The sequence below is a fragment of the Gopherus evgoodei genome, chromosome 1 (assembly GCF_007399415.2).
Source record: "Gopherus evgoodei ecotype Sinaloan lineage chromosome 1, rGopEvg1_v1.p, whole genome shotgun sequence".
In the NCBI taxonomy this organism is placed as follows: domain Eukaryota; kingdom Metazoa; phylum Chordata; order Testudines; family Testudinidae; genus Gopherus; species Gopherus evgoodei.
Genome location: NC_044322.1, coordinates 156,310,259 through 156,444,293, shown reverse-complemented (window position 1 = coordinate 156,444,293; position 134,035 = coordinate 156,310,259). Strand labels below are relative to the sequence as shown.

The following is a 134,035-nucleotide window of genomic DNA, read 5'->3' as shown; positions in this document are numbered from 1 at the left end:
AAACATTGGCCAGAGACAGAACAAAGCCATAAATAAAAGTCCACTGAAGTCAATGGGTGACTTTCCATGCGTTTCATTTGCCTTTGAATCAACCACTTAAAGAGAGAGCCCTGTAAGAACCTGGCACCCAATCCTACAAACTCTTATTTGTCTGCTTAATGTTAAATATATGAGAAGTCCAATTCCAAACTGGGACAAGGAGGAGAACTAGGCTCTTGTGGACCACTAACAAGTACTCAGCAGATCTTGGTTTGTGAACAGCTTATTTAAGGTGGCAGTGGCTTATTTTAAATTAATGATTTTTTACTTGATAGTGGCCCTGTCAAGGTATGATTCCCCACTCTGAACCTTAACATCCAAAAGATGGGGTACCTGCATGAACCCCTCTAAGCTTAATTACTAGCTTAGAAATGATAGAGCTGCCACCACCCAAAAATATATTGTTTTGGCACACTTTCTGGCCCCCAAACCCTTCCCTGGGGACCCCAAGACCCAAAACCCCTTGGGTCTCACAACAAAGGGAAATAAACCAGTCCCCTCTCCTTTCTTCCTCCCAGATTCTCCCCTCCCTGGGTAACACTGGGAGATCCCTGTGATTCAACGCCTTCAATCTTAACACGGAGAGGAAATTCACATTCCCCCCCCCTTCTCTCCTCCTTCCAGACTCTCCCTGAGAGAGAGACAGTGATCCTTGAATCTTAACACAGAGAGAAATCAGGCTTTTCCTCCCCCCCTTCTCTCCTTTTGCCCACCAATTCCCTGGTGAGTGCAGACCCCCTCCCCTTGGGTCTTACACCAGAATAAAAAAATCAATCAGATTCAAAAGCTTTTAATAAAACAAAGAAAAAAAGTAAAAATTGTCTCTGTAAAATCAAGATGGAAAATGTTACAGGGTCTTTCAGCTTATAGACACCAGAGAGAATCCTCCCTTCAGCACAAATACAAGTTACAGCAAACAGAGATACAATCCTTCCAGAAAAATACACATTTGCAAATAAAGAAAACAATCAAAAGACTAAACTGCCTTTCTAATTGGTGCTTACTAAATTGAACAGAAGAGGCTGTTTCAGAAAATTGGAGAGTCTGTATACGTCTGGTCCCTCTCAGAACAAAGAAAAAACCCAGAAAGCACAGACAAAGGCTTCCCTCCATCGAGATTTGAAAGTATCTTGTCTCCTGATTGGTCCTCTGGTCAAGTGTTCCAGGTTTAGTGAGCTAGTTAACCCTTTACAGGTAAAAGAGACATTAACCCTTAACCATCTGTTTATGACAGGCCCTTTAAAAATACCTTCAAATTCTTCTATAAGTGCCACAAAATTAATAGTAGAATAATTCCAATAATTAACCTTTCAGTTGTGTTATGTAGTGTGCCTTCTGTGAGGCTATGCTGGTGTTGTACAGTGTACCTTCTCTGATGGAAGACATTTCTGTGCTATACCTAGGGACCTACCAAATTTACAGTCCATTTTGGTCAATTTCATGGTCATAGGATTCTAAAAATCATAACTTTCATGATTTCAACTATTTAAACATGAAATTTCACAGTGTTGTAATTATAGAAGTTGTGGGGTGGAGGGTGGCAAGGTTATTTTAGGGGGGTTGTGGTACTGCTACCCTTACTTCTGCGCTGCTGCTGGTGGTAGCGCTGCCTTCAGAGCTGGGCAGTTGGAGAGCAGTGGCTGCTGGTCAGGAGCCCAGTTCTGAAGGCAGAACCACTGCCAGCAGCAGCAGAAGTAAGGATGGTATGGTATGGTACTGTGCTGCTGCCTGCAGAGCTAGGTCATTAGTCAGCAGCCGCCACTCTCCGGCCACCCAGCTCTGAAGGCAGCAGCACAGCAGTAAAGGTAGTATGGTATGGTATTGCCACCCTCACTTCTGCGCTGCTGCTGCTGGCTGGGCAACCGACCAACAGCCGCCACTCTCCGGCTGCCCAGCTCTGAAGGCAGCGCAGAAGTAAGGGTGACAATACCACAATCCCCCCCCCCAAAATAAATTTCCTACACCCCTGTAACTCTCTTTTGGATCAGGACCCCCCAGTTTGAGAAACTCTGGTCTCCCCCCATGAAATCTGGGGAAAAGCACACAAAAGACCAGATTTCATCGGGCTGAGACCAGATTTTACTGTCCATGACGTTTTTTTTATGGCCATGAATTTGGTAGGGGCCTAGCTATACAGCGTATCTGCTCTGTGGGAGGGCACATCAGTGCTATTTAGAATACTTGCTCTGATGGAGGATATGTCTATGCTACATCGCTTACCTGTGGGCGGCGGTGTCTGTGCTATGTATTACACCTGCTGTGAGGAGATGTAGCTGTCTCTGAGCCCTTCAGTCTCCAGAGCTGTCATGCTGGAAGCTTTAGCCACTGAAAATCTTTCATTCTTTCTTTCATTATTTTGTAAAGACCCTGGGAAGATTTTCACCCACTGTGTTTTATTAACTTCTTGTCCTCAAATATTTTAATAACAACTACTGGGATTTTCAAAGGGAAGGAAGATAGCTATGCAATTCCCATTGAATTTCACTGAGATTTAGGCTCTAAATCCCTTTGGTCATCAATGTCATTTCCTTTTAGATGAGTAGACCCTTGTTTTCACAAAGAGTGACGCATTTGTCTGACCTATGCCAAGAAAGAGTTTGAGTGAATAAATGTCAACTTCATTTGCTTAGAAACTTTATTTCATTGAACTTTAATATTAACTCTGTGTGTGGGCTGGTAAACACAATTTCCATACGGCGAATAAAAAGCTGTTAAAGAAATAATGGAGCCAGGGAGTGGCTATGCAGCAGGACACACAACTTTCAGGTGATCAGGTTTGTCAAGTGGATCTGCAAGTCCTGTGTTCTGATATCATTAGTTGCTGCACCTTGTATGTAGTTTAATGGTAAGAGGGGGGAAAAAATCTAAGGATATTCATAATGCACTAAGGCAGTCCTGTTAGCTGTCATGCTGCTGGCTTTCAATTTGCATGGCTCTAAGTTGTAAGAAAACACTTTTCACAGCAGCAGTGCACTTAGCAGAAATGACATTATAATTTTGGATGTGGAAGTTAACGTTACAGAGCTGAAGCATTCAAATATCCCAAAGGATTGTACAGTCGTTACTCTAAACACTTGAAATGCATGATCATGCTTAAACAAAACCAAGTGTGACAGCTACTCTAGCTTATGCTTCCCAGTTCAGTCCAGAGGATAATGAAAATATTAAACTAAAATAGAAAGCGTGTTATTTCCTACACATTTCTTTAATAAGTAGCAGAGAGCGGAAGCTGGGCGAGTCCCAGTTTTGTAAGAGGTGGTGTACTCAAGCAGAAATGTCTGTCTGTTCCTGTAACTCAAACATGACATCAGAAGAACTCCTCTCCCACAAGAGGGTGCACATGAAGGGCCTGATGCTCATTTCCATTCTGACTGTTTTATATTGCTCCAGTGGTGTACAGCAGCTAGAAAGGTAGCTTAATTGTCTGCAAGTGGATTCCTCTGATGTAAGGGGAATCCTTGAGTGGCATAGAGATGGCACAGCAGCTTTTGAGCTGCTCTAGCTGGCACCAGAGACCAGCTGGTCCCAGAACTCAATGGTTGCAAAGGCGGTGTACAGCTACCCTTTCCCCCCCTCGATTTACCCAGGCTGTACTGGGTGTACCTTGGACCCAGCTCTGATTTAGGGCCTGAGATGCCAGTCTAGCTCTCCTGCTTCCAACAATTTGCTGCTTTGCACCTACAGTTTCTGTTTGTTCTAATTTTATAGGTAGATAGTTTGGATACACAGGAAGGCTGTGAGAACTAGCTCCCCAGGAGCCAGCAGGGAGGGGGGTCACTGTTGTGGTCATCTGAGCTCTCAGCCTTGCTGGGGTTTTGTCAGTGAGCTGGCGAGATGATATTGTCAATTATCCAGGACACGGTACCTTTATTTCTGTGGTAGACTCAGCTGTGCTGTGTTTTTAGAAAGAAGTGGGTCTGCAAGAACTGTTTAGTCACAGCTGCTGTAGCTGAGACAAGCATATAAAGAACAGGCTCTTTTGAATTCTAGGTGCTGCCTTTCATTATTCAGCTGGACAGCACAGGTTTAGTCAATATTTTTGACCAAGCTGACTATGCCTGAGCTGTAATCCAAGGAAATAGGTCCCAAGATGAGGGTCTGACTGTCCAGGTCCAAGCCCTAGCAACAGCAATAATTAAATCCATTGCTTCACTTTCAATATTATTTTGAATGGAAGCCACTGGAACACATTCTGAGTGAATCAGCTGAGGTCACCGTCCGTATTTTAAGAAAATAAAGGACACCTGTATTAAAACTACAGGCCAAAGCTTATATTTAACGGAGAGCATCCCACATGCTTTATGCTCGATAAAAATAATATAAAATGCAAAATTATACATCTGCGTGCCAGTGTTGTGTCATTTCCATGCTTACTGCTGGAATACTTGACAGAGTGCATCCCATCGCACCAAATAAGAGAATCCTATTAAAACAGAGGCTGGATAGTCATTTTAAGACATGGCTGACTTTTTCAATGCCTCAGTAAATTGCAGGTGCACCCTGCTTGAAACTACCTGTCAGTATTGTCATGTTCTCTTACTCATTAATAAAAAAACTCCAGCTTTTGGTGACCTTTTCCTCTTACTCTGCTTGTGTTAGATGGGGGTAGGAAAACATGAAGTAGAACAGAAACTAAAAAAGCGAAGTGGTCTGAGTAACAGAGCAGAATGGCGAACACAACCAAAGGCAGGAAAGCCAAGATAAATAGTACAAAGTTGAGGAACTGTGTGAAAAAAAAAATTGCAGGGGTCACATTTATGTGCCCTTCCTATTTTCCACTAAATTGAAACTTGGCTTTTGCAGGCAGAAGACGATAATTTTTGCATCAAGTATTTGCAAAGCCAAAGACCAGTCATTCTGTACAGCTGAACAGAGGAGAAACCGGGGAGGGCTGGGGGGAAATGCCACCACAAAACCAAAGTTGATTCCTGTTTCCCTCACTTGTATATTTTTGCTGCTGTTATAGAGCTTTATTTATTTTGTCCTCTCTCCCAGGATCCAGGTAATGGAAAATGACAGCAGCAACAGAAATGCTCCAACCCCCACACACTTTATTTTTGGCATGGTTTCCTGGCTACAGAACAACACTTACATGGTAGTGGCTCGAGCATAGGAATCAGGAGCCTTGAGCGCTAGCTTTTGGTCTGCCACAGACCGGCTGGGTGACTTGGCTCAAGTCATTCCATCTGTCTCTGCTCTTTGTTTCTTCTTTCTAAATTTGGGTATGTCTACACTGCAGTCAAAGGGGTGATTGCAGCATGTGTGGCCATATGTGAGCTAGCGGCGATCTAGCTAGCACAAGTACCCATAGCAGTGAAGCTGGAGTAGCATGGACTTCAATGTGGGCTAGCTACCTGCATGAGTATCCAGCGTCATGGGCGGGTTTGTATGATCCGCACTGAAGCCTGTGCTGTGCTTCTGTGCTATTGGTACTCGTGCTATCTAGATTAAACCTAGTTCAGGTGTGTCTGCATGTGTTGCAATCACACCTCTGAAGTACAGACCTGCCCATTGTCTGTCTTGCCTATTTAAATTGAAAGCTCTGCAGGGCAGGGACTGTTTCTCACAATGTGTTCATACAGTGCTGAGGTCAATGGGACTTTGAAGTCAATGGGTTTATGATAATGATGAATTTGACCCTGTGACGTTACACCCCCATAATGCTTTAGAAAAATATGCTTATGAATGTATATATGACGTAATTGGAATATGTTATATGCTACATATGCCATGTAACATATCTCTGCAAAGATTATGACCTACTGAATATATTCATCCTATTTGTATGCATGTATCATTTTTATATTCAAAGTTATGTATATTGGCTGTGTACATGTTTCATTTTAAGTAGCCTTAGTAAGGCATTTGGCCACCTTCTTAAGAAAGGAATTTGCATATTAAGAGCCCAATCAAGAAACACTTAACGGACAATGGAACCTTGGAAGACTCCAGTCCACATAACAAATCTACCCGGGGATGTTCAAGGTAGCATATGAACAATGGCTGCCACCTGTAAATGCATGGACATGTGACTTGCCCATGTGACTCCAAAACGCCATCTTGTAGCTGGGTTTCTACACAGGGGGGAGGGACGGGTGTCCACCCACAAGTGAGGAACTATATGCAGTCCTGGGAGACCCCTCCATTTTGTCTTCAGCTGGCTCTCCACCCCAAGGATACCTGAAAGAAACTGGAACAAAGGACAGTGACTACAGGGGTGTGAGTGATTGCTGGAGCTAGACTAGAAGGAGGTTAGTCTGTAAAAGAGACTTACTGGAATATCTCTGAGGATGAGATTTCATCTGTATTAAGCTTCTTATCGTATTAGGTATAGACTTGTGTGTTTTATTTTATTTTGGTTGGTAATTCACTTTGTTCTGTCTGTTATTACTTGGAACCACTTAAATCCTACTTTCTGTATTTAATAAAATCACTTTTTACTTATTATTTAACCCAGAGTATGTATTAATACCTGGGGGGTGGGGGCAAACAGCTGTGCATATCTCTCTATGAGTGTTACAGATGGCAATCAATTTATGAGTTTATCCTGTATAAGTTTTATACACGGTAAAATGGATTTATTTGGACCCCATTGGCAACTGGGAATCTGGGTGTTGGAGACAGGAACATTTCTTAAACTGTTTTCAGTTAAGCCTACAGCTTTTGGGGAACCTAGTTCTGATCTGGGTCTGTGTTTGTAGCAGGCAAGCGTGTCTGGCTCAAATCAGGCAGGGCACTGAAGTCCCAAGCTGGCAGGGGAAACAGGTTCAGAGGTAGTCTAAGCACATCAGGTGGCAGTCCCAAAGGGGGTTTCTGATCCAACCCGTCACAGACCCTTTGGGAAATGACTAGTAAAGTGAAATCAAAAGTTAGAGAGCACGGCCTGGAAAACATTAATAAAGTTTAGAAGGAATAATGGATAAAAATATTTAAACATAAATAGTTAACAAGATGCTAATAAGCAATTCAAAAAGTTTGTTTCAGTCTATAGTATTTGGGGTGAACGTGGCCATATTTCTTTATTGTGCAATGAAAATTAAACAATATAAGATGGATGTGATAATTTGAGGGATCTATGTAGAACAAGAAGCAATGGGCTTAAACTGCAGCAAGAGAGGTTTAGGTTGGACATTAGGAAAAAGTTCCTGTCAGGGTGGTTAAACAATGGAATAAATTGCCTAGGGAGGTTGTGGAATCTCCATCTCTGGAGATATTTAAGAGTAGGTTAGATAAATGTCTATCAGGGATGGTCTAGACAGTATTTGGTCCTGCCATGAGGGCAGGGGACTGGACTCGATGACCTCTCGAGGTCCCTTCCAGTCCTAGAATCTATGAATCTGCAGTTTATGACTTCTGTCTGAGATTATGAATGCTCTGTATGTCTTTTTGAAGCTTCTTCCTAATGTCCAACCAATTTGATTGTAAGGATGGTCTTTGCTTTCCTGCCTCCTTTACCTCCATATTGGACTAAAATACCGAGGGTTGATGGCACAAGGCTAACAGTGGAAGGTCATTCAACTTTGATCATCCATTAAATGGAGTACCTTCGGACAAAAAAGAGCTGGCTGCCATGCAAGGAAAAGCAATTCTTCAAGTCTCAAGTTAACTCTAGGGGGTGGTGACTAAGCAACAGGTCCCCGATAGGGTATTTTGCTCACCTGATGAGGCTGATCAGGGAGTCAGATGACAAGGGGGCTGGTAGTTATAACCAGCCATTTTACTTTTTACAAAAAGCTTGAACAGGCAAGAGCTGGAGGAAAGACCAAAGAGATGCCATGTTCTGGAAGCGATGACATGTTGGAGAGCAGGAAGGCTCCTGAACTCTTTAGAGGACTCAGACTGAAGCCCAAAGAATATGTCAGAATGGTGAGAAAACTGAGGCAAGGAAATGCATGTAGATGTTTTTATGATGTTTGTCTGGCTCCGTGTATCTGCTGTGCTATCTGAGGAAAGAGTAATGTGTTTAGAAACCTTTGTAAAGCCTATAGGTGTCTGCTTGCTTCACATATCATATGTCCCTGAAGAGTTAAACTGTAAACCCAGAATATCCATAAGATTGGAGCTGTGGGCAGGGTGTGCTTAGGCCACTCGGAAATCTGAGGAGTCAGCACAGGTCCAGAGGATTGTGGGGCTCTGCTTCTGTGAAGGGGTTACAGACAGTCCATGCTTAGGAAATGTGGCAGAGAGCTCAAGGAGAGAGACACAATGCTGCAGCCTACTCAGACCCATGGAAGCTAGTAAGCACGTGGGTCTAGTGAACGGGGACCAAAACACAGGAGCCTGGTGAATGTCGAGCAGAGAACTGTGTGTGACAGGTGGCTGTCCCTTGTACAAGGGTGCTGTTTGCCCCTCCAGGCTTTAAATTAGGATGAATTTGAATTAACCTCTGTCAGGTGCAACCCAGCACAGGTTCAGACCTCAACCCCAACACAGGTTCAGATCTTTGAGCACTGGTTATCTTGTAATGTCTGAACCCTTTATGCAAACTAAAAGTGAAGGATAGAGCAATAGCTTGGAACTTGGAAGCCATAGGTCGCAGGCTGTGCCACAGACTGCCTGTTAGACTTCAGGAAAGTCACTTTGTCCCTTGGGGCCTCAAATGGGGCTAAGAGCCCTTTCCTTCCCCACAGGGCTGTTGTGTGGATAAATATGTTAAAGATTGTGAGGCTCTTAGGTCCTACGGTTATGGTATCTTAGATAGACAATAAAAGAGATGTTAGGGGTCTGCAGCACATTCTTCTCTTAATACTGGCTGGACATTTTGACTATGTTCTTATCTGATTTCATTGATCTGTAGATTTTTCTTCTCGCATTTGTTCCCCAAATCCGTGTTTGCTCTGATCTCTGTTTTACTTCAACACATCAAATATCAGTCTTTCCCTTTGATTTCCCTCCCCCATACTTTTAAATTGGATTTTAACCTTAACTGCTCCCTCTTTGGAGATTTTATTTCCCCCTTTTCTCTTAGTCTCTCCTTCACTAGCCCTTATTTCCCTGTGGTGAGCCCTTAGCATTCCCTGCCTTTACGAGTCCAGGGGCTTGTTCCATCATCTTCCACAGGGGGCTGGACTGTGTGGTGTGTAGTCCGAGCTAAGTGATGATGCAGAGACACTTGGCCTTGCCGACTGAGTCAGCTTAGTCTTCTACAAAGACAAGCCTCACTCCAGCCAGTCTGAGGGACCTAGCGTCACGCTTAGTGAGTCACTCCATGCTGGTAACTTGATACTGTATTTGTCCTTAAAGACAGCACACTGTGGAACTAGCAGTGGGGGTAACTGTTGAGTGTTTCCTTGGGCTTTCCCAGCGGGTTAGAACACTGTCTCCTTTCTTTTAATCAGGAGATTATATCTCTGGAGAACTATAGGTCACTCCTGGTACCCGTGCATTCCCTAATTCAGTACAATAAACTCATTCCACCCCTCCTTATTGCAGCACTCTTGGGCCAGGGAGTGTTCTGGGGTGGCCTGAGGAAAAAGGTATTGGAGGGAGCGTGGCTGTTCTGAGGCTCTGCACTGGTAACGGGATGCAAAGTAGGGCAGCTCTGAGGCTGCTGTAGTCTGTGGCGGGGGACCACATCAGTACCTGGCAGTCCCTGACTAGAAGAGGCACAATCCATTTCCCTTCTTTTGTAGTACTGATGCTTGCATTAGAGCAGGGATGAATCTGGCTCAATCTGTTCAGGGGTTTGGGCCTGCAAGATGCTGAGCACTCCAGCTAAATCCAGTGCAGACCTTAAGCACATGCTTCATTTTAAGCATCCATTGACTTCCTAGCCTTAAAGTCAAGCAATGACTAGGTGCATTACTGAAATGGGCCAGGATGCTCAGTGAGAGCCTCTGGTGAGGGGATAGTTGCACAGGTGAGTCAGTGCAAGGAAGCCTGTGTTACTACTGCTTGCCTGTGCTTATCTGCTCCTCTTGGCAAACTGACAGCCCTGAAGAGTGAAGGCCTCTTTTGACACATCTTTCATGAGCGCTAAAGCCATGTGTCAAAATAGTAACAAGACATAACTGAGTATGCATGGCCAACTTCTGATAAAAGGCTCTCAGTGGAAGGAGGTGCTTCCACTTTTGTTTTAACAGTAGTGCTTGCAACGATGGGAATGGCTCAATTTGAGCCCAGGCAGAGATGATAAACTCCATCCTATTCTATCTTAAAATTGGTTTCAGAAAGAACTTGGCTGTTTAATATTAAAACCAAATGTTTAAACAGTAAAGTTGTACTGATTGTCAAAAGGGTATTTTACCAGTTTCCCTTCTGCTTCATAATCTCTGCCCCAACCCCAACTGCTGTCCTTTTTCAGCAGCAGCATGGTGCCTCAAGGCAGCAGGAGATTCTAAAATGCCAATTTTTAATCAAACACTTTTATTTCAAATACCATTTACAGTCTCCACAGGAGCGAGGAGCACTTTTCACTGTGCTGTTTTGGAACACTCACTGGGTGATGTTAAATTATTCAGGACAGGTTCTGCTGAATTATTCCATCACTGTAGCACTGAAATACATTGCAAGCATTGCCTGTGTTTAGTTGGAAAAGCTAGAAAAGAATAATGCTGGTGTCTCTTTGCTTTAGTCCCACTTTAGCTATGGGTATCGTTGGCTTATTTCCCTTCACTTCCAACCGGTGAATGTATTTGAGTGGCTACATATATAATGTATTAAGTCAGGGAAATATTCAACTGCTGGTGCAACTTAGAGCAGCTCAGGGGTGCTTTAGGTTATGCCTGTCTGCAGCGGCCCACAGGGCCATTCCTGCAGCTAGGGGTTGCCAAAGTGTGGCACCACTCTGCCCATATTCCCTTCCCCTGGCCGCGCCCCTGACATGTTGCCCCTGTGAGGTGTGGTGGCATAGGATTTCTTTGCTGCTTCTGTACTACCTTGCATTGCTGGAGGATTCCCCAGTGCATGGGAATCCTCAGCTGGCCACTGCTGGAGTGGTTTAAGACGACTTACCCATGTCTGGCAAATAACATGGGTAGCTGCTCTTTTTCCTTTGTCGAACTAAGTAGAACTGAATTCCCAAATGCTCCGTTTTAAAATACTTTCTGCAGGGAGACTGCCACAAACTCCCTTTGAATAAGAGTGTCGCACTGCCACTGAACATAAGAATGGCCATACTGGGTCAGACCAAAGATCCATCTAGCTCAGTATCCTGTCTATCGACAGTGGCCAGTGTCAAGTGCCCCAGAGGGGGTAAGCAAGTGATCCATGCCCTGTCACCCATTCCCAGCTTCTAGTAAACAGGAGCTAGGAACACCATCCCTGTCCATCCTGGCTAATAGCCACTGATAGACCTATCCTACATGAACTTATCTAGTTCTTTTGAGTGTATTAAAAATCCAACATTTCCAAGGGGTTTCCTTGCTGGTATTATTGTGTCCTTCCCTCAGGAGCGGCGCCAGGGTTTCTGACGCCCTAGGCAGACGGCCATTTTGCTGCCCCCCCCCCGGGTCCGGTGAACCTACCGCAGTCATGCCGGCGGACGGTCCGCTGCTGGAAAGGCTCCGGTGGAGCTGCTGCAGTGATGCCGGCGGGCGGTCCGCTGGTCTAAAGGCTCCGGTGGACCTGCCGCAGGCATGACTGCAGTAGGTCTGCCGGAGCCTTTAGACCAGCGCACCATCCGCCGAAATGACTGCGGCAGCTCCACCGGAGCCTTTCCAGCAGCGGACCATCCACCAGCATGACTGCAGTAGGTCCACCGGACCCACGTGCCACCCCCCGGCAAAATAGCGCCCCCCAAAAATTCTGGCACCCTAGGCCATTGCCTAGGTCGCCTAAGTGGTAGCGCCGGCCCTGCCTTCCCCAACAACTAAATTCAAGAGATAGAGAATGTGTGCACGCGTCAAATGGATAGGGAAGTTGAAGATGAAAACTCTCCAGATCATCTTATAAATAATTGGCTGGTTTCTGAAAAAAATGGTGCAGCCTGGATGATTCTCATGCAATGGGTTTGAGTGAAGAGGTAAATAGTTTGGTGCTCTCTACTGGAGAGGGTACCTTTCTGACTGTGGTAGTTGTGATCAGCTGAGTGCTGGAACTAACAGTGCCCACTTTTTATTGGAAGGGGACTGGTGCCAAGCTGTCTCAATGAAGTGTCCTTCGCTTTGGAAGTAGCTTCCTGCCTTGGTTCACCAGAGCCTACACTGAGTTTACTCCGGGATGAACTACATTCATGTGTTCTCTAAGGGTTGGGAGAGAGGTCACATGGGTTGAGAAGATTTCTTTCTCTGGTGATTAAGATCAATTGGAGGCGTTTTGGCTTTATTATATGCGATGTACCGAGAGTTTTAACATAGGTGCAGACGGCAAAGTCTAAAATATGTAGAACCACTGGGAAAACTCACAAAAATGATGCAAGTAAAAGAATCTGAAGAAAGCTTTACAAAATGGATCCTTTTATCAAGATTTGAGGACTATTGAAAGGCACATTTCACTACTGTTGAATTACAATGGAATTCCTGGACATACATACAATATCCACATTTTTAAAAGCAGTTCATAACAATGGCACATTTTGAATGCATATATTCCATTTCAGTTAATAACAGTGATTATTTGGTTAATACTTTTAGAGAACACACCACACTAACTATAGCCCAGCACCAGCAGAAAACAAGTTGTAAACACCAAATTAATTTAATCAGTGGACACATTCTGGCTTCTCTGAGCTCATCATTTAGCATGAGAGAACTGCAGAATGCAGCTGAGTGGTTTTATGCATCCCAGGCTATAAGATGACAGCCTTGATTCAGTTTTGCTGAGAGGTACAGATTCATGTTCATTCAGGGCCTGCATCTGTTCCCCTGGATATCAGTGAATCATAGAATATCAAGGTTGGAAGGGACCTCAGGAGGTCTTCTAGTTCAACCCTCTGATCAAAGCAGGACCAATCCCCAGACAGATTTTTACCCCAGTTCCCTAAGCGGCCCCCCAAGGACTGAACTCACAACCCTGGGTTTAGCAGGCCAATGCTCAAACCACTAAGCTATCCCTCCCGCCCAGTGGCTTCTATGATGTCAGGATCAGGCTTTAAGCACTATTAAATCATACTCTAAATTAACATGCTGAAAAATGTTTATTTGGAAAACAAACAAACACTCTAAAGTTCCAAGTATAAGAAGCATTCTTGGAATGTAGCAATAAATGCTTCCTGTACAACAGTGGGACAGGCAGAAGCATCCAATTAATGGCATTTACAAGGCAGTAATTCCAGCCCCACATGTATTTCCCTTGACAGTAAGAAGGCAGTACAGATTATACGTGAAGGGAAACAGCAAATTAATAGGGAGCCAGGAAACTGCTAACACTCTGAAAACAGTGTCTTTACTATCCTAGGTCAGTTGGTCTATAACTTCACTAATTCACGTCTGTCAATTTTAATAGTAGGCCAAGCAGCATTACATGTGTATGGGATAGAAGGTGACAGATCCATAATGTGTCCACATGATCCACAGCAAATGGACAACTGAGATACAGATCTCCACTGTTAGACAAGTGTGGCCATTTGTTCAATAACATACAGTCAAAAAGTTCACCTGCATTCCTTTTTTCTGGGTATACTGAACTAGTCCAGCCAGGATGCTAATTATCTTTATTCCTTCAGCTCATGGCTAAGTTCTGTATCTAGCTATAATTAATCAAATATGTTTTAATTAATTTTTTGCTATTGTAAATCAGATTGGCTTGTCAGTCTTCCGCGCAGCAGGGATTTTACAGAAGAGCCTTCTAACCTACTCAGCCTCTGCACAGAGATGGATTTAAAACAAAGATATTAATTTCACTTAAAAAAAAATAAAACAGCAAATGGAAGAAAACATTATCGAAAAGGCATCTTGCCCTTTGCAAAGTTTCTGCTCCGGATTGTCCCCTCCAGATGTTAGGAAATATATGCAATTGATTTTATGCTGTCAATCAAGACAAATTAATGTAGAAGGAAATTAGAAATGCCACATTTTTCACCACAATTGATCTTTGTTGTTGTTGAACTGACCCTGGTTTGAATGGTTTAGGTGTGTTAATGCAGGTATTCAAAGGAACGTCTAAAGAAGGTCTCTTGCCCTTTCCAGCCTTCCATGTGACTCCTCTCCCAAGATAACCCTTGGATTGGGAAGGAGAAAGCAGCAAGTGTGCAATTTCCCATGGACACTCTTTAGTTTTGAGCTAGCAGCCCCTTTTTGTAGGCACACAGCCCAATGGCAGCCACTGAAGTGAAGAAAGTGGAAAATCCAACCAGCTTCAGCAGTCCTGGTACAGACGGCAAGTTTCTCTCCCAAAAGGTAGTAGTGATTGGCCGGGCTGGGACATCCTGGAGGAGCAAATGTTCAGTATTAGGTTACCTCTGCCATGAGAGGAGAGTACAGAGCTCACTGATGTATTATATAAATCATAGGCTTCTCTTTCTTTCTAACTAAATGGAGGGTCCCAATATACCTTCTGTTGTAATTTGGTCACAATATGGAAAAGGCTGAGAATCACTGACGTAAATCAGACAACAGGCTAGGCAAGAAGGGTGGCCTTATGGTTAAGGACCTGGACTGGGAGTCAGCAGAACCAGGTTCATTTCCTGGCTATTCCAAGACTCCCAGTAGTGCCCTGGGCAACTAAATCAATCATTCTCTGTGGGCCTTAGTTACCCATGTGCAAAACAGCAAACAAAAATTTCCTCCCTCACAGGAGTGTTGGGAAGATGAATTCATGCAAAAGGTTAGGTGATTCGAAGCACTCATGTGCCTATAAGAACTTAGCTAAGGCTAGCAACCAGAATACTGTGTTTAGCTATTGCTCTACAAATACATAGGAGATAAAGCTTGCCTCTGACTCTGGTTCAGGCATCCAGATTTCACTCTTTGAGATCTTTCCCATCTCGAACAGTATCTGGAAGAAAAATGACACCACATGAACATTCATGTTTTATTTAATAAGCACAGGCTGGTAACATTAAGTAACATCAAGAAAATGAAAAAACTTATTTTTTTTATAAGCTAAACATCAAAGAGACTTGTGCAGCTTTCCCACTTGAGACAGTTATCATAGGTTTCATCCCACCAGGCACAGGTGAAAAGGTTCCCAGACAGCCTATTACCCAGCCTGAGAAATATTAAAGTAAATTTAATCTTGCGTCGCTCATGAGATTGAAAATCTATTGGCAGTGATGCTGATTGGACTGCCAATCACAGGGACAGGGGTGTACATTTGTACCTCTGAAGGTTCTTAATTGTGGAGTTATCCCTTGGCTTTTTAGGGAATATAAAAAAATCAGTGTTTTAAAAACAACAAAAACCCAAAAGTGCTGTAACAAGGGCAGAGGTTTGCAAGGGCATAATGTGTCTGCAGCACAAATACGTAAATGTCTTTGTAGCCACCACTGTTAAGGTGTGTAGAGGGAAAGAGAAGGAAGGGTGATCTGAAACGCTTGTGATAGTATAATATTTTAATAATCATATCAAATTGAAGCCATGGACCCGATTCTCAGTCCCACTAAGCCTCCTTTACACTGCTTTGCCAGAGTAAAGGAACAGTGGGGATAAAAATATAATCTGTGCCCACTTGCAGGTCCTTTTATCCTGCACTTGTCCACACTGCTGCTGTAAGCCAGGCTTCCAGTCTGGGGAGACACACTCATGCTAGCTCTGCTCTAGCTATCACACTAAAAATAGCAGTGAGGATGCTGTGACAGGGATGATGGCCTGGGCTCGCTGGCTAAGCCGAGACCCAGGGGGTCAGGCGGACTGGGGACTCGAGTGGCTAGTCCGTGCTGCCACTCATGCTGCAGGGTCCACACTGCTATTGTTAGCGCATTAGCTCAAGCAGAGTTAGCAGGAGTCCATCTATCTGGGCTAGGAGGCTTGCTCCCAGCTGCCGTGCTGGTCTGACTGAGAAGCAAGTCCTGGATGTGTTATTTGTTTAAAAAAAACCGAACAAACCAAAAAACCCACCAAGCAAACAAACTGTGTTGCCCATGATGGATCGACAGAACTTAGCTAAGTGTCCTCTGTCAGAGAGAAGAAGGAGGGAGTGATCACTTGTACTAAAAAAAAGGTCAGATTTTACGGGTCTATAACTAGAAATAATAGCTAGTGCAACAAATACATAATGAGATAAACCAAATAATGGACTCTGCTGGAAGTTGTATGGGCCTATCTGAGGGCAGAGTTGGGCTAGAGGTGTTTATTTTTAGGCAGAAGACAGATTGCACAGGCTTGGATTTAATACTTCAGTGATGAATTTGGTAACATTCTGATTTGTCTGAGACTTTAACTTGTAATACCTCAAAGGATTTCATAATATACAGAATATAGTTAAACTTTGGCTCGTGGTGTTTTGGAATCTGTTCATTCTGGGAGCCCTCTTTCATTAGTACAGTTACCATAGCTAACGCTCCCAGGGTATGTCTACACTTTGAGCTGGGCATATGATTCCCAACTCAAGGAGACCCACTTGTGCTAGCTCTCAGTGAGGGAGTAGGCTAAAAATGAAAAGTAGCTGCAGCAGCATGAGTGGTGGGAGGGGCTACTAGGCCTGAGTATGCACCTAGGGTCTCTGACGGGCATGTACTTGGGGTGGCCCTGTCACTCACGTCAGGACAGCTACATTCTATTTTCAGTGCATTAGCCTCATGATGGCTAGCGTGGATGTGTCTCCTCCAGCTGGGAATCTCAGCCCCAGCCCCAAATGCAGACATACTCCAAGTCAGATATTAAGATTGAAACTTCCATGAAACATCTGGCCTCTTTTGGTCTTCAATAGCCATGATCAAGGAAAAGCGGTTATCCGTACCTCTCTCGCTGCTCTCTCTCCTGCCTGCACAGCCCCCTCCATGTACCCGCTCCATTGGGTAGCGGTCTCCGTGCCAGCAAAGTAGATCCTGCCGAGGGGCTGGCGAATGGTTCTTTAAAACAAATGTAAAATGTCAAAGGCCGCTAACTGAAGGCTGACAATCATTTTAAAAGCAATTGTTGCCCTTGACACTAGAGCTTGTTAAGTTCCTCAAAATTCCTACAGGGCTGGTATGGAGAGGGAAAGAAATACATTAGGATTTCCCTTAGGTTAGCATCTTACCTGCTGCTATGTACAACATGTTAACATTAGTCAAGCCACAAAATCAGAGAAAATCAAAGACATAAACTGATCTCTCAGAAGATGTCTCCTTTTAGTGCTTAAATAGGGAACAATCCTAAGAGGCTCCAGAATTGCACTGTGGTTAAATGAACTTATTTCCCCTGTATGGCTGCTTTGCTTTTATTCTTCCATTACAACTGGATATGAATAATGTCTTTGCAGGGATGGGTTGCTCTTATATTTTGAGATTCAGCAGAACTCTTCCCCTTTAGCATGCAGCCCTACAAATGGGAGAGAGAGAGAGAGAGATGCCTCTGGATGAAGAAGGAAAAGCTGCACCTCCCCCTTCAGGACCCTGCGCTGCTATAGTTCAGATGCTAGCTCCATAAGCTTCTTGGGCAACACAGCCACAGGAATTGCACTCCCTTTTCACAGAGGGAGAGTCTCTAGTGGTCACAGAGAAAACACTGGGTTAGACTTTAAACGGCTGCCGGAGATTAGATCAGACTGTGGGCAAAGCCGTAAACCTCCCCCATCACTCCATGGCACTCAGGCTAATAAAATATAGCACCCACATGCTCAGGGAGTCCCCAGCATTCTGAAACATGGCCAGGGTATTCCCCAGACGACTGGCAGCCAGCTTGAGAAAAATCTTAAAAGGGCCACAGTGTGCCCCTGCCAAGGATGTATGGGTTGGGTTGTTCCCATTATGTGCAGGAAGTACTATCATGTTCGCTGCAAGTACTTCAGTAACAGAACTACACTTTTAATCACTAACAGCTGAAGTGGACCATATGGAACAGCAATTTTCCTGCGCTGCTAGTTAGGTGTAAGAACTGCATGTTGTTGTTTGTGGGTTTATATATAAGAATTTTACTTATATCCCTATTTATTCCTTCCCTGTGACTATTGCTGAATTAACTCTGCCTGAGCCTGACCTTGCAGGTATTGACTTAATGGCAACTTTCCCATTGACTTCAGTGGCCACAGCATCACTTTTTCAGAAAGCACTGAAGGAACATATTAAACATTTTAAGCAGCAAAAATCAGGCAGTGATCTAGTGAGAAGAGGTCTTGTATTGCTGACATAGGTCCATTAGCCTGGGTGTTCTGTTTCACTGAAGATTGTGGATGAAATCCTGCTTCCACTGTAGTCAACTGCAAAACTCATGTTGACTTCATTGGGGCCAGGATTTCACCCATATGCTGTATGTTCAATGTGTTTTATATGGGAAGAATATTGTAACAATTACAAAAAGACATTACCAAAAAAAATAGCACAATGTTATCTAGTTTACCTTCCATATTGAGACATGATGCCTGGTGGGAAGTAGGCTGTATAACATCCCCCCGAATACTGTTCTTCACTCCAGTTCTTTTCTTCATAATGCACTGGCTGTAATAGTTAATGAGACATGAAAGAAAGAACAAGCCCTTCGCTAGGATATTGGAAATAAAATAAGTAAATATTTGGCTTTTAGGAAACAAAACTAGATTTTTTTTTCCCCACACAATGCTGATACAGGACTGCCACTGCATTCTGTTAATACTATCCAACAGCACAAAATGAGCAGGTTTCTGTTTCTCTGGAGCATTGCTCTCCCATATAATATAGACAACTTTTGACAATTCTTATCCTCTTTTCTGGTATAGAGACTGTTCTTGTCTCCCTCTTGTGTTTAGGGTTCACCAGCAGCTGGGGAAGTGGGTATCATATGGCATAACATGCATTGCTTTTGAGAACTAAAATGTAAACGTTGTCCTTGCTTCACCATTCAGAAGAAACAAGTAGCACTACCACAAGGTAAATAAAAGAACAGGCAGTGGTTTCTCACATGTAAAGCCTCTTCTGAGCCCATCACTTTGGCATACAGTTCACAGATTTTTCTCTTCCTAAACACAAATATAAATTGATCAGAAAACAAATGAAAAAGAACCTCATTCTTTGCTGCTGTTCTTAACGTTAAGATCTGTTTCAATACATGTTAAAGTTATTTTTGTATGTGCAACAGTTTCCAAGTTCATACTCTTAGGCCAAATTTTCAAACACCAATGCCTAAGTGTAAAATCCTGATATCACATTTGGGAGGCTCATGTTGGACTGCATGCCATTAAATAAATGTTTGTACAGTTATCTGAGAATGCAGAGTCAAATTATACTCAGGTTCACCAGTATAAGTCTGGAATACTTCCAAAGAAGTCAATGGAATCACTCCAGATTTACAACAGGGTAGCTGAGAGCAGATTTTGACCTGTAAAATACTTAATGGTATTTTATTTATTATGAATAACAGAACAGGCTTCAAACTGGACTCTTCTTTCATATATGGTTGTGGAAATAGTACTGTTGTAGACACAGATGTTTATACATTTATGTAAATAATAATAAATGTTGGAATATTTCTGTCTGGCGTGTAGGGGAAGGACACCAAAGGTTATGTACCTCAGCACTCCCTTCATTTCACTAATGGATCAGCTATGTGAAAATGGTCAAGAAGGAAGAAAGCATTTTGGAATCTTTGCAGTAACCAGCAGTTGTCACAGACCAAAACAGTGCCCCAAGACTATCTGTGAAAGATAATGTGCTAGTGATGACATGAAACAACAGATAGCATGTGGACACTTTAAAATATCCTTAAACTGGAATCACTGGGGGCTGTGCCTACTTACGCAAGCCGAGTTTAGACCTCAAGAGTTTGGGGAATACTATTATCTGTAGTTGCTCTATGTGTATATAAAATTACTTGGTAAAGCATCCTAAAGAACAACTCTATGAAATTCGTAAGTTCTTACCTCTCTTCTTTGCTGACACGTGCAAGTCTATAGGCCTTTCTTGTAAGGATAAAACTAAAGAAAAAGAGGACACAAGTATTGTGCAGTGTCAATACAGTCTGATTTACAAAGCATGGGCATAAAGTCTTTGCTTAAAAAGACTTTACAATGAGTGAGACAAACCCACTACTGGTAAGTAATTCTTTTATCATATAAAAAGCTTAATTATCACAGAATACATTTATCCATATTCAGTAGCTTCTTGCATTATATCCAGAAATGATCAGCTTGTACAGAGAGCGCAGGAGTAAAGTGCCCCTTGCAGGAAGCTAACAAAACTGATTACCATGTGCTGTGCTAGCTGAAGCTGCCTAGTGAGTTGTAGATGTAGCCCCAGGTACAGCGTATTACAGCAATTCAGTCTTAAGGTGAGGAAGGCATGGACTACTGATAAGGGAGAGTCTGGGGAGATCTCAGAAAGGGGCCAAGCCCTTTGAAAGCAACTTCATCTACCCCTGTTAGGGTCTGCACAGGGGTCAATAGTACCCTATGATAACTGGTATCAAAAAGAGCTCCCAGTTCTAGAAGAATCAATAGACACCTCTGTGGTGGAATTTTCAAAATTGCTTTGTATTGGCCTAATTCTCCTCCCACTAAAGTGAGCGGGACAATGCCCATTGACTTCAGTGGGAACAGAATTAGGCAACACTCTGATCTTCATCCAGAGTGAGGAGAGAATCAACCAACACAACACGTGCAGCCTCTCTTTCCATATCGAGATCTAAATCCAAAATTGGCTAAGATCGAGACCTGAGTTTCCTCGAACTGGGCTTTAGTTTTCTTGTCCCTCTAAGTTCCCAGGTAGCAGTCCCTCCCACAAAGCCAATATAATTTATTTTATTAAAAGATCCATGACTAAGTCAGCTGCAGGGGAGTGAGGCTACCGTAGGCACAACATATATTTTATGACAAGCAGTGTAGAAGGCTACAGTCACATTCCTATCAGTAATTGCTAGAATCAAATTGATTCCTGGAATAATTCCATTGACTTCAATGGGATTGCACCTCGGGTAAATTTGGCTCCTGGAATCCTTTATAAAGTTGTGCATACTAGCAAAAAGATGATCCCAACTTGATTTTAGTAGCAAGAAAAAACATTTACATTCCTGTTGTTAGCAGTAACTTGAGAGGAATGTTAGGGGGTTTCATGGTGTCCAGAATAAGGATATTTTAGAACTGTGTGTCCACAATGTTACACAATTCAATAGGAGTGTTTGGCTTTCTCTGTATGGTACTGCACATGCAATTATTTGGTACACACACACACACACACACACACACACACACACACACACACACACACACACACACACACACACACACACACACACACAGAGTGTTTTTTCAGCTGATTTGGAAGGTTCACCTTGGATTTAAAATGGAAACATTCTGTAAAGTGTTTTTTTTTAATTTATATTCACTTAATTCACTCTTTTCAAACACCACTAAATGCTGTTACACATTTTCCAGCTCCCCTTCCAAAATGAAATGCTAAATACTTGGCAGTTTCTCCAGAATTCTAAATCTGTCACCAAACAGCTGTGCTTTGACTGAATTACAAGATGCTGTGAGGGAATAGTCCTTCATCTCTTCAGTGCATTGCAGATTCAAGACAAACAATGGCCTCTGTCAACTGCATTTTCAGTATTCAGCATGGCCAAAAGAGAAACTCCCATGTAGAGGGAGCAAGATGCTTAGTAAATCTGAGTAAGGGGTTTAATTTCTATGGGCCCAAGTCAGCAAAACCCTTAAATATGTGCTTAACTTCAACCAGGGGAATAGGCACATTGGACAATGTACCTCCCTTCCCACCAGCCTCCTCTGCATTAGCCTACTTACAAGCTGGTGCAAAGCCTCGCTCTAAGAAATGCAGAGGCTTGAAGGGGCTGCATAGCTACTTTATCCCACACAAGAGGATGCCAAAAGACTGCAGTTGGCCCAGAGTGCCTTGCATGTATCCTCATAATGGATGAATATCCCCTATAGTGATCTGCATGCTTTCCAATCCCCTCCGCAAGTCCTTTCACAAGCATCTATAAATCTAGGAACATGGACTAGGGGTGCTTTACCCTATAATGGCAGGCACTGATCCATCAGGTTTGGAATCATCTAAGGTTATTGAAATTGGCGCTTCTTCGTCCTCAATAAGCATGCTGGCACAGTAGTCTGACAGGAGAAAGGAAACAGATATAGTAACTGCTGAGTGCTATGTACTGGTAGTAATGAAAAAAACTTCACTGAAAAGTAAACGCATAGCTGTTCTTCATTCACTGATAATACCTAGAAATCTGGAACCTTCTTCTAGCATTCTCTCTCTCACTGTCAGTAGTTTCCCAAACTGCGTGTATATACACATACTAATTTGCTTTTAAATGGGGACTTTGTTGCTTTGTATGAATTTATTTGTGACTCACAGAAAGTTATGGAGACTTACTCTTACCAAATAACAGGAACTACAAAAAAAATGCAGACTAGTAGAAATATAGTATATTTGTTCCTCAAGTAGCTTGCCTAAAACACCAGAACCCTATTCTTGGCAAGTCTAATCTATTCTTGGCAAGTATAGTCAATCTTGTACTCCTTGTGGAATTCTCAACGGGCATTACACAGAAGTAGGGTAGAAACAGAAGGGGTAGGACATAACATAGGATTTGCCATAGTGGATCGAACCCCTGGTCCACCCAGTCTAGTATCTTGCCTCTAACAGTGATCAGATGCTTCAGAGGTAGGTGAAAGAAACCCTGTAGTGGACAACAGTGGAATGACTTAGTGGCTAGCTGGAGAGAGAGAAATCCTCATAACATGAAAAAAAATCCACCTGTTTAATGCAATGGTGGCTGTTCTGATGTTGGAAACGAAGCATCCTCACACATAGTTTTGGAAATAATTTTTTTTTGCACATTCTCCAACACTTAAAGATGATAAACCCATGACTTTGAAGTTAGTGTAGCACTAAATTCCCAAGTTCTTCATTTTCCCCCGTAGTTGATACCCACGTACCCATCTTCTTCCAGAAGGCCTCTTTATAGTACATCATACATTTAATGACAGAACCCATCGGAAGACGGTGAATTAACTGGTTTCTCTCTGATGGTAGTTCTGGGTTGAAATGGATCTTTGTAGTCAGGCCTGGGGGGATGGCACTAATCACATAACTGGCCTGAAACATAAGGCACTGATATATAACACACACACACACAAACCTGCAATCTTAGATATGAACAGAAATATTATTTTCCTTTATTTAAGATGACCTTTGTGGGCGCTATTATATAAAATAACACAATAAAATAAAGCAGAGAGAAGGTAGACTAATGTCAGGAGCCAATTAACAATACACTAATATAAGACCCCGTCATAAATAAATCAGTAAAGTAGATTTCAAAGACTTTCAGGGGAGTCTGAGAAGCAGAGACACACAAATGCATGGTGCTGATTACATTTGGCTAAGAGCTGCCGCAGACATTCCCTCCTCTCCCCCCCACACCACACTAAATGCAAATTACTATATTTTTATTGAATTACCTCATATATCTCATGATTTAGAGTCTCCACAATGACATTATCACCTGACTGATCAATGCGAACTACAGGCCTCTCCAGTTTAACTCTGCCTTGGAGGCGTTCCATTATCTTTTCGGTAATCTGACCAGAACCCCCAACAAACTTCCGCTCCTGGAAACAAAAAAACCCACCAAGAAATCATCATGAGAGTAGAGTCTATAATAAATTCTGTTAACACATGAGAAGATCAGGGTCAGATTTTCAAGTGCACAGAGCCAACAAAAAAGGCCAGATTTTCAAGAGTTGTTTTGAGTTAACTAATCAAGTTATCCAAGAACACTTTTACTACACTTCAGTTTGAAGTACATTTGCTTTGTATGCTTGAAGGGCACTCATACATTCGATGATAAGTGACCATGGAAACCAAAGTGGCAGATATTACAACAGCAGAAAAAACAAACAAACAAAAAAACCTATATGTTGAAGAGACTGGGGAGGGAAATTAAATAAATTGTCCTGATTTAACTTGAGGCCTAGATCGATTAGATGTCACATTGTACAGAGCTCCCATAGATGATAATTTGACACCTTCAAACACATATTGAACACTTGCTCTGTGGAAACTGATTATTCATCTTTTCATTAACTGCAGAGAATGTGTTAAGTTTGTGGAAAGGAACACTACACTTGTTCATTACAGTCTCAAGAAAGGAAACGTATGACATTCTGTACCTGCCCCCCATTGGTTACGGAAAATATCCTGGTTGTCCCCCCACACAGCTTCACATACCACAGGAACCAGAGAGCAGAGACCTCATGTGGCTCAGAGGTGACATTGATGTTCACAAAGAGAGTAGCAAACTCTCTGGCAGCTCTGTATGCAAAATAAAAGCACAGACAACAGGGTTAGGAAGTAGATATTAGAGCTGGGTAAAAGTTTTTGGATAATTAGTACATTCACCAAAAATGCATTTTTCAGGACCCTGAACCAAATCACAAATTCAGGTTGAACTTAATAGTTTCAGCTGAAAAAAAAAAAAAAAGGGAATTTTTTCTACAAATGTCAAAATGTTTTGGCTTTGACATTTTGTTTTGAAACTACACTTTCAAAATGAAATATGATTTCAAAACAATATTTAAAATATTTCATTGCGCCTGAACAAAATGTCTGTATTTTTTTTGTTTTGGTAAGAAAAACCATAACAATTCTGTTTTGGTTCAGAACAGGTTTTGTTGTTGTTGTTAGCCAGTGAACTTAAATTCAATTATTTACTAAGCTCTAATAAATATTACTTTGCTGTTAGCTATTATTAGTTTTTCATTATTCTCTTTGAACAAGGTTATTACCCAAAAGCACACAGATCATTTTTTGCTCAGTTCAATTTTTGGCCTGTAGAAAGGACTATTTGAATATGTTTATATGAACCTCCCTACCATTTACCTATTCTTATTTATCCTGCTTCTTAACTAGTTTCCCAGTTGCCACTACTGCCACAAAACAAATATTTTCTCAACAGGAGATGCATTTGATAGCCAGTTAGCGGAGATCTTCTTCCTTTCTCCTCCATGGGGAGCTCATCAAGTACACCACTCCCACAGTTTGATACATCCCTGGTAGCTTAAGGAGTACATTTCCAAGGCCATTCCTTACTCTCCCACCTGTCACTGCAATAAATTGTATTGCCTAGTCAAATTTAAGTTCTACAATGTACAGCAACGGCAGCAATAATAGTAAATAGATATACACACAGGGCCAAATTCCCTGCTGGTGTAACACCACTGAACACAACAGTGTTACACCACCAGAGCATTAGAGCATTCACCTGTATTTCACTTGTGATTTGTTAATTAGTATATACTAAGTTCCATCATTTATGAAAAAGAGTCAAAGTGCTTCCAGATAAAGTTTCATTAACAGAGAATCTCTATTGATTTGCTGAGGTAACCAACTTAGCAAGCTATCTCTGATGGAATATGTAACTTGTGAACTTTTACAGCTTTTTCTTACTTTGGTTCTGAGGGTAGATTTATTTTCTTAGCCATGAACTTTACTTGCCTTTACAAGTTATTGGTGTGGATCTGAAAGCACCCAGCATGCAGAAAGATCAGTTTCCTACTTGTAATACTACCATTCTGAGCAGCAGCTAGGAAACTTTGATTGGTTTGAAGGGAATAAAACAGAGAGAGTTTTGAGTTTTTCAGCATATCTCAGCTCAGCATCCCTATTAAGATTACAAGACTCAGCAATAGAATCAGTTTTGTTCACATTGCACAGAAGCACCGTAGCATACAGATTATTATAAATCTAGTACTGCTTATACATCTGTGAGTTATTGACTTAGAAGCAAGTCCATGTGGTGTAGAAAGAGTTGCTCAGAATTACTTGCATAGACTACAACAGTGGTTCGCAACCTATTACCATTGTGGGCCGCATAAGCAGCTGTGTGTGTGTTATGTGGGCTGCATCCACATGTGTATATATACTACCTGTATGGCCCTGAGGATGTCACGTGGGCCACAGCTGTGTGCTGATTGGGCTGGGGGTTGAGAACCACTGGACTACATGCATGGGCAGACAAGTGGCTTATAAAATTAACTGTATGGAAAATATTGTGCAATAATGATCAGGACAGAAACCTAGTGGCCATATTCTGTAAGACTTCGAGCAGGAGAAGGATTCGGAGAAGCACAATACCTTGAGGAAGAAATAGTCTGCAATCTTTGATACAGTGCTAAAAAGTAGTAAGAAAGAAAAGGCAAACAATGCTGAACTGCCTAAATAAAAGGTACTATATTAAATATAGAGGAGGAAACTATTCTAGTACAGTGTAAGGAAATGGCACAGCCAGCTAGGATATGTTTAATACAGTCTACCTGGTTCTGTTTGCCTTATTATAGTGAGGACTCTATGAGATGGGGAAGGAAGAGATGACCACAACTGGAGGTATTGACTCCACATCCATGCAGTGGTGTTTTAATTCACATAGCACCTGGAATGTGCATAGCACTTTATAGACAAGGAAAAGACAATGCCCATTCCCACAGAAGCTTACAATCTAAGACCCTGGTGCTGCCAGGTGCTGAACAGAACTGCTCAGTTCTCATAGGAGACACTCAGCTCCTTGCATGTTCAACTCTCTTAACCTGCCCTCATAGACCATCTGCTGTAAAACCCATATATCATTTTTATTTATGATGTTTGGGCTTGCTCTAATTTGTCAATTTTTTTTATATACCACACTGCCAAAAACTACCCTAGTTATGGCCTCACTAATGCTGAATAAAAAGAAACAATCATTTAACTTGTTTTACATGGGGACTTCCATTGAGACAATCTAGTATCACATTTGCTGCCTTTGTGACAGCATAGCACTGTTACTGCGTTCAATTTATCATCCACTATACCTTTATAACCTTCCCTCTTCCTACTGTCTACCCAATTATCCTCTATTCTTTGCTTGAGCATTCAATTATTTCTTCATACATTAGCCACCTTGCATTTGTCCTTACTGAATCTCATTTCAGTGATTTCAGAGACTTCTAATTTGTCAGGTTCATTCTATACTTTTAACTCTCTTCTCTTAAGTGATTACAGTCCCTTTTCGTCATCTGCAAAACTGAAGTCTGACCTGACCCACTTGAAGTCAATAGGAGCATGATCAAGACCTCCGTAAGTGCACTTTACACCCCATCATATAATGTGCCAAGGAAGCTAGAGGATTTTAAAGTTAATAAAATGTTATCTACTTGGTCCAGCAAATTTTGTCAGTCAACTCTTTCATTGTCATTTTGTCCCATTCTGCAGCATGTGGGGCCGCCCAGGGTGCATCAGCAGGGATCTACAAATGAAGTCAAAATATTAAACTTAGTGTACAGTATATTACTACCTAGTCATATTTAATTTGCAGTCCCAGGCCTGCTAATATAGTGGGTCAAATCTGCTCCCACCTACTGGTACACTGGTGTAAATCTGGCCTCTCTGTTTCATCAATAGATACACTCGTGAAAACCCAGAGTATAACTGAGGGCACAATCTGGCCTTTTATGTACACTGTAAAACTGAGCTACACATTTAACGACGATCTGCTGCCTACAAGTCTCAGTACAGGAATGCACTGCTGTTTATTTTAATCTTGTCAAAAAAATTAAAAAAGTAATATCAGAGATTTCTGGGAGAAAGCATTCAGTGTAGGTACATCATAATGCAGTACCTGATCCTGAAAAACCTTACACATGTGAGTAACTTGTCCTTGTGTGAGGAAAGTTATTGATGTGTGTAAGTCTTTGCCAGATTTACAGGTCCCCAGTTCAGTAGTAGGGTTATGGAACAGTTGACAAATATTTGAAAGTTTGGAATCCTCTGCAGGGATTTTTTTTGTACAGTGGATGGTCAAGAATTTTTAAAGTTCCATTTCTGAAGCATTTACAAATTTTTATTTTAAAAATAACATCACTGTGAACTAGCCTGTAGTCCATCTTACACAGCTGCCCATGAACATCAATATCATCATAACAGGTATTTCTAGGGAGAGATAGTAAGCCCCCACTTCTCCCTCCCCCCCAACTCCTGGCATGGTCTTCCTGGACCTTCAGTAGGGGTAAGCAAGTGCTAAGCACATCCGCTGCTTTGCCCCATCCTTGAGCACGTGGGCAGAGTCTAGACTTTGCCTCTTTCCCAATACATTGGACAGCACAGCTGTGCCACCACAGGAGGTAGTATGCTCCTACTGGTCTGGATTAGTAACATATTGCTATTCTCAAGCCAGGAAGGAATCTTACCTCTGTGACATACACTGCTTTTCCTGGGGCCCTGCAGCTATACCCTTTATAAAGAGTAGACTGTCTAAACACAGTCTACTCCTCCATGGTCCAGGATTTGACATTTTAAAAAGTCCTTTAGTAAAATAGCACATTTCAGCCTCGAATCTTTAGCCATAAAAATCATTTCTACCCTTTCAGTGTATGTGCCCTGATATCATTCAGTGTTTGTGGTGGTTGTCTGACACTCCATATGGGAATTCTGAAATGGTTTTTCTGAACCTTCATATTAAAAAGCCTATTCCCTATGATACCAAGATCAATGGTGTAATCTCATAATAGATATATATGCAGTTTGCATTTATATCATACCTCTTTCCCCATTTCATTCATTGTCCTCCACAGATTGTTATAATCCAGGTAAACTATGGGATTCCATACTGGAGGGAATGCACCCCGGAATGGGTAGGACTTCCCCTGAAATGCACAAATAAAGGTTACCAACTGAGATACAACACACAAAATGGACCAAGGCTTCACGGCAGCACAAAGTAAACAGAAATTGCAATTACCAAAGCATTATAATAATTAACTTTCAACCAAAAATTCTTTGTAAATGAATCCTGGGCAAATTTCTGCTCTGTGAAATGCTGATCAACAAGTAGGCCAGGTGACAAACAAGAAAATCAAGTTGTCTTAATTGGATCCCAAAATTCAGTTTTTGTAGCATCTGGTTTCAGATAATAGAGCAGATTTCAGCCATGCCTGAGGGCTTGTCTACACATAAAAATAATCTGGAATAAGGTAGGGTGTGACTTTAAAATAGATTATTGATTCCTGATTAACTCCAGGTATGGATGCTCTTATTCCAGAATAAGAATGTCTTAATGCACAAAATATCCACACACAGGAAATAACTATTCTGGAATAACTCCTCAGGAAGACAAGTCCTAAATGTTAAGTATTCCTTGCTGCTAAGCCTGTTACTGATGGTTGAAACTGAGATGATTTGGTGGTTCACACTGAGCAAGCAACCAAAAGTTTGGATAAACTCTAAATAGGCTTCAGAACTATCTGAATATTTTTGACTGCAGTCACCAATCATCAGTCACTAGGCGTAGAAACTTGGCCATATTCCTTTGTGATATGATGCATCCTGAGAACACTAGCATCAAAAAAATTCTATACTAAAAACAAACCAATACAAAAAACCCCCCTCCAGATGTTTTTGGCTTCAGAAAATAATTCTTGTTATGAATATGCCAGGAAACTGCTGCAGCTATACAGGCTACTTACGATGACCCCGGGAAATAATTAAAAAGAAGTACATACAAGAAATGACATACATCTGAACAGCTGGTTCTCTTGACAGCTCTTAGCTGGAGCTGGATCAACAGTCAACATTTTTTCCTCACCAAATCATTTAGAACCTGCTCCTGCTCCTATTGAAATCAATGGCCAAATTCCCACTGACTTTGTGTTGTATGGGTGTGCCCTATTAAATCTCTTCTGACTGGCTTTCTGCAAAGATCCTAACACCAAAACCCTACAAAAGGGCATTTCACCATCCGAGTTGGTGAGACTAGTCAAGAAGCCAAACCTCAAGATTCAGGGTCAAATTATGGCTTTCCTAGTGTAGATGTGCTGAGATAGAGTACAAGAGGCAGTCATAGTACTGCACAGGGAGGGTGGGGTGGGCTCTCCTGGCATAGCCAGTACCATTTGATCCCTCAATAAGGTGTAGTCATGATCCTTCTATCTCCACACAATTACCTGAGACCAAAGGGCTGCTCTGGGACGGGATGGGATGGGGAATGTGGGCTATACCTTTGTCCCAACTGTAGCAAGAGCTGGTTAGTGAATGTGTACTCACAGCAAATCTAGGAGGTACCGTGCCAGCTCCTGGCCCAGCTAGGTATAATGCCTGGAGCCACTGTCACCTCCTCCCACTCTCAGTCCTGCTCAGGTTCCAAAAGTCCTTAAGGCTTTTTTTTTTTTTCCGTATTATGTTGAGCAGTTGAAACAGGGCTCACTCCCTCTGGGTACTGATATGAAGCTTGTTTAGCTCAGCGTTGTTTTGTACACATTCTCAACCATCCGGGCCACAATTTCTCTCCCATCTTTTTTTAGGAGAGGGTGGGGTGGGAATGGCTACCCATAATCTTTTCTCCACATCCTTCCAATGAGGCTGCACTATGTGCACTTGCTGCTACTAAAATATCATGAATGCTCCCATCAGGGGTGGCTCCAGGCATTTTGCCGCCGCAAGCACAGCAGGAAGGCTGCCTTTGGCGGCTTGCCTGCGGACGGTCCGCTGGTCCCGCAGCTTCGGCGGCGTGCCTGCGGGAGGTCCGTCGAAGCCGCGGGACCAGTGGACCTTCCGCAGACAAGCCACCGAAGGCAGCCTGCCTGCCGCCCTCGCGGCGCCGGCAGAGCGCTCCCCGCGGCTTGCTGCCCCAAGCATGCGCTTGGCGTGCTGGGGTCTGGAGCCGCCCCTGGCTCTCATGAACCAGCTGCAAGGTAGTTATCTGGATCAAGACAAACTGCTTCCTCCTTCTCTTTGGGCAGCAGCTCTAAAGTGGAATTTGGAAGAGAACAAGCTGTGCTGTAGGGTGGAGCAGATACAAATGGATGGAAGCTAAATCATAATCTATTGGCTAGCACAGCAGAAGTCCTAGCTTGGTAAACTGATACTATTCATAATGGATAAAAGCTATAGGAAGTACCAAATTATTTGTTTTTTTTTTAAATCTTTCTTACTGCTTTGTTTTAAAAAAAGTTATCATATACTGTATTTGTGAAGCTTAACTATTATTAATCAGGACTCTAGTTGCCTCTCACACACACTCTCTCACCATAAAACAAAGTGAATGCCACTGAAAGGCAAAGGGCAAGGTTTAAGTTCACCATCTCATTGCCTTAAAGATTAATTATTACTGAGGCTACAAAGCCAGGTATTGCAACGCAGAGGTCACAGCGAGGGAACGAGCAGAAATAAACTCTCCCTTCAGAATGAATGACAATATGAAAACTTTCCACAGCTCTATCTGCTGCACAAATAAAAGGTGGAACAAACCTTACCCAACTCTTAGCTACAGAAAACCAAGATAGAGACAAGGAGGAGGTACTTTCTCTTTGAAAGAAGCTCAGTTTCTGTTTACTGTGTAATAAAGACCTTCCTTCACATAACCTAGCAATATGGGTACTGAACTTCCATTGGGAATGGACTAACTAACATACAACACTTTACATTTTAAGCCTATTTTACTCAATCCCAGAAAGTGTTGTTTTTTTTTTAAGTGGTAGAATCACTTTTGTGAAAGTGATAATTTATTTTCAAAATAAATCCCTTCCATCGCTTATTTATCGGTGTCCACTGCAAGAGCCAGATAATACTAGCTCACAGTAACTCTAGTATAGGCCTTTTCCCAAAGCACTTCTGCCAATGCAAGCTGTTGATTTAATTGAATTAGGCAGCAAAATGCTCAGATACTCCAAAAACTCTGCTCTGATTTACTGCAGTTAACGCTGAATGTGATAGACAGAATCAGCACACTCTCTAGGCTGCGTCTATACTAGTGTTCTCCTCATGTTTCCCACTGCTGCACTAGCCCCGGTTCAGCTTCATGGGTAGGCACACTGGTGCTAGAGCTAGTGCAGACCAGCTGCTAGTATTTTAGCCACCATGTAATGTAAGCCTACTCAGAGCAAGTCTAGAAATGTTTGGCGTTATTTCTGACACTCATTTCTTCTTTTATTTACTATTCTTGGTATTGCAGTATAGCACCTAGGAGCCTCCGTCTCAGACCAGGACCCCACTGTGCTAGGTACTATTCAAACACAGAACAAAAGGGCAGCCCCTGCCTCAAAGAGCTCACAATCCAACTATTGAAATTATTGGGCTTTTATTTATTTTCTGCAGCTAATCTGAGGCAATAGCACTGGCTTGATATTTAACAGCTTTTGGTAACTGATTGGAATTTTAATGGTATTTAGGGGGCCAAATCCTGGGCCCTACGAATTCATTGACAACATTTCTATTGACATTGGTGGGCCGAGGATTAGACTTTGGCTGAGGTGTTTGATCAGCATCTCTGAAGACCAACTTCTTCTGCTGACCAACAGCACTGAGAGCCTGAGCAAGGAGGACCAGCTGCATCAGCACAACTAACACATACAGTGTGTGAGACTTGTCTTTGAATCCAGACAGAGCTCTGGCACACAAGGAATGCTTCCATGCCCCACGCCGGATGTGACAAACTGGCTCCCTAAAGAAAGAACCAGAAAGGATCACTGGGGTCCTTTATTTACTTCCTTTCACCTGCTAAACTCTAGAGATTCTAATCACAGGGGCTGGATCTTTCCCTCAGAATTACTCCCTTGTCCCCCACAAAGAAAGGTAGAGGTGTGGGGGGGGTATGTGTGATGCGGGTGATTTCTACAGCAATAACCTTCCTGGCCGGCCTGGACCCTGTGGAGAGACCTCAGTGAAGTCTGGGATCTGTAGATGGTGAAATGATGTGCTGTGTTCAGGAGCAGGGAAGAATCAAGCGGGATGCACCTTTTACTCCCATCAAACCAATGAATTAGAACAGTGGACAATTAATACAGCATGAGGCTGCGTTAACTTCTATGTAGTTCTTCTGTGCCAGGGAAAGTAACTTCAGGAGGAGTGGGATCCTGGAGGAAGCAGCAGCTGGGGAAGTCCTTGACTACATGGCTCCAATGGAGCCATGCTGCCAGGAAGACAGTGGGCTGGGATTAGAGGTCCCTAAATCTGGCATGTAGACACAGAACCTCCATGCAGATGGCCTGGGCCTACTGGAGACCTCAGGAGATCTGTGGAGCATGTGGGACGGGGGGAGGGAAGCTGCTACTTCAACCCAAAGGACAGATACACCCCTACCCCGATATAACGCTGTCCTTGGGAGCCAAAAAAAATCTTACTGCATTATAGGTGAAACCGTGTTATATCAAACTTGCTTTGATCTGCCAGAGCGTGCAGCCCTGCCCCCCGGAGTGCTGCTTTACCGCGTTATATCCGATCATGTTATATCAGGGTAGAGGTGTACTAGGAAAGCTCCAAGGGGAAATCATTGATCTATCTATGCAGATGCTTATCCTGGTGCCCATCACTGTAGTTTCTGAACACCTTTCATCCCCATGCCACCTTCTTGCATGCGTGTTTCCAGGGGAGGGGGGAATCCAGGCCAAGGGGTTATTGGCCCAAGAGTTTACATAACTGCTTTTAAAATTTTCAACATCCCAAGCAGGACATCAGCGGAGTCTTTGTTCTTTACAGAGGGGTTAATTGCAGTGAGCAAGGGTTGAAATTATCTCATTTTTATACTAGTTATAATGTTCTGGGTGGATTACCTTGAACTACTGATTCCTTAACTGAAAAGCAAATAACCTTCTGGCTCCGCTCCTGTGCTAACAGCCTGGCTGCCTTACTAACCCACAGAGTTTATTTAATTTTTTCTTTTCCTAGGGTGTTGAGCACTTTCCTACTGACTTTTAATCCTGCTGCCTGCCTGCCTTAGTTACCTCACACCAAACAAAAGAAAACAATCTGATGCTCCACAGCTCAGAGCTTAGCAAAAGAAATTTGGAGAGAAGGTCTCTGTTAGAGCTGCACTGTGCACATACAGGGCTAAATGGTGGCATTTAGTCCTAGGTAGGATGCACTTTGGAGCCATTCCACCCCAAGCAAAGTTCAGGGAGATGCAATCCCACCCTGAGCTTCAAAACGTGCAAGAGAAGTGCACAGTTGCACCCACCTTGAGGATGGCACGGCCTACTCCTGTCTGCTGATCTTGGGGGGGCAAGTGTGTGTGTGTGTGTGCACGTTTTGAAACCTGTCTCCTCCCCCATGCCTCCTTTGGGGCAATGTACACCACGGTGGTACCTAGAAAGAGCAGCCCCTGTGCTCCCCTGAATGCAGGGACTGAGACTGTCCTTGGGCCTTGCACAACGCAAACAGTTGGGAATTAAGAGGTAGCTCCTTATGCCATCATGCCCTTCTTCCCAAGTGCTCGTGCATAAAGGACAAGGACATTCAGATTTAGAATGTTTGTTGTTCCCCTTATTGGAGCTGATTCTGCAGTTCACAAATCTCTACACCGACTTGCTCACACCCTCACTGGCTGCACTTTCATCTTTTATTCTTAAGGTACATTCACACCGGTAGCATGCGTCCTCGTGTATGGAAACAGACATGCTAGCTCTGCTTGAGCTACTGCACTAAAAAGTAGCTAGGGGCAGTTTGGGCTAGCTACCGAAGTATGTACCCAAAAGGTCTGGGAGGGTTTGTATTCAGGCAGCTAGCCTGAGCTGCCAGCCATGCTACCCCTAGCTACACCGCTATTTTTAAATGTGCTAGCTTGAGCAGAGCTAGTGTGTGTCTGCGTACTAGCATGCTCCCGGCTGCAGTATAGACGTATCCTTAGTGTGGAGGAAAAAGCTCTATATAAGACACCACGCTTTACATACAAATGATTGCCATTTGCCAGAAGTTCATATGCCTTGAAAATGCTGAGTAAATGCAGCACAACCAAAATTAAAAAAAAAGAAATCCCTGATTTTGTATATCAGTATGAATGCTGCACACAGACACAAATAGGTTGCACATTTTGTAGGAAGAGCTTCATTTAACACCACAGCAAGGCACCAACAGCTATGATTTCTAGAGGCTCCTGTTCAACTGACATGAAAGTGAAAAGAGAGGATAATGGGACTTTCGAGGAAAGTAACAGATATCAGATGAAAAAAACCCCCAACACTGTTAACCAAATCTGTGAAAGAAGAAGTTCCCTTATTCCCCCTCATTCCTAAAACACTCTTAATGGCCATGGGGGACAATAAATAAAGAACAGGCTTGCTGGAAAGATAGCCTAGCAGCTAAGCAAAATCTACATGCCAAAAGCAAATATATTTAGTGTTTCAGGATATGAACTAGCTTTTGGTGGTTGACATGGTAACAAGTGGTGTTCTTTCTATAGAAAAAGGGAGAACAAAAAAAAATGGGGACAGACAGCAGGTTTGGATTCGGATTTTTCAGGTACACCGTGGCTGCAAAGGAAATCAATCTACCAGTGAAAGCTCATGGCTCTTTAAAAGTGCAATTAGTATAATACACTTGAAAAATTCCTTCCCCAGTGAGAAGTTCACAGAATATCTTGGAGTACTTTAAATCCCTTTAGTTGCTTCCTAGCTAAATTCCCTTGCTTCTAAATTAAATGATTCCAAGCGTTATCCTAGAGCAAAGCCTCCTGACTCATGTGGGAAACTACTGAATAAAAAATCTCTGTGAATCTGTGGTAGGCATGAATGGTTGAAACTGTCACAGAAAAGTCTAAAGCTGGCTTGGGCTTCTTGAACAATCTGTCCATTCCTCTCTCTGATCTCAGCACAGCTGGAATGTGAACTTCAGAGACAAGCACTTGGGAATGGACCTTTCTGTTTAACCACAGCTAAACAAACAGTATGATAACCCTTAGCTGAGAGAGATACTATATTATAGTTAAAGAGAAATGTTTTCCATTTTTCCTCTGAGTGCTTTCCGTTCAAACATGGAACTTGGTAGCAAACCCACAACTGACAATTAATTAACCTGGAAATTTACATAGCAAATATTTTCTAGATGAATAAAGGAATTTCATGCCCATAATTCCATGTATCAAATAGTCTGCTGACCAACTCTACACTCATGAAGACTCAACCCCTACCTGAAGAGCTCATAATTTAAGAAGCCAAGAAACATATGAATAGGAGGAAAAGAGATAAAACATACAAGCTATATATATAGATAGAGAGAGAGATTGCCTTGAATGCCCTGCAACCTAGTCAATATTAAGTAGCTAACTTCTTGTATGCATCACAGTAGAAGTGGATCTTGAGAATTAATTCAAAGGGAGAGAGTGTAGTTGCCATCTGAGAACGTGATATAACACAAAATCCCAAGGAAATGAAGAAGGAGATTAATGGAGATCCCAGGGGAAAAAAGCAAACAGTTGAGGGCTGGAATTACGGGGAGGGAGAGAGAAATAGACCATGCTGTCAAGTTCTGTCCTAGTGTTTATGTGCCTCCAACAAAGACAAAGGGGATATCTGAGATTGATATGTCAACTCTTGGAGCTTGGGGTACAATTCCCAGCTCGAGGAGACATACTTGCACTAGCAGTCACTGAGCTAGTACACTAAAAAAAAAAGAATGTAACCACTGCAGTGCAAGTGGCAGGAGGGGCTAGCCACCCTGATTACGTGCCTGTCAGAAATTCATGGTATGTACTTGGGGTAACTAGCCCATCTTGCCACTCTCACAGCCACTGCTACGGTCTATTGTTAGCACACTAGCTCGATGAGAGCTAGCACAAGTATGTCTCCTTGAGCTGGGAATCACACTCCCAGCTCCTAGTGTAGATAAACCCAAGGTTACATGAGACAACCAGTGATGGGTGGGATCTTTGTGCTACATTGCAACACCGAATGGTGATACACTAAAGGAGGACGAAGAGGAAGGGGAACCGCTGATAGAGAAAAGAAGCAGCTTCTGATTGTTCTTCTTTCCAGCCCCTGGAATAGCAATCTTACTGGAGAAAGGGAGGCTTTTTTTATTTAGCATCTAAGGCAGTCGGTATGTTAAGAGCTTAATCTGCTTTCTGTTGCTCTGTTCTGAGATTTCAGGAGCCCCACAAACAGCAGAAAGGTAGCTCAGCAGGACTGCAAGGCCAACTCCAGGACTAGCCCACATGATGTAGGATAGTTGACAAGCTTGTAATAATGCTTCTTATTCAGGAACACACTTCTACAACAAAGGAAGCTTATGGGAGAAGCATGGTCATCAGCTAAAGCACGGATAATGAAACCTGGGACAAAAATCTGGATCTACAGTGTCAAAATGGATTTAAGGTCTGAATTCATGTATCCGATTAGAGGCTCTTAGCACACAGAGGACAGGCAGGGCCATTTAAGAAGCAAAGGAGCCCATATTTGAGTTTAAATTAAATACAGTAGGCTAGATGCTCAAGTAGCGCAATCAGCATAGCTTGAGTGAAGTCAGTGGAGCGACACCAATTTACAGAGGCTGAAAATCTGGTCAATTTATTATGTAAGCATTGTAACAGAAGTGGAGCTGCTATGCAATAACCTAGGAATATTGAGATGTAATAATGCTATATTACATATCCGTTCCTACAGTATTTAATCTAAGAATATTGAAATGACAGTTTTAGGAACACTGTATGTGACCTGCTCAGTGAGGGGAAGTTACTGTGCAATTGGGTTAACACTTTCCTGTATGAATGTACTGAGCTAGCTTAAGTGGGGATTGGGGGAAAAACAAATAGGAAGAAGACAATGGCCCAGATATGGACATCCCAGCACACACTTGCAAGGCAATGGGCAAAGCTAGCTACTTCAAGGACTTTGAATCCTGCCTCCAACAAAGTCTGAAGCCTTTTTCTGCCAAGACTAGGAATTATTAGATCAAAGAGCTACAAACATTTAAAAGCTGACTTGATCTCCAGGACGTGGGGTGATCACAGTGACTAAGCAGCTTTTAAAAGGAGACTCTTCATGTAGCAGGGGGAAAGAAATGGATTGAGAGTTAAGGGAACAAATTATGCTAACCCTAGAAGTCTCAGGAGACCTTTAGGAAGCTTAGAACCACCAGCATCTCCTTGTGAAAGACAGTAAATGCCTTGTAGGCTAGACATACAGGTAGTATGTTTTATAGTTTTTAAGATCTGTTTTCTCTTAAATGCTTTGGTTCTAAATAGATAATATTTTGCTTTAAGGAAGCTATCTGGTCATTGTTTACTATCACTGCTCCCGGGGGGAACAGAATTGCAGGATGTGAACCTAAGTCAAGCCTGCTGAATTAATCATGGTGGATCACTGAGGACTACAGCAAAGGCCTGATTGAGAATGAATGAATCACTTGATTCCACCCCAAGAGAGGTGATGGCTAGAGGCTTGAGACCTGAGAGGAGGTGAGCTCAAAGAGATCAGAAGTGGTCAGAAGTGCAGTTAGCCTTGTTACTGTGACAAGTATGTTATATCTGGTATTATCCTACATGTTCTTTATAGGATTTTATTTATATAACAGTGTTAGGCAAATCATTTACATTTCTGAAAATACTTACATGGCATATTTTGAGTGTCATTAGAAAAATAAAACGTGTTTTAAAAATAATTTAAATAATTTAAAACACAAAACTGCTTTTGTGCTTCCATGACTGGGTTTTCCAGGCATTTCATATCAGAAGCTCTGTTTCTCAAGGCCCACTTCCAATATTCAGCTGTTCTGTGTTTTTCTTCAGCGAGGAAGAAATAACATTGCATAAAACTGCTGTTTGTTCAATGAAAATGGCCACTTGCCCAAGTAGCAGGCAACTTGCAGAACTGATCAGCCATTATCTTGGTGTCACTTCATTTAAAGGGAAGAATTTATGCAGAATTTCAAGGAAATAAAAAAAGTAGGTAGTGTGGCCAAGCAGGCATGAGAACTGTCATTTTGTTTAGATGTGGACATAGTTAAAAATGTAAATTGTTGCCAGAGAAGTATCTCTTTGTGGGGTTCTTTGGGGCTCAAAACCTATATGGGCATTTCCTCCCTCCACTTTACAAGGTTATATCAGAAAATAAAAATTAAAGGAGTAAAGAACTTTCATATAATGCTGCTTACAGATGCTATAAATGCTTCTGATTAGATTCACAAGAGTTTCTGAAAGCAGGATGCAAAAGACTGGAGAGCCATCCAGAAATATTGACGCTCTACAAAGCATATTTTCAAAAATAATTAAGTATCAAATGTGTCCTGTCTTAAAATTGCAAGTCTGACTGAATCATGGGTGCTGGAAGGACTGCAAAAGTGAGGAGGAAACATGGGGTAGAAATGCCACTCAAATTTGGCATGGCCATCCCTCTATCATGATAACAGAGGAGGGGATGCTGCCATTACTGCACCCATCTCCAGTCAGGAGACAAAAGGGGTTGGTGGAGCCCCTGAGCCCTTGCTGAGGTCAGGTTCTCTAAAATGTGTGGGGGGGAGCATGGTACCCCTTGTTTAAAGGGGGAGAATGGTAACGACCTTTTGCTCCCCCCAGCACCTGTGGACTGAATATATTTTACATAAATTAAGAACATAAGTGATCTCTCTCTTGCCATCCATCTCCACCTTCTGACAGAGACTAGGGACACCATTCCTTACCCATCCTGGCTAATAGCCATTAATAGATTTGCCCTCCATGAATTTATCTAGTTCTCTTTTAAACCCTGTTATAGTCCTAGTCTTCACAACCTCCTAAGGCAAGGAGTTCCACAGGTTAACTTCCTTTTATTTGTTTTAAACCTGCTGCCCATTAATTTCATTTGGTGGCCCCTAATTCTTATATTATGAGAATAAGTAAATAACTTTTCCTTATTCACTTTCTCCACACCACTCATGATTTTATATACCTTTATCATATCCCCCTTTAGTCTCCTTTTTTTCAAGCTGAAAAGTCCTAGCCTCTTTAATCTCTCCCTATATGGGACCCATTCCAAACCCCTAACCATTTTAGTTGCCCTTCTCTGAACCTTTTCTAATGCCAGTATAGCTTTTTTGAGATGAGACCACTACATCTGTACGCAGTATTCAAGATGTGGGCGTACCATGGATTTATATAAGGGCAATAATAAATTCTCAGTCGTATTCTCTATCCCTTTTTTAATGATTCCCAACATCCTGTTTGCTTTTTTGACTGCTGCTGCACACTGCATGGACGTCTTCAGAGAACTATCCATGAAGACTCCAAGATCTCTTTCCTGATTAGTTGTCGCTAAATTAGCCCCCATCATATTGTATGTATAGTTGGGGCTATTTTTTTCCAATGTACATTTCTTTACATTTATCCACATTAAATTTCATTTGCCATTTTGTTGCCCAATTACTTAGTTTTGTGAGATCTTTTTGAAGTTCTTCATAGTCTGCTTTGGTCTTAACTATCTTGAGCAGTTTAGTATCATCTGCAAACTTTGCCACTTCACTTTCTCTGCCCTTTCTCCAGATCATTTATGAATAAGTTGAATAGGATTGGTCCTAGGACTGACCCTTGGGGAACACCACCAGTTACCCTTCTCCATTCTGAAAATTTACCATTTATTCCTACCCTTTGTTCCCTGTCTTTTAACCAGTTCTCAATCCGTGAAAGGATCTTCCCTCTTATCCCATGACAACTTAATTTACGTAAGAGCCTTTGGTGAGGGACCTTGTCAAAGGTTTTCTGAAAATCTAAGTACACTTTGTCCACTGGATCCCCTTGTCCATGTTTGCTGAGCCCTTCAAAGAACTCTAATAAATTAGTAAGACATGGTTTCCCTTTACAGAAACCATGTTGACTTTTGCCCAACAATTTATTTTCTTCTATGTGTCTGACAATTTTATTCTTTATTATTATTTCAACTAATTTGCCCAGTACTGACGTTAGACTTACTGGTCTGTAATTGCCGGGATCACCTCTAGACCCCTTTTTAAATATTGGCATTACATTAGCTATCTTACAGTCACTGGGTACCAAAGCTGATTTAAAGTACCATAGTCGTTAGTTCCACAATTTCACATTTGAGTTCTTTCAGAACTCTTGGGTGAATGCCATCTGGTCCCTGTGACTTGTTACTGTTAAATTTAATCAATTAAATTCCAAAACCTCCTCTAGTGACACCTCAATCTGTGACAATTTTTCAAATTTATCACCTACAAAGGATGGCTCAGGTTTGGGAATCTCCCTAACATCCTCAGCTGTGAAAACTGAAGCAAAGAATTCATTTAGTTTCTCCACAATGACTTTATTGTCTTTAAGTGCTCCTTTTGTATCTGGATCATCCAGGGGCCCGACTGGTTGTTTAGCAGGCTTCCAGCTTCTGATGTACTTAAACATTTTGTTATTACCTTTGGAGTTTTTGGCTAGCTGTTCTTCAAACTCCTTTTTGGCTTTTCTTATTACATTTTTACACTTAAAAAGAAAATCTTTGTTTCAATTGCCAATAAATCAAAATGGAAAAGCAATATCTACTACAGATAAATGCATACCGAACTACCAAAGAGGAACTTTAGACAGGACTCTTTTCACAAATGCCAGTACTTTTCAAAGTTTAACATTCTCATTAGCTGTGTGCAGAAAAGAAAATTTAAATCTTACCTTCACATAATGGATAAAACGTTCTGCTACATTGACTTTATACGTCTCTATACCCAGTTCCTTGGCCAATCGGAGGATTCGGTTTTGTGTAGGTCCAATATATGCGCCACCAACGTCTACATAGTTAACTTGTTTGTTCTGTCAAAAGAAAAATTGCAAGAATTAGAAAGGCTAGAGGATGGCCTGCAACAGAAAGCTCTAGGAACTGGAAGGTGGCCTTAGATATTTCAAAATCTCTACAATGACCTCTGTCCTACACCCATTGTTGTCAACGACAAAACTCCAATGACTCGAGCAGGTGCAGGATCAAGTCCTTTAACAACAGAATTCAAGAGGCCCTATTGTCTCACTGTTCATTTCCTGCCACAGCAAAGAAAGTTAGTGCCTGATTCTCCACTGCAGTCCACATTATGTAGTTATTTACACTTGTGCAAAACTGGTGCAAAGTGAGTGTCAAACACTGCAAATTAGAATTCTCCAGGCCTTAACACAGTCGTGCCCAAATGTCAATGAGTAGAACCAAGCACATAGTTCTGATGATGAGGATTATGAGAGACATAGAGGACTATTACACAGTGACGAACTGTGAGCTCGTGGTAATGCTGTCATGACAGTTTGATAATTATTATTTTCAGTATTTCAATATAGTTTTCCCTATTGTCTTTTTAATCATTTGAGGTTCTTAGCATATGAGATGCAATGTTAAAATCTAAATAAATGGCCATTAAAAAAAATAAGCTATCCCTACCTTTTCAGAATCCATATTGTACTGTGTTTCTGTACTGAAAAAGAGGCTCCCCCAATCCTTGCAGAAGGTTTCCTCTATTAATATTTACAATCTGAAAATCGATCTGTTAGCAAAGCTTGCCATCTCTATCTAGATACTTACACGGCCCCAAGCTCTGCTGTATCTGAGCACCTCACCGGGAGTATTTGAAAACAATAATCCCTTCTCCAGCACCACAGGACTGGACTCAGAGGTAAAAGTAAGCCGGTACGGGCCGGTATGGAGGACTGGTAAGAAAAGGAGACTGGCTGAGGGAGGGAGAAGCCTGCCCCCTGCATAAGAATAGTTTAAACTCAGCTGTTCTCTGAGTGGTTCAGCCCTCGTGGTTAGGAGTGGTTTCTGGCATCCTTGTTAATTTCACTCACAGTAGCTGGGGGGAGTGGGAAGGGTGTGTTTGACCATGGCAGGGGAAGTCCTTGTCTGCCCCCAGGGATGAGGGGATCTCTCTCCAATACTAATATACACAACAAATACAAGCATTTGGCTGCACAGCTTAAATCCAGAGCTAATAAAAGCAGGTGGAAGGGGAAAACTCACTGTTACATTGGTTTCTTATCTCCTCCCTCTCCCTCCTCCAGCCAGGCTGCAGACAAGGTTCTGCATTCCCCTCCCCACCCCCCCTTCCGCCCAGGCAGCGGTTCTCCTCTAGGCTTTAGCTTCCAGTAGGGACACTGGCTGAGATGCCTGCTGCTGCTGCCTGCATAAGAACAGTTTAAACTCAGCTGTTCCCTGCGCAGTTCAGCCCCCAAGGTTAGAAGACGTTTCTGGCATCCTTGTTAATTTCACTCCCAGTTGCTGTTGGGGGGGGTGGGGGAGGGTGTGTGTGACCATGGGAGGGGCAGTTCTTTTCTGCCCCCGGGATGAGGGGATCTCCTATACACAAAAGACAATACACAAATCAGGAACCATTTCCAAGTTCAAATCTATCCCATTCCCTCACCAGCAGAGGATCATGGTTGTGATGTCCAAACTGCTTGCAGATCCTCTTTGAAATGTTACTGAACCACACAGGGAACAGCTAAGTTTAAACTGTTCCTATGCAGGAGGCAGACTTCTTCCTCCCTCAGCCAGTCTCCCTGCTGCAAGCTAGAGGGAAGCCTCTGCAGCTGTTGCTCAGTGCCAGGCAGGGAGAAAGCACGGAGCCTGGTGTCCGCAGCCTGGCTGGAGGAGGAGGGAAGACATGGAGAAAAATGTGACAGTGAGTTTTCACTTTTTCAGGCTTATTCCAATAGTAAAGTTTTATTACAGACAGTACTGGTAGTAATAACAGTAGCTTTATTTTCTCTATGTCATGCAGTGGGAGGGATCCATGAAGTACGTAGGAGAGGTGGGTTGCTTGCGATTGGACCATATGGGTAAGAAACGTAAATTACTTTCACCCCTGCCCAAACCCCAGGGCTCCCAGGTGCCAGCTCTGGGGTGATTTAAAGGGCCCAGCCCCTAGCTTCAGCTGAATTCCTGATCCCTTTAAATCCTGATTTAAAAGTCCCAGGATTTAAAGGCCCCCACCTCTTCCGACAGAGGTCACGCCTCTTCCGGTTGAGGCCCCTCCCCTCCGCAGGACTCTGGAGTACCGGCAAGTCCTTTAAGTTACTTTCGCCCCTGACTGGACTATAATACAGTGTGAACACGTAACACTGCTGCATTAGTGCCTGGCAGTGAAGGAGCTCCAGGCAGAACTTTGCACATCATCAGATACTTTTTGCTTTTTTCCCCAAGTGTAAGAGAGACATACTATTATTAGCAGGCGATTTCCCAAGGCAATAATTCTGTTCGGTTTTGTTTATAGCAAGTGTTTTAAATGAAGTATTTTTAATGTCATAGAAGGATGTAGTTTATGTGCTGGGGTTTCTAGTACAATGGTTGCTATTGAATACTAATATTTATCCCCAGTTACCACACAGCGGTGTCTGACATACTTAAGCATCTCTCTATATTTACATTGAGAAATAGCTGCAATTTTTGTACATTGCAGTGTGGTATCTCAGGTAAAAGCTTATTTTGTTAATGGCAACCCGTGTAGTTGGGAAACAAAGTACAGTAAGTTTCTGTAATAGTTTTGTTCCAGACAGCCTTACTGGGAAATGGCATTAAAAGAAAGCTCTGAGCTTTAATGAAGAGCCTTATGTCACATTAATATTCAAGAGCCTTGATTGATTCTTGTCACAGATCTGTGAAAGTTTACATCTTCTAGTGGATTGTACTCATGTAGAAAGAGTGCCCATTTGCCCTAAAACACCACCTTTGGTTCTTCCAAACATACATCTTTCTACAATATGATCCTGGCTGTGTACAGCATCTATAGCAACCCTGTATTTTCTGACATCATAACAATACCCAGTGAGAACTAGCTATTACTGTATTGGCCTGGCAACTTCCTTCCACTGGCACATGTATATAAAGGAATAATGATTTGGACTCTCCTCTGCAATGGACAGAAGTCTAACTTGTATGTGAAGGAGGAAGGGAATATTTTCAAATTCAGTGTCTGATATATGTTAAGCACATTGGCAACCACTGTACATAACACGTAATCAAAATGGGATATAGTTTTTAATAAGCAACCTCTACATTTATGCCCCTTTTAAAGATCCACATTATTCAGAACCTCTTCCCATCCTTAGCCCATTTCTTGGCAATGGCAGAAGTGGCACTATGCACTCACAAAATCAAGTGTTACTGCTGTCAAAAAGCACTTACCCTAACCGTGAAAGTCCTTCCTCCAACTCTGTCACGGGCCTCTAGAACCACAACATTAAGCCCAGATTCAGCCAGCACTTTTGCTGCTGACATACCTACAGGAAAAAGAGACACCATCATTTTAAAGTATAAGACCTATACAGAACAAAACTGTGTGGTCAGAATCTTCCATACTGTTTCTAGAAGCCTTGAAAAGGCCCGCAAGCTTTAGGACCCTATTAAATGTGAAATGCATTTTCACTACAGAATCATCTGCTTAACATTGAGTGCTCTGTGTAAAAAAACACTGGGAGAGAGAAAATCCCAAAGACTCAAGCTTCATTCTCCAAGGTTTTAAAAACTTATTAAGAGTTTAGACAACAAAATATCAGCTATTCAGTGCAGGTACTGTTTCCTTCTATGTGTTTGAACAGTGCCTAAAGAGACAGGTCCCCAGTGTTGGTTGTAGCCACTAGGTGCTACAAATAATATATGATAATGATATATAGAATGACATCTCAGGAAAGCAGACTTTCCTATTTCTTCTCTCTCCCATCAAATCTCTGTCTCACTCCCGGCCACAGTCAGAAGTAAACAGTTATATTTGATGTAGGGATTTATTTTAATGCAGCAGGTTTTGGCCATGGCAATCGAATTGGCTGAATGTGGATGCTTTGCAAGTTCAATTATTTTCTCTTCCAGATGATCTAATTATGAAAGCACATGATGGAGATCAGAGACACAGAAAAACCAATAGGATAGCAATCCTCTTTCTTTTAAGAACATGAACCAAGATGGTAAAAAACAATCACAAGTTTGTCAAACCAGATTATCCATTGTTCCTTAGGCCAATTTGGCATACAGCTTTGTATCGGAAAGACAGTCTTAGCTTTCCAATAAGATACCCTGCAGTAAGGAACAGTAATTTAATATTCATGCTGATCATACTCCTTAGAGATGTGATTAAAAAAACACTGCTTTTACACACACACACACCCCCTACCTCAGAAGGCCAGATCATATATCATTCAGGCTATGGACAGCATAATTGTGTGTTTGCATTTGTTCTGAAGACAAAATGGAGTAATCCCTATAGCTCTTGTGCAGATGATCCTTTATTACATAGGTAGGAAAAATATTCATAAGGAAAAAAAATCAATCATTCTCAGAAACTGAGAAAGTTAAAATGCTCTGTTGTATATATGAAATATGAGATTACTACAATTTCTCTCTTTCATAAGAATTGTTGGATTACTATCAGATCACAGGGTGCAGTTAACTCTTCCATTCTCTTTCTATTCAATACTTAAAATTTTTCAAACTAAGACATATGCCACAGCAACAAACATGTTCCAGACCTATCTCTTTCTCTCAACATTTGATTTTTTTTTATAAACCATGCACAGCATTTCTGCGTGTCAGAGATTCCAAAGAACATTTTCATTTTATTAGGAGCTCCATATTTTAAGTGCCAAACGCTTTCTTCCTCCCCAACAGAGATACAGAAAATACAGTGTAGAGTTGGAAACATAAACTGAATCTTCCTCTGTGTAAATATTTTTTGTATCAAGGGAGAGAGCTGTTCAGTTAAATTGATAATGGCTTCTGGGTTATCAGAAGTGGATTTTTTACATTCATGAAAGGAAGAGGGAATTAACCTACACACGATGACATTAAAAAAATTTAAAAAAAGTATCAATAATTCTTTTTTTGGAGATTTATCCTGTAGTCATAGTTCTGAGAAGAAAAAAAATGTGTGCTGTGTTCTTACGTTACTCTATGACATCATAGTACTCAAACACTTTGGCCTTGGTATTTGAAGTACTGTGCAGCCATCATGTATCTAAAAGTTGTAATAGTTACACATTTATGCCTACAAAGACTTGAAATATTAGGACTTTCTATGTGGTTACGTGGTATCTGTAGGATAAAAGCAATGGCTAGTTAGGAAGAATTATAGTTAGAGTGGGTTCGCTGCTGTAATTTTGTGGGCTAATTGTGTGACAGCATCAAATCAATATGGGGGAACAAATATTAACCTTCTGTTCAGCAGAGAAGATGGGTAAGTGTTGCTGAGGAACTGTAACTCATTTAATCTCGTTTAATGTTATGCCTTTGCGCTACAGTCTTACAAGTTACATATATAAGTTTCACTATTTTTAAAGCATGTGTCAATGTATATATGAGTCCATTAGATGGTTTCATGAGGCAGTATGGGCTGCCCTGCATCCATGTTTCATGGAAACAGTGACATAGATGAGAGCTAGCTGGCTGAGACAAAATTCAGATAAAGCCAAGGCAATGCCAATAGGGCATGGGAAGAAGTTGGATAAACAGTAGAGTTTATAGCAGCAGCCAGGGGTTCCCCAAGAGTGGAAGAGGCCCCCGCTTGGCCCCTGACCAGAGCTGGAGATTTGGCCTGGCTGCCCCTTCATGTAGGCAGACAGCGCTACAACTTCGTGCGCAAGGTCACAACACCATTCAGATTTGACCTGGCTGCCTCTCCAACAGGACAGGAAGAAGGGGAGTAACTGGGTGAAATTTGGGTGACACCGTGACCCCATGCACCTGCTTCCCTTCCCCCACCAAAAAATCTTTGCAGTTCATCTGGTGCCCATGGGCACTGGGCATCCCCAGTCCCCAGGGACAAGCTGAGCAGGGGACACTGGGAACCCCCAGTCACAGGAGGGTGGGGTGACTAGTTATGAGCTTTTGGTGCTTCATGGGGAAGCAGAAATAGGATGCGGTCTAGGGCTCCCAGAACTGCCTGGCCCCCGGTTATTCCTGGATTCAAAGGCCAGAAGGTACCATTTGGATCATCTAGCTTTATCTCCTGTATAGCACAGGCCACAGAATGTCACCAAAATAATTCCTAGAGCAGATCTTTCAGAAAAACATCCAATCTTGGTGGTGGGGATAGTGCTCTTCAGCCTGACCACCTCTCTGAGTAACAGCTCAGGACTAGTTGTGGAGTGGGGACAGAGAGGAGAGCTCAGATGTGATGTGGGAGAAGAGCATGGGGTTGGGTGTGGGATGGGGAGATCCTGGGGTTGGGTGGGTGGCAGCGGGGGGAGGGAAAGTGTGTGCACAGCTGGGTGCAGAGGAGAGTGTGGGTCTGGGTGCAAAGGTAGTGTGAGCGCTCAGGAGTGGATATGGGGAGTAGCAGGTGGACAGCTCAGGGCTGAGTGTGGGGAAAAGCAGGGGAGGGAGTGTTTGAGGCTAGGAGCTTGTGGTTGAGTGCAGGGGAGAGAGCTTGTGGCTGAGTGCAGGACAGAGGATAGAAAGCTTTAGGCCTCCTCCTCAAGAAAATTCTGGTGGCACCTCTGGTAGCTGACATGATTGCATGGAGCTATGCCCATCTTTGGTTACTGAGATTCACAAACGAGGGATTTTTGGATGCTCAGCAGACATTAAAGTAGCAGCGGTTGCCAAGAGTCCTTTATATTATTGGTGCTGGACTACTAGGTTGCATCCTTTCCTTTTGGGTTTGGGTAGCCCTGCCATTGTCACCTAGAGGTGAGCCAAACACCTCTAAGAAGTTTCATACTGCTTCCATGTTCTCTTTTTCAAGTTAGTCAGACAATCCCATCCCACCTTCTCCTTCCACTCCCCAGTCCTGCAGCATGCCTCAGTCAGACAGCTGGCAGAAACTGGGCAAGGGCCAGAGACCCTCTGGGTCAGGGCTGGCTCACTGACGATGGGCAGAGAGCCCACCGGTGGAACAGACACAATGCCAAGAATTTCAAGTTTACAAATATTTAACACCTAATGAGAGAGTGAGCAGAGATGACCGGTTTAAGCTCTCTCTTGAAGTTGGGGTGAAGATCCTTCATGTCATGTAAACAGGGGTGCAACCTGAGGTTTCCTAAGGAGGGAATTCAGGTTACCTGCCAAGTAGCAGAAGTCATCACAAAAAGGTGTACAGTGTCCCAGGGGAGCTGAGTCCCAGAAGAAAGAGAAGGCTGCGGGTGGGGAGGGGCAGAGAGAGACATGGGGAGGCAAGGGTGGGGGATAGGGTCCTGGCATGCAGTGGGGGAAAACTAGGAGACATTAGGGACAGCGTGAGGAGTCCCAGGGGAGCAGAAGTTGACTCCCCACAGAGGCTGCGCCATTCTCACCTCTCCACTACTTGTGTCCAGCTCCTGCTGCCAGTGGGGGGCACCGCTATTCAGGAGGACCTGCTGTTTAGCTCCCAGCATCACCTAGCTCTGGCTCTGCCCCTGCCCTGGCTCCAAGCCCTGAACTCCCCACTGCACTGATTCACTGTCGAGCACTCCCACCCAGGCCTGGCACTTGCCAATTCAGAGGAAGCGCCCCCCCCGCCCAGTTCAGGCCTAGCACTACTACTGGGCACTGGCACTGGGACCCCCAGGCAGCGGCCTGTTGGGGAGGAGGTTGCCCTGGCCCCATCCCTTTATAGTCCCATGTTTGCCCCACTCTGGGCTTGTGTCTCAGAAGCTCAGGGAGCAAAGGGCACCCTCAGATGCAGAGCTCAGGGTGCAGAGTGCACTGGAATACATAGTGTCTATGGTCAAGGGTGGGGGATCTGGGCACTCTGCCTTTCCCTCCCCCTTCATTGTGCCTTTGCATATAACCACAACATGGGAAATAAAAGGGAATATGCTACAACTTCAAGCAGCAGATTGGTGGACGACTGCCTTCCTGAATGGACCAAAAATAGACCCCCCCCATTTGCGCTTCATCTCCTCTTTTCCCCATTTCTTTCTCTTTTCCCCTCCCTTGACATATACTATAGAGCAGTGGTCCCCAACGCGGTGCCCGTGGGCGCCATGGTGCCCACCAGGGCACCTATGTGTGCCTGCCTACTGCACCCCACCACAGAGAAGCGCAGCCGATGGACAAGCAGCTACCAAAATGCCGCCAACAAGTGGCAATGCCAAGAAGCGTCGCCGCTGAAACACTGCTGCTTCTTGGTGGCAACGCCTCTTGATGAGGCTGCTTCTCGGCAGCATTTCAGCGGCAACGCTTCTTGGCATTGCCACTTGGCGGTGGCATTTTGAGGGCTGCTTGTCCAGTGGCTGTGCTCCTCGGTGGCATTTCGGCAGCTAGTCGTCCAGTGCCCGCCCACACTGAAAGGTTGGGGACCACTGCTATAGAGCTATACATTCTCAGCTTAGGGCCCCATGTCTGTGCATGGAGAGGAAATGAATTCTCCCTCTGCAGCCTGCCCCTCTCTTCCCACACTCTACTCTATAGCAGCCCCACCACCCACAGTATAGTTAGAAACTAAATGGGCTTCTCTAGCTTTTTCCCAATATGCAGAGGAAAGCGGCAAAAGTGAATACAGCCTCAGTGCTAATTTCAGACAGTTTAAAGAGACATGGTTTCTTTTCACAATGTGCAATGGACCTGTAAAGAAAAGAAAAGCAATTCCCTTCTAAAATATAAGTCAGGGAGAAGACAGCAAAATGTTAAACCCAGCTCCTTAGGTCAGCTCCCGGTGCAAATCTGGGATGCATTAGACAAGAACATTATGTAATTCTGCCTTAAACACTCTACAATATTAGAAAGCACACTTTTTTTTATTTATGGGGATAAAAAGGGATTGAAAAATTTCCCACTATCTTTTCTGTAACTTGAATTTCTCATTTTTTTCTAATATCCTGCACTGAAAATTGGAGAGCTCATTTATTTCTATTTTATTACTCTGCACACTGAGAATGAGAGATAGGTGTCATAAAATGAGATCTTCTTCTTCCAATGTTTCTCACTTTACCTTAAATTGTTCTATTTCTCAAACCATTCACTGAGTCAGTGCTCATCCCGCTTGCGCGCTCTCCCTCTCTCTCTCTCTCTCGCTTTCTCTCTCACCTTCACTCATCTATTTCTTAAGAGCCAAATTCAAGCCAGGGGCTGTGCATAGGTGCATGTATGAGAAACCACCTGAGGAATGGGGAACAACTTTTGTGCCTTACCTCCAGCTCCTCACTTAACTGTGTGGTTCACACTCGAGAGAGCCCATTTTGGAGAAAACTGTGAAATTGGCCCTGTGTATTTTTTTAGGCTTATGTCTCAAATGCTTCCTTGAGCTTGCCAACAAGACAGGGTGCAGAATAGGGAAATGGAATACACTGTTTCAGAGTCTGATTCTCCAAGCCTTACTCATGCTGAGTAGCATCTTCCTTGCACACAAACAGCCTCATAGACTTCAGTGGAAGCACTCCCGTGACTAAGGCACTGGGCTTGCTTCCTATTGCACCCTGTAGTGTCTGGTGGCCAGCACTGTGGGGATCACATGCTGCACCTTTTCCAGGAGGATAGTAATTGCTGCATCAGTGTTTCCCCCCACCACCCTTGCAGCGATTCGCTCTACTTCTCTCCGCCACAAACAGAACACCTCCAGCACCTGCTGCTGGAGCAGCGCACCACTGCGTCCTCTACCCCCACTAAACATAGCTGAGAGTACAAAAGCCACAACAGAGACCACAATTTGGACCATATTTTTCTATATGCCACTTTTTGGGGGGTGCCAAGTTTAGAAATTAGTGGTGCATTAGCTGCTTTAATGAGCCTGCCAAGAACATGTCTTGTTTATTGTCTCAAGCTGTAGAAGTCCACTTGTTATTAAATCAGGATAAACAAGGTAAGACAACTTGTACAGCCTCCACAGGGGTTTCCATGGCAACCTGAAATCAAGCTCCATCCATTTGAAGACACTACAAGACAACTGTATTCCAGCTGATTTTAGTAGTGCTACTAGAGGCCCTAAATGAGTCCCGTCATTGCCTTAATTTCAGAAGAAATAGCAATAATATCAGCCAAAGCAGTCATCATATGTAAACCACATATGTGTCTACGGCCAGAGGAGTACATTGTGCACTAAACAGTAAAACTAGATAAGAGGAAGAGAAATTAACATCAGACTGCAGAACACAAACCAAGCCTAATTGCTAAAAAATACAGCTGCTTAGAAAATATACAGCTGTCAAGTAACACTGTATTTGGCTTACAGATAGCTTTTTCTGGACTTCTGTTTGCAAGTACAATAAAATTAACCAGGCCTTTTAGCTCATAGGGTAGGAAGAATGATCTAGTACATAGGGCATAAGATTCAGACTCGAGATCTGGGTTCAATCCTGGCTTAGCCACAGACTCCCTGTGAGAGTATGGGCAAATTGCTTCATCCCAGGGGTGGCTCCAGGCACCAGCACGCCAAGAGCGTGCCTGGGGCAGCAAGCCATGGGCGGCGTTCTGCCGGTCATCACGAGGGCAGCAGGCAGATTGCCTTCGGCGGCTTGCCTGTGGAGGGTCCGCTGGTGCTGCAGCTTTGGCGACCTCCCGCAGGTGTGCTGCCGAAGGCAGCCTGCCTGCTGTGCTTGGGGTGGCAAAATACCTAGAGTCGCCCCTGCTTCGTGCCCTTTGTGCTTCTGCTCCATGTCTGTAAAATGGAGGTAATACTTTCCTACCTCACAGGACTGTTGTGATGATAAAAATTCATTAATGACTGCAAAGTACTCAGATGTTATTGTGATGAGGTTCATGTAAGTAGACTATGTGTAGCTCCATACGGAAGTATTCATTTTATCTGAAATTTGTATTAGACTGTAAAATCAGTGTATGTTGTGGACATTCCTTTAATACCTGACCTTCAGAGTTGCTGGTGCATCAAAGCATCAAGAGTTATGCCATAACCAGAAGGAATAATTATTATTTTACATACAGACAGCACTTTTCACCCCGAGAGACCCAAAGCACTTCCCAAATGATATACACAGAGGACCATGAGAAAATGCAGTCACAGCAAGAACAGACAGCAGCATCCTGGTGGACTATTAGCAGGTAGCACACTGCAAAAGTTTGAGGAACAGTGGAGGGGAGAGGTAACTATTTTTCTAGCTCTAATATCACAGCACCAGGCAAAGAATAAGTCTGAAACCATATGATCAGATCCAGAATTATTGGCGGAAATCCTGACCCTATTGAAATCAATAGGAGTGTTCCCATTGACATGAATGGAGCCAGAATTTCACCCAGTGTTTTCAAGGTTACTTACATCAGGAACAACCGTAAGCTTGGTGACCAGCTATCTGAAGTTAAAGACCTTTAACCTGAAAGAGCAGGCATTGCAAGTGCCTTGCTTCATGGCTAATATGCCAGGGGTGGCCAAACTTACTGGCCTGCCGAGCCACATATGACAATCTTCAGAAGTTCGAGAGCTTGGGCACACCTGCCAGGAGCCAGGGCTCAGGGCTTCAGCCCCACTCCTGCTGGATCTTGAGCCCCAGCAAGTGCGCCCTGCAGGTCTGAAGCCCCAAGACTCCCTCCTGCTGGAAAGAAGCCCCTACCTCACTGCAAGGTAGAGGTCCTCAGCCCTTCCCCATCCAGTCTGGTAGGACGAGAAGGGTGGGCACGTGGGGGGCTTGGAAGCTGCACTTTAATGGTAAAAGAGCCACACGTGGCTCGCGAGCCAGTATGGCCACCCCGTAACAGGTTGAGAGGCAAAGTCTTGTCTCAGTCGTGAATCTCTTTCTTTCCAATGGCAGTGCAATGGCCTATTGCAGTACGTCGCCACGTCAGATTATTCTCAGCCTAGCTTCTGTGCAACCACTGTGACTGTGAGCTTACATCACTGGAAATCTTTTTTTAAATGTTACGGCAAGGCAAGAAGTTAAACTACTGTATTGGGGGGGGAGGGGCATATGCTTATGGATGTAAATTTTCAGAGAGTATTAATGATTTTATGTGCCAAACTTGAGGAACTTAAACAAGCGAGGTTTTCAGAAAATGCCGAGCACCCACCCTCCCAAATCAGGCCCTTTTAAGGTTTCCCAAACTGGGCACCTAAAAATTAAGACACCCAAAATCAATAGTCACTTTTGAAAATTAAGGCTAGTTTTGTTTTTTTTTAAATACACAAAGATAAATTCTTTCACCTGTCAACCTCTTTGTCTGTTCACCTGTTTACTATAGGCAACAAAGAGACCAGTTAAAAACAAACACTGCAGGCTATTGCTTCTTAAAGTACTATGGCAATTCACATATTCTACTTAAAATTAGCTACTAACTCATTATAGCAGTAGCCTGGCTGAGTCTGAATGAATAATAGAAGAAAAAAAAACAATTTTTTTAGGGAGCTGTCTCTGCAGTTTTTCCCTGACTTTAAGGTGTGCATCTTTTTCTTTTTTTTTTTTATTCTTCTAAGACACATCAGTTACTAGTAAAGTAAGGCAAATATCAATAAATCTTTATTACATTAAAGTTCTACTATAACAATATGCTATTGCTGTGATTACTTTTACTGCTTCAATGAGGGAGAATCTAATTATTTCCACACACAATTGAGAAATTAAATCTGGCAATGGTCACCTTAAACTCATCGCTCATTACTCTAACAGAAATCTTTGCCAAGTAAATGTGGATGTGCCAATATGAGCTGGAACACATTTCCACCATATCCTCAGGGAGAAACTCTCTCTTCCTCTCTCCCCAGTCTCATTTCCCTTTTAATGGAGATTTGTTAGGTACCACAAATATAAGTTTAAGCAGAGGCACATTTACGGTAAAACACAGGGCGCCCTGGTACAGCCCCCCCCCAAACAATACGGGGCCCCAGGGCCGGGCAGCTGCGGGGGCAGAAGCTTGGTCCTGAGGGCTCCTGGGGCTCCTGCTGCAGACTCCGCCCCCACCAGCAGCCAAGCTCCTCCCACCTCCTCAGAACATGCGGCGTTCCTGCCCTTTCCCCCCCACCCCCAGAGCTTGCCCCACCACAGCGCGCTTAGGGGAGGAGGCAGAGAAGAGGTGGGGGCAGGCCCTTGGGGAAGGGGATGGAATCGGGGCAGGGTAGAGCAAAAGTGGGGCCTCATATCCCACCCCAGCCCCCTGCCCTCCCTCCTGCACCCCCTTCTCACATCCCTAATCCCCTGCCCTCCCTGATTCCTGCACCCCACACACATATCCAATGCTCCATGCCTGGATTTCTGCACCCTCCCCACATTCCCACCTGCACCCCTCGCAGCAAATGGGAGCTGTCCCAGGTAAGCGCTCCACAGTGCAACCTCCTGCTTCAACCCTGAGCCCCCTCCTGCATCCTAACTCCTGGCCAGACCCTGCATTCCAACCCCCAGCCCGCTCTTGCACCCTAACTCCCTCCCAGACCCTGTACCCCAGCTCTGATTCCTGCACCCCCTCACATGTCCCTGCCCCTGCCCTCCCTGACTCCTGCACCCCTCCACATCCCCACCCCCAATCCTGAGCACCAAATGGGAGCTCCTGCACACCTCTCCCCACATTCCCACCTGTACTCCTCGCACCAAATAGGAGCTGCCCCAGGTAAGTGCTCCACACCCAACCCCTGCCCCAGTCTTGAGCCCCCTTCCGCACCCTAACTCCTGGCCAGACCCTGCACCCCAACCTGCTCCTGTACCCCTAGCTCCCTGCCCTCACTGACTCCTGTAACCCCCTCACACACACCTCCATCCCCCTGCCCTCCCTGCCTCCTGCACCCCTCACACATACTCAGCCCCCCCACACCATGCCCTGACTCCTGCACCCCTCCACAACCCCCAGCCTGCTCCTGCACCCTAACTTCCTCCCAGACCACGCACCCACAGCCTTGATCCCCCTCCTGCACCAAGCCGTGGCCAGACCCCGCACTCCAATGTTTTTTTACTTTTTTTTCTTTTTTTATAAAGCGCTCTTATCCAAATCACTTTACAATAGTTAGCTAATGGTAAAATAATATTTGGAAAGATGATTAAGTGGCCCACCAAGACCCTCAGTGATTTTCAAGTGGTCTGTGGAAAAACAAGTTAGACTACAAAAACAATCAAGGTACCTCACTTTATTTTCATTTACTTCCTATTACTTATAGAAAGAGGATGAAGAATGAAAAACAGGCGTGGGGGTGGAAATAAGAGAGAATGTTCTTTTTCTTGGCTGCGTCCCAAGGCGGGGCCCCAAAAATGAAGCTAAGCACAGGACCCCACTAACTCTAAATCTGTCACTGAGTTTAAGTGTGTTGGGCCTGATGGGCTTCTCAGTTACACTGGTGTAATTTGAGAGCTATTTCACACCAGTGAGGTTACACAAGGTATGAAGGACTGCAAATGAGAGGAGAATCAGCCTCAGTTTTCTTTTCAAACTGTAAAAGGATCCATTTGAGGTCACTGGAGAAAAATAACAAACAAGAATGAAATAAATAAATACATTCATTTCAATCACTACCTTTTTCACAAGATAGCAAAGAAATTTAGTAGCAAAAGAAAATAATGCTAACTACCGTAACTAGGCTAAATTCATTTCCTCTTTTCAATCTCCCTTCACTCAGAATGCAACTAGCTTTCTATTTGTCTAAAACTTTACTTGTTCTTCCTTAGATGCAGTGACAGTCTTTGTTCCGGTCTAGGCAATATTAAGGATGAAGGTTCATTCAGTTATTCGGTAATTTTAAGATCACTGGTTTCTATGTTTGCCAGTGTTCGTTTTCTTGATCAACTCCTTTCTCTCAATTAAAACCCCCCACTCTCTAATTGGTTCACAGCATACTTTTCAGAACAATGCAGAATAAGTGATCTCCATTTCAGGATGCATTGTAACTGGAGGCACTCTACTCTAAGAAGTTTCAATAGCACTACTGTCTGAACCATTTAAACAGAGGAATTTAAAGTTCAAATCACCCTACACTACACACAGTATGTTCCCCTCAGCACAAAAATAAACAAATGAATAAACTAATATGAAATTTAGTATGGTGACATGGAGTTAAAATAAAAGTGTTATCAGCTAAAAAAGATATTGGATCTACACAATGTGGCTTGTGGCATTTTCCAGGGTCTTTTATAGATTTTCTACAGACACTTGCTAAATGTCTTATTGAACACACAGAGCCAGTCCTGCATATTAAATGATACCCTTCAGATGAATATTTATCCAAAAAACTACTGTTGTAAAGTTAATGGTTGAGATCTTAGTTGCACAGCAATCATGTAAGTCAGAATCCAAGCACCCAAAATCATGTGCCTTTGACTGTATGGATTATTCTATGCTATTTGGGGAGTATTTCATAAGCACTGGATACTTAATGTACTGACTGGGATAAATAATACACAAAGGATTCCTCAGATAGATAGTTAACAGGAATCTCTTCCTATGTGGGAATTTAAATAAAAACTTCCAGCTAATACAAAAGGTACAGTCCAAAATCCAGAACTCAGGGACATAACATAGGTTTGTGAAATTCTGTTAGGACTTTGAGTCCATTAACCAATAAATCCAACTCACCCATATGCATAACTTTCATCAATCATATGACCAATCTAATGGGTGCAATAATCTTCATTTAATAAGTAATCCAAGAGATTTCAAATTACGAATGCAGGTCAGATGTATTCTCTCTTTTATGTAATTGTTTTAGAACAGAGGTTCTCAACCTTTCAGGAGGCTGATTTGCCTTGAGTACCCCCAAGTTTCACCTCACTTAAAAACTACTTGTATTTTTATGTCTGATTTTGTAAGCAAGTGTCACAGCAAACTATTACTGACAAATTGCTTCCTTTCTTATTTTTACCATATAATTATAAAATAAATTGATTGGAATATAAATATTGTACGTACGTCAGTCCGCTACTTGAACTTGTTTTTCACTTGTGAACCTTGTCTGAAGCCCAAGCCCCAGGTGGTGGGGCTGAAGCATTTAACTTAGGTGGCCTCATGAAGCTGTTTGCAGCCCCAACCAACTGTCCCGTTTCCTGCCCCTAATGCTGGCCCTGCACTAGCGATCCCCCCTAAACCCATCCCATGATCACTCTGGAGGCTACAAACCGCAAGCTGTGAAACACTGATCCAGATGATTTGAGTACCCCCTGGAAGACCTCTGCATATCCCCAGGGATATACATACCCCTAACTGAGAACCACTGTTTTAGAACACCACACGTTAGAGAACGCAATTGCATGAAAACTGCTGTATGAAGAACATTTGGGACATTTCTTTGTCTCTTGTAGGGAAAACCATATCAATGACATTTTCACCAAGGAGTGTATTTTTCCTAACTGAGAAGCATGCCACTTGTCACAAAATGCTATAACCAATATGCACTAATTAAATACTATTACTGGGCTTTGCGTAATTTGTGACTACAGCAGTTCTGAGTAAGATATGAAAAATGGAAGCAAATATTAGTGCTTCTGCTCATACTGAACATGTGCAATACGTTGGATATATCCATTTGATTCTGCAGTTTCTGCACTGTTTTTATTTTTCCCAAAATGATAATCATATTGGTAACTGAACACCATCAGAACTAATTTAGGGTGATTATCACCGCTGAACTATGGTCACTTATTTGGGTGTCTAAACACAGAGACTTTAAGTACCCAAATTTGAAAATTTTCACCAGTGACTATAAGGATCTATATTATGTTTAGTAAAAAACGATCTAGGAGCATGAGCTGAATTGGATAGCTACAGCAAAGCACGTTAGATGGAAAAAACCCACAGAAGTAGCATGCATTTGGTAATATGAGTTAAATATTATGGGCCAAATTCTGTGTAAATCCAGAAGTAACTCCAAAGAAGTCAGTGAAGTTAATCCACATTTGCGCAGGTGTAACCAAGAGAAGAATTTCAACCAGTAACTGTGCATTTGACATTAGCATTGACATAAAATTCCCACCCACAGGCAGGTCTGCATACAAAGATCTGTTAAAACAGACAGACACATATACAACATTAGTTGTGCTGCCATGATAGCATGCAGGAATACACATACATTTCACAACTATTCAATATTTCACACAGAGATCAAAGCTCTTAAATGTGTGGTTCCATTGGAAAGTCTGGTGATCATATATATTGGAGTGGAAGCACAATTATGTTTTTTCTTTTCTGTAGCACGTTGTGTTGAATATTAACCTAAAATATCCTTGCATGTGGGTTAAATCTCACTTATTTTTCATATTCCTTCTACAACTTCTGCCTGTATTTGTCCATCTCTGATCCATGTCCTCTGTGCAGCATGAAAATCAGCCTTTTCATAATTCTGCATATGTTCTTGTGATAGACTGGGATATATTTGAATTTCTGGAGAAATATGAAATTACCAAGAGTGATACTTCTAAGTACTGATCAAGAGAGAAACTAACTTATGGTCTAACCCTTAAGCAGAGGAAAGCATAGATCCCTAGAGAAAAGGACCATAACTATGCAAACTATATTTAGTCTGACATAGGTAGGCTAGCAAAGGCAGTGAATGATTAGAGGGCACCTTCACAAGTTCAAAGACTCTTTTGAAATAATAGGAGGCAGGGTTAAGTTTGTTTGTCCAGGACATCAGATGCTTATTCTGTGTTAGAAATTTTTTGAAAATAGTATTAGTTCACAACAAGAGGGCCACAATAATCTTATGTATGGTGGTGGCAATGAGTTTGGCAGAGATGCTTACCTGCTTGGCACGCAAACATGCACAGTATGACCTTTACTTCAAAAGACTCGAGAATATAAAGATTGTCACGTTGTGACCAAATGCACCTGTATATTCACACCCTACTCACCACTATAATAATCTTTGTACAAAATATGCCTTGTGAGGTATCATTTGAAAACCATTAACTTGCTGATGGCTAATATCATGGTGAAATGTACAAAGCAACACTATATGTAAAGTTATGAACATAAGTGGAAATTTTCACTGAAGCATGTAGTTAAATAAGGTTGTTTTGTTCTTTAATCATAACGAATCCAGCCTGGTGTTTAAACTGAATTGTTTGGTAACTCCAATTAAAGTAGCAAACTTTTGTATATTGATCCCTTTCAGGGGCAATGGACTTCTAGTATCTGAACTGTCCAGGAGGCGCTTTTGAGGAAATTCGGGACTGGCAGGGAGTGTGTTGGAGTCACCAAGAGGCTGGTGGAAGCCAGAGTGTTGACTGGAGTGTTGTTGGCAGACTGCAGCTTTACACAGACACTCAGGGTGTGACCTGCCTGTTGTCTGTGAGGGGCCCGGGTTGGGAGCTACAGAGGCAAAGCATTGTGAGACACCCATAGTTGCAGGGCTTGGCTACACTCGAAGCTCCAAAGCGCTGCCGCGGGAAGTGCGAGTGTGGTCACGGCGACAGCGCTGGGAGAGAGCTCTCCCAGCACTGCATGTACTCTATCTCCCTGTGGGGATTAGCTTGCTGGGGCACTGTTTACACTGGCACTTTGCAGCGCTGTAACTTGCTGCGCTCAGGGGTGTGTTTTTTCACACCCCTGAGCGAGAAAGTTGCAGCGCTGTAAAGCGCCAGTGTAGCCAAGGCCAGAGAGACAGACTCGGACACTAAGAGAGGCCTGACAAGCTGGGCTAACGTCCAAAGTCAAGAGATCTGGGCATCTTCTTTTTCTGATTTCTCAAGTGTTTAATTGCACAATTGAGACATATCGAAAATAGCTATTACCCAATTAAGGATACATATCATTTTATACCGGATCTTCTCTCACTTTTCTGATAAACTTTGTTTTAATTAATATCCTGGTAATTTGACTGTTTTTGTGACACGCACACAGAATCATCCCACAAACAGAGAAAACAAACCTTCAGCTTCTTAAGAGAACTAAAAAGGACAGAATGAAACCTAAGCCCTGCTCATCTTCCCAGAAAAGACGGACTAGAAAGTCAACATCCATAACTAAGGCAGAGCTTCAATTAGTGCAATATATTGGAAAACCCAATGCACCATGGATAGGAGCCAGGTTTGATGCAGTTTCCTCCGTCAGAAGAGAAAAATCACATTTCTTTCTTTCTTTCTTTCTTTCTTATTTCTGCTCATTTAAAATTGTAACTTGAAATTTACAATACCATTTGAATTGCACTCAGAAGCCCCAGTTAGGATCAGAGCTCCATTCTGCTAGTAGCTAAACAAACGTTTAAGAAGACACAGTCTGTGCCAAGAAACGTGCCATTTAAGAAGATGGGAGATGCATATACATTACATACATTTCATACATGTGTAATGATTAGAGAACAACTCAAGTGTACTTGACTGCCACTTAATCTGTCCTTTGTTGTAGGCATCAGGAAGAAGTGAGTATTTGGGAAATATGTGAAGGAAGAGAGAGTAGTGGGCTTGTGGATTAGTCTGACCTCCTGCATAACATGGTGCAGAACCAATAATGGAGCACAGGGGGTGAGGAGAGAGTGGTCATGCAAAAAACCTCAAGAGCTGATAAGAAAGTAGAACAACAGCTGTGAATGGTTTTGCAATTAACATACAGTTTCAATGAATGGGATGTACATTATTAGCTCTTCTAACACCACTTTCTTATTTTGATGTCAGTTCAAAATGAAAGTAATAAGAAAGTCAATGAGAAAGTAAACATCAATTCTTATGAAATTGGCACTGCCTGAAGAAGAGTTTTCATGGTCAATGAAAGTGTTCTTGTACCCACAGAGTGTCATAGTCTTATGTTTATTCATCATTTTTCATTTCGCTGACATGTTTTCAGAGACTGTTAACATCTTGATGTTTCCTGATTGGTTCTGTTAGGCTTGAATCCTATGACTAAGGATCTTGAAGCAATTTATGGTGGCTTGTTGTAGTTAAAATTACAAGGAATAATTAAAAATGTTCACCACACATTTCAAAACATCTCTATAAATGGAGAAATCAGAACAACCTTGTACAAGTTGAGACTCATTTCCTATAGGGAACTAGTACTTAGAACTATATCCACTTTATAAAGAATGGCATACCTCCAACTGTACATAATAAGGATTTTAGTTCCATCAAAGGATTCTGGATATAAGCTAACCCTTGAGAATGATACCTGAATGTTACCAGAACAACAATCAGACATTGCGTAGGTCAACCCTTGTTTTTATGTCAAAAATATTTTTGTTTAAGAAATACGCAAACACTTTTTTCCTATTGGAGGACACTGCGTGTAATTTCATATAACAACAACTGAATATTCCTGTATCTGTGTATTAATACACCATATCTTCGGTACTTGAAGGAAGTGGGATTATTTTACTACAAAAAAAATTTAATTTTCATAAACATTTCTCAATTCTGGTTGAAATTGTTACTGTATTTGTACTAATACTGCTGTCACCCCTTCACATAATTTCCAGAATTCTCAAATATTTTCATAACAGATATCTGAAAACTCAAGGTACCGTATTAGGCATATTAGTCAGGCTTAAAGGATTTATACAAAGCAAACCCAAACCTTCTAAATCAGTGTTTAATTATGATCGCTGGCATTCCTGTGCAGCTCTCACTAAAGTAAATGGGAGCCATGCACAGGTACATGGAGCAAGAATTTGCCTTATCATATAAAAATACGTGTTCAGAATATTGTAGCAGGTGAAATGTGAAAAGCCCAGAATTTCTGAGGGATCCAGGCTTCTGGCAAGGACATCTTTTCTCAAAGAAAAAACCCCTGTTTTAATGGTCACACTGTAATTTGGAAAGATCAACGTTAATCGAGAAAATATAAACTATATCTGTGCCACAACAATTTTAAAATAGTGTTTGCGTCATGGTTGAATGACAGATTGAATTGAATCCCATCCTAAACTTTGGCCTACAATATGAAAACAATAACATTAAACAAGAGCCATCTAGTTCACACATGCACCGTTTTCTTACTGACAAGACAGGAGTAACAAAGTGCAAGAGCGAGATATGCATTAAGAAACATCTAAAACGACAGTAAGGGCATCTTCTAACTTCTCAGATGTGAAAGACAAACTCTCCCCATGCCCACGATTCTAGTCTATTTCAAAAACAAGAAAAGGAAGCCAAAACTTTTATCTCCTGGCCCCACTCAATTTCATTGTACAGTGAGGTTTACACTTCGTTTCATTACATTGTACCTAACTAGGGTGCTACATTGTTTACTAATATTGACACTGCTATAACTTTACAAGTCTATGAAAAAGATTCCCCACTTAAAATCAGCTGATGGCTGCGGTCAGCCTGTTAGGACGTTTGATCATTGGCTCACTGAGTTGCTGCACTGAAAATGACCTCTTTTCTCAAACCAGTATCAAAGATTTCCACATGCACTGTGGCAATCTTCCAGACAGCAGCGTGATGGTGCCAATAGAGACTGTTCTGCTTCCAATGAAAGGGGACAACAGGATTATTGCTGCTGAGAGGGGAAGAGTTGAGATTGTAAAGTGGAAAGAAAATGTAGAAAGCATCCTGCTCAGACAACCTATTATCTGAGATACTTGTTCAAAATAGGTCACAGGGGTGCTTTACCCTACGCTCCTTATAAGATCAGTTAAGTAAAGGGAAACCTAACCTGGGCTGATTATTGCAAGAACAGACACCTGAGGTATAGATCAGTATCAATACAGTTCGGTCGGGAAAACATAACTCCGGACATTGCAACGGTTATAGCTAAAGTGAGACAGCATGCAAGTTGCAGCAGGATAGAGGCAGTTACAGTTTCCTTGCTACCCGACCCACCGGACTGCAATAGGGCAAGGCTTTCACCCACTGCCTATTTCAGTTGGCATGCAAAACTCAAGCCCACCCACAGCGCAGCTGCACCTTTGCTCCTCCGCTGGGCCAGGTCTGAATCAGGGTCAAGGGGCCTATGAGTCTGCGCCGGACTTGCACTTTCTCGGGTGCTAAACAAGGGCAAGCACGAGGCACACACCTCGTTCCCCGCCCCGCCATCCCAGGGCGCGGAACAGAGGCGGCAGGTGGAAATACCAGCCCCAGCCTCTGTAAATGAGGAGTTACAAAGGCAGCGACCCCCAGCCAGGACACGCCCGGAGCGGGACTGCACTGACCTGAGATGCCGGCCCCGACCACGAGCACGTCGCATTTCTGGCTCATGGCGCTGCCTCGGCTCCCGCTCTCGGGCTCGGCTCGGCTCGGCTCGGCGCGGGCTCCCGGAGCAGCTGCCGCTCGCGTCTCCCTGGCTGCCCGGCCGCGTCTGACAGCGGCACCCCCGGCTCCGCCCGCCGGCCCGCCAATCACGGCTCCCGGGGAGAGGGGCGCCGCGGAGTTCCGCCCGCTGGGGGGGCAGCGCGCAGCTCTGCGTGTCAATCAGGTCCCGGGAAAAGCGGGGCGAGCGTCCCCCGCCCTCTGAAGCGCCACCCCGGCGGACAGCCTCGCTTCCTCTTCCTCCCTGCGGGCTTCTCTCCTTGCGGGGCGCGGACCAGGTCGGCTGGGGATGAAAAGTCCCTTCCTGCGTGTGCCGGGGGCGCGCGCACCCAGGACAGCCCGGCCAGTGCCCTCCCTACCCTCAGAGCAGCAGTGCCGGGGAACTGAGCAGCCCCTCGGGTGAGCCCCAGACACTGCCCAGCCTAAGCACCTAGACCGGGCACTGACCCTCCCCACCACATGTGACAAGCTTCAGAAGTTCCAGGGCACAGGGCTCACGTGCCCCCGTCCCAGATTTGTGCCAGGGTTACCAGCCCTGCTTGGTTACATGGTGCCCCCGAGCCCCCTCCCCGCGCGGCAGCTGCTGGAGCCGGCAAGCTGGGAGCTGCGGCCATGGGGAGAAGCAGTGGCAAACAGCTGGGAGCTGTAGGGAGAGCCCCTGCTTTTGCTGCCGCCTCTCCCCAGGGATCTAATGGAGCAGCTCCTCCCTGCAGCTTGCCACTGCATCTCCATGCAGTGCTAACACCTGGGAGCTGGGGGGGGGGCTGCTGAGGGTAAGGGGGACATGCCTGGGGGGTGTGATGCAAGTTTTTTTTGGGGTCAGCAAACCTTTAAATTGTGCCCCCCCCCCATAGCAGGTACAGAAGCCCATATTCCTGCCACAGGGTAGAAGCCCCAAGCTTCTGCTCTACCCCCTAATTTGCTAAGGGAAGGTGTTCTGTGAGGCGCACTTAAACTGTACAAGAGCCACATGTGGCTCACAAGCTGCAGTTTGGCCACCCCTGACCTAGACTAAGAGAGACAGATACTTTGATGTCTTTTCCCTGATAGGCAGGGGTGGCAGGTTTGTAGAAATTTTGGTGGTGCCCAGAGCCCACCCCCGTCAAACTCTGTCCCTGCGCCTAAGGCTCTGGGAGGGAGTTTGGGTGGGGGTAGGAGGTCTGGGGTGCAGGCCCCTGGGCTGGGGCAGGGGATTGGGGTGCAGGATGGGTGAGAGATTGGGTCTGGGGTGCTGGCTCTGGGATGGAGTTTGGGTACTGGGTGCAGGGTCTGGGCTTGGGTTGAGGGGTGCAGGCTCTGAGATGGAGTTTGGGTGTACGCTCTGGGTTGGGGCAAGGGGGTGGGGGTGCAGGAGGGGGTGAGGGGTGCAGGCTCTGGGAGGGAGTTTGGACCAAAGGGCCTCTGTGTGCTGCTACCCTCAGGCACTGCCCCAGCAGCTTCCCATTGGCCGCAGGAGCACTTGGGGCGTGGACACAGACCCACTCCACCCAGAGGCCACAGGGAGGCGCCAGCAGCTATGTGGAACGAGCAGGCAGGAAGTCGTTCAGCTCCGCTGCGCTGCGGGTGATGAGTGGGGGCCCCAGATTGTTTTAAACGGCCCAGTGGACATGAGGGTGCCTGGGGCGGAAGGTGGGGCCGAAGGAGAGACCAGTTCTGGAGCCGGGCCTGTGGTGCCTGGTGCCCGGACACCACAGGAGCATAGAACTCGCTGCCCATGCTGATAGTAACTGGGATCCCGCTGCTAATAATCTACAGTTTGGGGATAAAGATGGCTTTGCCTGGATCCTACTCACTCTTTCCTTCCCACACCTTCCCCCCTCCCTCCCCTTGCTCTAAAAAAACTTTATGGTTTGAATGGCCTATCAAAATAGTCTAGTCTTTTTAAAAAAATAGTCCCTGACATGTCCTCCTACTGCATCACAGAAATCTGGTTCCAGTACTGGAAAACCTACTCATATCCAGATTTTGGCTCTGATCCTCCAAATTCCACTGTCTAAAGGGAAAACCAATATGGCTACTCTGAATCTCACAACAGAAACAAAAAAAATCAAGATTCCAGTGCAAAAGCACCAGGAAAAAGCTGGCTTATCTCATGGTATAAGAGAGAAAGGCCCCTCATGGATTGGTAACTGGTTAAAAGATAGGAAACAAAGTGTAGGGATAAATGATCAGTTTTCAGAATGGAGAGAGGTAAATAGGGTGTCCCCTAGGGCTCTGTACTGGGACCAGTCCTATCCAGCATATTCATAAATCTGGAAAAAGGGGTAAACAGCAAAGTGGCAAAATCTGCAGATGATAAAAAACTACTCAAAACAGTTAAGTCCCAGGCAGACTGCAAACAGCTACAAAAGGATCTCACAAAACGGAGTGACTGGGCAACAAAATGGCAGATGAAACTCAGTGTTGATAAATGCAATGTAGTGGACATTGGAAAACATAATCCCAACTATACCTACCACTCAAGAAAGAGATCTTGGAGTCATTGTGGAAAGTTCTCTGAAAAAGTCCACTCAATGTGCAGCAGCAGTCAAAAAAGCAAACTGAATGTTGGGCATCATTAAAAACAGGATAGATAATAAGACAGAAAATATCATATTGCCTCTGTAAATCCATGGTATGCCCACATCTTGAATACTGCATGCAGGTGTGGTTGCCCCATATATTGGAATTGGAAAAGATTCAGAAAAAGACAACAAAAATGATTAAGGGTATGGAATGGCTTCCATGTGAGAAGAGATTAATAAGACTGGACTTTTCATCTTGGAAAAGAGACTAAGACGGGATGTGATAGAGGTCTATAAAATCATGACTGGTGTGGAGAAAGTAAATAAGGAACTGTTGTTTACTCCTCATAACACACAAACTAGGGGTCATCAAATGAAATTAATAGGCAGCAGGTTTAAAACATATAATAGGAAGTATTTTTTCACACAACGCATGGTCAACCTGTGGAACTCCTTGCCAGAGGATGTTGTGAAGGCCAAGACTATAACAGGGCTCAAAAAGGAATTAGATAAGTTTGGAGGATAGGTCTATCGATGGCTATTAGCCAGAATGGGCAGGGCTGTTGTCCCTAGCCTCTCTTTGCCAGAAGCTGGGAGTGAGCGACAGGGAATGGATCACTTGATGATTACCTGTTTTCTTCACTCCCTCTGGGGCACCTGGCATTGACCACTGTTGGAAGACAGGATACTGGGCTTGATGGACTTTTGGTTTTATTTTCTTATGATTCAGCATCTGTTTTTGTTTTGTTAGTTTGTTTTTGAAATACACTGTAATGCAGATGTAGGGCAGAAAAAGGATTTATGCCTTAATTTGAAAACAATAAAAAAAAGTTAATTGTGTTGACATTTGCACTGTTGCATAGTAACTTTCTGCATCATGGCCTCCGTGATAGTAAAATTACAAACCAAGCTTTATTAGCCTTTCTATTTAGCTAACTTTTGTTTTCTGTAACATTTTATATAAACCAGTTGGTTAGCCTGTCCTTTCTAGTGATGTAAGTGCATAGGAAAAGGACATAACTGGGACTTTTCTATTGCTATTGATTTTACAAAGAACGTAGGCCATACTTACAGGTTTGTGGGAGGATGGACTCTATCCTGGGAAGCAGTGACTCTGAAAAAGATTTGGGGTTGGGGGTGGATAATCCGCTGAACACAAACTCCCAGTGGAACACTATGGCCTAAAGAGCTAATGTGATCCTGGGATGCATAAACGGGGGACTCTCAAGCTGGAACTAGAGTGACCAGACAGCAAGTGTGAAAAATCGGGATGGAGTGGGGAGTAATAGGTGACTATATAAGATAAAATCCAAAATATTGGGACTGTCCTTATAAAATCAGGACATCTGTCACCCTAGCTGGAACAGAGAGCTTATTTTACCTCTGTATTGGTGCGACTGCTGTGGGAATACTGTCAGGGCTGGATTTAGAGGTGGGCTACCTGGGTAGCCGCCCAGGATATCCGGTAGTCCAGGGGGTGCTGTGTGGAAATGCAGAAGTCCATACTGCGTGTGTAGTGTCAGAAACTGCTCCCTAGGGAGCATCATGTGGGCTGGTGCCCAGATTTCTCCTTGCTTTCCCCTGGCAGAGGAACATGGGGGTGGTAGTGAACCAGTGACACACAGATACTGCTCACATCTCCATCAATGTTCCTCCACACCCACCTAGGGAGCTGCGGGGGCGAGGGGGGGGAGCGAGGAGCAACATGAAGTGCTCTATGCATCCAGGTCATTTTCCCCACTTGTGCTGTGTTGTGAGGGGAGCATCAGGAGCTGCTGCTCTCTGCCCTTCCCTTACGCAGCCCAGGTGAGGAAAGTGACCTGGATGCAAGGAGCCCTGAGGTTGCTCTTTGCTCTCTCCCCAGGGCCGTCCTTAGCCATAGGCAGACAACCTGCCAACCTGAAACATATTCTCACCAGTAACTGCACACCACACCATAATAACTCTTGCTCAGGAACCAATCCATGCAACAAACCTCGATGCCAACTCTGCCCACATATCTACACCAGCGACACCATCACAGGACCTAACCAGATCAGCCACACCATCACTGGTTCATTCACCTGCACATCCACCAATGTAATATACGCCATCATATGCCAGCAATGCCCCTCTGCTATGTACATCGGCCAAACTGGACAGTCTCTACGGAAAAGGATAAATGGACACAAATCAGACATTAGGAATGGCGATATACAAAAACCTGTAGGAGAGCACTTCAACCTCCCTGGCCACACTATAGCAGACCTTAAGGTGGCCATCCTGCAGCAAAAAAACTTCAGGACCAGACTTCAAAGAGAAACTGCTGAGCTTCAGTTCATCTGCAAATTTGACACCATCAGCTCAGGATTGAACAAAGACTGTGAATGGCTTGCCAATTACAGAACCAGTTTCTCCTCTCTTGGTTTTCACACCTCAACTGCTAGAACAGGGCCTCATCCTCCCTGATTGAACTGACCTCGTTATCTCTAGCTTGCTTGCTAGCACACATATATATACCTGCCCCTGGATATTTCCATTACATGCGTCTGAGGAAGTGGGTATTCACCCACGAAAGCTCATGCTCCAAAACGTCTGTTAGTCTATAAGGTGCCACAGGATTCTTTGCTGCATAGGCAGAATAGGCAGCCGCCTAGGTTACCAAAAGGTCTGGGGGCACCGCTCTGCAGGGAGCTCAGACAGAGGGGAAGCAGTGGAGAATGTAAGAGCAGGGCTGCTGGGTCCTAGAGAGAGCCGAATGCAGCACAGTCTGAGGGAGGAGATTGGCTGCTGGGAAGTCTCTGGGAAGGGGTAGGGGAAGGAACTCACCTGCAGGGTGGCAGCTTATAGGGGCTCAAGGTGCTCAAGCACCAGGAATATTCAAGGCTGGGGGCTGTGCTCCACCAATATTTGGAGCTGGGTTTCTCCTCTGCCCCCACCTCGGAACTTCCCTGGCTGAAAGAAAACAGCCAGTGCCTCTCTCCTTTGTTTGGGCTGCTTTTGCCTAAGGCTATAGAGATCATTGGGAGGCAGCCTCTTGGAGCACTGGGGGAGGGGAAGAGGAAGAGAGGAGGGGGAAGGAGGCACACACATGCTTGGGAGCTCTCTCCCCCGCTCCCCTGGCACTCAGTGGCAGCAGCAGGGATGGGGCGGCCACACATGATGGCAACCCCCCCGCCCTGGTACCCATCATAGGGGAGGCGAGTGGGTTTTCTGGACCTGAGAGAGTCACTAGGAGCATGTGCAGTGACTGTGGTGCAGAGTGAGTGTGCTGCGGGTGGGGGGCAGGAGAGAGAGGAGGGGTCCCTTCCCTGGAGCTTGCTTCTGCCAGTAAGGAGGGGGGAGAGTCCTCTCTGGCCCCAGCCCTGGGCAGCCTGTCTGCATCCCAAGTTCCTTATCCCGAACCCTGCCCCACCCCAGAGCCTGTGCCCCCAGCACCCCAACCCTGAGCATTCTGCTGCAGTGTGAACCCCTCATCCCTAGCCCCATCCCAGAGCCCTCACTTGAGGGGAAAAACATGCAACTTAAATTTGGTGGTCAGTTTGGAGTATCATTGTGTTTAGCACAATACTTGATTATTTTACACCCTTTAAAGTATACAGGTGTTACAAAGTGAGAATGTTCTTAATGTTTTCTCTGAATACTGTGTGGGTGCCTCAGTTTCCCCTATGCATTTCTCAAGGATCTAGATGGTGGGATAAGGATGTGTGATTGTTGTAGAGCCCTAGAGTGCCAGTGTGATGCCGTTTGCACAGAGAATGGCTGAAACCCTGTCTCCGGGCAACTGATGGCCTGGGTCGCTCTCCTGCAAGGTGCCAACTGAAGGTGTTGGAGAACAAAGAGATCAGGTGGCTTCCTAATGCCTGGAAAAGAGACAAAGGCCAGAGGAGAGAGTGTCAGTGCCTGTTTGGACTTCTGGGAAGTGCATGGTGTGGAAGAGGATGCTGGGATGCTTTAGAACTACTCCATACAAAGCCAGTCAGGACTCTGGGGGAGCCTCCTCTCTCTGAGCATACTGTCTCCAGAACAAGATGCTTACACCTTCCTGGGTCTGACCTCAGAGCATTCAGCATGCCCTTCCACACTGTGCGCTTTCCGCAGCAAGTCTGTCCAGGCAGGTCCTGGGGCAACCAGAGGTCCCTGCATCCCAACTCTGCAGTCAGACGTGACTGTCAGCCAGCCAGTAAAACAGAAGGTTTATTAGATGTCAGGATCACAGTCTAAAACAAAGCTTGTAGATACAGAAAACAAGACCCCTCAGTCAGGTCCATCTTGGAGGGTGGGGAGCCTAGACCCAAGTTCTGGGCCTCTCCCCATTTCCCCAGCCAGCTCCAAACTGACACTCCCTCCTCTAGCCTTTGTGTCTCTTCTGGATCTCTTCTGATCTCTTTGTCTCCAGCACCTTCAATTGGCACTTTGCAGGGGAAACTGAGGCACCCACAGTATTCAGAGAAAACATTTAGAACATTCCCACTTTTTCACAAGTGCAACAAAATATAATACTGTATATTGAAGCAGGCAAGTGCTGCTTCTGAGTTTACACTTTTAATTGACCCTTGTAATCTTGTGGTGCCAACGCTTTGTAGCTTCATTTTATATCGGCTTACAGGGCGACAGCGGGGGGGAGAGGGGCGGGCACCACCATTTTGGGCACCAACAAAAATTATACAAACTTGCTGCCTATGCTCACCTGTGAGTGTGACTCTTTCCCCTGGCGTGAGGGCTGTCAGGGCTTTGTTGGGTGAGGTGCTGGGGGGGAGGTGAGGCTGGCTGCCTACCTGCTGAGGAATGACAGTGAAAGTGACTCACTTCCTTGCAGGCAGCCAGGATTGGAATGGTCACACACGGCTGGGCTGGGGATAGCCAGATAGCATGTGCGAAAAATCAGGACAGGGGGTTGCGGTAGGGTGAGCAGATGTCCCACTTTTATAGAGACAGTCCCATATGTTGGGTCTTTTTCTTATATAGGCTCCTATTGCACCCCACCTCCCATCCTGATTTTTCATACTTGAGGTCTGGTCACCCTAGGTGGGGGTAATTGGTGCCTATATAAGACAAAGCCCCAAATATCGAGACTGGCTCTATAAAATCAGGACATCTGGATCTGGTCACCCTAGCTGGGGAGTGCATCTCTCCCCCGGACTGGCAGTGATCCATCTCATGCCCCGGGGGGAGCTGCACAGGGCAGGATGAGCTGCTGTGGCTCCATGGGTGCCCCGTCCCTGAGATCAGATGCTGTGCTAACTTCACCATGGTCCGTTGAGCTGGCGGTGGTGCCCATTGGTGTGTGATCAGACCTGAGGATTTGCTACTGCTGTTGCCGCTCTGCACCCCAAGATGTGGATTTTGGGGTCCTGCAGTTTTCCGCCTCTCCTCTTCTACTGCAGCTGTTGAACCAGCAGGCTGGGGGGTGAGCCAAGCATGAAAGCAGTACTGTGTTGCCATTTTGATTGTCATTGAGCAAATTTTTTTGCTAAAAATGCTTGCTAAGAATCCTGAATTCAATTTCAATATATATATTTTTTAAAAAAAAACCAATATCTTAGCCAAAAACAGAAAATTAAGTTGTTGACAATTATTTGTGACAATTTTGGAATGGGGAAGGGAGTGGGCCAGTTTTCATCAGAGAAACAAAAAATGTTGACTGACTTTCCTATAGCCTGTTACTGCTAAATAGAGCCCTCCAACAACTGTAATATGCTCATCTCCTTACTAGTGTATAGAGCAGGGGTCGGCAACCTACGGCACATGTGCCAAAGGTAGCACATGAGCTGATTTTTGATGACACACAGCGGCGAGCTGAATGGCTCAGCCCGCCGCTGCTCTGGGATTCCAGCTGCTGCCCCATTGCCACTCAGGGTCCCAGCTGCCAGCCCCACTCAGCACCCGCTGCTGGCCTGGAGACCCCCAAGGAACCCCAGGCTGGCAGCAGGCTGAGCAGGCCGGTGGCTGAGACCCCAGCTGAGCCACTCAACCCGCTGTCGGCCTGGGGTTCCATTCTCTCAGCTGGCAGCAGGCTGAGTGGGACTAAATTCAACGAAATAGGAAAACAAGAGCAACTAATGACAAAGTGCAAGAACCTAGAACAGTGGTCACCAACCTTTTTCGTCTGGTGTGCACCAGACGAAGGACCATGGTGGTGGACGAGCATCCGCAGAAATGCTGCCTAAATTCGACGGCAAGCAGTGTCATCCAGAGGCATTGGCGCCAAAATGCCACCGAATTTCGGCGACATTTCTGCAGATGCTCGTCCTCCGGCCAGTATGTGGGTGCACTGAGAAGCCCCTGTGGGCGCCATGGCAGCCACGGGCACCACATTGTGGATCCCTGACCTAGAGAGCCTCCTGAAGCACGGTGATCGTTTTGATTTAAATGGACTTGAACTGTACGAAAAATTGAGTTGTTGCCACATGCAAAATCAGTGATGGACATTGTACAGTTTATTCATACCAGCAAACTAGCCACTCATATTCTACTGACAATTCCTGTAACAGTAGCATCAGGAGAATAGAGTTTCTCAAAACTAAAGCTCATTAAAAACTATCTGCACTCTGCAATGAGTCAGGAACCTTGACTAGTCTTGCTATTCTTACCATCGAACAAGACATCACTTTGTCTTTGTCATACGATGACATTATTACTGATTTTGCAGCCAAAAAAGCCAGAAAGACTGCTTTTAATTAAAAACTAATCCTTGTTTCAATACCTCTTCATATAAATTTCCAATAAATGTTGACAAATTTAAAAAAATATATTATTTGCATCATTCTGTCAAATCAGAATTTTTTCTATAGTGCGACTTTTTAGTGTTAGTTCATCAGTATTACAGTGTGCTTAATTAAGTTAAACTGGTTTTAGTAACATGCCTGTGGCAAGTTTTCCAATACTGTAAGCTTATGTTTGTGTTGCTAAGAGCAAGACAGGCACAGGGGCACCAGTTAAATAATCCCGCCTAGGGCACCATAAATCCTAAGGACGGCCCTGTCTCTCCCTCACAGCCTCCTGGGGAGGGGATTGGGGTGGAAGGTTCAGGGGTTGGGGGCAAAGGGGGCACAGTGCAAGGTTGGAGTACAGGAAGGGAGCAGGGGTGGGGCACAGGAGGGGGCAGGTGTTGGGGTGAAGAAAGCACAGTGCACGATTAGGGGTGCAGGGATTGGGGTGCAGATCAAGGTAATTACCGTAAATTCAATCCACAGCACCAGGGAAACAGAGGGTAAGGCCCGGAACATTGCTGTAAAATGTGAAATTCTGTTTGTCTCTCTTTGGTGCTGTTTAACCTATAGCCACAGTGCCATGCCCAGAACTAAACATAATGTACATCAGGAGGAGGCAGTTTTCTTGGGCCTTCTGAGCACAAAGGAATGTGGTCTGGCCATGTGCCCTTTCAGTGTGGCTATGTGGTCTGGCATTGGCTGTTTCAGTGGGGCTATGCCCCTTTGGCATTTCTGCATGACCAAGGCATGCAGTTGGTGTGCAGCAATGCCCTGCCGCCTTGGAAATGAGGGGCACAGCAGCACAGAGTTTTGCAGGTTAACTTGTACCTGTTTGTCCCTAAAAGACAGCATTGTACACAGTTTCTTCTGCTTTATGCAGCATGCAAGAAATGGGACAATCTCACTTTGTATACTGTGATTTTCAAATTATTCTTAAAAATTATTTCAGCACTCACACTCTGTATTATGACATAAAACCCTTAATGACCCTAATGAAATCCCATGCATATGTAAGGAGGATTAGATGAAAACTGCCATGGCAACGCAAGTTCACTTTTGCTTGCAACTGTAAACAAAGAGTCATAAATCTAGCCTTTGGGACAGCAGTAGGACTGGTTTGACTGGCTATAGCAGCTGGCTGTAGTTCTAGAGGAAAGGGTATGTATATTGTTTCTTACGGGTAGAATTCTCTGCCCATAAAACTAAATCAAAAACTGTTAATGCGAGAGCCAGTGTGGATAAGACGCTGTACTGGGTGTCTAAAGATCTGGGCTCTATTCCTCGCTCTGCCACTTGGACAATCATTTCATTTCTCTGTGACTTTTCCCTCTTTACCCTGCTTCTAACCACAAGTTAATAGAGTGCTTAATACAATGGTACCCTAATCTCAGCTGGAGCCTCTCTGTTACAAATCATCATGTTGATTGTACTTTTTACTCTTATTGTCTACAATACCTTATTAAAGTAGAGTGTATAGCATGGATATAAACAGGAGTTTGTCACAATAAATGACTGTGTGTGTGGTTTAATATATAAGTTCTGTTCTCAGAACCCTGGGAACCCCCATGAATGTGAGATATTACACTTAACTGGGGCTCTTTTACCCAAAAAACTAGTTCTTGTGCTCGTAGAGGTTACAAGACAGGCAGCATTAAATCATCCATCCTGTTCTAAAAGGAGAATTTTCTCTAAAAAACAAAGGAACAGGTTTGCAAAGGTCTGTATGAAGTTAGTCTCCAGTTAAGAAAATGATTGCTGGGAATACTTTTCTCTAATGGAGGCAGCTGTCTGTCCCTGCAGAAGAGAGTAAATAAATCGGATTACATGAAAGCACTAAAGATAAAGGCAGATACAGTACTTCTAGCTTTCTTTTATGGTTAATATCTTTGTCTTTAAGTACTCACAGTCAGAGGTATGGGCTTTTCCATGTACCTTTCTCACAATGTTTAGTTATCACTATCCCGCCTTGCCTGAATGTTTTTATGCCAACTGCAACGTTGTTATGGAAGCAAGTTTGGTTTCACCTTAGTAAACATTCATTCTTCTCTAGTTCATGTTTGTATCTCCAGAGACCTTTTGTCTCTTTGGGGTGTGTAGTTCATATTCTGATCCCTTAGTGAGTAATCTGATTAGAAATAATCCCATTTACTCTATATCCTTCCAGCAGAACTATCCTAGCAATAGCCTTTCCCGTCTCTCCCATCTACCTTCCTAAGGAATAATTTTTTAAAACAAAAATTTCAATTTTCTGTATTGGACCCAATTAATTATTGTGGTGATCTGGGGAGCTTATGTACAATTTATGAAGTCTGGTTGATACTAAGGAGCTGTTACTATGAAAATTACTATATTTTGAATACCTCTTTATATGTATGTTCACCATAAGCAGGCAGGGCTGTGTCCTGTCTCTGCCAGACTAGGGACAAGGGCTGGTCATTAGAACTCAATGACCACTGATTCAAGGTAGCGGCCAGGAGCCAATGGGTTTGCTTGTGTCATAAACAGATAGTTAAGGGTTAATGTCTCTTTTACCTGTAAAGGGTTAACAAACAGTGAACCTGAAACACCTGACCAGAGGACCAATCAGGAAACAAGATACATTCAAATCTCGGTGGAGGGAAGCCTTTGTTTGCATTTTTTGAGTTTTGCTTTGTTCTCTCTGGGTTCTGAAAGGGACCAGACGTGCCAATCTCCCTGCTACAGTTATGTATATATTCAGAATAGTGAGTATTACATAGAAAAGGTGGTTATAGTCTTTTGATTGTTTTCTGTATTTGCAAATGTGTATTTTGCTGGACGGATTTTGATTGGTATTTGTGCTGGGGGGAGACTTCTTTCTAGTATTTATAAGCTGAAAGACCCTGTAATATTCCATCTTGATTTTACAGAGATTTCTTACTTTTTTCTTTCTTTTATTAAAAGCTTTTTTTTTAAAGACCTGATCAATTTTTTCCCCCTTGTTAAGGCTCAAAGGAACTGAGTCTGTACTCACCAGGGAATTGGTGGGAGAAGGGAATGAGGAGTGAGGGAGGAAAGGTGAAGTTCCTCTGTGTTTTAGATTCACAGAGCTTGAATCTGTCTCTCTCTCTCCAGGATAGCCCAGGGAGGGAAAGCCTGGGAGGGGGAGAAAAAACCTGATTTCTCTGTGTTGTGGTTCAAGGACTTTGAATCACGGTGATCTCCTAGTGTACCCAGGGCGGGAAAGATGTGGGAGGAAGAAAGGAGGGGGAGGGGAAATGGTTTATTCCCCTTTGTTGTGAGACTCAAGGAATTTGGGTCTTGGGGTCCCCAGGGAAGGTTTTGGGGGGACCAGAGTGCCCCAAAACACTATATTTTTGGGTGGTGGCAGCCTATCAGATCTAAGTTGGTAATTAAGCTTAGAAGAATTCATGCTGGTACCCCATCTTTTGGACTCTAAGGTTCAGATTGGGGAATTATATCATGACAACTTGAACTGAGAGAAGATACTTCTCCTCCTGGCTGAAGGGAGGGGGGGAAGTGGAGAGAGGCAGAAATTTACCAAGCAAGATAAAGTGACAGGTGTCCAAAGTAAAAAGTTATAAAAGGACTCACATTGGAAGATGCATGGAGATACACACAAAGAGCTTTGGAAGGAGCGATTCCATGTCCATGTTTCAAAGAGAAGTTATGCAGTTGTGCGGGAAGTATCCTGGATCCCACAGAGCATACCAATGCAAACCCAAAGAATGCTGTTGAGTGGTGAAAAAACTGAGGCAGGGAAATGCTAATTAGTTAGTTAGTTAGCTTAGTTAGTACCCATTATGCCTCTGGTATTTAGGACAGTGACAAAGCTCTTCCACTCCTGTCTGTTTCTGGCAAGTCTTTCAATGGTTCCCCAGCTGTGCCCCAATTTATCAGCTCAGCTTCCACAGCTCCTCGACATGTTGTTTTCAGGTGGCTTCATTTTCACTTGCCTTCAGGTGTCCATCTTATTGCCACTCTGGTGATGGAATCAGTTTCTGTCCAAACCACATGGCCAATCCATCTTCAGTGCCTCCTGGCAATGATGGTGCTCATATTTTCTTGGCTGCACTGTGCAAATAAGTCTTGGTTTGAGGTTGTTCTGGGATTTTTCTGAGGCAGGTTGTATGGAATAGACAGTTTGGACATGTCATACTTTCTCATTCCCCAGCGTTCAGCACTCTAAAGTAGTGTGAAAGTATGCAGCTTTGATAAATCTTGAGTTTGGTTTTGGTGTTGTATTTTGATCATTTCCAGAATGTATTTAAGCTCCTGAAGGTGGTCCTGGCTTTAGTGATTCTGTTCCAGAATGCCTGCCTTGTTCCACCATCCTGGCTGATGGTGCTGGCCAAGTATGTGAATGTTTTTACATTGGTGAGAACATGATCCTCTATCCATACTGGTGATGGTGAGGCAATATTAAAAGTCATAATATCTGTCTTATTGTGGCTGTTTTTCAGTCCAATTTGCTGGCTGAATGTGTTGAGTCAGATTTTTTTTTCTTGCATATGGTGTTGGGCATGTGATAGGAGAGCGACATTATCTGCAAAGTCCAGGTCTTCAAGGGATGAGAAGTGTGTCCATCTAATGCCTCTTGGCATGTGTTGTACACTGCATTACCCAGTCAATGGCAATGTCGAAGAGGATTGCAGATATGACACTCCTGACATACTCCTGTTTTGACTTCAAAACTGAGCTGTCTGTGGTCAATGCTGCATGTAAAGTTGGAATAGAAGCTTTTGATGTTGATTATGCAGAGAGAGATTCCATATGCCCACAAAATGTGCCATAGGCTGGTCCTGTGAATGCTGTCAAAAGCTTTCTCAAAGTCCATGAAGATTATGTAGAGTTGCCATTGCCATTCTAAACATTGTTCTATTATGTTTCATAAAGTGAAGATCTGGTCTGTGCATCCACGCCCTTTCCAAAAACCAGCTTGCTCTTTTCTGAGAACACTATCTGCATGTAGGGAAATGCATGTAGGGTTTATTATTTTGCATAGATCTGTATATTCCTCATGTGATTAAATAAAGGGCAATAATGTGTTAGAATTTCTTGCAAAGTGTGTCTCTGTTATATCCTACATGTACCACATGGCCCCTTGAATTGGTAAACCAGATAACCTATGGGTAGAGTTATACAAAAGGGTGTGTTTAAGCCAGGGGGCTCTGAGGAGTCAGCACAGGTTCCAGAGTCTGGGCAAAGGAGCAGCATGGTCTGAGCTCTCAGGACAGGGTTGCTAGATAGAGTGTCAGCACTTTGAGAATGTGCCTAGAGATCCCCAGACTGGGTCAGTGCCTGGGCTTTGTTCAGACTCTGGAGGCTTAAAACACATGTGCTCTTCCCTGATCTGAAGGTGATTTCATATATACACTGAGTTTTAAATGTACTCTGTCTCTGTGTGTGTGTGTGTTTTTCTCCCTCCACCTACATACTCACATATATTATAAACTAGATAATCTTTCTAGACACAAAGTGCCTGTCTATCATAACAGTTGAAATCAGTGGTCACTGCACATACATAGATGATAGAATAATCAAACCCCAGAATGTACAATAATGAGGATTGAGTGGCTGTGGCTTTGAGGAACATCTTAGTGCACTGCAGTAGTCCAAAATACAAATGATATATGAATTAGGATGCTTCTTTTTAGGAAGTAGGATACTTTTCTCCAGAACTGTTGTACAAATCCATAATACACTGAGAAATGCTAATAAATGTATACATTTACATAGAAGTATTTAGTTTGTCTTATATTTTTGTTCTATCATTCACTGGATCTGCATGATATAATATAAGAGAGAAGCACTGAAACTAATGTTTATAGTTCCAGGGAGAAAAGGCAATTGACAACAAAGTCTCTGGGCTAGATTCTGATCTCAATTACATTCCTATAAATCTGGAATAACTCCAGTGACAAAAGGCATTAAAGATACACTGCAGTAAATCTGGAGTAACTGAGATGAGAATCTAGTTTCCTGTGTCACTAGCACCTCCCTGTGGACTTCATCCCATTTTAGTGCTAATTATGCCTTGTTTACTCACTTTGTTTACTCTGCAAGTAATCCTATTGACCCTCTAACTCAAGAATAGCATGTTACTTCCAATGAGGTTGGGGGAAATGCAATTGTCTAGTAGCCAAGGACAACCAAAATATGCTCCAGAGAAGTAAAATGAAGATACTGGCTCACAGATAAACTGCTGACCTCAGGGTGTGCTAACTGACAAGTTTATCTGACATCAGTACAAAAATGAAAACAGGCCTCCTGCCATCACTACGATCAAGGGGGTCATATAATCACATCTACAGATTAAACAGATGGTATTCCAAGAACAATAGATCCTATATACAAACAGATGCTGTTAGTTTATAAGTAGGGCATACACAACCCAAGCCAAATAAACATGTATTGTAGTTTATTGTCCTGTTCTAACTAGAGGAGGGTGACTTCATTTGTATAAAGTAAGAATCTGCTGGAGCCTTAGTTGAAAACTTGGACCAAATCAAAACTAAATGTATCAGGCTAGAGCCCCATCAGCTGCTGAGGATCATCTGATGTAGATGAAGAGAGGATGGTGGGTAAGCAAAGCTGTCCTTTGATCTTCCTTGATGCTGGGGCTGTTTTGCATTGGGCTGGACTAGTGAAGGTCAGAGCAGCCTGAGGAACTGTTACAGTAGCTGGGAATCCTTAGGGAAGAGGAGAGCCCTGGTTACTCCTCCATCCAGTCACATCCTCGTATCAGCAGTCTGGAGGGGTTTGGCATGGGAGATGCTAGGGTGGCTTTATGCCAGTTGATGATCCCCTACCCAGGGGTGATCTTTGGAGGATAGACCTGCCAGATTTAGGGCCACTTTTGGCAGGTGGGGTGGTAAAATGCAGCCAGTTATGATAATCCAGCGTTAGATCCTTGTGTGTGCGTGTGTGTACTTCTGTGCTTCCTAGTTATGGTTGAAATTAGAAGGGGAAATGTACTGTGCTGGATGGCAAAAGTGCACCATTTCAGAGAGAGATTTTCAGCCTCAATCTCATTACCAGATTTACCCCTACCTATTTCTCAGGCTCCAAGTGATTAAGCTATTTGTATTTGCTTTGGAAATTGGAAATGATTAGGAAAGATACATTTTTTGTTACTTGCCTGCATTTACAATAAGTGTTTTAATGAATCAGGCACATAGTTGCTATTCATGGAAAGAATGGGTACGTTTCTTCTGAAGTCTCTGTCACAGCTAACTGCTGCAGGTTTCTGTATTAAGAGGTGCCATAGATGTTAATAAAAATTCAGAAATCAGTGACTTTTGAAAAATAAAATCACCTTTTAATGGAATGCTAAGAAATTGCTCAAGTATTTCTCTGTCTTGTACTTTTTATTTTTTTAACACCACCATTGCTGCAATCTCAGACAAGAGAAAAATAATCTTTATATATAATATTACAGGTACTTCAAGAGTGCTGCTGCTTTATACTATATATCTCTGCTAGATACCCAGAAAATACAGTTGTTAATTGGGTGAATATTTTCCTCTTGATGCACTAGTTTATTTTAATAGATTTTCTCCTCCTTTCCCATAGGAACGTATTCACTGGGAAAGACATCCAAGGTTCAGGTTTGGGGCATGGCAAATGAGGTTTTGGCACCTGAATTTCGGTTAAATAGATTCTATTGAATCTGTACAGTTTTTTTTTTTAATGTGGGGTTGAAAACTAGTGTGTGTAGGTACGTGTGTGTGTAGCCCACTGCAAGGCATTTTATGTGCATGTAGTGCCTCTGCTGCAAAGTAGCCTGGGAATTAACAAGATTGCTCTGAAGAGGGTTAGGAGCAGACATCACTGTTAAGAGTCTTATAGGACTGATACTTTATCTGAAAGGCAGCTGTGCTGAGGCAGCTATACATCCTGTGATGAGTGAGAGTGTAAAAGGGAAGGTCAGGTATGTATCCAAAAGTCTGGATGGTTATCTGAACCATCCAAATCTCTCAGGTCTGCAACACTAGACTCTGATCTTGTAGTCCTTTCTCGGGCAAAACTAGTATTGGGTTCAATGGAAATGTTTCCTGAGTAAGGACAGTAAGATCAAGAAATCTTGCTGAAAATATCACAAAACCAGATGTTCTTCTCATGGTATTTTAACATTTTCTCATGCAACTTACAATACTCAGTGCACTATATGGGGCTTTATTTACAGTATAAACATAGACCAAGGCCCTGCTCCTGAAGTGTGATCTTCTAGCTCCTTATGCCACATTGTAGCTCTATGGAGTTATAAGGATCCTTACTAACAGATACTATGCTGGAGTTAGGAATTTAAGTAGTAAGCTGGGTGAAACAGTTCTGATAAAATAGGAATCACTTTGAATGTTCACCTAGTCAAACTGCCCACGCCACTTCTGTTTAAGACAGGACAGAAAGTCCTGGAATACCACAAGAAAGGCTGTTCTCACAGTACGCTGTCCCTACCTCCGCAAGCTTAGATGCTTCATGGAGCCACAGTCCCATGCTGCTGGGAGACCACAGAGAGCAATTCTATGTCTACATCTACAATTTTGCAGCGCTGGTTGTTACAGCTGTATTAGTACAGCTATATAGGGCCAGCGCTGCAGAGTGGTCACACTTACAGCAACCAGCGCTGCAAGTGGTGTTAGATGTGGCCACACTGTTGGGCGGCTTCAAGAGGGGTTAGGGGAACGCGAGAGCAAACCGCGGGGAAGCAGGTCTCCTTCCCCGCGGTTTGCTCTAGTGTTCCGAACACCCCCCCCCCCCCCAAGCAGGTCTCCTTCCCCGCGGTTTGTTCTCGCATTCCCCGAACCCCCGTGCAAGCAGGTCTCCTTCCCAGCGGTTTGCTCCGGTGTTCCCCGAACCCCCCTGCAAGCAGGTCTCCTTCCCAGCAGTTTGCTCCGGTGTTTTTTGAACCCCCGTGCAAGCTGATCTCCTTCCCCGCGGTGTGCTGTCGCGTTCCCCGAACCCCCCTGCAAACCGCGGGGAAGGCGATCTGCTTGCACGGGGGTTAGGGGAACGCGAGAGCAAACCGCGGGGAAGGAGACCTGCTTCCCCGCGGTTTGCTCTCGCGTTCCCCGAACCCCCCTGCAAACCGCGGGGAAGAAGACCTGCTTGATTACCAGAGAGGCTTCCTCTGGTATGCTGGGATACCTGTTTATTCCACGAAGGTCAAGAAAAACGCTGGTGAGTGTTTACACCTGATGACCAGCGCTGGATCACCAGCGCTGGATCCTCTACACCCGAGTTTCAATGGGTGTACGGCCAGCGCTGCAAACAGGGAGTTGCAGCGCTGGTGATGCCCTGCAGATGTGTACACCTCCTAACTTGCAGCGCTATAACTCCCTCACCAGCGCTGCAACTTTGTGGTGTAGACAAGGCCTATATCTCTTTTTGTGGTAGCAAGGATGGGGTATAGAGAGTGAGTTTGAGGTGGGGAAGCAGAACTGCCATAAATCTGACTATGCAGACACCCCTTGCCATGGAATTTGTACACAGGGGCTCCAGCCTCTGCTAATCTCAGGGGCCAACAGGAACAGCCTCCAAATGGCTATGCACTGACCTTCAATCCTATCCATTAGGGCAAGGGCAAGGATTCTCTCCCCTGAAAACCCTTATAAGATCCCTACTACAAAGACCATTTACTTGTAAATCACAATTTACTTGAGCTTTGTATAGGGGAGGGAGTGGAGGTACATGGACAGCATTTGTCCCAGAATCAGGAAGAACAGGAGCTCTCATGAGAGAAGTTTATTTTTATGAAGTGAGGTCTATAGTAATGCCAAACATAAATATTCACATAAATATTCACAAATCATGAGTCAGGCTCCCCCAAAATCCTGAAACTGGCTTAAAAATCAATATTTATTTATAATGATGAATTTGGGGTATTTTTATCTATCTTCCCAGTTTTTGAGCCTTTAAAATGGGACATTTTCAACCTTTTCTCTACAACCACAAGGACTAGAAACTTACTTTTTAAAATGATAGCGGAGTTTTTTTGCATAATCACAATGTAACTGGGATCTAGAGCTTTAAAACGCAGCTGACTATCACACAACTCATGATAAAATCATGCGAGTTGGCAACACTGGCTTTATAGCTCAGCTTTATGCCACTCTGGAGATTCAGATAGATAGTTCCAATAACTTTCAGAAAAGCACTCAAACATTTGCATGCTCATTGGACAGGAACCTCTGAACTTTCTGAAGTTTCTGTCATTGCTACTTAATCACTCTGATTTTCACTGTGGTTGGCATATAAACTGAGCCGGAATGTGCAGAAAATCCATTTCTTTGTTGCTGCAATAATGGTTCCCTCCCATACACCCCCATGAATAATTGTTTAAATAAAAATGCACAGCCCCTCAAGGAACAGTTTTCATAAGACATAACGTTTTAGAATAATTTTCAAAATGGATCTTCATCAGCACTAGTATACAGAGCTCAGGGTCATAATAGTCATCCCTAATAAATGCTTTCATTCTTTCTTTCTTTCCAAATAGCAAACACAGCTTGAGTTACACACAAAACATTTGAAGACCCACATTATGTACTGTTCTGTATTGGCATTATGAGCAGGGAACTATAAAATGCTCTTTGTCTCCAAGAGAAAGACACATCCAAATTGCTTAAATAAACAGACAAAATACTATGGTCACAGTAAAGTCCAAGTCCTCATGCCAGTGACTGGTGTGTGTAGCAGGGCAATGGCGATTAATATGGTAGTGAATCCTGGCCCTCCATTCTCTTGTCCTGCTCCTTGCACAGTGCTAGGAAGATAGACCACATGTGTGGCTCCCCCAAATCTTGCACACCCTAGAACCCCCTGGAATCAGACATTTTCCACTACCAGTAGCCCTTCCTCCACAGCTGTGGATGCTGAGGCAGGATTTGTCCCTGTGGGAATAGTGGTCTCTGGCACCAAGATTTAGGGATACCCTGAATGTTACAATGTAATGTCTGATGTGAACTACTATGTTAAAACAGTATTACAAGGGGTTGCAGCAGCCCCTCGCTCTCAGGGTCCCTGTGCCATAGCCTCATCAGTACTGCTTAGAATTCAGGGACAGACCATCACACCAGTGGGGTTCCCTTTTTCATTGTGCTCTTGTGTTTTGGAGGTGGGCTGGAGAGGGGAACCAGGAGAAATGCCTTTGGGAAAGAAGGCCAAGAGATGGGATGCTTGAAGTTGCCACGATGCACTGGATCATGAAGATGGAATCTGAGCAACACAATTTCTGAGCTTTTGGAATTCGTTCTTTTTTCAGTAGCAGAGTACCACTGCTTACTGCAGTTACCAGGTCGTTCCTATGACTCCTTAATCAGAATTACATTCTTAATCTACTCCTGCTCAATGGTGTATAATTGAAACTTTTTGAAAACAGGGATGAACAAGAATATGGCACACCGGGTACTCAAATATGGTGGAAAGGGATTGTCATTACAGAGATTTAAAGAAGACACAGTCATTGCTCTGAAGAACTGACAGCCTAAATGACACAAACACAGAACATAAAGAGAGACAAAGGAACATGTGTTTATGTGACAATGACAGCTGGGAGCCATAACAATTTATATCTTCCATGGATCGACACAGTGGGGGGACATCAGTGAGTTATACTTATTTCTCACAAACTAATTAAAATACAGTTTTCATGATAGTCTAAGTAAACATTTGTTACTTTCTATGCCCCTAGGAAATAGTGAAAACTTCAATAATAGTCAGTAGCTAAAAGCAGGTAAAGGGATAGCTGAGGCAAAATTGAATGTGTACAAACCAACAGGTCCTGGCAATAATGCATTCAACAGATTTTAAGGGAATTTATTAATAAACCTACTGAACCTACCAGTAATCTTTTTTTAAAATTCAAGGAGACATGGGGAGTCCTCAAGGACAAAAAGAAAAAAAGAAAAGAGAAAAAACAGGCCACAGATTTTTACAAAGGAGAGCATCTAAATCCTGGTAGAAGCATGTCCGTATATTTTTCCCTTTATACAAATACATATATATAATATCCTCCAAGACATCCTAAGTTTGGTCCTTGCAGCTGATACTTTGAGGCCGGACTGTGCCTCCCCTATTTAGGCTGAATAGTAGTTTACTCTGCAGGTAGCCCCTTTGAATTCAATGGAATTATTAGAGGAGTAAGGTACCACTCGTGAGCAAAGATGGCACAGTCTGTTCCTTAAAGAAGAAGGCAGCTTCCATGATGTTCTGTAGGTTCTGACTACATGTGGGATGGAGTGGCCTTTTTGCAGAAAAAGTAAAGATTCAGTATTTTAACTAGCTTCTATAGAGCAGAATGCTACTAAGCTCAGTTCTTCTATTGACTAGTGCTACTAGCCAAGGGGAAGAATGGAAATGTTTGCTTTCCTGATGATTCACTTCTCAGCTGTAAAAGGTTCATCCTGGCAGTAGAGCACACAGCACCTTGTTTGATGGATAAAGAAAAAGTCTTCATAGTAAGACATTTAAGGAGCCTGACACGGTTGCCAGCACACTCTTAGCTACATAGTCTTTTACTTCAGGTTTCCAGGAGATAAACTATGATCCGCCAAAAGCTTCTGATGTGGTTCATAAGAGAGTTATCGTGTCTTTTTGTGGTTGAATGATGGCCAGAAAAGCAGGACTTTACAAATGTTCAGGATCTTTAGCGATAGTGATTATCTTGATTCTCTGAGTGATATTTTTATCATTAGCAAACATAAAATAAAAGCAATTTCTTAAATTTCTTACTTGGGTCATTTTTTAAATGATATCCTCTGTTAATTCACTGAACCATCTTCACTGCCTACAGAGGCTCTCCCATCCACCACACCAGAGACACAACGAGAAACACAAAAGATCAACAGATCTTTGGAAAACAACACTAACATCCAAAGACTGAGATACTTCCTCATGGCGCAAGTCTCCAGGAACCTGCAATGTGTAGCCAGGGGTGGCTCTGTATATTTTGCCACCCCAAGCATGGCAGTCAGGCAGCCTTCGGCGGCTTGCCTGCGAGAGGTCCGCCGGTCCCGCGGATTCGGCGTACCCGCCGCCGAATTGCCGCTGAATTCGTGGGACCGGTGGACCTCCCGCAGGCAAGCTGCTGAAGGCTGCCTGACTGCCGCCTCGCAGGGACCAGCAGGGCGCCCCCCGCAGCTTGCCACCCCAGGCACACGCTTGGGGTGCTGGTGCCTGGAGCCGCCACTGTGTGTAACTCCTAGAGAATATGGTGCCACTTCAAGATAGTCAAAACTGCAAAAGACATTAGCTACTAGCATGGGGTAGTATAGTTCCCCATTTGGATTGTGGCTTAATCTACAGCATCACTAGTATTAATTTGGCTGCAAAGAATCAGCTTCTGTAGCTTCTTAATGCACTGACTCAACTCTACTTCATACTAATAAAAAAATTATTTTCAGTAGAAAAAAATGTTTTTGTACACAGGACATTATTTTGGATGTGTGCACAGTGTTATTTTGATGCGTATTAAGAATATACAGTTGGAGCATGTTTAACACTGGTCTGAAAATTGTCCTCTGTCTATGCACTCTGAATATACACTCCAGTCAAACTGCATTGTTTTTCCAAGAGCTGCTGTTGTAGTAGAGGAGAATCAATAACAGGCATTCAGTTGGCAGGTGGTTTTACCATTGTTTCCAGGTAACTGTCTGCGCCTGGGTATTGTGGGATATTAATGGCTACTCCAGGAGGGAAGAGAGAAATATTTTTTCCAGGTTCCTATGTTTAGGGGAGAGGTATGACCTTGTATTCAGTGAAGATTAGATTTAATGAAAAGGGTTTTAAGGGAATAGGAGCCTCCTGTTTTAATTTATAGGAAGCATTGGAAATGCTTGCTCTTCCAATCTTGCAAGCTCTTATTTCACATAACAGTGAAGCAGCTGAATGAAATAGAAGTGTGACTGTCCCTGTGGGTACTCCTGACCCTGCCATCTTTGCATTACATGGTGATCAGCAGGGCATGCCAGGTTATTGTTCTTCAGTACAATTGGTAATGGAGGAGAAGTAAAGTTCGATGCTAGGGCTTTGATTGAGAGAGCATGTGTGTAGTGATCTGCTTGGAGCTTGGAGGGAGAAGCACAGGTTGCAGAAGGAAGTGTTTGCTGAAGGCTGCAGAAATTAGTCTGTGTACACACAGCTGGAATGCTAGGGGCAGCTGGAGCAGCTCTATAAAATAGATTTTTTAATAAAGAACCATTTTAAATAAGAACCGAGTTCTGTCATGTTATTATCCAACAAGTGGTGCATGAAACAGTGTGCCTAACTTTTAGTGTGTGTGCAGTCCCTTGGGGAGGGGGAGTGTAGTGCACTCAGCCCTTTGCACTGAGCAGCAATACAGTAAGCCTCCAATTTTTTTTACTTAAAAGTCCACGGTGTAGAGAAGATGGAGTATGAGCATGTGTAAAACCTGGATTAAATATAATCTGCATCAGGGAGTAACATGACACTGGTTGGGTAATGTTCTTATTAATGCAGGATCAGGTTTGTCTTGCACTTTTTGCCCTGCTCAGCACTTTTACTTTATGCTTATATATGAAACCCACCACACCTGTGCTGCAGAATAAACTCTGACAGAATTAATTTTACCACCTCCACAAGAAATTAACTGATTGCTTTAATGAAGAATACCTAATGTACCTTGTGTTATATCCTAACCGCAGCTAACGAACTGCAGACCTAAAAAAGGTTTAAGTCCACAAATTGGCTCAATGGAACTATTAATTCATCAGTGGACATTGTTGATGATTGTAAGCTTGATTAGGCATGAAATTGCACTGGTAACCCTTATTTCTCATGAATGTCTTTGACTGCGCAAAAAGGGAGTAGTAAAGAGTGGGCACCATCTCTCAGCAAAAAGCTCAAGAATCCTTGTGACAAATTAATGCAGAGATCAATGAGGTTTCCAAACCCAGATAATAGTTTTTACCTTAATGGTCCTTATTTAAGTTTGCCTTCGTGACCTGAATTGAAGGAGTATGGATATTCAGCAGGGACTGAAGAACACCTTACATCCCACTCCCACACTACTCTGTCTCAATTAACTCTTTTGTTTTAAAATAATGTATTGGCTTTTTGTATGGATCAAAAAAGAGCAGGAATGCGGGGTAGCTGTCATAGTAGAGCCACTGAGCTAGATCCTCAACTGGTGTAAAGTTGCATAGCTTCATTGGCTCGAATGGCTCTATGCTGATTGACACCAGCTGAGAATCAGGCCCTGAATTTGCCAACCCTTGCCTTCTGAAGTAGGAAGTCCTTATTTCATTTCCCATGGGCAGAGATTTTTAATTATTCATTAGAATTTTATTTATTCGCTTCTGATAGTGCTTGTGGCAGATGTGACAGTGTCCTTCAATATCCTGGGCAAACTTTATGGAATTAAGTTAAACTTTATTGAATTACATTTAATACATTTGGGGTCCATTGTATTGAAAATGCAAATATTTGTGTGCTATTGTGGGGTTGTATGGAACTTCTTGAATAGGAAGACAAGATTAATGAAATTTCTGGGAGATATTAGGAACTTCAGAGGACTTTTTTGGACAATACGTGTGAAATGGATTTCCTAGGAAATACTTAGGGGCTGGGGGGGGAATGCAAATGAACCACTTCGAATCCATCCTTTTGAAGCTACGCCTTGGGGAGAGGAAACTGAGTATTTACTGATTACTTGTTTCCAAAAACTCCAGTTCAAAGACCCCCAAACTGCATAAAGGAGAGACTAAACTTGACATGAGTGTGCTAATTCTGAGCTGAGGCATTTGTGAATTTGTGGCCACAAAAGAGACTGCTTTGAGGACTTACCTGCCAAAGCCCATGTTGGAGACAGTTGGGGTGGGGGGGGGGGAAAGCTCTGCTAAGCTTGTTATCATTGGTGTAGGTTCTTTCATTATTATAATATGTTTTCTCTGTAATGCTTTTTATTTTAAGAATAAAATAGGTTTGCATAGGATGTGCTGTGTGGTAACTTACAGCTGTTGGCAATCACACTGTTTGGGCAAACTGCCTTTTGTTAGGAATAACAGTGAAGGCAGGGAACTGTACAGCCTGGAAATATTGTGGTCAGGAGGGAGAGAGTTGAGGCTCTGTGCCCAAGAAAGGCAATGGCTGGGAGTAGGGGGGCAGATGCCTGAGAATGGGTGTCCTGGCTGAACTACTAAGGGGAAGTACAAGTGCAACTGCCCTGAGCTGTGACAGTGCTCACAATGGGCTAGGCACTGTACAAGTACCAAACATGGCCCAGTCCCTGTCCTTCTGAGCTTAATCTACCCTCTTTGAAGTGGATAAAACCACTGTATCAAGTGAACAATGGACTTTTTAACATTCCGTTGCTGTCCTGACAAAATGTGTAAGGAGCAGACATAACCTAGTGAAGTCCTTTGATAAACAGGTAAAGGCTTTGTTTTTCTGTTTTATCCCACATTTTGCAACTTAGATTGGAGCTCATGGAAGCAGCGAGTAGCTTCCTGTTACATGTTTGTACATAGTCAAGCACAGAGAAGCCCTGATCCTCGATTGGTGTCTTCTAGGTGCCCCTGTAATACAAATGGTAAATTACAACAGCAACAATAATAATAGTTGTAATGTTCATGTTTGGAATGTTATGCAGGTAAAAAAAATCTGCTGTTTGTTTAAGAGTCCCATTATTGGGTCAGGTAAGGTCTCCCAAGTTCTGTCTGCCATCCTTTGAAACGTTGCTATGAGTACCTAAACATCTCTAAGGTAGGCATTCATCCAGTGCTACTAAGTGAAACTTGCATGAGTTAAACTGATATTTATAATATTTCCTAAACTAACTGTTGGTAAAATCAGTATTTAGGCCATGCTTAGAGGATGGGGTACTGTATTCTGGGAAGCAGTTTCTCTGAAAAAGACTTGAGGGATATGGTGGATAATCTGCTGAACACGAGCTCCCACTGGGGTGCTGTGTCCAAAAGAGCAAATGTGATCCTGGGATGCATAAACAGGGGAATCGCAAGTAGGAATAGAGATGTTCTGTAGTGACCACACATATATTCACATGGACAAGGTCTAGTCTATTTTACACGTTATTAAAGTTACAATTAAAGTTATGATTACCCGAGCACAAGTAACAGATATAATTATACTCACATCCTTAATAATATTAGAGTCTGATGGGTCTCTCATTGATTGATCAGCAATATAGGGATGCTGGAATTTCCCATAGGGAGCTCAATTTTCCTAAGCTAGGCACACTCTTTTATAATGTGATTCTGACTATACCTCAGCATTTCTGCACATCGTGCATCCTGTGGTTAGGGCATGGGTTATTAAAATGTGATTACTGGGTATCTTGTAAGTCAAAAATGTCTTTTAAACTTTCACAATATTACTCATTGATACATATTTTCCTGTAATCTTAGGGCACTGGATTAGGGCAAATCTTGCAGGCCTCAGCCTGTAGGCCTTGCGTTTCAACCCTTCTTACTTAGTTACCTAATTCATGGTTATTCCCTCTACATACACAGCAATCTTATACTTCTACAATCCTACAACTTAACTCTGTTTAACATACAATGAATATATATATTCTCTAAATTTATCAGCATTCTTCTTGAATATATATATACAGTTAATCATAACATCACACAATAAATGAACAATGAACTAAAATCGTTGGCTACAGCTCTTTTACCTCTGTATTTGGCACTGCTGTGACTGCTGCTGGAATACTGTGTCCAGTTCTGGTGCCCACAATTCAAGAAGGATGCTGATAAATTTAGAGAGATAGTGCAGAGAAGAACCACAAGAATGATTAAAGGATTCGAGAACGTGCCTAACCCCACGTCCAGACTACCCTGCCGTATCGGCGGGTTAAAATCGATTGCTCGGGGATCGATATATCGCGTCTAGTCTAGACGCGATATATCGATCCCCGAGCACGCTTACATCGATTCCGGAACTCCATCAACCCAAACGGAGTTCCGGAATCGACACGGAGAGCCGCGGACATCGATCCCGCGCCGTCTGGACGGGTGAGTAATTCGATCTTAGATATTCGACTTCAGCTACGTTATTCACGTAGCTGAAGTTGCGTATCTAAGATCGATTTTCCTCCCCTAGTCTGGACAAGGCCTTATAGAGTGCCTTATAGTGATAGACTTAGAGGGCTCAGTTTATTTATCTTAACAAAGAGAAGCTTAAGGGGTAACTTGATTACAGCCTATAAGTATCTATACAGGGAAAAATATTTAATAATAGGCAGAGAAACATATAAGGAGATCCAATGGCTGGAATTTGAAGCTAGACAAATTCAGAATGGAAATAAGGCCTACATTTTTTAACAGGAAGAATAATTAGCCATTAGAACAGTTTACCAAGGGTCATGGTAGATTCTCCCCTACTGACCATTTTAAAATCAAGATTGGATGTATTTCTAAAAGATGTGCTCTAGAAATTAATTTGGTAGTGTTCTATGGGCTGTGTTATGCAGGAGGTCAGATTAGATAATCCCAGTGGTCCCTTCTGGCCTTGGAATCTCTGTTTTAGACCAATTCACCATAAAACTGGATAAATGAGTGAAATGTATATATATGGGTTCATACCCTCAGATGGTCCTACTAAAGACCTGGTAATTTTCCCTACCTAACGTACATGTTAGATATAAATTCTTTTATTGAAATGAAGGTTGGGACTGCCATGTAATTGTTCATCCAGAACAAAATCTAAGATCAAAGTCACATTACTTAATATGAGGCATCTGTCACATGGTTACTCCTCCATCCAAGGACAGACTGGCCAGAGATCATTAAAATCCTGCACAAGGATTATCAGATCTAATAGCTGACAAGCATTGATTTATACTATTACCTAATGAAACCAATTGGTTGGAATGATATTAGTGGTGTTGATGATTTGCATAGCAACAGTGTCTATGGTCAAATATTATTTATTAATTGTATTGCAGTAGAACCTAACATGGTCCTACTGTACTATCGTAGGTGCTGTGCAAACAAATAATACATTTAAAAAGTCGGTCCCTGCCACCAGAGAGCTCACAACTGAAGGAATTTCATCACCCTGAATCTGTTCTACTATCCTCTGAGCTAAAATCTTTCCAAGGTCCTTTCACTCAGTGTTAATCAAAGATGCCTTCTTTTGGGTTCAGCTAGCCCAAAGGGCCAGTTCAAGAGTCAGAAGGAGGGTCAAGGGCCTCACTAGACATTTGCAATAGAAACATGGGCAGGTATTCAGAGCAAAATTGGTAGAATTCAGTTAGGAAACGAAAAGCCATAAATTTGTTAGTCTCTAAGGTGTCACAAGTACTCCTGTTCTTTTTGCGGATACAGACTAACACGGTTGCTACTCTGAAACCAGTCATTCTCTGGGAACTTCTTTATCTTCATGATATCTTCCATTAGCCTCTGGAATATCTTCTTGATGGTGTTGAAGTCAACTGAACTACTGATGTCCTTAAAGTTACACTGTGTTAAAGTGCTTTGTTGAACTGGGGCCAGCAAGAATGTTTAGTGCTTATTCAGTATTTTGAGCAACAGCAGACAGGAAAAGAAAGCACATATCAGAAGGGGCTGACACAGAGTAAGCAGAATATAAAGATTCAAATAAGAAATTGTTAGTTAATAGCCTGCTGCTTCCTCAGTCATCCAGAAAATAAAAAAGCTGTGAATAATAATTAGATCCTGCTGTTCATCCCCCACGTACACCAAAGTGCTTGACAAACTAGCATACACAGGAACCATTTCACCCACTACAAATCGTGGCTGCCTGTGGGGTGAAATGCAGGAATTGTGTAAATACACACAGCCAGGACCGGCGCTACGGGTTTGAGCACCCTAGGCACACGGCAATTTCGCCGCTCCACGCGCTGGTCCCGCGGCTCCGGTGGAGCTGCCGCAGTGGTGCCTGCAGAGGGTCCGGTGCTCCGTGGCTCCGGTGGAGCTGCCACAGTGGTGCCTGTGGGAGGTCCACCAGAGCCACACGAGGAGCCGACTGTCTGCATGACTGCATGACTGCGGCACGAGGAGCCGACCAACTGCATGACTGCGGCAGCTCCACTGGAGCCGCGGACCAGCGGACCCTCCGCAGGCACCACTGCGGCAGCTCCACCGGAGCCCCCTGCCACCCCCTCCAGCAAAATGCCGCCCACCAATTATTCTGGTGCCCTAGGCGATTGCCTAGGCTGCCTAAATGGTAGCGCCGGCCCTGCACATAGCAATGAAGTGGCAGGGGAAATGTAGAATAGGTTTGAAGACTTATCCACATTGGACATTGCCTAGGACACTAGAGCTAATATGCCTACATTTGTAAAAATAAAAATAAAGGCCATGGGTTTTTTAATGGCCACAAACATCTAGAAGCTTGGTTTTAGATCTCATTCAAAATGCATCCTCTTCAACTTGGTCCAGACCCTTTTTCAAAAAATGGATATTGCTCTTAAGCAGAACAAACATTGGTAAGGGAGCAATTCACAAAGCAATTTAGGCACCTACACTCCAGAGTTAGATGTCCAAGTCCTCGTCCTCAGCACCTGTGTGATCCACAAAATCCCTGCTTGGCTGCCACCTAACCTTGTCGGTGCCTAAACTCACTCAGGACCTAACTTTCTGTTGTAAAGTTTCCCTGGATGCCTGAGTTTCAGACCACGGGGCAGAGCCAGTGCTAGGCATAAGCAGACTAAACAATTGCTTAAGGACCGAGCAGTGTAAGGGGGGCTCTGTTCACTTTTTATTATTGTTGTATGTGAGGACCCACCAAATATTCCTGCATAGGGCCCCCAAAGGGCTAGTACGGCCTTAAGGGCATGTGCACTGCTGCCCCACTCTAGGGATCCAGTTGCCTGTCTGCCACATAAGCCTCAGAGCAATTCACAAACATAGGCGTTCAACCTTCTAAGTTGTGGGAGGGGCCTGGCGTAGTAAGTAACCCCTGAGCATGCCTATCAGACTGGGTCCCATTCAAAATGCAGCCAGAGGAGGTTATATGCCTACCATGCTTGCTTTTGTGGATCACATTCTGAGGTGCCCATCTCTGCCCATTCATTGTACAGGAAGCCTGGGGCCTAAGTCAGCTTTGTGGATCGCAGTATTATTCCTATGATTTCTGGGCACTCAAAATTTAGGCAGTGTGATGCTCAGCATTGCAAAACCTAAGTCCCTTTGTGGATCCCACCCTATGTGTTTTTAGTTCCCTGTGGCATTTGTTGGACTGAACAAAATAAAGGTAAAAGATTCATAAAGTTGAAAAAGTGAAATTACTGATGTTGTCAAGGATCTTAGAATTTGAGAAGCAGTATTTCTAGGCCCTGGCAGAGCTGTTGGGGAAGTCACATGAAAACCCTGCTAAACTTCAACACTGTAAATGATCTATTTATGGAAATGCACAGTGTATAGCAGCATTGATGAATCATTATTCAGTGGGAGCTGGTTATATAAAGACGAGAAAAAGCATTAAGCTTCAACCTCAGCGTCAAACATTGATATTTGTAGGGAGTTTTCAGCACTAGCAAGTGAGCTTGTTTGTATTGGAGTTGCTACAGCTGCCGTTTCTTAGCCTTTTGCCTGTGCCAAATTAATTCAGAGGGGAAAAAACAGCACAGTGCAACTTGAACACAAAAAACAGCACTTGGCTCTTTACTCAAGTCCCTTCCTCTCTTTCCTGAGAGCCCCAGTCTATTGCTCCAAGTCATAATCTTCTTTCTCCCATTGTACCCAAAGAGCCCCACCTATCACCAAGAGCCCACACTTCTTTCTGTAGCTTTGAAAAACTACACCATTGGCCAAACCCTGACCTTTGTGCAGAGCCCAGGTACCTTTGTGCAGGCAGGTTGGGGATCAGACAGGAAACCTGGTGCCATTGTTCCAGGAAGTTTTGAGCATATGATAGTGGAAAGGGGAATGATGGAGGAAATAAACAGGATTTGTCATGGGGATCTCAAGATGGAACATGAGCATCTGTAGTTCCTGCACTCCTCCGCCACAAAGGGTTTGGATTCAGGTAGAGGCAGACTGTTGCCGACTCCTCTGTTTGCCAGTAGTGAGTGAGCCATTGCAAACCTGTGCTCCATGGTGTAGTTGGAGAACCCTTCTCATGGCTGAGTCACTCTAGTAGCACTGTCTTTGGAGCCTACTGCAGATTATAGAATGTAGCTTTACATGCATCGTGGCAAAAATTCACAAATTCAATTTACAGAGAAATGTTGCAATTTTATTCTATCTGGGCCCAGAAAGACTCAGATACTAAAAGCATCCTGGCCTCTCCAGTGGAGGATCTGTATAGAGAAGCAGCTGCAGTAGGGAGGAAGCTGGCTGAGGGTGTGAAGATATGCTGGGGTGGACCTGCTGGTCAAGAATGCCCTGAGCAATTATAGGATCAGCCCTACAAAGAAGAGAAAAGTAGAACCGTTAGAATGTTGTGATAGGGAGCAAACCCCAGACTGGTGCTGACATGGCTGACAGGAACCTGAGAGCTCAATTAACCCACCTGGTGGCATCTGGAGGGGTGTTAGGTAGGTCAGTTAGCAGGTCCACCTGGAAAGGAGTCAGGAGTCCTTACAAGGACTGAGAAAGCTTAGAGGCCCAGGAGAGAGGAAACTGGGAGTTTTTGCTCTCTGAGAATGATCTGATAGAAATCTGAAGAGAGAGTCGAGGAAAACCACAGAAGGGGAGTTAGCTCCTGTAGTGGGTCTTGAAACAGGACAAGGCTCCAGAGAGAGCCCTGCGGGGTCAATATTCAGCTGAGGAACAAATACTGGGGTGCAGTCATGAAGCACTAAAATTCAACCCTCAAAAAGGTAGAAGGGGTTTAAATTTGTACTTTTGGTTTGGGATTTGTTATAGAACTGCAGGTGTAATTCTGCAAGCCATGATGACCCTGGAGGAATACAGGTCCTGGAGATATTGAGAGAAATACAGGTACACACTGAACCCAGAAAGGGGCTGTGTGAAAGACCTGTGGACAGGCTGAGGTAGCAGGGAACCCTGACTAGACAGACTTGGTCTGCTTATTACCCAGTTCCTGGGCTGGAACCCAGAGAAGAAGGAAGGCCTGGGTTCCTCTGCCAGCCACTGGAAAAAATGGTGCAAAGATCCTGGACAGCAGGGGTGGAAGGACTAGTGAGTCAGGATTGGGTCAAAATCTTGGCTTGAGGCCACTGGCCTATTGTTTGTTGGCCTTCTGGTTACCCTGGAAGGGGTTTGACTTTAAAGTGACCTAGCCAGAGGGCTGAGTCATAGGAGAAACAGACCACCACAAGGCTGGTTTGGTGGTTGGTAGACGGCTCTACATGAGGAGGCCTTTCTATGCCAGGCACAGCCATGAAAGTCAGTGGCGAGTCTATTCCTCTACCAATGTATAATTAAATCTCTTTACCATAATAGTATAGATGTGGCTGTCCATGCCATGGTATGAGACTTCATTAAATGTGACTTGTATGCTGGAGGGAGCCTATGTGGCTTTTAAGAAGCTCAAACTTCCTCACAATGGGTCAGATTCTCTACTTATTTAAACTAGTTTGACATCAGTGCTGCTCTGTTGACTCCAATGGACTTACTCCTGCACTATACCAGGGTGAGTAGAAAATCAGGTGCTCGTGTTTTCTTGGAGTCCAAGACTTATACAATGTGCCTCTTGGGCAAGTCTAAAAGATGATATTCATAGGGATTGGATGGGGAGCAGTAGGAAATAACTTTTATAAGCTGGTAGTTTTAGGATCAGTAGCTCAGCCTATATGATTGTGCACATTTTCCATAGATGTGACCACAGGGTGGATCTGAAAATGGCTATTAAGAGAGAGAGTAATATTGCTGCCCAAGATGTTTCACAAACATGGAGATAATTCTACATGCTCATGTATTTCTTGTCAATGCTCATATTACTTTCCTAGTGTCTATCAGCTGAGGATATAAATGGAAGTGAAGTGGCTGAGAAAGGGGGTAAGCTGGAAGGAAAGGGCAGAAGCTGTGTCTGCTGTAAGATTTTTTTGTGTTTTTTTTTTTTTTTTTTTTTTTGCTGGGGGAAATTTATGTCCATCTCATGCCAAAATAGTAAGCAGTCCAGGATTTCATACTCAGTCTGCAATCCCAGACAGTGATAATGGTTCTTGTGTGGCAGTCCATTTAAGGCTGACCAGGAAAATGTACACCCCCCCCCCACACACACACACTCTGAGGCAGACCTGGGCACAGTGATCTATGCTTTTTGATGCAAACTGACAGAGAGGATGCATGGAGTTTTACAGGGATCCTCTGGGTCAGGTATATGCAGGAAAATTCACCAAAGGATGGAAGGTGAGATCTCTACGAAAACCAGTAGCCCACTGGTCATCATAATCATTGTGAAGTGTATGTACAGGTAATATTTAAGGATATATATATATATATATATAGGCAGAGGGTATCAGACATTTCTCTCCTTCTGTCTGGTCATGTGTATATTGTCTGCATCACAGTGGAGGCCTGTTTGCGTTACTAAGCCTGACGCTGATTGAGAGATTGCAAAAATCACAAGAGTGGACCTCTGCAGGAAAAAACAAACAGCGGGGAGGGAGAGGATCCTGTTTACAAGTAAAAACACAGATTCTGGGCGTATTACCTGGGGGACTGAAGTACACCCTGGATCATTCACCAAGGAGATGAACTGTTATCTTGTTCTACCCTATGAAACAAGAGTCACAGACAACTTGTCTGGAAAATGCTGCAAAAACGTTGGGTGAGCTAAACTTCATTAGATAAAGAAGTATCTTGTTAGTTAAGTCTAGGGTCTAGTATGTGTGCTATGATTTTATTAAACATGTAACCATTTTGTTTCCAATGCTATTACTTAAGAATGGCCATACTGGGTCTGACCAATGGTCTGTCTAGCCCAGTATCCTGTCTTCCGACAGTGGCCAGTGCCAGATGCTTCCAAGAGAATGAACAGAAAAGGGCAATTATCAAGTGATCCATCCCCTGTCGTCCAGTCCCAGCTTCTGGCGGTCACAGGCTTACGAACATCTACAGCATGAGGTTGCATCCCTGACTATCTTGGCTAATAGCCATTGATGGACCTATCCTCCAGGAACTTATCTAATTATTTTTTGAACCCAGCTACACTTTTGGCCTTCCCACATCCCCCGGCAACAAGTTCCATAGGTTGACTATGCATTATGTGAAGAAATACTTGCTTGTTTTAGTTTTAAACCAGCTGCCTGTTAATTTCATTGCATGATCCCGTTTTCTTGTGCTATATGAAGGGGTAAATAACACTTCCCTGTCCACTTTCTCCACACCATTCGTGGTTTTATAGACCTCTCTCATATCCCTGCTTAGTCTTCTCTTTTCTAAGCTGAACCGTCCCAGTCTTTTTAATCTCTCCTCAAATGGAAGCTGTTTCATACCCCAAATCACCTTTGTTGCTCTTCTCTGTACCTTTTCTAATTCAAATATATCTGTTTTGAAATGGGCTGACCAGAACTGCACTCAGGATTCAAGGTGTAGTCATACCATGAATTTAATATAGTGGCATCAAGATAGTTCCTGTCTTATCTATCCCTTTCTTAATGGTTCCTAACATTCTGTTTCCTTTTTTTGACTGTCCCTGCACATTGAAATATTTTCAGAGAACTATCCCCAGTGACTTCACAATCTCTTTCAAGAGTGCTGTCATGGGTAAGTATAACCCATCACAGGGTGTCAAGATGACATCAAAGTGGCTACCCTCTGATACAGGGCAACATTGTCTAGTGTCCAGAGCCGAGAGGGTGGCCATTCGGTGCAGGGACCATGAAGCATGGTGGCCAGAGCCAATAGGTGGGGCAGGCAGCCCTCACTATCTAGGGTCCCACAGCTTCCTGGATGAGTCAGCAAAAAGCTTGTGCTTTGTGTCCAGAGGGGATCAGGCTGCCACCCAGTGGTGGGGCCCTCCTTATTTCACTGGGTCCCAGCCCAAGGCCCTATCAGTGGCAAGTGGTCCTTCCACTAGGGATCCCACCAAAACACACTGACTCTGTTCCCAGTACCACAACCAGATCAATGTCTGGTTCCCCACGGTTACTTCCTACTCTATCTCCCCGTTCTGTAGTCTGCAGGTTCTCTATCTCCTTGGGGTACTTGGCAGGCAAGGTTTCCAGGGTTTCCTTACCCCTGTGGGCCTCACTGGACATCTGGGTACTTACCGGGGTCTTGTCATGGCAGGTCTCTGTGGCCTGGGGCTCTGGCAGCTTCTGGGCAGGTGCCTGCAACTCGCATTCGCTCTCCTCCAGAGTCAGACCAGAGTGAGCTGGGCTACCTACTTTTATAATCTGCCTCCAGTTGGAGCATTCCCGGCAAGGGGCATGGCCTCTTTGGCTCTTGGGATGTTAATCCCTGCAGGGCCAGTGTGAGGTAAGTACACGCTATCCAAGGGCTAAGAGCTAATTTAGACTCCATAATTTTGTATATGTTGTTGGGATCATGTTTTCCAATGTGCATTACTGTGCATTTATCAACATCACATTTTATCTGCTATTTTGTTGTCCAGTCACACAGTTTTATGAGATCCCTTTGTAACTCTTTGCAATCAGCTTTGGATTTACCTATTGTGAATAATTTAATATAATTAGAAAACTTTGCCATCTCACTGTTCATCCCCTTTTCCAGATGACTTATGAATATGTTGAACAGCATAGGTGCCAGTAGAGATCCTTGGGGGACCCTGTTGTTTACTTCTTTCCCCTGTGAAAGCTGACCTTTTGTTCCTTGTCTTTTATCAGTTACTGAAACATGAAAAGACATTTCCTCTTATCCCATGACTACTTACTTTTCTTAAGAGCCTTTGGTATGGGACCTTGTCAAAGGCCTTCTGAGAGTCAAAATTTACTACATTAACTGAATCACCCTTACCCGACAAACTTGAAGAATTCTAGTAGATTGCTGAGGCATGATTTCCCAGAACAAAAGTTTTGTTCATCTATCTGTGTGATAATTCTATTTTTTACTATAGTTTCAACCAATTTGCCTGATACTGACTGTAGGTTTAGTGACCTCTAATTGCCAGGATCACTTCCAGAGCCTTTTTTAAAAATCGTCATTATTTAGCTACCATCAGTCATCTGGTATAGAGGCTAATTTAAGCAGTCTTTGCTACTTCTTGATTCTGTTCTCTTAGTTAGGGTTTTAGATATTTTACAGTGAAAATAAGTAAGTTCTGTGTACGTGCGACTGTGATCTAAGGTATAACTAGTAAGCTAGAGGGTACTGTTCCTTCAGGAGCAGCAAATCTGAGAATTCTAAGTGTCCAATGGACCAGGGACTGGACACTCCAGGGGAATGTTCAAGGGTTAGAGCATGCCTTTTGCTAAGCCACAGAGGGACAGCAGAGCCTGTGTAGGCTAGGAGGGGAATGCTTGTGTTGCCTGTGGCTGGTGGAGTCAGGGAGCTCAAACGCTACAGGCAAAGACAAGGCAGGTGGCAATGAGATGCTTCATAACCCTGGGTACTCCTGGGAATTCACATCAAAGCTGTAGTATTGAAAGGGGGCATGAAGAAGACCCTTAAGTTACAGCAGTGCTGAAAGCAGTGAATTACCTCCCAGATGGGACGAATAATTGTGAGTACCATCAGGGCTCTCATACCATAGGCTACCATACAGGCCGTGTATTTGTTTCTAGATTCAATTGAAAGTGCTGGTTGTGACCTTTAAAAATCTATCTATCATTAACATCTATATAGCCCCCATTACATGGTATCTGAAAACTTCACAATCTTTAACATAATGCAATGTCCTCAGGAGGTAGGGAAGTGCTATTATTCCCATTTTACAGTTGGGCAATGGAGGAATGCAAAAATAAATTGACTTGCTCAGGGTCATTATAGACTAGCAGACTCATCCCTGCGGTGCCTCCTGCTGACGACATCTGGGAATTAGCTCAATTCAGCTCCAAAGCACCCTCTGCAGGCTGGTGATCCGCCTGTCCTCTGGCCCCCATGTCCCTCCCTAGACCCGGTGCCCTTTTACATGGGGTGCTGCCCCCTGGCAGTAACCCTTTTCTCTCAGGGTCTCCCCTCCCCAGGGAAACCCCCACCCTCTATCCCCACCTCACCTCAGTATATGGCTACTCCCAGTCATTGTCTAACCCCCACACCCTGTGGCAGACTGCAGTATTAGCCTACTCATCCCTGGCAAGGTTGTGTTTGGACCTGCTGCCTTGGCCTACCCCTGGGCTGCCCTCTGCAACCCCCAGTACCCCTTGGCCTTCTGCTAGGCTGCAGCCTGGGGCTTTCCAGGCTGGAGTTCCCCAGCCCTGCTCCACGCTAGGTACCTTGTCTCCAGCTCCCTACAGCCAGGCCCATCTCACTCTACAGCTAGAGAAAGACTTCTATCTGCCCCGGCTTCTCTGCCTTTATAGGGCCAGCTGAATCTGTTTGGGGTGTGTCCCCAGGGGCAGCCACTTCCCCCAATCAGCCCAGCCTAAAAGCTGCTTTCACCAGCCACAGCCCTCTTCCAGGGCTGTTTTTACCCCTTCAGGGCAGGAGTGGAGTGGAGTGGAGCGGAGCGGAGCGTCCACCCCACTACAGTCATATAAAAAGTCTGAGGCAGAGCAAAGAATACATCCAGGTCTTCCAAGTTCCAGACAAGTCCCCGTACCATTGGACTGTCCTTCCTCTAGGGCTGTGCCACCTGAGAGATCACCTCAGCCTATCATGTCAGCTAAGGTTTGTTGGGTTGCTCTTGCTCATGCTTCTTGAAGTAGCAAAGCCTTCTCATTGGAATGCTCCCACATGTGGACCTCTCTCTCACTCAGTCAGTTTCACGTAGCCTGTGCCTGGTAACTATTTCGTGACAATGGAAAAAGAGTTTTTTCATGCAGGCCTTTAATTAAACTTCATGGCAAACTAAATGAAAATAAAAACCCAAACACCTGTACACTGCTTGTGTCTGACAGACTTTTTAATCTGCTGTAACAGTGGTTCTGACATACCAGGTCAGGGGAGGTGCATACAAATATGATTGTAAATATATGAAAAAGTGCATAAACAGGAAGGGAGCAAGATTACACCAAATCTTCAAGCACTAGCCCTTAATATTTTGTTCAGTAAATGTAGTGTATGTTAGGCTGTTGCTCTTTGGTAAAGATAGACAACAGTACAACGTAAATATAAGCTTGTCTACAGCAACCTATTTATACATTGTGAAATTAATTATTAATACATGCTTTTCAGATGTGCATACAGTAAATTCCACCAGAGGGCAGTAAAGGTTTATAAAAGATTGACTGCAGCTTCTCACACAATGAAAGCTCAAGGGGTGAAAAAGATTGAGTTAGCATTTTTAAACCAGCTATAATGGAGATCTACAGAATCTCTAATTCCACCTGGCACGTGCCCAATGATCAGACTGACATTTTTTTTAAATCTGTCACTAGCACACATGACTAAACAATTATGTAGAAAGCAAATGATTGTATAAGGAATGTAGTAAAATGACAAATGAGCCATATTGATCTAATTTACACAGAACACTGAAGGTTTCTGTAGAAAGAAATAATTTCAGGACTAAAGGGTCTAATCTCCTTGTGACATGCATGCAGAACTCCTATTAATGTCTATAAGAGTTCCACACTTTTGTGGAGAGAAGATCATACTGCTAAGTGCAACATTAGAGTTGAGAGACTGTAAACCTACCCAAACCAGAGCATCAGGCTTCCATGGCAACCTCAATTTTCTTATTGAGATATACTGTAAAGTCTCTTAATGCATAATCGCAATGTGTAAAGCAATACGATATATGCTTTTATGCAAATACCCATATTCTGGTTTGTAATAGGCTGCAGCTGAGAGATGGCCCCTACCCAGCAGGCCCTTTAAAGCATCTTCACCCAGCTGCACCCCAGGCTAGTGGTGAAGTCTAATAGAAAGAAAACTTGAACTAAAACTGAATAAACTCAAATGTTGCTGGCACCCCTTCCCCTGCTGGGGGTGTGTGTTTTGTCTCTCCTTTGTGGCAGGGAGGTAGCATCCAAAGAAGTCCAATCTCATTCTCTCTTTCCCTGGAAGAGAAAAACAGCCAGTCCTCTTCCTACAATTATCTCGCCCTTTATGGCTTGTCTTCACGAGGCAAAATGGTGTGCTCTTAACTTGAATTCCCTAATAACTTGAGTTAAAATCCTAGTGAAGACAAGGCAGTTTGTAGTTTTCATGAGCTATCAGTGTGAGTTAAAGCCTGTGGGGGAGCTCAGTCTGCAACCCAAACTGCCTTGTCTTTATTATGATTTTAACTCGTTAGTTAACACTAGTAAAGATCACAGTCCATGCCCCCACCCCCTACATCCCTTCCACCCCAAGCTGAAGTCAAGACCAATGGGGAAAGAGACAGATTATTAGCTGCCCTCTTTCCCCGCACCGCCACTAGCTGGCTGACAGAGAGGGGAACCCTGCCCCAATTTACCCTACAAAGCTCCTGATCTTGAGCTGTATAGAGAACAATAGTCTGGAGTTTTTCCAAACACCAGCTGTTACCCTTTGACCACTTCATTGTTGTCATTCTTTGGGCCCCAAACTCCTGGAACTAGTAGCCTGGCTTCTGCACTATGTCCTCTGACACGTAAGAGTCAATGGTGAGGTACTCCTTAAAGTCTGTAAAGTATATAAAGCCCCTGTTTTTTTTCCTTCCATTCTCCTTTTGGCCCAAACCATGTCCCAGCCAAATATGAAAATAACTGGCTTCCAGTTTCAGACAAAAAACGTGTGATCCTGCTGCAAGATGTTGCTGTCTCCTTTAGATACCTGATATTGTGTTCTGTGCAACATGAGCTTGGAGGCAAGCATTGCAGATGATCCAGGCACTGGGCTCTGTAGGCTTTCCATGTTGTTGTTAGGACTTGTTACCTTAGGCATTGACTTGGAGGTATGTGTATTGTAGAAAAACATGGATGGCACCACCATAGCTAAAGTGTCAACATTAAAAAGTGTCACAAGTGGGAAGATTCATAGATTCCAAGGCCAGAAGGGACCATTGTGACCATCTAGTATAACACAGGCCATAGGACTTCCCCTAAATAAAAATAAAACGTCTTTAAAAAAAAATCCGAAATCACTTAAAAAATTGCCAGCAACGTAGTTATACTGATATAGTCTGTAGTGTAGATCTGGCCTGACTATGTGGTGTTGGAATCAGATCCCTCAGTGGAATAACTGAGTTCATGTGAAGCATGCTGGATTGTCCTTTGAAGGAAGATCAAAAAGCAGGACAAACTTGTTGGATGTTGTATTTTATATAAGTGATATTAAGCATGCTGTGCATTGGGAAAACTGTTTGCTGGGGTTTGTTTCAGAGGCCATTATGGGAATTTCAGGCCATCTCCATGGTTACCATCTTTTAAATGCCCGGCCAGCATGCTCTCTGATCAACAGGTGACTGAGGTTTTGCTGTGGGGACCCCTAGGATAGAACTCACTCCTCCTGGATACCTGTCTCAGGCCAAGAATCCCCACTTAAAAAAAAAATTCTGAAATAATGTACTCTTCCAGAGGTTTTTTCAGTTTAAAACCCTGTCAGGCCCTATGTAAGATTCCCACACATTTTTAATGTTACCAATGTATTGGGATTTTTAATGCTTTTCCAATGTTTATATCTTTATTATTTAAATAGTATTCTATTTTAAATATGCATGCAGTGCCCCGAATATTTTGGAAGGCACAATTGGGTCTCAATATACTTTTTCCACTAGATTGAAAGAGCCATCTACTATCAAAAATCTCTTCCCCATGCAAACACTTGTAGACAGTTATCAATTCACTTGTTAATTTATTCAAGAGAAAGCTGAACTCCTTAGTCGTTCACTATGTCATGTTTTCTAGACCTCTAATAATTCCTTTAGCTCTTTTCTAAATCCTTTCAGTTTTTCAATATCCTTTGTTTAGTGTAGTCAACAGAAGTAGATACGGTGCTTTAAATCTGCATACAGACGTAATACTTCTCCTGCTTGATATTTCCCTGCATGTATATCCAAAACTTGTGCTCACCCTTTTTAACTTCAGCATTGCACTGGAAACTTATGGTCAATTGTTTATCTGCCATGATCCCTAATTCTTTTTTTTAGAGTCACTACTTTCCATAATATAACCAGCCATCTTATAAATGTGACATTCTTTATCCCTACATGTATGACCTTGCATTTGGTTTTATTAAAACACATGTTCAAATTATCCCAGTTTATCAAGTAATCCAGATGAGTCTATATAAAGTCCGGTGATGGCTTTATATTTAATTCTTGACCGTCGAAAAGGATATTTAATAACTTTGGGCCCCATTGGAGGATGAGTCCCTGTTTACAATTACTTTTTCCAATCTACCAGTTAACCAGTTTTTAATCCATTTAATTTGGGCAATATTGATTTTTCTATAATGTAATTGCTAACATTTTTTTATCGGAATGTCATGCAAACTAGGTCAAATGCCTGACAACCAAACACAAAAAGAATGCATTTGACCAGACCTATTGTCTGTAAACCATGTTGACTGGCATTAATTATGCTACTATCTTTTAATCTTTACTGATTGCATCACCATATCAGCTTTTTCCATTATCTTGCTCAGGATTAATGTCAGGCCAACTAGCTTATATCTTCCCAGCTCATCCCACAGATGCACTCTTTAAATACTGGCACAACATTAGCACACTATCTTTTCTGTAGTCCTAAACTTCCTCAATGTTTCAACATTTATTACAAATCAACGTGAATGGTTCAGAATGCTCCTTGGTCATTTCTTGTAATACTCTTGAGTACAAGTTATCTGCTCCTGCAGGCTTAAAAATGTTTAGCTTCCTCTCTAGCTACTGATGAAATAGGAAATATTTCATTATAACTGTGAAATATGAATACATCATCTTGTTGCTTTCAAAATGCAGAACAAATATATCTATTGAATATGTTTCTGCCTTTTCTGCATCATGATTGATAACTTCACCATTCTGGTGGCAGGCGGGGCATGGATCAGTTTTCATGTCACACTCCCCATCAATACCTGGTCCAAGCTGGAGAAGCTAATGAGCCAACCAGTGAACCAAATTCGGTGATGAATCCTGGTCACGTGCCGCCTGAGGCATGTTGCACATATGCTAACAAGAACCATTCTTGTCTAGTATCAGACCAATAACATGGCCAATAACAGGCTGGAAATTAAAAGAAGGTTTCTAACAACTTCCTAATAGGAGTTGTGGGGGCAAACAATGTAATTAGTTTTAAGAGAGAGCTGAACAAACTTATGAGTGCAGTTGTATGACAGGGTTGCTTGTGATGGTGGGGGGCAGGACTCAACAAACACTTATGGTTTGTCTTGTGTTCCTAAAGCTCAGGCTTCAGGGTTTCAGCTGCCCACCTGCAGGGGTCAAGAAGGGATTTTTTTTCTTCCTAGTATATTCTGGGAGGTTTATTTTTTTAATTTCTGTCCTCTAATGCAGTGGTTCTCAAAGCCAGTCCACTGCTTGTCCAGGGAAAGCCCCTGGCGGGCCGGGCAGGTTTGTTTACCTGCCGCGTCCTCAGGTTTGGCTGATCATGGCTCCCAGTGGCCGTGGTTCACCACTCCAGGCCAATGGGGGCTGCAGGAAGTGGCGCAGGCTGAGGTATGTGCTGGCTGCCCTTCCCGCAGCACTGGAAGCCATGAGTGGCTGAACCCGAGGATGCGGCAGGTAAACAAACTGGCCTGGCCCGCCAGGGCTTTTCCTGGGCAAGCGACAGACCAGCTTTGAGAACCACTGCTCTGAGGCATGAGGGATGGCCATGTCTGGAAATGGGGCACTAGGTGGGGTGGGCCAGAGATCTGAGGTGGCACTGAACTTTCTCTCTCTCAGGTGCTTGGCTGGCTGGTTCTTGCTCACATGCTCAGGGTCTAACTGATCATTCAATGTGGGTTTGGGAAGGAATTTCCCTTCCCCCCTACCCTCCGGGCAGATTGGCAGTGACCGTGGGTTTTTTTCACCTTCCTCTGCAGCATTGGCTGTGGGTTGCTTGCCAAGGTTATCTGGGAATATCCCGTTTAACTTCCCTGCCATAACAGGGGCCTCAAGCACTGGTACAACTTGGTCCCTCCTAGTCTGTGCCTGTGACACACAATAGTCTAGTTTCCTGTGGGCTGTAATACTTTGGCCTAATTTTGGTTGCTGGTTTTAGTGTGCAGGTGCTGAGTGGTGCAGTTGGCCTGTGGCATACAGGAGGTCAGACTAGATGGTCTAGAGTAGTCTCTTCTGTCCTTAACCTCTGAGTCTAATCTTTCAGTAGTTCTACACTTGATATATCATTTATGATACATAAGCAGCATCTGCCTGAGTAAGAGGTCCTATCCTTTTTACAGACCAATGGTGTTTGCCATTGGCCCAGTGTGCTAGTACGCAGATCACATAATTTTGTACTGTCTGAATTATCAAGTGACATTTCATCAGCAAAGTTTTGTCTGCTTCTGGGTGCCGCTGCAAGGCAGAGGCATCCATCTCCTCCGCTGGCTCTGCCCAGCTGAGCTGCAGAGCCTTCCTTTTATACTTTGGGCGGGGTAAGTTTGGCTTCACCCACCAGGGGGAGTGTAGTGCTCCCTCACTCTCCAGTCCAGAGGGAGGCCACTCTGCCTCACTACAGACTGCTTTAAAGTTCTATTTTATCTGAACATTTTCAAGTATAAAAGGAACTAAATCCCTGATCTTGTTCCCATGGTAGCTAATGGTAAAATTCTCATTGACTTTAATAGTTTTGGATTGGGCACCAAAACAGCCCTTTGAATGATTTAGTTTCTCTTATCTCCAAACTGTATCTCACAGATGATAATGAGGATGAAGTTCAGTTGCACCAAAACATTGCCACACTGAAATGCCTGTAATGAAATGTACTGAAATTACATAGATAATTGCTAGTACTGATACTGATCTTAATTGAACTAATTCTGCAGTGCAATGAAAGTTGTAGTGTAAGCCGTGTATCCAAATCTTTTAGGATACCACCAAACAGAGATTGTTACACTCTTGTATTTTGGAGGTCATCTGAATTCCTACATCGTTTCTGTAATTTTTTTAGTGAAGACTATCACATTTAGTTATGCTAAAGAAAAAATATAAAGCCAATACCAGCAATGCAGAACTGGCATACAGTGCCAGACTCTGGTCTTGGTTACGCTAGTGTAGCCCAGTGTAATTCCTCAGGAGTCAATACAATTAATTCAGACTTGTGCCAGTGTAACTAAGAGCAGTGTATAACTAGCAGTGAAGACATGCAGGTAAGATTAAAGAATCTCTGACATTTTTAAATGATGTTATATTGCTACATATCCCATATTTGGTTTGGGTCTCCATGTAATAAACCGCATGCGCATCATGACAATTTACAGTGCACCTTTAACCCCCTCACATGCTTGTTACCTTCCAATTCAGTCTTGTGGAGACAACTTCTAGCATTTCCAACTTCTTAGCAGCTTCTCAGAGACGTTTAAACAGCCTGGCAGAAAAAATGTTCTCTTCTTTCTCCTCAAAGTTTGGATATTCTCCACTAAACTTGCACTGACTGGTTCAAGGCTCTGGACTGGCAATATTTAGTCCAGTGCAAATGACAAGTTTAAATTGTGCTATCTCAGGACCCACTGAAAGCTCTCTAGCATTAAAAAGCCAGGAGTCCCCCTCTTCTTTCGCCTTTTTTACTAACCAAAATAGATCATGAGATATCAGATGTTTAAAATATGATATTGTGTATGGAAAAGCCATTTTATGTCATCTTTTAGACATATTGAAATGCAATAGTTGTTTTTCTTGTCCCTCTGAGTCCTGTGCAGCTGGATTCATAATACGAAAATAGGCTGGCATTACAGACAAAGAGATAGAAAGGAAAATTATACATACATAACTTAAAACATTTTGTCTCAGTTAAACAGGTTCTCTAATGCCAAGCCTATTTCTAAGCACACAAATCATTTTGTTAGGCTAATCAGTCACTCACTACCAGTTTCAAATTCTTGTTATAAAATACTTTGGGATCACTGAATAAAATAACTCCAGTATGAAAGCCATTATAAATAACTAAATTCTAATTTGAACATATAGAAGCTTCTCTCTGGATACAATTCTCTAAATGTTTCTTGTCCGCCCTCTGACACTTTTGTGGAGGTTAGATTATAAATTTCTGCACCTACTTCACTAGCTGTGGAGGGAAGAAACAATCCTATAAGTAAACTTGGAGGACAAAGGGCCTAAACTCTGTTTTAGAGAAATTAATAGACTATTTAGACAAAGAAATAATGGAAACCACTTTACCCAGGTGCTGCAGTGACATTTCCTTTCATCTCTTTGAATATCTGCTTTCCTTGGTGCATGCCTCTAATTGCTATCTTGTGAATTTTGGTCAGTTTGGTAACTGCTTTCAACATAAAAGAACTTAGATTCTGCAGATGTGTGTTAAACCAAATGGTCTTACAGAGAGCTTTCATTTCCCTGCAAAATTGTGTTCCTCAGTCTCTTCAGATCTCAGTGCTTCAAATGATGGATTATACAAATGAGATGAATGATGCTGGTATGAAAATCAAAGAGGGCTTGTGTTTGTGTATTTTTAAGCGATTCTCTCATTTTGAAGTATTCAAGTATTTCATGGGTTTCTGGTGGAGATTTCATTTGCAAATCACTGTGGTATAGATTGAGCCTCTCGGCTCAGCACTTCCTTTAGGGTGTGGCTGTGTTGCTCCAGGTGGAATTGTGACTTTCCTCACATGCTTTTCACCAGTAGTAACGAGTAGTAATGGGTGCAACTTGCTTCCCATCTTGTGCCTGACATGGGATCTGTGAAGCCATGGCTCTGTTTTCTCCCGCTGTTCAGTCACTTGGGAGGTGGGGAGGGGGCTGCTGATGTAGCCCCTGCTTTCTCCCCATAGAACCCAAGCAACCTTTAATGAACCTGTACAGGTAGGAGTGAGGTTTTACTCCCCCTTACTCACTGCATAGTCACACTATGGCTACTCAGTCTGGCCCTGTGTCAATTATAAAAATCACATGCAAACTACATATCTCGACCACAGGTCAAGTCCTTTTCTTGAACCACCTTAAGTTGTCTTTCGTGTTAAAGTAAACTCTAACACTGGTAAAATGTCTTGCATTGCATGCACTAGAGCCTGACCGCCTCCCTTTATTCACACTGCAAGCACTGCTTCCCCATGCTGCCCTGCCACGTAGACTCAACTATTGTCCATAAAGGACCAGGGCCTGGGAAACAATGTTTTTACTGTGGCCCTGCCTCCAAATGTAACTGATTGCTATCCAACATGGTCACGCCGCTATGCACAGGGAAGAAGCAAGGAGTTTAGGGTGGGTGGCCTGAGATGAATCTTTAGGATACAGTCCATACTATCTGACTCATTTTACTTAAATATAATTGGTGGTGGGGGGGTGAATCTTGAGGTCCTCCTGTGGCAAAATTGGTTCTCAGCTGGTTAAGCCCTAGTTACCTGTTTATATGAGTTTATATAGGTTTATATTTCAAGGTTATATTTGCAATGTAAAGGGCTAGAACAGTGTTTCCCAAACTTGGGATGCCGCTTGTGCAGGAAAAGCCCCTAGTGGGGCGGGCTGGTTTGTTTACCTGCCTTGTCCGCAGGTTTGGCCGATCGCGGCTCCCAGTGGCCGCAGTTCACTGCTCCAGGCCAATGGGGGCTGCTGGAAGGGGCGGCCAGTATGTCCTCGGCCCACGCTGCTTCCAGCAGCTCCCATTGGCCTGGAGCAGTGAATTGCAGCCAGTTGGAGCCATGATTGGCTGGACCTGCAGACGCAGCAGGTAAAAAAAACGGCCCAGCCCACTAGGGGCTTTCCCTGGACAGGTGGCGTCCCAAGTTTGGGAAACACTGGGCTAGAAAATTAGGACTAGATACTGCTATCTGTGCTCACACTGAGTAGTACCTGATGCCTTGAGTAGTTCCATCCCTCTCGGTGACACTACACATGGAGTAAGATACTACACAATGTGAATGAAGGAGACAGAGGGCTTGTCTTCACTACTGGGGAGATTGACGCTGCTGCAATCAATGCAGTGGGTGTCGATTTAGCAGGTCTAATGAAGACCCGCTAAATCAACAGCAGAGCTCTCTCCAGTTCCCTAAGAAGAGTAAGGTAAGTCAATGGGAGAGGATCTCCCATTGACGCAGTGCAGTGAAGACACCGAGGTAAGTCGAACTAGCCTATGTTGACTCAAGCTACATGAATGACATAGTTGGAGTCGACATAGTGTAGGTCGACTTATCCCAGTAGTGAAGACAAGCCCAGAGTCTGGCCCTTTTGTGTGCTTAAACAGGGAAGGTGAGACTGCCCTTCAAGTGTGTAGTTCCCCCAAATGAGGAAGGCTCAGAACCCCTGGCTCCATCGGGCTCAAAGATATTCTATGAGGACTGTCTCTAGGACTGGGAGCACAGTCAATTCTGTTTTTCCACCTCAAGAAAAATTACTTGGATCAGCTTATTAATGGTGAAGAATGCTTTTTTTTCATCCTAGCTTGTAAGCTTTCTTCTCTCAGCTCTGCTGTCCTAATATATAAAACAGATAGATGGAAGTTCAAATGCCAATGTTAACAGTGAATAGCAATGATGTGTACAGCAGATTCGGATTTCACTACCTTGATCTTATCAGGCGGAGGAGAGCAAGTGAGTACGTATGTGCCTCTGGACTGTAGGAAAATAGGAGATACACAGATAAGTAACACCAGCAAGTTACTTTCACACACTTTTTTCTTTAAGATTTTATAAAAGAAATGTATCTAAATGAACAAAAAGTCAGATTTTCAAACAGATGCCTCACCTGGGAAATAGACAATGTTGTGAATGCAAATACTTGCATACTTTTCAAGAATTCTGTCACTTCTACAGGAGTGTTGATTTTCATATGCAAAACCAATTTGGATAAATAAGGTTGGCCTCTGACTGTTAACTGTACACAGGAGTGTTAGTGGTCAAAGAGTGCACACACAAATATGGGGGCTGGAGAGCTCTGCCACACTCAGTCATTTAATGCCCATGTCAGAGTATTCATTCACAACTGACACCCATTTCAACTCCACAATCTGAGAGCCATTTAGACTAAAGCAACATTGTTTCCAAAATAAACTACTGTCTCCCCTGCCAGCTCGGACCCTATTCACTTCTTGAAAATGTTACTGGCACATCCAAGAGTTGGATCATTAACTGGAACACTGAGGCTTCATAAGAGCTGCTTTATCAAAAGTTCCCATTTCTCTTCAGTGCACAAGGAATGTAAGTTATTTGTTTATTTGCATGGGGAAAGATGATGTGGTGAAGAAACATGACTGTGTGTCAGGCGACCTAGGTTCTATTCCTGGCTCTGCCACATCTTCTAATATGTGCTAATATCTTAGCCAAGTCATTTAGAGTGATCGTTCTGCCTTAGTTTCCCTGTCTGTAAACTGGAGAGAAGTATTATCTCCTTACTGAAGCAAAGACATGAATGTTTATGTTACATATTCAGATCCCAAGATGAAAGATGCTATATGAATTAGAATTACATTTTTTTTTGAGCTAATGCATTTCAAATGAATCCGCACATAATTCAGCAAAACTTACTCATGCTGGACACTGTCAAACTACCATGGGCAGGACATTACAGTCTGAGGAAGGGTTGCAGAATTTGTCCTAAATTTAAAAAAAAAATTGCCATCAGACAGGGATAGGGAACCTCAGCCCAAATGGCAAACTTCTGAACGCAAGGGCTTTGTAGAGTCAGAGCATTATTCTAAAGCATTTTTTTCACTTCAGTGATTTAATTTATTCTTGTATTTCATGTTTTTTAAATATTTGTAGGATTTTTCATGTATAATAACTCTAATCATAGAAAGACAGGGTTGCAAGGGACCTCAAGAGGTCATCTAGTCTGACCCTCATGTAATGTCGGGGTTAGAGTGGATATAATCTTGCAGAAAATAAAAGCTATTAGATCTTTCCAACCAGAATACCTTATGTCATATACAATTTTTTTATATTGTATTACTCTAAATTTACCTTCTATTTAAACTTCCTTATATGAAATGGTCCTTCACACTGATGAGACTATACAGGCCCTGAAAACAGGGATGGATTTAGGCATGTGTCTAATGTTATTTCTGCGCTTAAGTGCTCTGCTGAGTTGGGGCCTAAGGGAAGAGGCCTACTCTGGGCTAAACTTGGACCAGGTGGAACACAGTACAACTCCTTTGATTTAAACGGTATCTTATGCTTTTATGCCAGGTCTAAGCTTGGCTTCCAGCGTTCATTTTAATTTCAAATACTTCAGGCTGTAATTGGATAGCAAACCCTAGCTAGTGAGCATTTCAGCAAATAATGCTAATTCCCTGAAAACCTGTCAAATATGTGGTTTTGAGTTAAGAGGCTTTTGTCGGTGTGTGTATATAATCTGGGCGAGAGCTAGTGAGGTGCCGAGCGCCCCTTGCACTCTCCAAGCAATGAGAGCTGCGGGTGCTCAGCACCATGTGTGGGTACCCAGTGCCTCATTGGACTGGGCCTCTTGTTTACTATTTTCTAAGCTAAGCTTCACAAAACATGACATGGATACAAGTTATTTCACACAGAATTAACAGGTAGTAAAATCTCCCTCCCTCAGCATTTCTATAGTTTGGTTTTTGGTGGGGGGCAGGGATGCACAGATCTGTTTATTTTCGAACTAATGCTCTAACCCAGTATATGGCTGAGGTTGGTGGTCCTTGTGGTGATTCTCCTTTCATAATTTGTAGCATTTGAACATTTTCTCTTGCCCCACTAGAACAAATACACAATAACAGTCCAACTTGCCAATAAGGGTCTTATAGCTCCTACTAGGCTCACTGTGTCTGAAACCTCTTTGCTAAACAGTGTTACACATAAATATTGATTTTTTTTTGAAAATTTTTTTTTTGAATTTGGGGAATTGGGAGACTGTTTTGTTGCAAAATCCTTCCTGTAACCATCTGCCTACAAATCTACAAAAATGAAATGAGTGTTAGCTGTTGAGCAGCTGCATCTAGGCTAGTGTTTTAATCATTCGCAACTCATTGACTGAACTGGTCACATAGAATATTGCCACTCAGGAAAGCTCTGAAAGCCATTTTTTTATGATGATGTAGTCAAACAGTCCTTCTAGTCTACTGACTCCACAGCTGGTTTGCAGGTGATGCTTCTGAGCCTTCCAGGCCATGGGAACATTCAGTTGAAATGAATGACTCAACCCTTTCTTCCTTCTGTGTTGGCACAGTATTTTGGTTTGCCAGTTGGGAAGGGAATTGAACAAATTTACCTCTAAGGCACTTAGCATTAGCATCCAGACCCTCAGCTAGTGTAAATAAGCAAAGTTCTAGTGACTTCAATGGAGAGCCATCAATTTATATCAGTTCAGAATCTGGCAAGGAATTTATATTTACTATATTTCAGGTGTTGGTATCTCCTTAGCAATAATAAGCACTGGCATGGAGGTCTTTCAAGAAGTAACCTTGTTGACCAAGAGCTGAGTAATAGAAAATTAAATCCAAAAGAAAATATTATGTAATCTGTCAGCAATCAATGCTTTGAGGAATATCAGTTGAGCTTCACTCTTTCTTCAATAAAGGGGGGGAAAGGCTGTATTTTTTTTAACTGATCACTGTTGTTCAAATCTCTACTCTTTCAGCATAGGTAGGGTATAACTCGAGTATATAAAGAAGTCTTGTTCATGAAACAGGCTTCATCCTTTATGTTTTCTCTCTCTCCAGCTCCTAGGCTTGCTGTCTCAATTTTCCCCCTCATTTAGTAAACTGCAACTTATTATCACTACGTTTTCTTTACTTTGTTCTATTTTCCAATTATATTAAAATTAACAGTTGCTGGAATAATTCTCCTCTGTTAGCCCATATCTCTGTTTTCTCTTTGCCTTTCCTATATAGTCCTGAACTGTATATTCTTGTTTAATGGCTCTTAGGTCTTTGGTCAACTGTAACAGTTTAGCCAGACTAGAGCCCAGATCCAGCAATGCACTTAAGGATATGCACAGCGTAACAACAGGTAGACCCACTGAAGTCATGGGATTAGTCAGGGGCTTAAAGCAACACATGTGCTTAAGTGCTTTTCTGGACCTGGGGTCACATAACAGGACTGATGAGAGTGTTTGCAGGATCTGCAACAAAGATTCCTGAAAAGGAAAGTGAGAGGACTTGGCTGAATGGCATAGTAGATGTCCGAGACCAATGCAGGTTCGAGTAAGTATTTGAGAGAGGAAAATCAAAACGTGACAGATTAAAATTTCAAACCATGTGGCCGTTTATTAACGGGGATAAGTTAAAACTTGGGCCAGGGAAGAGCAATTTATCAACTAGAAATACTATCAGAATAAAACCATACACAACTTGAAACAGCCTATTTACATCCAACAACAAGAAACCAAACGATTTATGATCAACTGCTCACTAAAATCCAAAGCAGATGCACAAAACTGAGTAAACTATACATGCAGTAACTGAATGTTGTAAAATACACCAACCAACCACAATAGCAATTAATACAACAATTTGGCTCTCATATACTGTATACACAGCTTTGCACTGAGTAAGGGAAGGAAAAAAGGGAAGAGGCTGAGCAAACAGAGTATTTACAGAAATTAAAATGCACATACCACACTCCAAGCGCAGCTGACCAGCAGTACAGACACCGAGAGCATGACGAATTGATGGGAAATAATTCAAAAAACAAAACGAAACGACACGACGTGAGCCGGCAAAATCCGGAGGAGACCATGGCTGAAAGGGTGATCAGGCCTTTCAGCTAACATGTGGATACTCCTGCCATTTTTGGCGGGAGACATAGTTTTATTTGAAGACTCTTACTCGTGTCAGCATCTGATTGGTCCCTAGCTCCTTCGCCTTTCAGGTTCCGAGCTGGTGCCCTCTACGTAAACAGCATCTGCACCTGGCACACTACTTTTTTGCACACGACACCCTACTCTTTTGCACATGGCACTAACTAGACCCATAATTGACCAGACAGAAAGTTCAAGAATAGGCACACTGCACTATAATGTTGCACACCGCACCATAGAGTAGCACACGGCACTGCGGTGTTGCACACAGCGCCGATGTGACTCCTTGACCGACAATTGGCCATACAGATGCCATGTTTGAGCAAAGGTTTAGGGTTGCAACAGTAGAAACTGAAGGTGCTTAATAATGTTCCACAAACACTGTCACATGAAAGCCAGGTTGCTCCTGGCCCTTACATAACAGTATATATAGGGGAGATTGCAGGTACTGTTCCCCTACTGTGTATGGTCTGCATAAATGCCAGTCACAATTGCAGTTTTTGGGCTCAGGGAAGGGAAGCAATTGTTTCCTCCTAGCTGTCGCCGGGATACAAAAAACCCCCAAAAGGGTGGGGGCCATGGTCTTCTATGCTACACTGCCACATTCTCCCACAGAATGAGACCAGTACACAGTGGGGAATATGCTGTATCCCACAAAAGGGAATATGCTGTATCCCACAAAACCTTTTTGTGGGATACAGCATATTCCCTACTGTGTACTGGTCTCATTCTGTGAGACCAGTACACAGTGTACTGGTCTCACACAGTGGTCATTCCCCACTCTGTACTGCAAAGCAGCACCCTGGAACCCCTATATTCACCACCACCATATAATTATGATATGTTTTGTACAAAGTATGCCTTGTGAGGTATCATTTTAAAAGTCTTGATCTGCTGAACACTAATATCCTGTTGGATTGTATGTACTATCATTGTATGGGAAGTTATGAAGTTTTTCTATGTGTTACTGAAATATGTTGTGAGGTTGGGAACCCCCAAAACCAATCTTTCAGTTACAACAAAGGAATATCCATCAATAGCCAGATGTCATTAATGGCTCATCAACGCCCAATCCACTATCCCAGAGATTTCTCGGAGAAGGCACGTACACCATGGGGGCAAACTAACCCATGTCACAGCAAAGATCTTTCCAGCAAGCTGGAAGTAAGTATAAAAGAGAGACTGACATCATCATTTGGCCTCTCCCTCGTGCTCCCCTACCCATATCAATACCTGGAAGAAGGTGTGGAAGACAAAGACTTTGAAATGGGGAACTTGGTCCCAGGCTGGAAAAAGTCCAGTCTATGTACTGAGGAACTGTAACCTGCTTCTAACATCTGACAGGGGGAGAAAAGCTGTTAGATTCAACTCTTGCTTAAACTAAAAGTTTAGGATTTAGAATGCATGTTGACTTTTTATTTTCTTAAGGTAACTAGCTCTGACCTTTATGTTTACCACTTATAATCACTTTAAAAATCTATCTTTCTGTAATTAATATAGCTGTTTTATATTTTACGTAAAACGGTATGTTTTGGTGGAAGTGCTTGGGAAATCTCAGTTTAAATTACAAAGGCTGGTGCATGTCCACTTTCCTATGAAGAAATGGCAAACTAGGTAATGAGCTTACACTGGTACAGTTCTGGGGTGCAAGAGTGGGGAGCTGTGGGGAACTGGCTGGAGCCTCTCTATTGATGGTTCATGAGTGGCTGGGAGATCATTTGTGTAACTCGGTTGGGCGTGTCACTGCCTGAGGATGGTTGTGTGAGTGCAGTACCTGTCAGAAGCTTGGAGCATGACATCAGTACCACAATGTGACAGGCAGATCAGGTTAGTGGGTTTAGAGGCAGGATAACTCAGTGGTTTGAGCACTGACCTGCTAAACCCAGGGTTGTGAGTTCAATCCTTGAGGGGATCTATTTAGGGATCTGGGGCAAAAATCTGTCAGGGACAGTACTTAGTCCTGCTGTGAAGGTAGGGGACTGGACCTGATGACCTTTCAAGGTCCCTTCCAGTTCTATGAGATAGGTATATTTCTAGGGCTCAGTGGTCCCACAGTCCACGTTACATCCTGGGGACCTTGTCACATAGGCTACTGGAGCTCCACCCAAGGCAGTGTAGCTTTGCATCACACCTAATGTAGGGGCTGTTTCTCACTGTTGACCTGATCCCTAAATCTCAGAGCTCAATGTCATTTAAATAAAGACTCAGTGGGTACTGGGCTTTGACCCACTGCTCTAGCAGAGTTGTGGGTCCTGAGGGCTTGCTGACCTAAGTCAGACTGATTTGTGTGTGAATAATGGGAGGCTTGGGCTAAAACCTGAGTCAGATCCTGGACTTAGTAATATAGTATAGACATACCCTGTGAGGGAGAACAAGGAGGTAGGAGTGGGGGGAATGGTACAAACAGCTGGGAAGAAAGCATGTGGTCATCTGTTCTGACCTGCTATACAATGCAGGCAACAGAAGTTCCTTTTGGGTCAGGACCTTTGTTTTCCCCAGTAAGTATGCCACAGATACAGGTAAAAGTATTTGCAATTGATTGTGATCTAATGGAGAGACTCAAGTATGGTTAACCGAAGGAGATCCAAAAGCTGAATGGGAGGTGCTCTGGATGTTAAGAATCAGAGGTTTGCTGAGTGCTGAGCTAGCTGCTGAGAGAGAATCTGAGATCTGACATACCAGAGCAGAGCAAGTCACAATGAGAAGATTGATACTGGGCATATGAAGGAAGCAAGAACCTGGAATCCTGTTTTGAAAATGATGTACAAGCAGAACTTGTGGGGCTAACTTTCTTACCCCAGTTCAGGATCTAAACTCTTTTAATCAGCTCTTTGATCTATACTACCAATAAATTAATTTCAAACTACTATATCTTGCCAAATCATATCCAGCCACTAGACACAAGATGGTCTCTCTCTCTCATTCACATATGGGCTTTCAAACAGAAAGGTTGTTAGGTCAGCCAAGGAGTATTTTTGTGGTCAGTTTTTGTGTGCAAAATATACTGTCAAACACATCAGGCTGATTATAGAGGTGCCTATTACTACCAAGATAATCAACAGTTTATTGCTACTTTTTTCAACTAAAAACTCACTTTGATATAAAACTTGGTAAGAAAGATCTAGCACTAGGAGTGAGACTTTTTTAAAATAGTTTTTTAAAAGCTGGTTGGGATATTTGTACACTAAAAGAGCTAGTTATTCCGTGTGTGGGATTCAACAATAATTAGATGTGGACATAAAAAAAAACCCCTTCTGTGCAAGCATCTAGGTGTCATACACATATTCAAAAGCAGCTCAGATCTGCTCAGACAGAATCACACGACTGAATCAAATTCAATAAAATACTAAGTAGAAAGCAGACAGACTTCAACTATGTTGTGACTCCTATTGTTCTCATCTTAATGTAGATAGGAAGCTATTAGCTGTGTGTTTATATAGCACTCAGCACAATGGGGGAGCTCTGACCCTGCAGCACTACAAGTAAATAATAATAGAAAAAAGTGGACCTTGAATTGGCGAGGTTTTTGCTTTTTTTTCCTAGAAAGAAGCATGGAATTTTTCTGCCAGTTGAACAATCTGCCCGCCTTGACATTCTTACATACTAACATGGCATGACAATAAAAGGCCACTTGGGGTATCCAGGCTCACCCCTACATGTTGGAGCATTATGATTGCCAATCTATTTGTTTAAATTTTTTTTTTCTAAAGCAGTCTAAGGCCTTGGCTACACTACAGAGTTGCAGCGCTGGTGAGGGGGTTACAGCGCTGCAACTTAGGATGTGTACACTCTTGCACAGCACGGCCAGCGCTGCAACTCCCTGGTTGCAGCGCTGGCTGTACACCCGGTCGAGCCTCGGGTGTAGAGGATCCAGCACTGGTCAGCAAGTGTAGACACCCACCAGCGTTTTTATTGACCTCCGTGGCATAAGTAGGTATCCCAGCATACCTTAGAAGCCTCTCTGGTAATCATGCAAACTCCACTGTCCTGGGCTCACCTGACCCCTCCTTTAAATGCCACGGGAATTTTAAAAATCCCCTTCCTGTTTGCTCAGCCAGGGGTGGAGTGCAATTACTCAATCAATCAATCAGCGACCATGCCTCCACGCACCAAACGAGCCCCAGCATGGACCAATGCAGAGCTGCAGGACCTCATAAGTGTTTGGGGAGAGGAGGCTGTGCAAGCACAGCTGCGCTCCAGAAGGAGAAATTATGATACCTATGGGCAGATATCGCAGTCCTTGATGAGAAGGGGCCATGAACGGGACGCGATGCAGTGCAGGGTCAAAATAAAAGAGCTGAGGAGTGCTTACTGCAAAGCTCGTGAGGGAAATCGCCGCTCAGGAGCTGCCCCCACAACCTGCCGTTTTCACCAGGAGCTGGATGCCATACTTGGGTGTGACCCCACTGCCAATCCGAGGACCACGATGGAGAGTTAAGAGCAGGGAGAAGTGGGAGAAGGTGTAGAGGAAGGCGACAGTGAGGCTACTGGCGTGGAGGGAGACACCCCGGAGTCCCAGTACACATGCAGCCAGGAGCTCTTCTCAAGCCAGGAGGAGGCTAGCCAGTCGCAGCAGCAGAAAGTTGATGGTGAGGAAGACACTGAGGATCGTGCTCGGGGTAAGCAGATTTTTATGTTTTGGGAGAGGAGGGTTTGGGTTATGGCTGCCTGCCTGCATGCCTAAACGTGGAATAGCCCATTGATTTGCTCTATCACATCTCTGTAATCTGCCTCAGTAATCTCTTGAAAAGTTGCAGCCAGAGCGTTTGCAATTTGCTTTCTCAAGTTGGTCGGGAGAGCCACCGTGGTCCTTGTCCCGGTCAGGCTAACTTGTCCGATCCACTGTGCAGCGAGGGGTGGGGGGACCATGGCTGCACACAGGCAAGCTGCATAGGGGCCAGGGCGGTATCCACATTGCTGTAGAAGACCCTCCCTCTCTTCCCAGGTAACACGCAGCAGTGATATGTCTGGCAGTAGGAAACCCTGTTGAGAATTTAGGGATACTTGAGTGCAGGGCGCCAGGTTCGCGTTTCCCCAGCCCATTGCGTTCTGTTGTTTACCTCCGCCCCCAAGCACGTAGCCAGCCACGTGAAGCGCTCCGGTGTTCCCCACCCCTCTCCCAGCAGGCATCCAGCACTGCGGTGCGCTCCGGTGTTCCCCACCCCCCTCCCAGCACGTAGCTAGCCCCGCGGTGTGCTCCAGTGTTATGCACCCCCCTCCAAGCAGGCATCCAGCACCGCGGTGCGCTCCGGTGTTCCCCACCCCCCCCCCCAGCACGTAGCTAGCCCCGCGGTGTGCTCTGGTGTTATGCACCCCCCTCCAAGCAGGCATCCAGCACCGCGGTGCGTTCCTCCCCCCCCACCAGCAGGACGGCGTGAACGCGTACCAAAGCCCAACACCCCCCACAGCAGCTCACCACCTTCCTGTTCACTACTGTCCCCTGTTCAGGACACCAGCTACCTCCTGTACCCATTGCAGATAAACCCCAGTGACCCATCGGTCAATTTCCACTCCCAAGGGGAACTCGAGGGAAAACCACTCACCCCATTGCTCGCCATGACTTTAGCTTCCCTGCCCTCTCTGTGTTATGTGAGGTATGTGAGAAGGATGCCACCAAAAGTCTAAAAAGTCCTTCAATGTGTGATAATAAACAGTGTAGCCTCTGTGTATTACATGGTTCTATCTCTCTTTTTTCTAGTGACCTTGACTAATGCAGCCGGATCACCGGCCTCACGTAGATTGCAGAACTTGAGACGAAATCCCAGAAAATCAAAAGAGGAATTGATCAAATCAGTTATGAGTCACTACAACAGAGAAAGTAGGAAGACACAGGAATGGAGAGAGAAAATGTATGAATGGAGACAGAGTGTACATGAATGGAGGCAAACAGAAAGCAGGAGAAAGGAATTGTCTGCCAAAAAAAACACAAGGCAGATGATAAGCCTCCTGGCTCACCAAACTGAGTCTTTCGAGTCTCTCGTAGCCATGCAGACAAATATGTACCGTTGTCACCAACAGCCCTCCCAAAGCCCTCTTTCTTGTTCCCCAGTATTTCCACAAAACAACTTTCTCCAGCAGCCAGTTTCTTATTACCCCCAGCTGCCCCCAACACCTGTACGATCACCTACCAGCCCTGATAACTATAATTCTTGCCCTGTTCACTCCACCCCCATTACCCCGCAGCATAGTAATCCTGAAGTGCAGCAGACATTGAATAGTGATCAAAATAGGACATATTCAAACCTGTGAATGTACAGTCCACCACCCCTACCCCCTTGCCTTTTATGTACTGTATGTTGAATAAAGGATTTTTTTTCTTTTTCACTACGTTATATTATTGCTGGAAGTGGTAAATATTGTACCCTAAGGTACAGCAAAGCACATCAAATGCACCAAACATTACTGTTGGCTCTCAGCATCAAATTGCTCCCTTAAAGCATCCCTAATCCTTGAAGCCCTTTCCTGGGCCTCCCTATTAGCCCTGCTCTCTGGCTGAGCAAACTCATCCTCTAGGCGTCGAACCTCGGAGGTCCATTCCTCACTGAATCTTTCACCCTTCCCTTCACAAATATTATGGAGGGTACAGCACGCGGATATAACAGCGGTGATGCTGCTTTCCACCAAATCTAGCTTCCCATAAAGACAGCGCCAGCGTGCTTTCAAACGGCCAAAAGCACACTCCACAGTCATTCTGCACCGGCTCAGCCTGTAGTTGAACCGGTCCTTGCTCCTGTCAAGCTTCCCTGTATACGGTTTCATGAGCCATGGCATTAAGGGGTAAGCGGGGTCTCCAAGGATCACAGTGGGCATTTCGACATCCCCTACTGTGATCTTGCGGTCTGGGAAAAAAGTCCCGGCCCTCAGCCTCCTGAACAGGGAACTGTTCTGAAAGATGCGTGCATCGTGCACCTTTCTAGGCCATCCTGAGTAAATGTCAGTGAAACGCCCACGGTGATCCACAAGCGCTTGCAGAACCACGGAGAAATACCCCTTGCGATTAACGTACTCTGATGCCAGGTGGGGTGGTGACAGAATAGGAATATGCGTCCCATCTATTGCCCCTCCACAGTTAGGGAAACCCATTTGTGCAAAGCCATCCACAATGTCCTGCACGTTCCCAAGAGTCACAGTTCTTCTTAGCAGGGTGCCATTAATGGCTGTGCAAACTTGCATCAGCACCATTCCAACGGTAGACTTTCCCACTCCAAACTGGTTCGCCACCGATCGGAAGCAGTCTGGAGTTGCCAGCTTCCAGATTGCAATAGCCACCCGCTTCTCCACTGGCAGGGCAGCTCTCAATCTCGTGTCCCTGCGCCGCAGGGTAGGGGCGAGCTCAGCACACAGTGCCATGTAAGTGGCTTTTCTCATCCGAAAGTTCTGCAGCCACTGCTCGTCATCCCAAGATTGCAGGACGATGTGATCCCACCACTGAGTGCTGGTTTCCCGAGCCCAAAGGCGCCGTTCCATGGTGCTGAGCACGTCTGTTGCTGCCACAAGCAATTTAGTGTCTTGAGCGTCAGGCGTTTCAATATCATCGTCTGACTCCTCACTGTCACTCTTACTTTGCAGCTGAAGGAATAGCTCCACTGCCATGCGTGATGTGCTGGCAACATTCATCAGCAAGGTCCTCAGCAGCTCAGGCTCCATTTATAACAAAAAACGCAGAAATCGCGCTGCAGAATCACAATGCCGCCAAACTGCTCGGAATGTGTAGCAAAGCACCACGGGGCGTTGGAACAGGAAGCGGAAAGACCCGCACACTTCCTTCTCCTTCCCACAACCCACAGCGCCAAAATGGGACGAGGTTCTCTGTGGGATAGCTGCCCACAATGCACCACTCCCAACAGCGCTGCAAGTGCTGTAAATGTGGCCACACTGCAGCGCTGGTTGCTGTAAGTGTGGCCACTCTGCAGCGCTGGCCCTACACAGCTGTAACTACCAGTGCTGCAAAACTGTAAGTGTAGCCATACCCTTAGTGTAAGCACTCTTTTCCCCTTTTCATCTTCTGGTCAAGCTTTTGAATACAAAAATGTAAGTGCTCTCACCCCTCAGCCAGCCATACAGTAACTACAGGTTCAGGGCAATTTCCTTCCAATTTACAATTGACCAGAAGGCCATTTACAAGTCAGAATCAATCCTTCAGAGCCATTTACAAGAAGATAAACTCAGATATTTTGCTCCCTGCCTGGAGAACTGAATAAGTTAAAGAGCATGAGTTTCATTTGTATTAATCATCCTCTGCTATCAAGTTTGGCAGCATAACCTACTTTTATATAATTGAACTAATAACTATGGTTTATTAACATCATTAAATCAATGTTGTCTTGTAAACTCTCCTTTTATCTCAGCACATAATCTTGCCTGCTCTGAGGGGGGAAAAGTTGTTCCCTGAAAGAAGGGAAGAATGCATGCACAAATCAGGCTATGTGCATTGACACAATTCCATTCGTGGCCCAATACTGATGTTCTTAATGGTGATTGAGAAACACAGATCATTGCTGTAACTTTACCATAATAATAATAATAATAATAATAATATAATATAATATAATAATTGCTTTCAGCTATTGCTAACCATACAGAAAAGCATAGGAGCATGGTAATCTCCCACTTGGACAGAAATCTCAAGTCACAGTAATGCTTATTAATCTTGAAAAGAGGGGACAACAGTGATAACTGAAGAACAGAGCAGCTTGATCTACCTTGCCATAGGGTGTCTCATGGAAATGAAGATTTTCTACTTACTGATTTTTTTGTAGGTAACGGATTACAAGGGGAATATACCTAGTTGTATTCTGCACCTGCCACTCTGATGGATCTGCAGTTTGTGAGGCTGCAGTTTGTTCAGATTGGGTTATTAAGGGAAATGCTACCTTGGGAAAGAATGCTGTATGTAAGTGGAAGCATCACAAGACAAGCAAGAGGTAAACAAGCAAAGAAAAAAGCAAAGAAAACACAACTTGAACTGTGCTGTTCCAATGCCATTTGTTTTGGGTTTGATGGATTTCCCCCCACCTCCCTTAATCTCTGTAATCACCTTGTGACAGATTGGACCCCTTCTGGGATGCCACTAGATGTGCTGAGGTCCCACTCAGCCCTCCGGCCCTGCCAGCCTGGGTTTCCCTTATACTTGGTTGCTGTGCCAGGCTCTCAAGCCCTTTTCCAGCATGCACCCAGGCAAGACCACACCCAGCTGCAGACACAGACTGCAGTCAGATCTATGTGAAAGGATTCACCCAGCACTCATGTGCACACCCACTGTGGAGAGAGAAACCTCAGATAATGTTGTCTTGTGCTGTCTAGAAAGAACTGCACAGCACAAGCTCATAAAAAATCACCCTCTCCCTCAATGTGAAGAGAGAGATGCACAGCTTCTTGACCCTCCAGTTATAAAGTGAACAATCTGGGTTATACTATAAACAAGAAATAAGTCTATTAAGTATCAAAGGTAAATTTTAAGTGATCATAAGAGATAGTAAACAGAACAAAGCAAATCACTAAACAAATGAAACAAAACACGCAAACTAAGCTTGATTCACTAAAGAAACAGGTTACAAAAGTTGCTCCAATACTTCTATTGGTCTATTAGGACTCTTTGCTGCTTTTACAGATCCAGATTAACACGGCTACCCCTCTGATAGATTACAAAATGTAATTTCTCACCCTAAATGTTTTTAGGCAAGTTGCAGAGTTTCTGTGGCTTAGAGTTCCAGTTATATCTCTTTACAAACTAGACACCTCTGTCTTAGTTGGGACTCAGCTCAGTTCCTTTGTCTTTTCAGGTACATTCAGCAGTCTTTCTTCTTGGGCAGGAAGGCAATGGAGAAGAGTCCTGTTTGCCTTAGTCTCCAGCCTTAAATAGAATTTACATAAGGTGGGAACCCTTTGTTTCCAGTGCAAAATTCCAGCAGTGTCCAAGATGGCACTTTGCATCAGGTGATATTATCACTTGACCTTGCAGTGTTGAAGCAACCATGAAACAGGTTTATTTGCAATGTCCACAGGAAGGAGCTCCAGGAAGATCGGAGATCCACATCTTTAAAGACTCATCGTCTTTTTCTAATGACCTATCAAGGCTGATTGCTTATTGTCTGCTGGGCTTCCCCAAGTGTAACCACAGTTGTAATTGTTACTTAGTCAATATTCCTAACATCAGATACAGATATGATTCATGCATAGAAATTGGATAATCACATTTAGTAAATCATAACCTTTCCAATGATACCTTACAAGACCCATCTTGCATAAAATATATGTTATTAGGCAATATTCATATCATAACCATATTTCTATGAAGAATATGGGGTGTAATGTCACACACCTCTATTTATTTCCAAAGCAGCAGTAGATAGAGAGAATTCTTCAGTACCAACTCGATACACATTCCTGCACTGCTACCTGCACTGTTCATCCAAGGAGACTGTGGTGCCTAGATATTCTCTTCCATACACACCATGGCTAACATAAGTTCCACTTCCAAAGGTTCCCTTCTAACTAACTGGAAGCAGCGATACCTGTGTGGAATTCCTAGGGAGGGGATGGACGCTGAAAAGGTTGTTGTACTGACAAGAGGATCTGACAATGAATAAAATGGTTACAGAAACCATAAAACTTGGATCGGAAAATGAGGAAATACATTTCATGACTTGAAAGTCTTGAGGTCCCAATTAAAATGAGGCCCAAAGGCTGGGAGCTAAATTCTCATCTGCTCAGACATAGCTGGTGGGTTTTTTGTGGGTGGGGGAAGGTGCTAGAGAAGGATACATTAGGGAGAAACTAATTGTGTCCTCCTGATTCTGCACCACCCAATGACAGTGTAAGATAGAGCTGCTAATTACCCTCAGCGGCCCCTCCCTGCAGCTCCCAGCTGTTTGCTGCTACCGCTCCCCATAGCCACATCTGGCTCCAGCAGTTGCTGTGCAGGGAAGGGCTCCCGGCCACACTATGTGACTGAGTGGAGCCAGCAAACACTGGCAAAAATCTGGAAGGCATATGACCCTCCCCACCTCCCCCCGAGCCCCAGCAGGCATGCCCTGTGCAACTGAAGCCCTGAGCCCCAGCAGGAGCACCTCGGCTCTTGAATTTCTGAAAATTGCCATATGCGGCTCGGAGGGTCGGTAAATTTGGCCACCCCTGGTCTATTGAGGGCTGGAAGTGAATGGTGGTCATCACTGGAATGCTTACACTTACAGCTGTCAAATGAAATGAACCTCTCTGCTTCTGCCCCTAATGATTCACAAAGCATCAGGACATAAATCACTCATAAGGACAACTCACATGTTTAAGGCCCTGATTCAGGAAGGTATTCAATTTCTAAATTTACACCGCACTTTATATTTGTGTCAATGCCAGGATTTCACAGATTATAAGGCCAGAAGGGACTATGTGATTCTGATCTCATGTGTAACAAAAGGCCACAGAACCGGGCCTACTAGGCATTACACACGATGCTTACATCAGTTAGCTATTCCCTTTTACTGACTCATCTTGGTTTCATATGGATAGATATCATAACCCTTCATTCTCTCCACCCAGGAATATTTCCTTGAAATATTTGATTTCCACCCACAGAAGACTGAAAAATATAAACAAAATGTCCTCACCTACCAAATTAGATGTGAAAATACCCCAAATCATCAACTATTACATTGATCTCTCCATCATGTATGTTTTCTTCTTTAATAACTTTTGCACTGATTTTTATTGATTGTTTTTCTGTACTATGGAAGCAGATTCCTGTTTTAGACTATCTCTTTTCCCATTTGTTTTTCTATTCCTGTTCCGATTTTATATGAATGTATCAATTCTGGCAAAAGCTTTGTGTGCCTGTGTCTAGACAGTTGCTTGTTGTTACGTAAGTGTGTTTTATTAATAAAGCTGTGGTGAATAGGTAACCAATTTAGGAAAGTGTTTTTTATTAGCCTGGAAGTCCCAGCCCCAGTGTTTTTGTTTGGTTTTTTTGTACTCCTTTGTCATTGTGCTGTTAACGTGCCAGCAGCAGAATGAATGTGATTGATCTCTGTTTATTATTTGTATTACCCTAGCACCAAGGAGGCCTCGTCATGGACCAGAACACATCTCTAATACACCTCTAACACACAAGCACTATCATACACACAAATTGCACAGGGTTCACTTCTTTAAAAGCCATTTAGTTAAACCAGTGTACACTACTCTCTCATTTCAGCTCAAGTCAATTTCTAATCAACTAAAGTAAATGGAAAGAAGCCACTCTTAAGATGAAATAAGAGTGGAGACAAAGGTTTGCAGTGGTTTAACTAAATCAATTTAAAAATAACACCGTTACTTGAACTAGTGTAGTTTTCCTATGTAGACAAGCCCACCATACACTTTTGTCAGTAGGGCCCAGATCCTCAAAAGGTTTTTAGGTACCTAAATACCTTTTGACAATCTGGGCCTTACAGGTATCAAATCACTTTCTCTCTGCTGTTATAAATATTCTAAGGGAGCAGAGTCTCAGGGTAGTCCCAGACTTTGATCTTGTCTACACTAGGAGTTTCAGTTTAAAATTATACCATAATTTAAATCAGTGCTTTAGTCATACCAATTTAGTTCCATTATTTTGGCTTAAACCAAACTTATTTCAGTTTCACTTGAGTCAATTAGGAAAAGTTTTAAGAAAAAATTAAATAAATTATGCTTAATCCACTGGAATAAACCATGGAAACAAGAGTGTCTATGCAACCACTTGTACCGCATTAAAAAAAGTGGTTTAATTAAACCAGAGCTATTTGTCTAGCCAAGGTCTTAGAGCTTAATGTATTCTGTGTTCGGGTCATTTATTTATTTATTTATTGGTATCAGAATCAATTGGAGTGGAAGTGCAGGCCCTTAGTTTCAAATTAGGCTCCAGACTGAATAAATCTGGTTTCCCCATAGTCAGATATCATTGAAAACTTAGGCAAGATTTGGGTTCACACACTGCGTATTTGCAAGGCTTTGTTGGTTTGTCAGCAAGGGACACGAGTTGAATAGCCATATGGGAAAATTTCTGTGGGCTAGATTCACAAAGGGACTTAGCAGCATTGCAACAGTAAGTCTAATGTTAGCTGCCAATAAGCATAATACAGGAGGGCAGCAAAGAAACACTGTGATTTAATTGCCATATCCACACAGTAAAGTAGGATGTGGGAAGGAGATAGACGTGTCCCTAGATACTTTGGTGATCAGGGAGGAACTGGGATCTCTCCTCCTTATTTTAAACTACAATGCCACCATGATCAGAATAGCATGGGTGACAAAGGTGAATAAGTCAAGGGAATTTTCAATATGATGTACATTGAGGGACATGACCCTGTTTTCAGTAATAGAGAGCTTCAGATAATGAACATTCAACTTTATTTGATTGTCAGAACAGAAGTCTTGTTTGCAAATGCACTTGTTGCTATCTATCTGTTATATGAAAAACTCATTGTGGTAGCTGTAGTCTTTAGATGTTATCTACTGAGGGGGCAATAGGCATCCACATTTTGACAGTGCATATTCTTTAACTGTGTCATAAGTGGTCCCTTATTGCTAAAGGCATTAGCAAGTCAATTTGCTACACTGAGCTGCTGCATAGGCAACACATTCTTTAATGCTGTCAGACAGACAAGGTATTGCAAAACAAAGGTGAATTTCAGTCTAATTTGTTCTAACAATTTTACCATCATGTAACAAAAGTCAGGCCAAAAGTTAATGCTGAATGCTTAAGTGTTTACAATTATCTCCTCAGGGATGTGTAAACTATGAATCTGTTTCTTTGCCAGGTTACATATTTAACTATAATAGGTCTGCCTGCAAATAGATCTGCCTGTTAAGGAAGCAAAGATGTGTGTGAACCCTAAATGGATAACCAAAGGGACTCAGACTGCTGGCAATAACAACACCTGACAGTTCTAGGTTAGGGCATCTCTTAAACTAGGCAAAGTCAGTCAGACTTGCTTATACAGCATAATATGCCTTGACTGTCCTAGCATTTGACATAATTTTCATTGTTTCACTAACCCCTTGAAGGATCTCTGTTAGAAAAGTACTTTTCCATGGCTTTCATTTCTCTTGAGCTCTTGCAGTGGTGTCATATCTCTGATGCTTCAGAATTGTCCTTTTTCTAGTGTCATCACTATGAATTACATAAGTACTCTAGCATGACGGGGTTAAAAGGTAGCCCCCATCATGAGTGCTTGAACTGAAGTCCAATGGCATAAAAAGTCACCAGAGGGCCCTGGTGCAAGAATAAGCCGGGGGCCCCTGTCCCACTTCAGAGAAATCTAAATTTTTGCTTAGCTTTATCCTCTTGGAAAATCAGAACATATCCATCTTATCCATAAATACACAAACACGATATATAGGCTATCTACACCCAGAAAAGCAACATATACATTTATACAAAATTTCACTTTTCTTGCTCATTTATTTTCTAGTGAGAGAATGGCTAGCTCTAGCTGTTCTTGTTTCCTTGTAGAATGAATAAAGTTTTAAATCAATTTTAGCTTTAAAAACAGAAGAGATCATTTGCCAGTGGATAGAATAACAGGAATGGTTAGAAACAGCATGCATGCAGTGCAAACATCAGGAAAAATGGAGACGAATGTTGTTTGTTTTTCTGACTCTCAGCATTGGTGTTGGCTCTTTCACGGCTGGCAATTTCTTTTCTTTTTTTTCTTTCGGATTTCAAAGACAATCTAAGTGATAACTTGAGCTGTGAAATGTGGAGGCAGTTCTGCAGGCCCCCTCAAAGCCAAAGCCACTTCAGCTGCATGGACATCGTCTTCAGAAGATTTGAAACAAGAAACTGGGGCTGAATAGAGGGAAAGTCATGCACAATTAATTTCAGGCTTTGGAACTAATGGTTGAGCTGTGCTATCACTATGTTTGTAGTTTAGTAAAAAACATTTCCTTTGAACTGACTTTCTGGATCTGTTAATCTCCGGTTAGCTGATAGTTCATCAAAATGATGCTTGGCTTTTGGTGCGTGCTTAGATTTGAACTTACTTTGTACTCCCCATCTATGTGCAAGTTTTATGGTTGATTGTCTGATATAAGAAAAACTATTTCTTAGACCTTCCATTACATTATGTGCATTTTCTAGCATTTCTGCAGCTTTGCCCAGTTCCTGAGTTTTCGACTATAACATCTTGCACATAACATTTATTGCTTCCAGAACTTCAGTCTGAAAAACACTGATCAGTGTCTTAACAATAACTTGAGTTAAGGGGACTTTAAGTATATCTCTGTATCAATATCACAAAGAAACCAAAGAATCATAATTAGACCAACATGTAGGCCAAATTCTGTTCAGAGTTAGGTCAGATTTGCTTACAAAAGAAGAGAGCAAAGCCCCTTGGTTAAAACTGGAGTAAAAAATGTATCTAATGACACAACTAAATCATAAAAGTTTGAAGTTCTGTGATTGTCCATACTGGATTGTTTAACACTGGATTCAAATTGTGTGCAGCACAGTGCACATAACTTGCACTTGGTTCTTTAGCAGCAATTCTTTCTTATGCACCAGAATAGATTCCACTCATATTTGAAGCACCATCATATCCCTGTCCTTGTAGTTCTGATAGTTCTAGACTTGTTGTCTTCAATATGCTTGATGATATCACTTTCAAGATTAGCACCTGCTTGACCACTTACTTCAAGAAATCCTAGAAAACTCCCATTCATATTTATTTTGGCGGGATTGCATTTTCATATTTTCTATAGTAACATACTGAAAAACTGACTTAGCTGGTCAATTTTAGATAAGTCCTGGGTTCTGTCTATTATCCCTGAGTAAAATAGAGCATTCATGGGTGTCACTAACAATATTTTCTATAACCTGGTCTGACAGTAACTATATGACCTAATTTTGAATTTCCCGTCTGAGATACATTGGCGAGCCTTTGGCTTCCTTTTGAGTTCTTCAAGAACAGGATCATGTTTGGCCAATAGTTCTGCAACAGACAAGAAGCTGCCACTGTTTCCTTCACCAATAATCTCTCTATAACCTGCAAATGGAAGATTAGACATAGCTAAAGTAAAGCTGATATTAACAATATGATCAAGGACTTGCCGTCAGTAAATAGCTTGTTTCCTTTTTTTAATTTGAGATCTTTGTCAATGCTAGCACAACTAATCATGTACTAAGCAAGCACTGACATGACAATCAGATGTTTTGTGTATTTCTCTATTTTGAGATAAATGCTGCCAGTCTCTCGTTCCACTTATCCATGCTGAGTCATCTGCGGTTTTTTTTCCAACCCCCCCAAAAGCCAAAAGCATTGGCGGTAACATTTGTCCAGCACAGGAGAATAGCATAACCAGGTTAGCTGAAGTTTGATTTCAGCCTTTGACATAGTTTCATAATAAGATGCTGAAAAGCATCAATTTCTCTTAGAGTGACAAGGGAATGCTTCTTAGCCTGACACAGGCTGTGTTTTACAATTGTAAGCAGAGTCAGGATAAGCTCTACCCTGACATCTGGTGGAAAGAAGTTCAGAGAGTGTATTTGCATAGGTACGCCCACCCTATCCCAGACTCCCAAGCTGTGGGATTGCTTAGTGACAAATTGCTCACCCTCAGTTGAGTAGTACTGGCTAGACATGGGACATGGGTTCCAAAACCCAGAGAATTGAGTGAGGCTGGGGGCAGGTATCTGTGCCTGGTGGTGCAGTCTCCTTGTGGAGCTAGAAGCACCAGTTGCACCCCCTCCTTTCTCCACTGTGGAATGTCAGAGTTGGTTTTTTTATTCTCTCAAGAATCTAAATACAGGTTACTGAGCTGAATGCCCTTTGGGCTAATGGTGCACTAGCACTGGGGCTCCCCCACTAAGAGCTGAGATCACTAAGAGTTGAAATCACAAAAAGAGCTGAAATGACTGAGCTGAGAGCACTGAGCATTGTGCTAACTAGTGGGGGAGCCTGAAGATATGCTGTGGACAGAGCAGCTGGTGGAGTGGAGCAGTTGCGGGGACGGCTGGAGCGGATCATGGGACAGCTGGTGGCAGCAGAGCGGAGTAGCTGTGGGACGGGTGGCGCGGCCCACAGAGTGAGCAGAGCCGAGCAGTTTTGCAGAACAGCTCATGGAGCAGAGCAGCTGGTGGAGCGGAGCAGTTCCTGAGGACGGCTGGAGGAGCAGAGTGGAGCAGCTGGTAAAGCGGAGCAGTTCGTGGAGAAGGCGGAAGCAGAACCCACGGAGAGGCAGGGCAGTTGGCCCTGGACCACGTAAGGTGCCCCTTTCTACCCAGGCTGGGGGGGAGGGACCTCTACAGATAGACTCTCGAACTCTGGGGTGGCATTGACCAGAGACTTTTGGGTTGTTGGACTTTGGGGTGATTGGACTTAAAACCCTAAGCGGAAAAAGGACAGTGGCAAACGTACTTGGAGGTGGGTTTTTGTTTATGGTTTGTGTTATAACCCTGTTTGTGGTGTTTCTCCAATGGGATGCCACATTGATTCCTTCCTTTATTAAAAAAGATTTTGCTACACTCAGACTCCGTGCTTGCGAGAGGGGAAGTATTGCCTCCTAGAGGCGCCCAGGGGGGTGTGGTATGTGAGTGTCGCAGGTCACTGGGTGGGGGCTCGAGCCGGTTATGCATTGTGTTACTGAAACGGAACCCCTGGATACTGAACCCGGCCCTTGTTGCTGCCAACTAGAGGGGCAGAAGGGTTACATTTTTGGGGGCTCGTCCGGGATCCCTGGGTCAGTACCCCTCGCAAGCACTTGTTGAGTGTTCCACTGTATTGGGAAATAATTATGTTTATATTTTGAGGAAACTACTGTTTGTATAATGGCTAATATGTCGGGTTTGGTGGGCCCCAGTCCTGCAGCCTCTAGCTCAGGGGCGGCAGACTCAGCCTATGATTGGGCAAAAGCACTGGGGCATATATTGGACAAGATTGTGTTGGCCTATGCTACGTCGAACTCTTGTCGTAAGTTAAGGTTATTTGATGGGGAAGAGGAGTTTGAACTCTGGTCGGAGCATACTACTGAAATGCTGCGGGAGTGGGCCGTACCCGATGTAGAAAAGCGACGATGTCTAATAGAGAGCCTTAGTGGCCCAGCATTAGATGTAATTCGCACCCTGAAGCTCACTGACCCTGAGGTCAGTGTGAAGGACTGCCTAGAGGCCCTTGATAATACCTTTGGGAGCGTAGAGGGCCCTGCGGACAGTTACTGTAAATTCATTAATTCCCGACAGCAAAGGGGTGAGAAAATTTCAGCCTATATACAGAGGCTGGAGAGACTACTTCAGAGAGCTGTTATGAGGGGAGCAGTGACTGCTGAGCAGATGGATCAGACCAGACTGGCTCAAGTTGTAAGAGGGACTCAGTATTGGAACCCGATCCTACTTCATCTCCGACTAAGAGAACGGCAGGAACATCCCCCAAGTTATGCCCAGCTGATAAAGGAGGTCAGGGAAGAAGAAGAAAGGCAG

General features: G+C 43.6%; 1 protein-coding gene across 3 annotated transcripts; it reads right to left on the bottom strand.

Moving 5' to 3' along the window:
* Positions 1 to 12,962: 12,962 nt before the first annotated feature.
* On the bottom strand, positions 12,963 to 74,800 carry LOC115657995 (amine oxidase [flavin-containing] A-like). 3 transcript variants are annotated; one of them, XM_030576452.1, is made up of 15 exons: positions 74,781 to 74,800; positions 44,860 to 44,954; positions 41,373 to 41,510; positions 28,564 to 28,668; positions 27,181 to 27,272; positions 24,166 to 24,307; positions 23,455 to 23,604; positions 22,930 to 23,089; positions 21,999 to 22,095; positions 19,891 to 19,944; positions 18,933 to 18,990; positions 18,396 to 18,493; positions 16,816 to 16,927; positions 14,851 to 14,913; positions 12,963 to 14,344 (listed from the first exon to the last, which is right to left on the bottom strand). In XM_030576452.1, exons 2-15 carry the CDS (start codon positions 44,950 to 44,952, stop codon positions 14,189 to 14,191), a joined length of 1,518 nt encoding a protein of 505 aa, XP_030432312.1. In that variant the 5' UTR covers positions 44,953 to 44,954; positions 74,781 to 74,800; the 3' UTR covers positions 12,963 to 14,188. The 3 variants fall into 3 exon arrangements, with proteins under 3 accessions (XP_030432312.1, XP_030432305.1, XP_030432316.1); XM_030576445.1 differs by lacking the exon at positions 74,781 to 74,800 and adding an exon at positions 63,584 to 63,712; XM_030576456.1 differs by lacking the exons at positions 44,860 to 44,954; positions 74,781 to 74,800 and adding an exon at positions 43,100 to 43,134.
* Positions 74,801 to 134,035: the final 59,235 nt, after the last annotated feature.

What these genes read in the sequence shown, in the direction of transcription:
- LOC115657995 (XM_030576445.1), bottom strand. Translation starts at nt 63,629, where the DNA reads ATGAGCCAGAAATGCGACGTGCTCGTGGTCGGGGCCGGCATCTCAG. An exon ending in CGTGTCAGCAAAGAAGAGAG is followed by an intron (nt 18,991 to 19,890) that starts GTAAGAACTTAC and finishes ATTTGTGTTTAG; the next exon opens with GAAGAGAAAAATCTGTGAAC. An exon ending in GCTCAGAAGAGGCTTTACAT is followed by an intron (nt 18,494 to 18,932) that starts GTGAGAAACCAC and finishes TAACTATTACAG; the next exon opens with CCAGTGCATTATGAAGAAAA.